General features: G+C 41.8%; 6 protein-coding genes across 20 annotated transcripts in view; 3 read left to right on the top strand and 3 right to left on the bottom strand.

The window, feature by feature from the left end:
- The window catches only part of C14H1orf116 (chromosome 14 C1orf116 homolog), a 12,481-nt gene extending 2,899 nt beyond the window's left edge, over positions 1–9,582 (bottom strand). Inside the window, exons 1-3 of the mRNA XM_059145897.1 lie at positions 9,425–9,582; positions 4,052–4,237; positions 1,446–1,623 (exon numbers count right to left, since the gene is read on the bottom strand). Coding sequence (XP_059001880.1) covers positions 1,446–1,623; positions 4,052–4,156 — 283 coding nt within the window. The 5' untranslated portion in view covers positions 4,157–4,237; positions 9,425–9,582. The remainder of the gene's footprint in view (positions 1–1,445; positions 1,624–4,051; positions 4,238–9,424) is intronic.
- Positions 9,583–21,469: 11,887 nt separating this feature from the next.
- Positions 21,470–29,250, bottom strand: YOD1 (YOD1 deubiquitinase). 2 transcript variants are annotated; one of them, XM_059145030.1, is made up of 3 exons: positions 28,992–29,250; positions 28,476–28,635; positions 21,470–27,439 (listed from the first exon to the last, which is right to left on the bottom strand). In XM_059145030.1, the coding sequence occupies exons 1-3, from the start codon at positions 29,076–29,078 to the stop codon at positions 26,736–26,738; spliced, it is 951 nt and encodes a 316-aa protein (XP_059001013.1). In that variant the 5' UTR covers positions 29,079–29,250; the 3' UTR covers positions 21,470–26,735. The 2 variants fall into 2 exon arrangements, with proteins under 2 accessions (XP_059001013.1, XP_059001012.1); XM_059145029.1 differs by lacking the exon at positions 28,992–29,250 and having other exon boundaries at positions 28,476–28,818.
- Positions 29,251–29,328: 78 nt separating this feature from the next.
- Positions 29,329–55,905, top strand: PFKFB2 (6-phosphofructo-2-kinase/fructose-2,6-biphosphatase 2). 9 transcript variants are annotated; one of them, XM_059145025.1, is made up of 17 exons: positions 30,624–30,771; positions 31,795–31,905; positions 37,368–37,493; positions 37,999–38,095; positions 38,515–38,581; positions 38,711–38,785; positions 39,149–39,205; positions 40,105–40,229; positions 42,392–42,599; positions 43,074–43,220; positions 43,979–44,083; positions 44,845–44,974; positions 45,733–45,795; positions 46,255–46,319; positions 46,941–47,120; positions 53,567–53,635; positions 53,847–55,905. In XM_059145025.1, the coding sequence occupies exons 2-16, from the start codon at positions 31,815–31,817 to the stop codon at positions 53,603–53,605; spliced, it is 1,575 nt and encodes a 524-aa protein (XP_059001008.1). In that variant the 5' UTR covers positions 30,624–30,771; positions 31,795–31,814; the 3' UTR covers positions 53,606–53,635; positions 53,847–55,905. The 9 variants fall into 9 exon arrangements, with proteins under 9 accessions (XP_059001003.1, XP_059001008.1, XP_059001006.1 ...); XM_059145023.1 differs by having other exon boundaries at positions 46,941–47,132; XM_059145020.1 differs by lacking the exons at positions 30,624–30,771; positions 53,567–53,635 and adding an exon at positions 29,329–30,612 and having other exon boundaries at positions 46,941–47,132.
- Positions 55,906–60,506: 4,601 nt separating this feature from the next.
- On the top strand, positions 60,507–70,028 carry C4BPB (complement component 4 binding protein beta). The gene is made up of 6 exons (XM_059146619.1): positions 60,507–60,776; positions 61,712–61,882; positions 63,269–63,445; positions 67,799–67,892; positions 69,140–69,266; positions 69,807–70,028. The coding sequence occupies exons 1-6, from the start codon at positions 60,719–60,721 to the stop codon at positions 69,948–69,950; spliced, it is 771 nt and encodes a 256-aa protein (XP_059002602.1). The 5' UTR covers positions 60,507–60,718; the 3' UTR covers positions 69,951–70,028.
- A 4,555-nt stretch (positions 70,029–74,583) lies between these two features.
- LOC131814842 (C4b-binding protein alpha chain-like) lies at positions 74,584–131,262 on the top strand. 6 transcript variants are annotated; one of them, XM_059146224.1, is made up of 13 exons: positions 74,587–74,793; positions 76,716–76,890; positions 82,960–83,126; positions 84,080–84,262; positions 85,096–85,195; positions 91,025–91,110; positions 91,279–91,473; positions 92,997–93,179; positions 94,073–94,273; positions 99,215–99,400; positions 102,639–102,818; positions 103,731–103,906; positions 104,453–104,862. In XM_059146224.1, exons 3-13 carry the CDS (start codon positions 82,967–82,969, stop codon positions 104,624–104,626), a joined length of 1,824 nt encoding a protein of 607 aa, XP_059002207.1. In that variant the 5' UTR covers positions 74,587–74,793; positions 76,716–76,890; positions 82,960–82,966; the 3' UTR covers positions 104,627–104,862. The 6 variants fall into 6 exon arrangements, with proteins under 6 accessions (XP_059002211.1, XP_059002210.1, XP_059002207.1 ...); XM_059146223.1 differs by having other exon boundaries at positions 76,716–76,912; XM_059146228.1 differs by lacking the exons at positions 76,716–76,890; positions 99,215–99,400; positions 102,639–102,818; positions 103,731–103,906; positions 104,453–104,862 and adding exons at positions 125,594–125,779; positions 129,041–129,214; positions 130,126–130,301; positions 130,848–131,262 and having other exon boundaries at positions 74,584–74,793.
- On the bottom strand, positions 115,186–115,839 carry LOC131814843 (peptidyl-prolyl cis-trans isomerase-like 1). Its single transcript, XM_059146229.1, has one exon. It carries the CDS (start codon positions 115,780–115,782, stop codon positions 115,282–115,284), a length of 501 nt encoding a protein of 166 aa, XP_059002212.1. The 5' UTR covers positions 115,783–115,839; the 3' UTR covers positions 115,186–115,281.
- Positions 131,263–142,397: the final 11,135 nt, after the last annotated feature.

The raw sequence follows: 142,397 nt of genomic DNA, 5'->3' as shown, positions 1-142,397 counted from the left end.
CCCTGAAACACAAATGCTTCCTGAACTCTGATCTCCACTTAGCAATGGGTTTTGTTTTTTGTTGGTTCTCTGCTCTTAAAGGGGCCGCACTGTTGCCTGGATATCATTTAGACCAACAGATGGACACCAGTGGATTCCCTACAACCACGAATTCGTTTCTCATGGTGGTTGAAGAAAGAGCAGCCTCATGTAACTCCATGCCCTTGCCTCGAGCTCTTCCTAACTGTCTACAGAGAGAACAGAGTTAGAAAGGGCGTCAGGACAGCCCCTCCAACTATCCTGGGGCTCCCGGCTCACTGAGTCCAGGGGAAGCACTGAACACCAATGGCAGTAACAGCCGATGTGGTTTGTCCAGACCCCTGCCTTCCTCCACCTTCAGTTTCTTTCTTTTTTTTTCTTCTTTTTTTTTTTTTTCAGATTTTATTTATTTATTTGATTAGGGGAGGGGCTGGGGAGAGGACATGTGCCGGGGGAGCGGCAGAGGGAGAGGGAGAAGTAGACTCCCCACTGAGCAGGGAGCCCTACGTAGGGTTCCATCCCAGGACCCTGGGATCACGACCTGAGCCGAAGGCAGATGCTTAACTCACTGAGCCACCCACGTGCCCCCACCTTCAATTTCTATAAGCACCTGAATGATTCTGTGACACCACAGCCGCCCCATACCAGAGAGTGACATGGGCTCTTTCCTTCCAGCAAGCTAGGCAAGTGTATCATGCGCCCTGGGCCAGGGAATCAGTCTCAGGAGGCAGAGAAGTCCTTGCCCCCACTTCCTGTTCTATCTCCCCAGAGGGTCTAACACGTCATCAATCGGTATTTGCTAAATGCATGAACATGCGGTTGTGGTCCCAATACCAGTGGGGCTGTCCTCAGGAGTAAAGTGCCCCCCTCATTCTGAGACAATCATGGCCACACTTGCGTGCCATCCTGTCCCCCCTTCTACGGAGCCTCAATACCACTGGCTTTCCACATTCTTGCACAAGAGCCTTGAGGTACCACCCATTGAAGAGCCTTGAGGTACCACCCATTGAAGTTAAGGGAGCGCTTCCCTCTTATCTCTTGCAACCTGATCCTCCTGGGTCATCCTGATTAGGTCTCCTGGCTAGCTCAGTGTCCCCAGAGCCACCACCCACCCCTCCCGGAATCCCTCCCCCACCTCTGTGGTCCTGTCTCTTTAGAATTTCTCTGTGAGAGAATGGGAGCTGGCCAAACCCTTTTCCCTCCCAGGCCTCTGACATTTCACAGAAAGACAGGCAGCTGGCTTGTCCTCAGTCCCTCCTCCTCTCCAGGGCAAGACCTTAATTCCAGCCAGGAGAGTGGAAAGGAGCTGCTGTTATCCTTCTGCCCGTGACCCTTAGAGCAGAGGGCAAATAAGGTGCAAAGCAGCCGTAAAGATGTACTGGTTTTCTGGATTTGTGAAAGGTGTCACCCCAGAAGGTCTCTCTTACCCTGGGGAGCAGGCTGGGTTATGGGCAGAGCTCGGGGGCCTTGGGGAGCTGTGTCTTGCTCAGACTCGTCAGTAGACAGTCCGCTGTCAGCCTCAGTGTCCAGTGAGCCGATGGTCTCCTCCAGGAAGAGCAGACACTCTTTCTCTTCAGCGGACAGGAAGTCGTAGCTGCTGTCACTCTGGAATGAGGCGTGGAGAACAGAGAGGGAGAGGGAACTGTGAGAGGCAGCTCCACAGAAACTGGTGGGGCTGAGAACACCCTGCGTCCTGAAGGAATGCTGAAGAGCTGGAAACCTTTCTGAGAGGCTTCTCCGCAAACCTGTGGGCATTGCTTCCTGAAACTGCAGGCACGGACCAGGCAGAGGCTGCCGAGCTGTTGGCCCGCGAGTTCCCAGTGCTAGGCAGCCAGATGGCAACTGACCTTTTTTGCCCAGTCCTGCGTGGAAGGCTTAGAGGCACCGATCCCAGGTTCTAATTCCAATTCCTCTGTGTGAACTATGTCAAGCATTTCACTTTCTATGTTTCCGATTTAGCTCTAAATTATATGGACAACATAATGATTTGACCTTAAACTTGATGGTATCGTTTTTAATTTTCCAAAGGACTTTTGCATACTCCATCTGGTATGTCAAGGACAGCAGGAGGACAAACAAGAAACTGCAGCCAACCACTGGCTGTCAGGCCAATGGGAACAGTGGTAGGACTAGCCACAGATACATTTACTAAATAATTTACTCTTGACTTTGAAATGCATTCCATACAGGATTTTTTTTTTCCTTTGTGTATTTACTTTCTTGATGGCATTTGGCTCTGGCTAACAGTCAAGTAAGTGTGCATTTCTTAAGCAAATATTAACTTGAAGCAGGGAGGGTAGAGAAACTGGATGGGTATGGGAGGAGGAGAAAGCAACTTAGTGTGAAATATCAAGAAGCTATTAAAGTAAATAATTGTTGTGATGAAAAAGCACATAGGGGTATTTGGAAATAAGTGTTATGGCCATTTTAAATGGTTATTGCTTATGTTCTACAAGGCTGGCAAGATCCAAAGAAGAGTCGCTCTATGAAGTTGAAGGTTGAAGGGAAAACCAGAAGGGAAATGGAAATGTGAGAAATTTGGCCTGAGTCTCTGAGTTCCTGGCATGTATCTCAAATCTCTTCCTAATATTTGAGATACTTCAGAGTTATATATTTCCAGACCCAGTCAGATGGCCAGGGAAGATTTCGAGACAGCCCTAAATACATCCTGGGAGATGGTCGTTGGAACACTACCAGTTCCCAGGGCTCCTTAAAGAACCATTGTCAGTTGGCAAAAGCGAGGCTTACATATCAAAGGAAGCCCCAGGTATAGCCTTTGGAAGCCCTGAAGTCAATTCCAAGGGTTCCCTGAACAAAATCTTCTTCATTGCCCTTTTCTTCCTAAAATAGCCTTGCCAAAGATTAGCCAACTCTGAATTTCTCCTTTGTGGATGAAGCACTTTGAAAACCTATAATCCTAGCCACATTCTATGTCCGGTCGTATGGAACTGCCCATACTGGCCTCAGCCTTACAGAAACAGAAAGAGGTCTCTGGGGACTTCTCAGGTCAAAAAGAAATGACATACAGACTGTCTGCACTTTGGATTGCACGCGCGTGTGTGTGTGTGTGCTGCTTTCTCTATTCGATTTTTACATACCCAAACTCACAGACTATATTAATCATCCTTGACATTTGGGAGAGATCCTTATAATCCTTAAATTTCCAAGTACCTCTATAGGATATAAAGCAATAGGGCATAAATTCTCAAGGTTACTATGTATGTGATGAACACCAAGAACCAAAGAATGCCTACGTTCGGACATACGGCAGACTTGGCTCTTTCACACCAGCCTTAGAGCAACTGAGATTTAAATTCATTCTCAGAAGAATTACAGAGTACTACATGCCACTCTCTGTTAAACATGATGACTTTGGAAGATTCAGAATCTCTGCTCATGGAGATAGGCTATTTCTTCTCCACACAGAGGCACGTGCTAAGTGCTGTCTGTGCCTGTCCTGTACTCTTCCAGAGGACCCTATGAATTCGCGGTTTACATTATCCCCACCCTAAAACTGAGGAGACTCAAGTTTACAGAAATTAAGTAATTTGCCCAAGGCCATTTGGCTTATAGGTGGAGAATTCAGACCTGCTCGGCTCCAGAACCCAGGCTCCTAATTACTCTGTTCTCTTTGATCTTCACAGAAAGAATACGGCTTGCTTGCTGCAGGAGACTTGGGGAACACCAGTGCTCTGGGACCTACCATCCATCCTTTCCACCTGGACCTCTGATCATGGGCCCTTGCTCACACCTCAACTTAGCCCCCAATGAATAAAACCTGGGAGCAAGTCTCATCTGCCCTCCTGCTCTCTGGGGGCGGTCCCACTCTATTCTCTAGAAAACCGGACTGACTCAGACACACAAATGCTCACGGGGGTGATTCACGCCCTGATGATGAGGAAGATGAAAGCTGAGGAGCAGTGAGGCTGGCGGGCGGTGGGCAGGGCAGGGCAAGGGTGGGGCGGGCGGGGCAGGCGTGCAGAGAGCCGGCGGGCGGCAGGACTGAGGGTACTGGCAGGACTGAGGTACGTACAGATCCAGAGCGGGTGGACGTGGTGCTCATGATGCTGTCACGGCTGCCGACACGGGTCACGGGTTCTGAGCCAGGCCCCGCCAGCCACAGCTCGCTCTGGGGCATCGCCTGAAGCAAGGTGCGGGGGGCGGTGAAAGGGGCTCCCAGAGGGGAAGCGAAGGGAAGTGAAGAATGTCCCAAGCTGGCCTGAAAAGACAAGAATCAAAGCCACGTGTGAGCCGAGCTGAGGCTCTCCGGCAAGGCTCTGCCCAGGCCCTGGAGCAGCGTGGCGGCGGGGACGCCCAGCAAGCAGAGCGCTGGAAGAGGCCGTGCACAGGGGTCCCCCAAACCTCCCAGCCTGCGTGGAAGGACACAGAACCCGGCTCGCACGCATGCAGAAGGGCGGCGTTAGCGGAGGTGGGGTGGGGAGGGCGGGGTGGCAGGCAGGAGTAGTCTGGTCGGAGAGAAAATTCCATCCCTTCTCCTAGTGGCCTTCTTTCTCTCAATCTGGAGGCTTAACCTACATCTCCATGACTACAAACAATACAGAGTAAGGGGCCCATAGCATGGGTTCTGGAGGTAGTCAGGTCTGGATTCAAATCCCACTTCCACCATGGCCAGTTATGGGACTCGAGGCCAAGTACTCTTCTACCCCGTTTTTCCCATTAAATCGGGCGAATGTAGGGTTAATGAGAACAGCACAGCTTAGTTGGTAGTAAATGCTCATTTAATGAATAAGATAAGATCTGCTACTGTTCTTACAATAAGAGAAAGACAAGATCCACCTAGGATCAAAATGAATTGAAGTCAGGCAAGAGTTTAGAGAAGAGGGGTTTGGGTTAAGTGGGAGAGAAGGAACAGGGTCCTCAATTGTACCAACCACACAGGGTTGTCAGAAACATGTACAATAGGCCCCACATAAAACACATTGTGCAGTAGGAGTTAGCTGTCATCCAAGCCAACACCATCAACATCAGCCCCCACTCCCACCCCAACCACGGCCACCATCAATCACCTCCCTAGTCTGGGGGGCACACACATGACCCCAGAGGCTGATACAAAGCCAGTTTCCCTCTTGCGTGCCACCCCTCTGATGTTGTGCTAATTTCCAGTGAGGTTCCCTAACCTTTGTCAAATGAATAAGAGAAATGGCCTACACAGCTTCCTCCTGACTCCAGCTCGCAGGGGCAAATAAGTTTCCAGTTCACTGTACCAACAGTAATAGCAAAGGAAGGCAGTGGCATCTTCCTTCTGAAAATCTCAAGGTCTGGAAAGGTCCCAGGTGACTCTCTTATGTTAAAATGAAATCCTGGAAGAACTAAGTTTAAAAGACGGTTGCAAGGTCAAGTCGAGAATATGCGAAGAGCTGGAATTGAAATCCAGTTTGTCTGGTTCTGACTCCATATTTTTCCATGACACCATGCTGTATTTTCAACTACCTTTCCTAACCTCCCAATAGTAGGTAAAATGTCCTAGCAGTAACGTGTTCTGTTTGAGATCTTGGGACCTGGGGTTTGGGTCCCGGGGAGGCTGTCCCTTCAGCTTCTTCCAACAGTTGCTTCCAGTGCCAAGTCAGGTTTGGGCTGTGCTGGGTGAGTCCGCCTGCCAGCCATGTAGAGCCCATAAGCACGAGGCCTCATGGTGCTCCTCTCCTGCTCTGGAGGAGGCCGGCAAGTGGGGCAGGTAGGGAGGAGCAGGACAATGGGGAAAGAAGAGGAAAATATCCCAGTGAGCCAGATGCCTGGAGTTCATAAATGTCCAGACCCTCTCAGGAGTTAGAGACAGGACCAGAGAGGACAGAGACACCAAAGAAGCACAGTGACAAATCAACATTGGGTAAGGCAGTCCTTCAGTTTACTCATGAGGTTACTTTCCCAACCTCAGAACTCCAAAGAAACAGAAACGTGAGGAATCATGTGGATGGAGGGCAGTCACCTCAGCTATCCACTCCATTCCTGACTGTCTAGATCCAGAAGGTACCCATTCTTAACATTCTGTAGGGCTGAGGTCCTTACAGCCAAAGAGGTCCATTGCTCATAAGCCTAGGCACACAGAAGGCACTCAAAAAATGCTGGACATGGGGCTCCTGGGTGGCTCAGTGGGTTAAAGCCTCTGCCTTGGGCTCAGGTCATGATCCCAGGGTCCTGGGATAGAGCCCCGCATCGGGCTTTCTGCTCAGTGGGGAGCCTGCTTCCTCCTCTCTCTCTCTGCCTACTTGTGATCTCTGCCTGTCAAATAAATAAATAAAATCTTAAAAAAAAAATGCTGGACAAATGACTATTGAGTTAAGCTGTTGGAAGGCCTCCTTTTTCTTTTTTTCTTTCTTTATTTCTTTCTTTTTTTTTTTTTTTTTTTTTACTTTTACCTTATTACTATAAAGTCTTTCCTATGTATTATATTTCCCTGAGGATATATGGCTCAATGGAACTGAGCCAATGCTTCAGTTAAACTAACATTTATGAGCACCTAAGAGGCATGGAACAAGCCAAAATAATGAGGCAAGGGCATTGTTTCCAAGATGTCAGTGTAAATCCAAGGGTATAGTTTTTCACTCTAGTTCTCTTAAAAAGTTTCTGTACAATTGTAACTGCTGATTATTAATACTGTACTTAATACAGTAATTATTGATGCTGTACTAATCACTGTAGTTAATACCACATTCTCTGTGAACGGGTGACCAGATGGTGCCTCTTCCTTTCAGAAACAGTTCCTACCCTTGTTCTTCTAAGTACTCTTCGGACTGTACGGTAGCTTGCTAGCTTCTCCTTCCTCCTGGGGCAACCTGTCACACTCACAATTTCGGGACTAAGTAGTGGGAAGTAACTCAAGCAGCTGGAAGAGAGAGAAACAGCATGAACAGCACTGCTTCAGAAACACACAGCCCGGTACAGCTTACAAAGTGCTTTCAGACATGCTGCTGAGACCTTCAGAAGAGCCTGATAATCGAGGCAAGATGTGATACTTTCTTCTTTGACAGATGAGAAATCCGGAGTTCTTTCCACTTCCCCTTCCACAGGGAAGCAGGGGATGACCTCTCATGGCCTAGAGAGGACGCCTCTGGGTCCAGCCCTTCCTGGGACTCGAGAGAGCCATGTACCTAAAGAGGGGGGTCATCAGCCACCCCTGACTAAACACTAAAAGCCCGAAGATCACCCTTCTCTTTCTACTTCACACCTTAAACCCTTGAAATCATCTGATTCTGCTTTATGCTTCCAGGCCAGCTGTATGTCCCCACAGTAGATGTTTCCAGAGTAAACAAATGACAACAAATGTCACTGAAGATTGTGTCATTGGGCACTGGGGCCCCTGCAGAGCTGAATCTGAACCTCAACCCAGGCCAAATGCGCCCTAAGGTGCTTGCGTCTTATCTCCAGGCCTCATTTTCTGATCCAAAGAGCCAGAACCCTAAGAGTCTCCTCTCTTCACCCCACCCACCCTTGCACTCTCCCTCGCCACTGTGGCCAGACCTGGATGCTGCATTTCCTTCCAGCAACTTTACAACCTTGAAACCTGGGGACTGTCTCAGGGCAGCCATCGAAACTTGAGGTATTCCTACCTGATAAGAAGTCTGAGAAACAAGAAAAACACTCAAGGTGAGAGTTTGATATCTTTTAACCCTTGACCTCTTTGGGGGATTGGAGGGGAGGAGAAAACGGGTTATGAAATAGGCACAGCCTATAGCCAGGGCCATCCGTGCCAAAGCACATTAAACATTAACTACACTGCTGAAACCAGCCAAGTCTTGGAGGAGAGTAAATAGAGAGCATGTGGGGTTCTGGCATGGGTGGGGGGTGGCGGTGGGGGGCTCCGCCCCATTCCTCTTTGGCTTTACTGTATCTTCTAAACAGGCCCAAGGCCCCCTTGTCACCCTCCTTCTGTGAGCCCACCCCTCCCCCCCATATCTCTCAAGAGCTCAACTTCTCCCCACTAGTCAAAGAGTTGTCCTATTTCTCTCAGACCATGTGCTTGCTGACTATCCAGATATATACCTCCGGCTGGGGAACATCCAAAGAAAACTGCCAGGAGGACTAAAAGCTGCACTGCATGTATATGCTTCTCCATGAGCACATGGCCAACTTTCTGAGTGTGTTTAGTCAAAGTTATAATCTTCTATTGCACAGGTGGGTTTGAGGCAAAGGCTCAGTGGACCTATCTTCTGCACAGAAGAGCTTTGCTAACACTCCAGATTATCTTATTGCTGACAAGTTCACCGTCAATGGCAGCCTTCACTCAGTGAGTTTGGTGGGCTGGTTCTGTGGTTTGGGCTCAACTCAAACCAAAAGCTCCAGCTGCTAGGACTAGGAAACCCGGCACACTGGCTCAGGGCTGGCCGGTGCCAGGCCCCAGGGGTCTTCCCACTTCGCTCTTTCCTGCAGCAGGAGGAAAAGAGGCGCAGTTAGGGACCGGAATGTTAAACTCCTCCCTGCCCAAGGTGGATTGTAGAGAGCGGACTTGCTACTCTGAATTGACTTCGACATCCCGTTTCCTTGTGCCGATAACCTGCCACGCATGCTGTCGGTGGGGACCCCCAGAAGAAAACAAAGCCAAGCCACCACGGCAGTGTGGTTCTCCTCTCTGTGGACTCTGCCACCCTACTTTGGCCCGAGCCCCACTGAGAACGCCTACCAGTTTCAAGGACTACCGTGAAATATTAATGTTGGTGGGCTCCTGGCCCAGCCCAGCCAGTGCTTCTGGTTTGCCAGTCTCTATGTCTAACAGCAGGCAGAGTCAGAACATTAACTGAGTTGAATCTAAATAAACTCAGCTTTGCACCTAGATTATCCGTGGGTTTTCCAGAGATGAACTGGTAGTCTGAGGTGGGGTTTTCTGAACCTCACATAGCCTTACAAACAGCCTTACACGCTTGTCCGAAGAGAGCTCCATTGTCACGGTACCATTACTGAGCACACACATCCACTGCACCCTTTATTTAAATAAAAATAGACATTGAGTCGATAAAGCCAGGGGAAAATGTCCTGTTAGAAATGGAATGGAGAAACTAAGTCACTTTTCTCCCCTGGGAGAGCCCCCAGTTTGACTCCCTGCACTCTATTCTTTTCCAAGAATCACGACTCAATTTCAATTGCTCAGAGATGGAAATTTCCAAAACAAGCCTATTGTATTTTCGTGTTGACTGCGAAATGTGCTTATCCAACTGAAATAGGCAGATGAAAAAAAATATGCATCCCAGCCCTGGTCTCCACAAAATCATTCCAGTCTTAAGAAGCTATCAGCCTGCTCTGATCCCAGACTCGACGTACAGAGTTGAGGAACAGAGAGGAAAGCCCCCTGGCTGGGGTGCACAGGGCTCCCCACAACCCTGTGGCTCTCATTTCCCACGAAGCACCCCTTCCTGCTGAAGCATGAGCAATAGTTGGTTAGTGATTAACTCACCTTCACTGGATGAGGGGCTGAAGAGAGGAAAGAAATACCCTTTTATTTCAAAGGGCAGAGACGGGAGACACAGACTGCTTCCCCTGCCTTCCTCTGTTTTCTTCTTTTGACCTCCTCCAGACTTACCTGGACAGGTAAATGCTTCATCTGGGCTGCCCCACCCCACCCTGCCACTGACTCACAGCCAATCCCGGCCTTCCCTCCCTACTTCTCATTCCAGCTGTTTCTGCGGGGAGGGCGGGGGAGGGGAATGGGCAGGGCGGGGCTGCCCTCGCGGAGCCAATCATCTCTTGCCCTCCCCTTCCTCCGTTAGAGCCAATTAAAAAAAGAAAAAGAAAAAGAAAAAGGAACGCTGGAAGGTGAAGACACACTTTTGGGTTTAGACTGGAAGACGAGAGTTGGCAGGGAAGGAGTAGGAAAAAGATATTATTTTTTAAATTTTCAATATAAAGAAACACAGACAGGCAGTGTGCTTTTTCTTTGTGTCTGTTTGAAACTCGATTCTCTACCTAGAGCGGCTTTCCTTTACTTGGAGGTTCAGGGGTCTCCTGAATTCTCCGAGTTAAAATCTGCTGTGGCCGGTTTAGCTTTTCTGGCTGTTCAGAAGCACTTTCACCGGCAAGCCTTTTCCTATCAGCTCTTACGACTGGCACCTCCACTCAGGACTGCTAGAAAAGGTGTCTGAGCTCGCTGGAGCTGAGACACCCTTGCGCCACTGCTTGGCAATGGGGGGGGGCATGAAACCATTTTCTCCCCCCAAGAGGCCCCTGTGCTGATGAGAAAGTGACTGGACAGTCTCGGGGGAGGGAACATGGATGCTGTCATTTGGGTCTCTGGTCTCTTTTAGCTGTTCCTAGAAGGTAGCAATGAATATGAAGACATAAAAACAAAATAAGGTACCAACTGTGTAGCAACCTTTCTCTTTCCATAGGCAGACTCTTTGCATCTGTTGTTAAAACTACCAGAAGAGAATAGGGAGAAGGGAGTAGGTGGAAGAAATCACTGCTTTCAGGAAAAAAACCTCCGTCCAGGTATGGAGGCCACTTTTATCTAGAAGGCCACTTTTAGAACTAGGGACATAGGACTTTTGCCTGGAAGCTGTTTTTTCCTGGATAGAGGCTATCCTTGATACCAAAAGGGCAGGAAGAAAAGTAAAAATCAAATCAGATAATAATCACCAACATTTATTGAGCTCTTGCTATGTACCAAGTATTATGCTGTGCTAAGCATTTTCATGCATCATTTCACTTAATCTTCAAAAGGCGGGCACAGTAATACACAAATTTTATGGGAGGTGAAATAACTTGGACAAGAGCACTAGCTGGGAGGTAACAGAGCAGGGATTTCGATACAGGCAGCATGACGTCAAGCTTGCCATGCATCGGTATGATGTCAGTCTGCCTCTGTTTTGGAGAAATTCCCAAGTAGGATATGTGAAACCCACAGCTAATTTGCAGGCTTAATTCTAACAATTAAATTAATCTTTTCCCATCTGATTTCCATCTTGTAGCGATTCATAACTCTATTAACAAGATGACACATGCCTTCCATCTTTTCTCTTCCTGTGATTGTGGTTGGGTAGGAAATAAGTGCAATGATCCTGGGGCCAAGACAGAGAAGAAATGGGGCAGGACTAGTGAGGAGGAAGGAGGAAGTCTGGCATAACCAAGTACCTCTCAGCAGCCTATGGGTAACGGGCTGACTGTGCACTAAAGGGTGGTGACCTCTCTTCGTGGTGTATCACTCAAACATGTATGATGTGATAGTGGTGACAAAACAGGAAAGACACCTCTATCCACCTCAACAGGAGTTCAGTGCAATTGGAGTTACACCTGTGGATGGAATCACCGAGTTGATCCAGCTTCATAGATGTGCGATTTGAACATTTGCTAGAAAAATGAATTTGACTTAGAAGCATTAACCTCAAAGATGATAGCATTGTTTTATTTATGAACGAACACAGCTTTTCAGTTTATAATAAAATTAGTATAGGGGCGCCCGGGAGGCTCAGTGGATTAAATCCTCTGCTTTCGGCTCAGGTCATGATCTCAGGGTCCTGGGATCAAGCCCCGCATGGGCCTCTCTGCTCAGCGGGGGGCCTGCTTTCCTTCCTCTCTCTGTCTGCCTCTCTGCCTACTTGTGATCTCTGTCTGTCAAATAAATTAAAAAAAAATTAGTATAATCAGGAAGGGTTCCTATTGTTTCACAGGTAGAACTAGGGACATAGATAAAATGATTGTTCTGTTCCTCTCTTTCCTTTTAGACATACATCTCTTACTGAAAATTATGAAATGTTTCCAATACCCTTGCATAACAAACACCACTGTACGAACACCCAGTTCAAGAAACAGAACATTGCAGTTGAAGTTACTTCCAAACGTTGCCCCCCCTTCTCTTCTACCTCCTCAAAACACACATATGCCCCTGCTGAAATGAACCACTATCCTGAATTTGATGTTCTTCCTTCTCCATATCTTTAAATGTTTTATCCTGGAATCTTTTTTGCTTTGCTCTTATTTTGTTTTTCCTTGGAAAAATACCAAGTCTCTAAAGGTTTCAAGAGAATTAGAAAGGAGACCTGGACTAAAGGAAAGACAGGCCTTCCAAAATCAGAAACACTTAAAGACTAAGGCTGCACAGTTGATGTAGGTCACCATTTGAGGAGAAAAGTGTCATTGCTTTTTGTATTTGAATTCCTGTCTGATGACCTGTGTGAGGACTAATTAGAATCCAGTTGGCCTGACTCATCTATGTCCTTCCTCCTTCGTATGCTGTTGTGGCATGGTCATCTCCTTGACCACAAGTGGCCAGTGTATGATTTCCTTCCTCCGTACAACCTCCTACAGAGGCATCTCATTTCCCCTACCCAAGGGCATTTCTCCTACACACACACACACACACACACACACACACACACAACTTCAAAATCAAAATGTACCACAATCATTTGTTAATCTTTCCCCTTTTGTCCCTTATAAAATTGAGCTCTCTGCAAAATAGCTGGAGAACTCTATTCTAACCATTTGTGATACCTAATTCATTTACATTCTAGTCACATCCTGTCAGTGTCTCTTTTCCTTTTCCTCTCCAAAGGAAAAATGAAGGGACTTTGAACATGTGTTACCATCATCCTTAAGAAACAAAGGGTGCCCACCAAGTTCACGGTATTGAGCATGATATTATATGCTGGGCTTGAGTGTTTTTCCAACATATCAGGGGAAGAGGAGATTTTATTCCTCAAGTAGTAGCAAGAGCTGGCTTTAAAGAGAAGACAGCTAAGGGAAGGGTTCAGATGAGGGTGATTATAATTTGGCGATAAGCCATGGAATTGATAGTCCATATTAAGACATTGAATAGATCATCAAGTGCTCACCAAAGCAGTATTAATGTTAAGTCTAAAATAATTAGAGGGGAAATAAAGGGTCTAATTAAGTGGGCTGGATGAAGAAATTCTGAAGTTAATCATGAAGTAGTTCTTAAGAGTAGATTTTTTTTCCTTTCTTTTTTGAGATCAGTGTCTCTTTGGCCCACCTATCATGGACATTTGCAGGATTCAGCAGTCCTTTGCTTTCCAGTGCTAATGAAAGTTTGAGACCTGAGATCATCTGTTAGGATCAGACAGTTTTGCAAGCAATGCCAAATCTTAACATGTTCAAAACTGAGCTCATCTTGTCACCCCACGCTTACCCCAAACATGTTCTCTCTCCCCATGCCAGCTAATCGCATCACCGTATTCTTACGCAGACTCCGTGCTTCGTAGCAGTCCTCTGCTATCTCCTGTGAGAACATTCCAGCTCTTCCTCCTCTCTATTCTGCTTCAGGACTGCATTAGTTGTGGGATCGTGGACCATTGAAGATGTGACAAGATTACAGGAATGTCTTGTTTCACATCCTCCATTTTATAGGTGGATTTATAGATTATCTGAGTTGTTAATCCTCTCAATACTTGGATACATTTTCATAGCATTCAGGATTAAATTCAAAGTCCCCATGTGACAGAGAAAGACCTTCATGAGCAGGCCCTACATGTTTCTCCTCTCACATATTCAGCCATCTTGTTTATTACAGTCATATCTAATATTTCTGGAACTACCATGCTTTCATATTTCTGGGACTTTGCACATGCTGTACCCTCTGCTTGTACGCATTCCTTTGAATGAATTCCTGGCTTAGTCTTATCCTTCTTTCAAGTTTCAAGTACCACCTTCTTTTGGAATGGAATGTTAGGTGCTGCTTCACTATAATCTCCTAACACAGCATATACATCTCTGAATTTAACCCACTAGGATATAACTGTCCTCTTTTTCCTCCATGTAAAATTTGAATTTATGAAGACCATCAGATATTTCTGGGTGTAACTCCTCAATTGTATTATAGTAGTTATATATTAATGCCCAAACTGATGACGAACATTTTGGAAACTGAGGTGCTTTACTTAAGAAAGTTGCCCTAAAAGCTTCATTTTTGGAGATCGTGTTGGTAGACAAGTCATCTACAGCCACAATTTTGCTTATTATTTTTTCTGAATCTTGTCTTTTGACATACTACTACCCTGTACCTTCCCATTCCCATCACATTTACAAGCCCACTCTCCTTTGCACCTGTTTTCTTCTTCTATTTTGGTACAACAACAAAAAAATGTTTTTCCAGTAAAATCCATGTGTGCTCTGGATCTCATCTCACAAACTCTATCCTTTTATTTTTCTCTCTTACATCATCTTTCTGACCTTTCTACTAAAGTAATGCCCACCAGGAGCTGCTCAGATGGCTTAGTCGGTTAAGTGTCTCCTTTGGGCTCAGGTCATGATCTCAGGGTTCCGGGACCATGGAGCCCTGTTCTGGCTCCTTTCTCAGTGGGGAGTCTGTTTTTCCCTCTCCCTCTGCTCCTCCCTGCTGCTTGTGCTCTTTCTCTCTGTATCAAATAAATAAAATCTTTTTAAAAAGAGTTAAAAAAATAATGCCCATCAGCATTTGAATATACAACACTTAAGTGTAGTGTTTCTGAAGTCAAAGTGTCTGATTTGATTCTCTGTTTTTTCACATAAAAAAATGCTACTGACAGATGGGCTTTGAGATATACTATGTTTACTTTTCCTTTTCTATTTATCTTTTTTGTCCTTCCATTCTTGCCCACTGTGTAGGTCTCCTCTCAATATGTTCAAATACAGTATATGATTAGTTTCATCATGAAGAAAGATTTTCCAGAGCATTCCGATTTACTTCCATCTGGATAGGGTTTTCTCTAGACCATTGCATGGCTGTCATTTTCATATCTGCTTTCATCATCCTACTGGGAAAAATCCTTTTACCTCTCTTTTGTTGGACTAACTGGATCTCATATCTTCCTCTTTCCTTAGTTAACGCTCTCAGTTTTGTTAAAACACATTTTCCAGTAGTTTCCCAAGAAAGTGCATAAGATCATACATGTCTTTTTTAAAAAGATTTTATTTATTTAATTTAATTTTTAATTTTATTTATTTTTTAAAGATTTTATTTATTTATTTGACACAGAGAGAGACAGCGAGAGAGGGAACAGAAGCAGGGGGAATGGGAGAAGGAGAAGCAGTCTCCCCGCTGAGCAGGGACCCGCCCCCCCCCCCCAAGAGAGACTATCCCAGGACCCTGGGATCATGACCCAAGCCAAAGGCAGACGCTTAATGACTGAGCCATCCAGGGGTCCCTGAAATATCAATATTCTAGCTACACATTTGATTGATAGCTTGTCGGGGTATAGAATTTTAAGTAACATCTGCTAGCTTTCAGTACTGCTATTGCAAAGCCCAAAGCATCTGTGATTCTAAGTTTAAGGCTTTCTGTTTTCAGTATCCTGAGTTTTCCTAATGATATGCTTTGGAGTGGAGTCTATATTCTGGGTACTCAGTAAATCCAGTCTGGAAATTCATGACATTCAGTATTTTCTTGAATTATTTCTTTGATGAATTCCTACTATGCATTTTTTTCTCTTTCTCTTTTTCTTGTTCTTCCTTTAGGAACTTCTATTATTTGGATGTTATTGGACAACCTCCTGGACCTCAAACTCTGTTTTGGTACTGAGAGATTTCTCAAAATATCTACAATTTCTATTGTATTTTCAGTTTCTAAGAATTATTGTTTTTTTTCTCTGAATTTTTATTACATTTTCTCCAGTTTTACTGATGCAAAATCTTATTACTTTAAGAATCTCTGTGTAAACATAATGTTAGTGTTTTCCTGCCTCCATAATTTCTAATTTCTCTAAGTCACTTTTTCCTTGTTTGTTTTGGCTTCTGTGTTTCTTAACCAACTGAGCCACCTAGGCATCCCAGATTCTGTGTTTCTTATTAAAGAATATATTCCGATGTCTGATAATTCTTGGCTATTCACCCCAATTTAAGAATTTGTCAACAAAAAGCTAAGTTTTGAGGCACAGCTGGGCCTGGTTGACTGTAGACTTTGCTAAAGAGTGATCTCCTAGGACCATTTGGTTGGAAAATCTTTGATGCCCACAATGGCCTGTTTGGATTCCTCAGAGAGGAGTTTTCCAAAATCCTTCCTGTAGGGCATCCTTCTGGCAGTTGGCATTCTTGGATCCTATTGGCAGAGGAATGTTATTTGGTCCCAGCATCTAGTGTATAAAAATGTCACTTCATCCCCTTAGCTTTAACACAGAGACCCTATTTACCCCGAAAGGGGATGTAGCAAGCAAGCTCTTAGCTGCTCTGAGAGGAAGAGAAGATCTGAGAGGTCTTACTGTTTCTTAACCGTACTCTTCAATCATCTTCCTGATTTTTTCCCACCTCTGTTTTCAGGGGTCTTAATGCCACCGATCCTTGAATTTTTGAGGGGGAACTTCATGGAAAAAATAGAGTTGCTGGCTTAGGATCAGCTTTTCCAAATGTGCTAGGTCACTTAATACTCACCCAACTGCCAGCTAGCTTCCAAAATTTTGTTGCTATTTTTCATCCCACCATCTCTTTGTCCTTCAGTTTTATGCCTTCCAATAACTCTTAGAGAGTTACTGTGAAGATTGCATGAGGTAATACATGAAACATGCTTATAACATTGTAAGCACTCAACAAATACTATTATAATTATTGCCATCCCATCACTTAAATAGGTTCCTGCAGCAGCCTCCTCCTAACTGGTGCTCCAATTCCATTCTTGACCCCTTCAATCCATTCTCCTGAGGGCAGTTCAAAGAACTTGGGAGAAACCTAAATCGGATGCTTTACTTAATGTGCTATGATGTCCTCCCAGTTATCTTAGGATAACTTGATTTTTCATTTTTATTTAATTTTTTATTTTTTAGAGAGAGAGAGAGAGAATGTGTGAGCCTGGGGGTGTGGAGGGACAGAGGGAGAGAATCTTAAGCTGACTACATGTCCAGCATAGAGCCCGACACAGGGCTCGATCTCACAACCCAGAAATCATGACCTTGGATAAATATCCAATCAGGAGTTGGATACTTAAACAACTGAGCCACCCAGGCACCCCAGGATAACTTTATTCTTCAGTTATACATTGATTTCATTCATTCATAGGCTCGTTCATCCAAATATGTAATGAATATTCCCTACGTGTCCAGTAGTTTGTTAGGTCTGAGAATACAGTGGCAAGAAGGGAGAACTGATCCCTGCCCTTGTGGACAGACTATTTGGGGACAGGGACACACCAATGGCTAGACCAGCCTGGAAAATGTTTCATTTCCTCCTGCAGTGTAGTGTTTGCAAATGCTGTACCACTCTTCAAATGACTAACTCCTATTCATACTTCAGGTTTCAACTTAGTCACTTTCTCAAAAAGACTTTCCCAGATTCACCGCTTTTTTTTTTTTTTTAAGATTTTATTCATTTATTTGACAGACAGAGATCACAAGTAGGCAGAGAGGCAGGCAGAGAGAGAGGAAGAAGCAGGCTCCCTGCCAAGCAAAGAGCCCAATACGGGACTTGATCCCAGGACCCTGAGATCATGACCAGAGCTGAAAACAGAGGCTTAAACCTCTGAGCCACCCAGGCACCCCCCACATTATTAATCTCCTAATTAGAACCCCCCCCCCCACATTATTCTCCTCCTAACACCTGTATTTCTAATTCTTTATGGCATTTGTGTTCCCCCAACCCAGGTATACCCAGCACCTAGGGCAGTTCCTGAAACTTAGCATTCAAAAATGCTTAGTGAATGAGTGACTATCCTTGTCAAATCCCAAGGTATTTGACAGCATACAAGAAATAGCTCGATAAGGCCTTGTTAAAATTAAACTGCTTAACAATTTATCACAGATAAATTATGACATTAGCTGCTTCTAGCCAAATCCAAGATGGTTTTCCCATTCTTCATTGTTATGCATTAAGAGTAAGAAAAATAAGGCTGGATCCTAAAGGATGGATCTAATGGCAAGTGTCACTTTGGCAGAAGGTCAATATAATTCAGAGTCTGCTCCATAGTTTTGCTGGTTTAAAACCTTGGTTTGATTAGTTTGCTACATACTAGTCAAGCTCCAAGAGAAGTAATTCAAGGCAATAAAATTCCCAAGAGAAAGACTTATCAATTCCAATGCGGAAGACTTAAGTTATAGTAGAAGGAAGTTGGGAATTCTAATTTCTAATGTAATTCTAATTCTAATTCTTCATTCTAATTCTAATGTAATGTCCCATGCACAATTAGGATGAGTAATTTTGTGAAATATCCTATATAAAGGACTCTAAAAAATTCTTACTCCCGATGAGATCAGGCACAGGTATAGTATGGTTATAGGTATGGTTACAGGTATAGGTATGGCTATAGACAACTATTCTTATTCCACAAGGGACACACTTTCTATTTAATTCAGTATAAATATCCAACAGAACTGAAATGAATTGTGCTAGAAATATTCACTGTTACTTGAAAAGGTGCTTCTTCCTTCTGGACTTTTATTATTACATCATTTGTTTCATACCTGATATTTTCAAAATTATTTCTTCTCCTCTTTCTCCTTTTTTTAAATATAGATTTTATGGCAGCTGTTTCTTGATTATCATGGGAAAGGTGTTGCTGAGGACTTCCATATCCTGTAACATTGGACAAGGTAATTCAAACAAACTTCCCTTGCTGAAGCAGTGTGGATCTAAAATTATAGTGAATTTGAAGAATTGCCAGGCATGGAATAGGATGACAATAGAAGACAAGTGTGGGGCCCCCAACATTTGGGACAACTTTTCCCCTGGAGATACTTCTCTCTGCCAGATGTGTGGCCGAGATCCCGAGGGGTGCTTCTGACAGTTTCACATAAGCAGGGGATCAGGGATGGGAGTCCGGGATCCACCAACGGATGGGACCTAGTGGACCACCCTTACTGTAGGTTGGGAATTCAAAGAGCTGCCCTGGAGGAGTGAGCATGAACACTTTGAACACTAGCTGCGTCGGACTTAGAGTTGTGCTGATGTCTATATACTCTACTTTATGAGCCAATTAAGGGATTATCAGGAAAAATTTTTTCCATAAATCGTATTTAACTTCAGTGTTGACTTTGAACCGAGTAAGCTTCAAACTTGAAATTCATAGCTTTCAAGCCACTGCAATTATTCAACTTTTAGAACATGGCCGAGTCACTGTGACACCTGCTCTGATGTCTTAAGATTCACTAATGAAGCCCATCGATGTAATACAAAGAAATGCCATCAAGAAGATCAGAAAACTCTTCTTGGTGTGCAGAAGGAATTTTAGAGGACAGAAAGGCAGAGCAACAGTTAAGAAAGAGGCGGTCACAAAAGCAGAGAAAAGATTTGTTCATGGCTTGTTGCTCACAAATTCTTGACTTTTTTTAAAACTCACACCTAGGAAAATCGTAACTTTAGTGAGCTTAGGGAAGTATGTTACTGTATGGCACTTGATTCCATCAGATTCAGTCAAAATTATCTATAAACACAATAGAGACAAAGGCAATCCGCGTTAGAACAATTTTTTTTTTTTTTAATAGAAAAAGTATTTGGGATGCTTACCTTTCTATTCTTGAACCTCTCACTTTAGGCTTAGCGATATCATAAGATAAGCATAGTATCGACTTCTGCCACACATCTAAGGCCTGCTCTGCAGCCTCTGCTGGGTTACTAAATCAGAACCCAAGTCATTCCATTTTAAACACTAATGGGATAATACAGAGGAAAACACAAAACAGAGAAAATTTGTTTTTCCCCTAGGGAAGAAGTTCCTTGTGTAAGTATCTATTTATTTCACAACTAGCCCTTGAAACAGAATTTTCAAGATATCAGGGACTAAATGACCTCTAGCTCTGTTTCTCACAAGGCAGGAGGCTCTATCACAGCACTCGAGCTGCGGTGTTAAAGCGTCCCCTTCTGTTTGTATTAGGTTTCCATGGTAAGCTTTATTTTCCAATATTCACCCCTTACTGGTCTGAGTTCTTTCTTCTAGAGCCTAAGAGCATAAATCTACTTCACTTTCACCCAATGCTTCCCAGAATGTGAAGTTGTCCAATCAACCTGAGATCTCTTTTTCTTCTCCAGTTCCTTCAGCTCTCACGAGTTCTCAAACTTTAGCTTTTCATGATGTTTTACATGTGAAATCCTCCCCGTCCAAACCCCTAATGCAATGTGACTAAAGCAGTACACATTAACACTACTGCTTCCCTTTCCTCTAGATCTCTTAACTATTAAAATGCAACTGTTTCTGCAGCCCAAGTCACATCATCCTGTTGGGATAGACTTCAGGTTAAAATATCATTGCTATTTCTTCACCACATCAACTACAGAGTAGTTTTACCTGTGCTGGACTCATATAATAGACTGTTTTAGAACTTCAGGGCAGGGTTTCACATTTGTGATTATTCAATCCTGGGCTTTCTCAGCCTGTTGAGAGTTCTGAATTGTCATTCATTATACTATCAGTATCAGTCTCTTCTGGAGATAGATAGATATATATACACACACATTTTATGATTTTTACTTATTTATTTATGAGAGAGCGCGCGCACGCGAGCACACAAGCACAGGGGGCGACAGGCAGAGGGAGAAGCAGACTTCCTGTTGAGCCGAGAGCCCCATGTGGGACTCGATCCCAGGACCCTGAGATCATGACCTGAGCCAAAGGCAGATGGTTAACCGACTGAGCCACCCAGGCACTCCTCTTCTGGATTTACATTATCTGCAAATTTAATAACTATCTTTAAGTAGTGGATGGAAAGGGATTGCGTGAGGATGTAGGACTGACCTAAGTCATCAAAGGTCTCTGGAAGTTGATATGGACTCATTTAAACAACTGTGGTTATAGTGGTGGTTCTCAAACTTTATCATGCATCAGAATCTGAACAGATTGTTGGCCTCATTTCTGATTTCGGAGCATTTGCTTTTCTAACAAGTTCCCAGGTAATACGATGAGCACACTTTAAGAAGCATTGCTTTATGGCCATCCCACAGTCCCTGAGATTCCTTACAGACCTTTTTAATGAGGTTTGGTTGACTTATTCTTAGGTTGGATTTATGCTGACCACCCCTTACCCCCAAATGGATTTTGTCCTGGTGCACAAAGATTAGACTACATCGTGGTTCCACTTCCAGATTTTTAAAGCTTCAGTTATAAGGAAAGGGTAAGTAGTTCAAGTTAGAGTCTTAAACTCCATTAAGTCAATTCCAGGAACTTCAGTGTTGTTTCCAGTAACTCCAGTGTTGTTTCAAATAAGATTAGAGAAATTTTTCCACAGAGATGTTGCAGTATCCGAAGAGATCTAAGTTCACATAGATCTTAGTCTATTATAAATGAAAGGCACCATTTGGCCTTCCCACAATTACTCAGCAAGACACTGACTTTATCTCTTTTGGGAGCTGAATGCATACCAGAAAATTTGTGGTCAAGGAAGGAAAATTTCAAATGTCCTCCAGTGTCAAAAAGAAGAAACATTTTAGTTTGTTCTGTCAAAGCCATTAAGATTCCACCTACAGAGTGAGATTTGGCAGATGTTGGTACTCTAGTCAAATCAGTGACCCATTAGCTTTTGGTAATAAAAATGTAACTTGAGTGTGGCGGCCATCCACTGGTCCTTTGTCCTCACCCCAAAATATGCTCAGACAACAATATTTTCACTTCATTTATTCCTTCAAAACAAGTCACTTCATACAGCATCAGGTATTTAAAATCATAGACCTCATAAATAAAATCAATTCATCTTAATGACAATGGCAAAATCACATGAGTCATACAAAATGAAGTAAGACATCTCCCAGGTAGCAGCAGTGCATGAACTTTGAAAAAATGCTGGCAAATAAACAAAAGAACAATTTTTAAACAAGACAACACTGTCTATCTTAATGAAGAAACCTATGCCAAGAAACAGAACTTCTGTTTTGCCCTTACCTACTACTTTTTCAAGTCATGTGCTAAGCTCTGAATTTGACAATCCGTGGTTTCCTTTTTGCTTCAGGACTCTCCACCTCCCTCGCCTCCCCTCCATCAATACAGGAAATAGTTATTCTCTATCCCTTTTGACAAACTTATATGTATTTATTTTGCATTTTAAGCTGAATTCAATACTTCTTTAAAGGGAAAACATTACTCTTTTCTAAGGAAATTGTTTTTCCTGTAAACAGCTGGAGTCATGAATGGCACCAAGATGAACTAGAAACCTGACAAGAATTAGGTGCCCTGGTCCTTTAAGTAACTTATAGGCTACAACTTATTGCATATCCTATACCAGGTCTAAGAGCAGGCTCATGTAATCTTAGTAGAAATTCTATACCTTCCTTAGGTTAACTTGTTACCTACAACTTAACCATATCATATCTTCATATCATATTATATCCCTAAGCAACTAGATGTGGCTATTTTTGAAAGTATAAAAAGATATCATAGCAAAATGCTTCTATTCATGGTTTATATATTAATGACAAGCTTCTCAGTTATGGCCCTGCTACATTCTATGCCAAGAAATGGGTGAGAAGGGTTAGGAAGACACAATGCATTGCTTGAAAGTTTTTCAAAGCATGTTCATGACTAAGGAATGTATCCATTTAAGGACCTCTTCTGTTTAAGTGGTACTTCATCCCCCTTTCTCTTTAATCTAAAATAGCAGTCTCCTTTAAATTCACATGGACCAAGACCTAAATCAGCACCCCACAACTCAGTATCAATACAACAATTTCTTCAAAGTCAAATATTCAAAGCATTGTAAACAAAATGCCAGCTAATTTTTGGAAAAGAAACAAATAAAACCCTTTCCCACAATCAGGCAAGGTTTATAGTCTAAATTGAGTTAAATGTGCCAAAATATTATAACTCTTAGTAAGAAAACATCTTTAATGAACTAGCTTATTCAAATCAAGTGTTTCACTTTAGACTTAAAAATGACACTTTTAAGGCTAAAAAATCAGCTCTCTTAAAGCAAGTTTGCTTAGAAACAAATGAAGAGTTTTAAGAATCTAATCTTTTCCAAGTTCATATAGTCATCTTTTTGCTACAAGGACAAATTTGAATACTGCACTGTAAAATGAGAAAGAATAACCACATTATACAAACAGGTAACTCTTTGAATGCTAGGGCACAGAGCATGCTCCTAAGTTACTGAAACCAAGTTCCACGGTTATCAAAAACCAGAATGTTGTACCACTGGATACAATACACATTGATGGCAATTGTTGATTAAGAAGAGCTGATTGTTAGCAGCTCAAGAATTATATTTTAATGCCTTGAGCAAGATCCCTGGAGAGGTCGAACATGTAAACTTTTACTTTGTATTTTTTTAAAGTGCTGCAAATAATAACAAATGTGTCTCAACACATGACAGAACATAAATCTTAATATGAAAGTTTAAGAAGGCCACCTGATCCATAAAGAAAACAATTACTCTAATTTTACTTATTCCTCATTCTAACTTTCTCAAAAAAGACACAGAAAACCATGTTTAGCTAGGGCAACTTGCAACATCCATGTTTTAAAGCATACACAGCATAGAAAGCATATGCTAGATAAGCAAGTTAGGTGTGGGCACTTAGGGGAATTTATAGAGAGATAACACAGAAATGCATTCCTGATGATGACTTTGCTGGGCTTCAACTTCATGGATTAATCAACTGACATGATTATATTAGTTTTTGCCAACAGGGTCAAGCTGACCAGCAGCCAAACTTTCAAGGGGTACCCCTTGACTACGCTCATTTTTCAAGGAAATATTATTAATCATATTTCATTGGAAATAATTAAGAAACCAACTAGGAATGATGAACAAAAGATGTACCATACTGATGTCCTTATATGGCTATCACATCACAAAATTCCCAGGGATAGTAATTTTAACCTCTGAAAATATTCTACCTAGAAGTGTGTCTTTACCGCCCTACACCAAATCTCTAAGTCCAGAGAAGAGTAAGGGAAAAAAGAAAAGAGGAGTAGGGGACAGGAAAGCGCAATTCTCATTCATTCAGCCACTAATGCAAACTATCCTCATTTGAATTAAAAAATTCTTGCATGGCACTCAAAAATGGAATAAATAGAAGAAGGTTTTCATTCTGCTCAAGTGCAAATTTAAAGAAAAAGTTTCTTTTGATCCTGCTGCAAGTACTAAATCCATAGGTTTTCAAAATTCTGAAGATTAGAATTTATATACATTAATAAAATAATCTCAAGACTATACTAAGTGCAGTTAAAAAAAAAAAATCCTTAGATTCTGTGAGGTTTACAAGCTTGAGTTTAGAAAGAGCCCAAGTTTAGGTTTTGAATCCTCAATAACTAAACCAAATTGTCTGCAAATAATGCATCATCTTGGATTTTCCATGATCAGAACATTCAAGTCTAGTGCTGAATTTCAGCAACAGAGTAATTTATAACTCATTATTGAGAGCCATTTGACTGAGTTATCGGTGTCCAGTTGGTGAATGGACAACCCAGGTAACAGGTAAAATAGAGTAAGATCCCTGGAATAAATACCTGACACTTGATATGGAAGTATAAGCTTAAATATGGAAACAAAAACACTTAAAATGAAGGGGCTTAATTTGATAAAATATCAGGTTCTATTTCTTTTCTTTTCTTTTTTTTTTTTAAAGATTTTATTTATTTATTTGAGAGAGAGAAAGAATGAGAATGAGAGGGAGAGGTCAGAGGGAGCAGCGGACTTCCCACCTAGCAGGAAGCCTGATGTGGGACTCAATCCTAGGACTCCAGGATCATGACCTGAGCCGAAGGCAGTCACCCAACCAACTGAGCCACCCAGGTGCTCTCAGGTTCTATTTCTATTTGTTAAATTAATCCAATGTAGATAAAATATACTCAATTTTAAAGTGACAGAAATTTATGTTGGAAAACATATCAATACATTCTTGGTACATTATAAATTACTCAATAAATATTTGTTGCATGAATAAACTTTTCTAAAATTGCAGTAAGCAAATGTCAAGTTTGGCTCCTTAAGTACCTAAGACAGGAAGGCAAGCTTCATGAATAATGACATGTAAAGCTCAATTTGATGCATGTTACCCAGTGATATATTCTTAACTTCTAGTTTTAAAGGTAATTATTTTCTGGGGCAAATAAGAGATACAAAAATCTTTAGACCAAAATGACAGCCAGGTACAAAGAGATCTTCAAACATATTCATTTGTACATATTATGATTGCCAAACATTAAGTATCGCAAGCTTACAAGTGCTATTTTTTAAGGCTCAGTAAAAATAGAAAATTAAACCTTTAAGTTACACTGACCATAACTTATAATGCCTAAAGCAGCTATTCACAAAATAGGTACTTAAGAAATGTCACCCAATGATTTCAAGCATACTTCATGAATTCTTCCTTAAAAGAATTTTCCACTAAATTGTTTACGGGCTCCTTAATTTTATACGACCACCTCCGCCAAGGGAAAGTGCTAAAAGTAAATCTCAATTTTAAAACATTTGCAAGAAGATATGCTGAAAGAGAAAGAAGTGCTTTAAAGTATACCATTGGTTTTGAAAGTGAGATACTTCATCAAAAAATGAGACCAAGATAACGAAACTTCACAACAAGCCTCTTCACATTTTGTGAGATAATACATAACAAATTATAATTTAGCATCCCTGATCTTCGGAAGAATTAAGAAAAGAGGTAGAAAACTTTTATCTGGAAGATCTCATAGTGAAGCTAATTTTAGAGGGTGTGCCTTGCAGTTTAGCCCACCAAGCAAACGACTACACATCTAATATTAGGAAGAAGCAGAATTCCAAAAAAGCTGAATAAGGCAAGGATTTAAAAACTGTCGTATTTTGGGAGTGAAATAAATTCAATGTTATTATCCAAACTACTTTAAAACTGTCCAAAAGCCAAAGTAAAAGACTGTAGATAAGCAAAGTGCTAATTGTCAGAAATGTGAAATTATTCAAAAGAGCATTAGTGGCCAGATAAGGCTAGCATGGAAAAAAATACTGTTTAGTTGAGCAAAAGATCTCACAAAAACCAAATCAAAGCACAGCATTATCACTCTAGACGAAGGCTGTTTTTTAGGATTTGAGAAAAAAGCTGAGGAAAGTTAATCCCCCCAGACAAATCTTTATGTAAAAAAACAAAAATCAAGCACTCGATTTTAAGAAACTTGCATTAAAAAATAAATACCCTGCTTAATTTAAATGTTTTATCTAACAAGACAAACATCAATAAATGAGTTGCGTTAAAACATGAGGCCAACGGTCTTTTAAAGCTTTAGTAAGCTGCTCAGGCACCTTTTCCCCCATACATTCTAATTTTATACACTAGAAATCCTAAATTGGGCACTATCAGTTCCTTAGGTAACATTCTCAAGGAACACACTCATCCCTGTAAAAATTGCTTGTAATGTACTTATAAATGGTTAAGTACATACTTATAAAGTCTACCAAATTGTAATATAAAATCGGTTTTGACAATTCTGAGTATCTTCATTCGAGGAATCAATTCATAATTTAGAAACTATTAACTCAATCAGAGTTTTTAAAAGGACTCAATTATGGAGACATCATGGTTTATGTCCAGTGGCCTCTAGTGAGGCCTTCCGCGTTACTCAAAATATGAAGTTATTTTCTTCTACAGGTTAATGCTGCTGGGTGCTAGTTTAGAGTACTAAAATTCCGATCTTCAGGTTAGTGTCAGTAGGTAGCAAGAACCACCTATTCTGTGACCCAAGTAGAGAAAGGGCATGTATCACCACTGTAGACACACATCTGTAAACTTGCACACTAATTTTAATCTTAACAAGGAATTTCAGTGTCTTAGTGGTTTTAAGTTAAAGACGGTTCAAGCATTGTGTCCTTTTGTTCTTTACGGTTACGAATAGCTTATTGGAAAACCCAGAGCCTTCTGGATCTGTGAGGTAGTTGGCGGCAATCCTCATCATGCATAGATCACACTTCTCCGAAGTTGGTATGGCCTGTTTCCTTGGCATGGTCCCTTGCTTCTGCTTGTCCAGTTAATCCCTTCTGACATACCATGCATCTCAGGGTGAAGCGGTTTACATCAGTAAATTGTCTCTTTCTTCTAGCTTCATCTGCTAATTCCAGTGCTTGTACAAGAACAATATCATCATTAGAGGAGAAAATGGTCAGAGGTGGGGTGTCTGGGTCAGGGAAGTTACGCTGAAGTGGATCATAGTGGATGCCATCATATATAAGCAGGACCCTTTTGGTATATCCTGCATCTTCCCCAAAACGATCAATTCTTACTGTCTGTGTATCCACTACACATATTTCACACTGATAAAATTTAGACAAAATTGATATCTCAATAGCTCCTCCCCAAGTATCATCTCTTTTGATCCAGTCACAGTACTCTTGATTTGTTTTTCCCAGGATTGCCTCACTATAGAAGTCTGGATCACTTGCTACAATTTGTGCTATGAGGCGTCTCATCTCAGGGGCACAAGCTGGATTCAAGACTCCACCTTCTACAACATAGTATACACTGGTAAAGAGGCAAGAGTTGTCTGCTGGGACCACAGTTCTGTTAAGCACAGGCAAAGTTTCCCTGACGTAACTAGGAGCACCATGTTTTGTAAATGCAGGTGATGTTTTGGGCCTGGTTTGGTCTTCTTCAACGATGAGCATATCGCCTGTTAAAAATAAAACAAATCCAGAACTGCAGAGAAATCACTGATGAAACTGGTTGTTCACTAGCCAAGTCTTTAAGTTACAAACAGAAGGAGCTGAAGTATAAACTGGGTTACTAAGGAGAATATGAACAGGCAAACAGGCAACCAGTAACACTTCTTGTTCACTCCTTCTCCATAAAGATGAAAACAGAACGAAGAAGAAAAACATCTTTGGCTGCATTCCAATTCAGTGAAGGAGCCCACCTTTATGCTTACTTAAAAAGATGCATTTCAAGAACAAAATTTCCTCTCTGCATTCTGAAAGCACAATCTTCCAAAAAGTGTTTACCCTAGACTAGACCACTAGGGGGTTCTCGTTCTTCTGAAACTTAACCATAGCCACCTTGTTTAGTGTTTACAGGATCTTTGACACAACAGCAGAAAGTGTTTAATGATCAATACTGCTATTCAAGTTTTAATACTGCACAGAAATAACTGCTACTGTTCAGAATCGGAAAGGGCCTCCAGTGGATCTGCAAAACCATACTCTAAAATGAGTATACCTGTTTATCGAAGTATACGTGAAGGTGATTGCTAAAAAACAACCGGGGAAGCAAAAAAAGAAAAAAGTGTCCTGAACACTTCAGCCTGCTATCTTCTTCCAGGTTATGGGGGAAAGAGCCACCAGGACACAGAAGATAGATCTCATTTTTCTTTTTCTTTCTTTTTTTTTTTTTTTTTTTTTTTTTACTGTTGTGGATGCAGAAGGAAAAGCAAAATGAATGGGACGTTTTCAAGATAGACTGAAGAAAGGGGGGCTCCGAGGCTTTGGGCTTCTCATATAGGTTGGGTCCTCGCTCTCTCTTCCCATCATATATAAAGTCGAGGACTTGCTAGCCACTTGCCCGGCCTCCGTCAGAGTTCTCCGTTTTATTTAACCTATCTTTAGCCCTGTTCTCAAACCCCCCAAATGACCCACAGACCAGCTCTCTGTTCTCTCCCACGTCCCTCTTCGTCCTCCCAGGGCTTTCCCTGGCCCCGGGCTCAATTCCCTTACCTGACTGGATGGGCAAATCCCCAAGAATGGTATCCTCGTTGCTGAGGTCCAGGCATTCGGGCGGGTATCCGACGAGGATTCGCTGACAGCCGGGGGCGATCCCGGTGATGGCGGCAATTTGACTCTGGAGTTCCCGCACTCGGGTCCGGCTAGACAACCCCTGCAAAACATGGGTGCCATCCTTGGCCTTGCAGCGGAGCCGCCACATCGTGTCGGTCCAGCTGCCCACAGGCCCCACAACCGTGGGGCCAGCTTTGGTCCCGGCAGCAGGTCGGCCAACGCCGCCGGGGCAACCTGCCGCCGGATGGACTCCAAAATGGCCACCCTTTGCCGGGCCAAACATCGCGAGAAAGCGCTGGTGGCCACAGATCTCGCGATACTTTCCGGTAGCGTAAGCTTTAGGGCTTTAAGGAGCGCGAACTCTCTTAAAGTGACAACTAACTCACTGCGGCCAACCCAAGGGAGCCAAAGGATGAAGATTTATCCGTATTCCTAAAGTACCAGTGGCTTTGCTACCTGTAGAGTAAGTGCGGTGCCTTGTGCGTTGGCAGCATATATGCTCAAGGAAAGAGGGCGGAGGAAGGAGTCCTGAATCTGATACATCGGAATGTATTGCGTTAGGTCGGAAGTTATTAAATTGGGGCTTCCAAATTACACGGCAAAAATAGAGTCATCGTTCAGAACGCAAACGAATCCCAGGAATGGCCAGTGAGTCAAAAGACCTGCCCAAACAACCAGACACTCGTGACCAGGCTCATGGCTGCAGCAAACATTGACTCATTGAGGTTAAGGAAACCGGACTGGCCTTGCCACCTTGACGCCGTAACTTGAAAAGGCCCATTTGCCACATCAGAAAGCGCAGTATGAGGTCAGCATCTGGGCCTAGGGCAATTGCTACATTTGGGTGGTAGCAGTATAAGGAGGAGGAGGGAAGAGGACTAACGTGTGTCATCAGGATTCCAGTTCAGGCCCTGGGTGTACTGATAGGAATACGACTCCATTCTTGACTTTAGTACTGCAAGTACTGTCATCGGGACAGAGGGTCGGGAGTAAAAGGTCCATAACCATTGGATTTCACAGCCACGTGATAATGCTAGACTATGTGACTTTTTCCAACCCTGTGTCCCTAGAACCAAGGACTCTGCCTACAAATCTGCCGAATGGATAAAGGCAGTTGTTCTGGGGCAGATAAGGCAACCATAACGCAACACGCTGGGAGCTGTAAAAAGCTCCAGAAGGAGACACCAGTGGAGCTGTTCTGAAGGATGAATTTAATCCCCAGCTGAAGGAGGCATAAAAACATTCCTCAATTTCCCTTTTCCAAGAAATCCACATTCCTTGTTCTTTTTCCAAGCTGGATGCGAAGAAGCACGCCTGCATGGAGTGGGTTTATCAGCAGAATCAAGCATCATCAGAAGGGCCTGGGGGCCACGTGAGAAGTTCGCTGGAAATATGCAGTCTCACCTCTACTATAACAGCCTATGTCTACCTCTAAGTTATATGGAAGCTTTGCCTCTTTTGACCCCTTTTGTGATACAATTTTTTGCTGAAGCTATGTTCCTTTTTTGGTTTTTCGAAACTACCCGAACAGATGGTATAGCATAGGAGGTAGGAGCGAGGATAAGGGCGACGAGTAGAAGACCACTGGAGTATGCGGATGGGTCCGGGATGCAAGAGTAGTTGATTTTCTTAGACTACAGTGTCTGGCCGATGGGTAGGATGCAAACAGCTAAGGTGTCATCAGCTCAAGTACGGTGGTAGCTCACGTTAGCCACGCACCACCTTCTAAAGATCCCGTTCCAACTTATGGATGTAATAAGGTTCTCTGAGATTCAGGGAGGAAAGCGTTAACCTCCACAAGGTTTCCGTCACCAAAATGTCACATCCCCTCCAGACTTCCGTGTCGTCCACTCTCGCGAGAGTATGAAAAAAAAGTCCTGCATTTTATTAACCCGGCCCCCAGCCCGACAGTTGCCTAGCAACGAGGCAACCAACCTCCACAGCGTGAGGAAACTTGGGAGCTTGAGATCTTCAGGCTTCGGTTTCTTCCACCTTCGCGAGCCAGCGTCAGCGATTCGGACTTGAGCCCCGCCCCAGGGAGCCTGCGGGCGCCGGATTGGCCGATGATTCTCTCCAGGTGAGGACCGACGCCAGGGTGGCGGAGCCTGACAGGGGCACGTGATTTGCCGGCTCCTGGCGCGCCGGGCCCGGACCGCAGTGTGTCAGCTCCTGTCCGCAGCCTAACGGGACGAGTGCCGGGGCCACTGTCGGGAGGGAGCTTAGGAGGGATCGTAGGGTGAGCGGTGGCTGTACGGCGCCTGGAAGGGCCGGGGCGGGCGGTAGGAGGGGGCCTGCGTACACCCGGATGAGGTGCGGGCTGGTGATGCTTTGCAGTTTTCGGGCAAGTGCCGGCATTGCTGGGAGTGCGGACGTTCAGGCACCGGGAGCGGCGTCTGGTGGTTGGGTTGGAGGATTTGTGTGGTCAGTGGAGGAACAGTGCAAGGTCCTTGAAGCAGCAGGACCTTCGGTCCTCACGAGCCCCTTGTCTGGGTGTGCGGCGTGAGCACAAGACTATCCCACCCCGGCTCGAGTCAGGACTTCTTGTTCAGCAGGTGACCTTGGGGGAAGTTATACCACGTCTTTGCGTCCCAGTGTTCTTACAGACTGCGAACCGAGGCATAGATGGGAAGAGGGTGCAGGGCAAGGCCTTGGGAATGAGAACGCTCGAGGAGAAATGGTGACATGCTAGGGTCGTCACGGGGTCCAGTTAGAGTTTTTCCTTCAGGGAACATGTTTGGGATTTCCTCACTGCTCCCATATCTGCCAGGACTGAATTCCTGCCATTGGACGGCGGTGACTTGATGATAATGAACTCGATCTGTTTGCAACCCACCTCATTCATCTCCCACTTCTGCCAATACTCTTCCCAGCTTTTTAAGCCAGAATCTGAGGTCAGGAAGGAACTTGGATAAGCCACCTGATTGGGTCAAACTTAGCTTTTCAACCTGTAAATTGGGTGAAAGTAACAGTGGTAGCAGAATAATACCTATGGAAGGATTATTAGAAGGATTGAAGGAGCTAATTTATGTGAATGAAACTCCTAAGTCAGCATTCACAAGGGAAGGCTCTACTGCAACTCAGTCTATAGATGAGGAAACAGGGCTTGGGAGGACTATCAAAGGGCATGTAGCTATTAACTCTGAGCGAAAGGGCTGGACTTGACTCTTGGCCCAGGATTCTTTCATTTCTACTGCACCTGTCCTCTTCCTGAGTGTTTGGAGGGGTGTCTCCTTCCTTACATTCCTTTTGTCCCTTTCAGACGTCTACCGAGGAGCTGCCATGTCTGGGAATACGGCATCTTCATCAGAACAGAACAACAACAGCTATGAATCCAAGGCCTCCAATCTTCGAATGTCAGAGAAGAAATGTTGTGAGTCTGGGGAAAGAGGAGGGGCTGCTTCCCCCCCCCCCCCCCCCAGGATTTTATCTTAGGAATACAGTTGTAATCCTAGACTTTGATGCTTGGTGGGAGTGAGAGAGAATTCTTCGACATGGGAATTTAAAACCAAGTCTACAAGGGGAATTTCTTGTGTGAAACAAGTAGGCCCCGTGAAATGTCTGTCACTGGGGCAAGACTGCTGGTCTTTGTCTCATGGGGAGACCTGCACACTCGACTGATGTTGAAAGTTACCCACTCAGTGATTAAGACAGAGTGGCAGGTGCAGGAATTACTTAGGGCTGATACTGTTAACAGTTTCCCTTTACCTGGGGGGCTACGTTTTTGTGAAAGTGCGGCTCACTGCAGAAATTGCAGGTAAGAGCCAGTAGGAGTTCATTTTGGCAGGCCTCTGGGGGAGTTAGGTCTGCCATCTGACCTCTCACTCTGACTCGGGCACCCTGCTTTCCCTCAGGGTTAGCCTTCACATTTTGCAAGCTGCTTTTCCTGCAGGTTCATTTCTCTAGGGACAGGTTTCACCAGAGCCTTTCCATGCCAGTTCTTTAGCAGAGATGGCAGGTGGGTTTGCAGAGAAATGAAGCATCATTTCTTCTCCCCTGGCACCTGCATTCCTAACCCTCATTGTAGCTTGTATGGGCAAAAAGTTCTGGGCAACTGGCCCCTACAGTTTTGGGGGAAGCTCAAGGAATGCTAATCCTTGCCCTTGCTTCCAGATGCACTTTTCCTGTGGAACCCCGTCAGTCAGTTCTCACTTCATTGGTCATGTATATAGCAGGTGGAAACAGCCAGCCAGCACGAGACCTGGAATCGTGTCATGTTCAAAGCTTTCCCCAGAGTCTTGACCTTGATGTTATATCCTTGTCAGTCTCATGATTAATGATAATCTCTTTTCATCTAGCACTGATGAAGCTTGCTGGGCTTTGCGTGGCATCAGAGGCAGCTTTTTGGATGTGATACTGGGGTTGGCACACCTGTATGATTAGGGTCTCCTTTCTCTGCCAGGGCAGGAAGCCAGGTACGGAGGAAGAGTATCCTATGGGAGATAACTAGTTCAGCACGTGTTTGAGTGCAGCCTTGTAGTCAGACTGCCCGGGTTTGAATCTTGGTTTTACTCCTTCCTAGCTGTGTGCCTTGAATAAGATGCTTATCCTCTCTGTGCCTTAGTTTGCTTATTTGTAAAATGGGATACTAATGTTATCTTCCCCTAGAGCAATGTGAGAATTAAATGAGTAAATATAGGAAAGCACTTAGAAGAATGTTTATAGAGCTAAAGTGTATTTTAACCCCCTGGTGACTTTTCATTGCATATAAATGGAATTATACTGTAAAAGCTATACTGTGAGCTCACTATTTATAAGAGACCTATGAAAAATTAGATTTTCAGTAAAGAATGTTTTCTTCTCTTGCTCGACAGTATCCTAAGCCAGACTTGGGAGCACTAAAGCGAGGTGCATTCATGTTATTGGGACACTTGATCCAAAAGAGTACAGAGAACAGGTGGCGACATGGGCTGCACAGTGCCCAGCATCAGCTGTATTCTCCAGATAGACCTACTCCGTGCCATTCAAACTCTTCTGCAGTTTTTCTGCCTTGAGGGCTCTCGCTAGTCAAGGAGCCAGTAATCCCAGGTCTCCTTTCTATCCTCTAGGCTCTGCACTCTGATTTCTCCTCTCCAAGCTCCACTCTCTTCTCCCCTACAGGGAGCATGGGGTGGGGGGTTTGTCCTGACTCCATCATCATTCATTTACCTGCCCCCTTGTCTTCTCCCCTCGTGGGTTGGACTGGCAGACTGCTGCAGCCATAGTCAAAGGAGAAAAACAGTCGTGAAGATTCGTGTTAGTTTATTTCCTTCTCCATTGCTGGCCCTTATGTTGGAGCAGGCTCCCCTGCCTGCTTCGTGCTCATATACAGTGGTTGCTTTATTAATAGCTCAGCCACTATCCCCTTGCTGCCAATTACACCTGTGTTGCCTGGCTCCACTCTGGGATGTGCCCAAGCTGGAGGACTGGAAAAGGACTTCGGGGAGCCAGAACCCCCAAAGGAGCATTACTGGAACTTCAGCTGCTCCAGGGACGGGGGTGTTGGGTGGTTGCTGGCCTAGGTGCCTGTAAGGTGCTCAGATGACCGGTTTCTGGGCATCTTAAAGGCACCTCAGGAAGTAGGCAGGTGGGGACAGGGACGAGTGTGTACATGCTTTCCTTTGTTTCTTTTATCCTTTGAGATGTTGAGTAGGGCTGAAACAGACAAGCTGTCATGTGCTTTTCCCAATTCCAAAAGCGGTAACATGTTCATGAAAAACTCGAACAAAACAGAGAGAAGTGAAAAGTAGAAAAAAAAATCTCTCACAATTTCTCCTGTCCCTGTTAAGTTTATTATTCGCAATATCTCCTGGTGTATTCTGTTAATGAAAATAGGTTCACATTGTACATATTCTGTTCCACTATTTTCCTCTTTTTTTTTTTTTTTTTAACTCACTGTATTGTGGGGGGCTTTTTTGGGGGTGTCTATAAATCCACATTTAGCTCTTTCTGTGCAGTATTGCATTCTGTGGATATTCCAACCTCCCCCCATGGATACTTGCCCTGTTTTAGGTTTTCCACCATCACAAGCAATGCTGCAGGAGCGTCCTTGCCTATATATCTTAGCGTGTTTGCACCAGCCGCTTTTCCTACAGAAGAAATCAGAGGATCTCTGTGTTGATCAACATTACGAATTTATTCTCCTAAAAAGTTCTGTATTGGTAGCTGCTTTTAATATTTCAAAGTGCATAGATAGAAATTGGGCATCGTCAGCTATAGGTGCACTGGTTCACGAAAACATGAATTTTCTCAGTGTTTAGCCACAGAACTTGGGTATTTCATGCCTATGAGATAAATAGCGGGAGATAATTAGCAGCTTTATGACCACTGCATATTTCAAAAGTATTGGGCCTGTTTAGAACAAATTGTAGAAGAAGGCCTTGTTCATGAAAAGGCCGGGAACTACTACTACTAGTAGTACTACTTATGCTGGGAATCACTACTACTAGTACTACTACTAGACCACCTTTCAGGATTAGATTACAGAATTTAGTCATACTTATCACAGTGCTCCCTTGGCCAGGTGCTGACAAGAGCTGGGCTGGGACTGATGGGGCAGTCATGAAACCGGGAGTCAAGTCAGAGCCCTGACCTTGACTTTGTACTGTGTAATTGTGGGCCAAGCTCTTCACTTCCCTGGGTTTGCGTGTTTCTCTTTGTAGGAGGGAAGTTATCAAGCCCTCAATTCCTCTGAGTATATTCCTGAGGGAGAATAAATTTAAGATTGAGAAAGTGAGTTAAATCTTATTTAAAGAAGGTAGGAGAGAATTTCAGGATTGAAACAGCTCTTCATTATATGCTGAGGGGTGTGTTACATTGTCTCTGAAATTAACCAGCTTGGACTATCTACTCTTCAAATTAAGGTGGTAGTGGTTTTGTTTTGTAACAGGCAGGACAGAATGTTCCTAATTTTGTCAACCCTGCGGTTTGAGATAGGAAGTGTGTTTTAGTTTTGTACTCTGGAACATGAGAAGCCCAGAGGTGGGAGGTGTGGTGCCTTGGGGTGTCCTTAGAGACCCCTGTTTTATTTTGCTCTTAGCATTCTCTGTCCAGTTGGGTAAACATGCAGCAGCTGGTCCCCTGTTTAGCTTCAGAGCAGCTTCCAAGCATCAGTTCATTTTTAGCTTTAGGAAGGGTCAGAGGACCTTTGGGGGAAGCGACTAATGGGCTGGAAGTTGTGGACAAAGCTGCCCCAGAAGTGCAGGTAATGAGGCAGATCACGGGGGATTAAGCAGAGCGTGGTGCTGAGCTGGAGAAAGTGAAGACTCAGGAGGATTTTACTACTGAAAGGCGAGCAGCCGTATCCAGGCAGACCTGTTGAGGGTCAGAGATCAGGGGTTCATATAAGCTGAGGCTGAAGCCCTGCCCTGTGCTCCCTATTTGGACACAGATGGAAATCACTTATCTTGCTCCTTGCCTGCTTTGGAGGAGTCCCTGCCCAGGGCCAGGAATTGTCCATGTGCTCAGCGGGTGAAGAACTAAAGGCCAGATCCTCTGGCCCCAAGTCTGGGCATCCGCTCCTCCCTCACCACTTGGGTCTACTCTTTGGTTTCTGGGTCTGGGTACTTCTTGCCCAACACCCCTAGGAAACTGTCTTCCTTCTGAGATCTGTCCCCTACCCAGGCCCTTCTGCTCACTTCTCCAGTGAGATCTGTTGAAAGGGACTTTCCTGTGCAACTACCTCAGTTTTCCTGAATTGTTTCTTAGCCTTATGGGGCCACCTTGTCTCAGAGCCGAGAAGCAGTGGCACCCAGCAGGGCCCCTTCCGGAAAACAGTGTGGGGAAGTGGAAAGCAAAGGTGGCTCTTTCCGTTTCTCATCCCTGGGCAGGCCCTCCTCTCACAGGAGCTTGCAGAGCCTGGGTCCTCCTACCCAACGTCGGTTGGGTCCAGTCCCCAGGGAAGTAACTGGCAGCAGCGGAGACCCCGTCCCACTGCTCCTCTGTGGCAGAATGGGCAGGGAGGAGCCCGCCCCTGTAAGCAAGCTGTGGAGGGAGCACGGGCTCTGGCTTCTAGTGCCAGCTCTGCCATGACTCGTCCTGTGTCCTTAGGCAAGTCACCTGACCTTTGACTGTCAACTTTTCCCCATCTGTCCACTGAGCCCTATCTCCATTCATGAGCATTCCTGAAATAAGTTTCGTAAGGAAGGACGGACCAGTGACTGTTCCTGCTTCTGAATGTGTTCAGACGGCCTTTGAGGCCGGCTGGCCAGGATGCCTTGCAGGCTAGCTTTACCCTGAAGCTTCCTGCGGGGCTTGTCAGAACTTGTGTCAAGTAAATAGGCTTTGCCACAGTCTGAATCTCACTATGGTTTAGAAATTCGGACTTAAGTTTGTATCCTGATCACAAAAGCCAAAACAGCTGGAGACCAGGCTCTTTTTATACTGGGCAAGCTAGCTCTTGCCCATGGCTCTGAAGGGATGGATGGGATCCTCGGGATAGAATCTCTGTGGGACCTTTTGTAGCCGGCTCATCCCTGGAGAAGCTCCAGGCCTAAGGTGTGCCTCCACAGCTATAACGTTCTTGTGTTATTAGACAGGGGTTATTGTGTTATTAGAAGGTGTCGGTCGTTCTTATCTTTCCAATCCTTTCCACTTTTTCTTCCATGCACCTCTGTGGAAACTTTGCACATGTGGGGAAGTAGTGTCTTGGCTTGGGTACTTCTTGGAAATTTATATGACCTTTTAGTTCTCTTTTAGGAGATTGGACTGATAGCTCCTCTATATGCCATCCCAGTCTTTCCCTAGCTTTGTTGAGGTGTAGAAAGATTAAATGAGGTTATTAAATGATGTTACTAGCTCAGTGCACGAACCTTCCATAGCTTCTAGCCATTCAGTTCTGTTCTCTTTCCCCTCTAGCGTGGGCATCTTACATGACCAACTCCCCAACTCTCATCGTTATGATTGGCTTGCCAGCCCGAGGCAAAACCTATGTATCCAAGAAACTCACACGGTATCTCAACTGGATTGGGGTGCCCACCAAAGGTAGGTGCAGGTTATTTATTCCTTGGGAAGGGAAATGATTAGTTCTTGGGTCTCCCAGGCCTCTGGAAGAGCTGTTCTCCTTGGCATCACGATTACAGTGTGCTCCTGGCAGAAATAGTGGTAGATTCCTGATTTGCTGGATTTATTCCTTGTTTACAGACTTGTTTCCTCTTGGACTGGGTAGACTGGCCTAGATTTAACAGCGTGCCTTTGATGGTATAGGGCTTTACCGCCATAGAGATCATCTTGTCTAATACTAGCAGTACTTGCGTGAAGTAGCCGGTGTGGCTGAGGAAATTGAAACTCAGACAGTTTAAGACTTGTTCAAGTACTAATACGTCTGAACTTGAGTCTAACTTGACTCTTAATCTGGTATCATTCCCAACATACCATGGTGCTTTTTTTTTTTCATTTCCTTGGCCACCCTGACATTTAGACCAAGAAGTCTCCTTTGGTGGGGCCTTTGTATTTTTTCACTACTGAAGGCTGTTGATGTCATCTGCAGTGTTTAATCTTGGGGTATATCGGCGTGAAGCAGTCAAGTCCTATAAGTCCTACGACTTCTTCCGGCACGACAATGAGGAGGCCATGAAGATCCGCAGGTGAGTCTTCTTAGGCCTGACCTCCTGGCCTGCTCTTTCTCTGCCATCGCAAGACTAGATGTGGCAGGGCTCGGTTTTCCTCTCAGTAAATATCCTCTGGGGAATTTAATGAAGATCATTTGGTGGACAGGTCATGTTGGGCTTGGGTAGGTAGAAGAACAGGCTCAGGGAGAAGTAAGTATGTTTAGGGTAAACCTATATAGAGATACTTTATATGCATGGAGAAGGGGAAAGATACAGGACAGTCTAAAAACCTCAGCAGGGAAGTTGGAAAGTCTAGTTAGGGGGAAGTTGTGACCCTGGGAAAACTTCAGTGGGAAGGGATGTGACTCCTCCAGCAACCCAGCTATTCATGTCTCTGACTGTGTCTGCACTTGGTCTGGCACCATTCTCGCTGGTGTCCTCTGTTCTCATGGCAGACAGTGTGCTTTGGTGGCGCTGGAAGACGTGAAGGCATATCTCACTGAGGAGAGCGGACAGATCGCGGTGAGCCTTCCCTGCCTCTTCCCTATCCTAATCTCCGTCCAGGAGACTGCACAGCCTCCCGTTGGGTCTGCCTTGGCGGGATTCCAGTTCTCTCGGCCCCCTCATCTGCTTCGCGGCCTCTCTCCCCAGGTGTTTGATGCCACCAATACCACTAGGGAGAGAAGGGACATGATTTTGAGCTTTGCCAAGGAGAACTCCTTCAAGGTAGGGTTTGGCTCCCCACTGGAGGAAAGGGATGAGTGGAGGTGGGGAGTCAGGAGGGGCGTGAGGATCTCTTTGACTCTGGTGAGTGAGGACAGGCTTGGCTGTCCTTTCCTCTCGTGGGGAATACCCCCAGTCCTTGAGTGTTTTCTTTCAGGTCCTTTCTCAGCCCCTTAGCCTGCATGTCCAAGGCCCTGGGGATGTGGTAAGAGGTATTTTTCAATGAAGAGGCCTTGAAGGCCACTTTCATGAAAGAAAATCCTGGGGGATGTGGTGGCCGTGGTGGGGCAGGTGTGAGCACAGGCTGTTAAATGAGCAGCCTGGGCACTTCGGACTCATTTGTCACTACCTTCTCTCCCTGGCCAGGTGTTCTTTGTGGAATCTGTCTGCGATGATCCTGATGTCATTGCTGCCAACATCCTGGTGGGTGACATGCCTGCATACCATCACCTCCCTGTCCTTTCTGCCTTGTATTATGTGTGGGTGGGTGGGTGAGCGGGGAGAGTCAGCTGGGCAATGAAGAAAGAAATAGACACATTCAGTAGTGCAGGGTGATCTTTTTGATCTACCAGAGCACCATTTCATACTTCTACAGTCTTCCCTTGGGAGAAGAAACTGAGGCTCTGAGGAATAAAATTAGAATGAGCTGTTGAATGGAACCCAAGACTTAGACTGTGGCTTTGGCCCTGTGTTCTGGGTACCAGCTGGATCCTGAGACCTAAGGCTGTCCTCAGAGTAGATCAGCCTCTTCACTCTCTGTCAGGACCACGTAGGAAGGTCATCTGTCCCACTACCTTTACACTCAGGTCAGTGCTGTGTGCACTGAGTACCTTGTGCCCTGTACGGTCACAGTATAAACCAATGCTCATTTGATAGGTTGTACGGTGCTGTGTAGACATGGTGTCATAGTAGTGTTCTCCTAGCAGTGTGGGACTCTGAAGCATCTAAGAAGGGGCATCTGGTCCAAGTCAGGCATGCATCAGATCAAGCACCCTATTCTGAGTGGTCGTACGGAGAAATTGAAGCCCATTCTGTGTTCCCAGCAGGGCACATAAAGGGATTGGGGCCTAGGAGTAGTTTTAGCTATGTGAGTGCCTCAGTCCTTCAGCCAAGGGCAGGCACATGACTGCCGAGTTGTCTTTCCTTTCTTGGTTGCCAGGGTCACAGGACAGGGAGGGGGCACTCAGTGAACGGGGATTGCCAACAGCTCCAGTGAAAGGGCCCTTCTATGCACTTCCTTCTCTTTATTTAGCATTGGCTGTTTGCAGGAGGGCTGTTAAGGGCACACCTCTGACCAGGCCCTACTCTCCCTATGATTCTAGGAGGTAAAGGTGTCGAGCCCTGACTACCCTGAAAGGAACAGGGAGAATGTGATGGAGGACTTCCTAAAGAGAATTGAGTGCTACAAAGTCACCTATCAACCCCTTGACCCAGACAACTATGACAAGTAAGGTTTAAGGCCATGGTTTGAAGGGCCTGAGGCAGGGGTCTTATTGGAGAAAAGGGCCTTTCTCCCTCTGACCTCAAACTTTCCTCTGCCCACCGGACCTGTCATGTTTGCGTCATGCCAGAGAAACAAGAGTGGATTTGTAGCAGCCATGTAGGCTGCATCTTACACTTGAACCGTGAAGTGTTTTTAGCATCAGTTCTTCCTTTCTGTTCTCTACAACAAGATTTCTCAGTCTCCACATGGCTGACATGCTGTGCTGGCTAATTCTTTATCACAGCCATCGGGGGCTGCCTGTGTACCGTACGATTTGAACAGCACTCCTGGTCTCCACTCACCAGATACAATAATACTCCCAACCTGTGATGGGCCAGAATGTTTTCAGACATTGCCAGGTGTCCCCGGGGAGCAAAATCAAGTAGTTCTAATTTAATCTAGGATGTTGTAGGATATCCCTCAGAGATGTGTCTTCGGCTTTTGATTAGTTTTTAAAGTTTAGTGTGTGTGTATGTGTGTGTGTGTGTCTGTGTATACACATACATATATGTATATATATATATTCTGTAACACACATCTATTAGTATATAAGTGTATTTATATTACAGAGAAAAGAGTAACATAATATAGAATATGTTTACATAAACCGTAAGTTACATGTATAGATACATGTACATTATATATATGATATATATATGATGTATGTATCTGATACACATAATACAAATAGATAAAGTAAAAATATGTAACAAACATGAAAATATATATGAGATATGTATATGATGTACATATATGTGTATGTGTGTATGTATACATATATATACATAAAGCATGTAAAGTCCTTAAGAACATGCCTGGCTCATCAGAAATGTCTGTTCGGTGCTAGCCATTATTACTGGGGTAGTGTCTGTTGGCAGTGTGGTATGCAGTATGGGTTAACTTGATGTGCCTGAGGTATAAGAGCCATAGTAAAATGTCAAGTCCATGTTGAAGAAAGGTGTGTACACACAGAAACCTGGAGAATGTGGCTATGCAGTTAACAGCTGTGTTTGAGTGAGATACAGCCCCGCTGCCAAAGAGATGGCAAGATAAGTGTGCATAGCTCACTGTTCCATTGTTAGAGGTCTGCTTCATGTTTGAGTCTTTTTTCTTTTTTTAAATTTTATTTATTTATTTCTCAGAGAGAGAGAGAGCACAGGCAGACAGAATGGCAGGCAGAGGCAGAAGGAGAAGCAGGCTCCCTGCTGAGCAAGGAGCCCGTTGTGGGACTTGATCCCAGGATGCTGGGATCATGACCTGAGCCAAAGGCAGCTGCCTAACCAACTGAGCCACCCAGGTGTCCCATGTTTGAGTCTTTAAATTCCTTCAAGTAGATTGCCCAGAATGTTAGTGTTTGGAGGTATTCCTTAATATGGAGATTGAAAACCACTGTTCTAGAAATGGTGTAATTGTATATTCTTCTACATAGAAGTTCTATATAGAAAAACATTCTAGAACAATGTGTGTGTGTGTGTGTGTGTGTTTATAGATAATATTTCTGATTGTAGGGTTTGGGTGATTTTCATTTGCATCATTCTACCTTTATTTGAAAATTTTTTAGAATAAGCATTCATCATTTTTTAAAAATTTAAATTCAATTAGCATTGATCATTTTTACAGTAAGAAAAATTGATGAGGCAACCACTGCAGACGTACCTCTGAGAGAGGCGTGATTAGGCTGGTGCAGGGGACCTGTAGAGATCTCTAAGGTTCTGCTGCCTACTGCCCTCCCCACCGGCAATGCCATTCTCCGGCCAGCTCTTGACCACCTTGGATGAGGGTTGTGCTTCTCACCAGACTCCAGGGTTAGCAAAATTGTCAGGTCACCTCGTCAAACCCTGGACGGAAAGCCTCGATTCTTCATACCTACTTCTCTACACTACTTGGCACAGTATGGGCACTGAAGAAATGGTAGGCTGGCTGGAAGTTTGGGACATCTTACTTCATCTTGGGTCTGAGATTTGATGTGTCTCTAACCAGTTGGTTCCTTAAATGTGGGTTGGCTCTGACAGGAGAGGAGGAAGAGCTACCTCAAGCCCACAAGTGATTATGGGAATCCTTCCCTTCCCACTCTAATCCTCAGATTTTCATTCCCAGGGATTCTCTTTTCTCCTTCTCTGTCCCAGGGATCTCTCTTTCATCAAGGTGATAAATGTGGGCCAGCGCTTTTTAGTCAACAGAGTCCAGGACTACATCCAGAGCAAGATAGTCTACTACCTCATGAATATCCACGTGCAGCCTCGCACCATTTACCTTTGCCGGCATGGAGAGAGCGAGTTCAACCTCTTGGGGAAGATTGGGGGAGACTCTGGCCTTTCGGTGCGGGGAAAACAGGTGAGGCGCCTGGCAGCAGGCTGGATTTCCCAGGCTTAGAGTTGGAGAAGGAGCATGGTAGAGGGCATCTCTCTCTCTCTCTCTCTTTTTTTGAGGTCATCTCTCTTATCACCTTACTTCTTCCTCATTCCCGCTGGGGCTGAGGCTGTGGTTTCAGCCTCAAGCAAATGCTGAAGACCTCCTCTTGTCCACCAATTCTGGCTGTGTTGTGTGGTAACTTGGAACCTCTCCTGCTGTTCACTCAGCCGTCAGATAATTATTGGGCACAACTTGTGTGCTGAGCACAGCACAGGATGCTCCAGGGGAAGTTCATTTCCTCTTGGGTTTATCAGAACTGTGTGGCACCTCTTGGATTTTGACTGTGGTCCTACACGTTGTTCCTTGTAGGCCAAGTTAGCAATTGTGTGTATGTGTCTATATGTGCACGTGCGCGCGTGTTTCTCTCCTTTAAAAATTTTTAATATCTGACCCCAGTTTGCCCAGGCTCTAAGGAAGTTTCTGGAGGATCAGGAGATAGCAGACCTCAAAGTGTGGACAAGCCAGCTAAAGAGGACTATCCAAACTGCTGAATCCCTGGGTGTGACCTATGAGCAGTGGAAGATTCTAAATGAGATCGATGCTGTGAGTAGGAGTTCTGATGGCTACAAAGCCAGTAAGTCTTATTCAGGCAGGAACTCTCAGAGATCACAATGTGGGCAGTTTTATCTAGAAAACTAGAAAACTAGTAGTTCTAGTGGGGGAGGTGGGAACAATTGCATCCTAGTCAGGGTTTCCTGCCTGTTTGAGCTCCTGTGCCAGGGACGGGCCCAGACCAATCTGGGACCTAGCACTTCTGGCATCTGGGGACAGTGCAGCTCCATTGTGTTCCTTTGGATATTTTGTCCCAGGAAAAAGAAATCGCTAACAACTCACTTCTTTAATTTCTGCTTAGATCATTTGCCAGCTCTTCTGGAAAATTCCTTCCCAAATTTTTTCTTGGCTTTCTCTGTCCTTGAGCACAAAAATAGGCTTTTCTTTTTCTTTTCTTCCTCTGTACCTTTTTATGCCTTCTGTAAGAATTCTCTAGTCCTTTCAGTTTCTCCTCCTTCTCTGCTTCCTGTTCCCTTTATCCTGCTGACTTTGCTTGGACCTTTTAACTTCTCTGAAGTAGTTGGAGCAAGTGGCAGCTTAAGCTCGAGAACCCACGTCCTCTGAGCAGTAGCCCTCCCCCTGCCCGTCCCAGTCACCAGGGCCCATTGGTGGCACTACAGGCCAGGACCTAGCACAATGCTGGGCATGTAGTAAGAAGCCAGGATTCCTTAGTGTCGCCTCCGTTGTGTGTGTTGGGGTGGGGGCGTGTGTGTCACCCTCCCTCCTGCAGCCAGTGTGGCTCCCTGCAGGGCGTGTGTGAGGAGATGACCTATGCACAGATTGAGAAGCAGTACCCAGACGAGTTTGCACTTCGAGATCAAGAGAAATACCTGTACCGGTACCCTGGTGGGGAGGTGAGATTTCCCCTCAGGTGGGGCGACTGCCCCAGCAGAGGCTGGGAGTTTAGCTTTCATTTGGGGAAAGGATTAAATGGGACGTGTTGGGTCTAGAAAGTGTAGTCAAACCATCATGTCATTTTGCCCTCCGACTTTGGGTCACAGTATGTTTAATTCGGCTTAGTTGAACATCTCTTTAAGATCTCCGGGGAAAAGGGTGACAGGATGTCTTGTATGTTGATTAATTATAGAATCAGCATCTTCTTTTTTACTTCTTTTTTTCGTTCTACTCTCTCAGTCCCACCCTGACCCAAGCAGGTGTAGGCCCCCGAGTCAGTCTGGGGAGTGTGAATGAACTCCCTGTCATCTTGCGTGTTTGAGGCTGTTCGCTGGCCTGAGGGCCTTCGTAGTCTAGAGCCATGGGAGGCCCAGGTAACTAAAACCAATGGCAGAGGTCCAGGAAACCCCTAGGAGCCTCTCGTTGCCTCAAGGGCTGCCTGTTCGTCTGTGGGAAGGAAAAAAGACGCAGGCTGAGTTCACATTTCCTCTTTTTGACCTGTAGCTTTCTCGATCTGAATGTTGCTCTTGAAAGGTCTGAGGATTCTCCAGAGATCATGGGGCTGGGGGGTGGTTAGCAGGCGACACGAAGTCGCTGACCCTCCAGGAGGAAAGCCAGCTGGGTAAGAAGGAGAAGTAGCCTCCTGACTCCGGAGCCAGCCCCCGACTTGGCTGCCCGCCTGTGCCTGGCCCCCTACCGGTCGGCCTCACTTCCCCCACAGTCGTACCAGGACCTGGTGCAGCGGCTGGAGCCTGTCATCATGGAGCTGGAGCGTCAGGGCAACGTCCTCGTCATCTCCCACCAGGCTGTCATGCGCTGCCTGCTGGCCTACTTCTTGGATAAGGGTGCAGGTGACATTTGAGGGAAGGGCCAGGGGACACATTCATGAGGAGAGGGCTGGACTAGGGGTGGCACAAGGATCCCAGGCAACAGAGCCTCCCCCTCTCCACTCAGAGTGGGGTGCATTCTTCGGACAGCTATGTGGGGCTCCTAGCAGCCACTGGGCCAGCTACTCGCTGAATTGACCCCTCTGGTACAAAAGCCCCCAGTGGAGAGTGGCCGCTGCTGGAGCTCCTTAATCCTGCTTGGCTAAAGGGCCAGTGTTCAGCCATTCCCTCCTGGCAGGATCAGAAAAGTGGTTGAACATTCGCGGCTTGTTATTTGACTCCAAGGAGGGTGGTGTCTTAGAAGCATCTTCATCCTTTGGATTCATCATAGGACAGTTTCTGGGTAAAGCCATAAGGAAGTTGCTGGCTTTTCTGACCCTTCCCTTCCCTTCCTGATCTATCTGAGCTGCTGGGCAGCCTGCAGATGGGCCTTGGGTACACCCAGGTGGGCCACGTTCTTCCCTTCCACTGGGTGCTGGCTACTCACTCCTGTTTTGTCTGCATGGAAGGATCTAAAATGGCTTGCTTTCCTTCCTTAGACTCTTAGTAGCGTGGGCAGCTTCTTTGGTGGCTGTCCTATTAATTGTCTGGGGTTTAGGGGAGGAACTGTACAATTCTAGGTCAGGGTGGAAAAAACTCATGAGCTCCTTAGATTCTCCTGCTAACTTGACCTTAATCCATAGTACTAAGAGCCGTCTCTTACCTGGTCTTTCTCTTTTCAGATGAGCTACCATATTTGAGGTGTCCCCTTCATACCATCTTCAAACTTACTCCTGTGGCCTACGGTAACTATGATCTTAGCTGCTGGGCAGGAGGTGGGGACTGAAGAAAGTCAGGCTATTTGATTTTTCTCTGAAGTTTGTCTGGAAGTTCAACTTTATCAACCCTGTATAGCAGGGAAATTCCATCAGTGCTTTCCATTTTTAAAAGGATGTATGGGGGCGCCTGCGTGGCTCAGTCAGTTAAGTGTCTGCTTCAGCTCCGGTCATGATCTCCGGGTCCTGGGATCGAGTCCCACATCAGGCTCCCTGCTCAGTGGGGAGTCTGCTTCTCCCTCTGCCCCTCCCCTTGCTCATGCTCTGCATCTCTCTCTAATAAATGAATAAAATCTTAAAAATAAAAGGATATATGTATAGATTTAGGAATATGTACGTTCTTTTATGGTATGTTTTCCATACTGAATCTAAGGACTTTTCCTTGGAGATTGTTTTCCTGAAAGCTTTCTCTTTCCTCTGCTTCCTCAGGATGTAAAGTGGAAACCATTAAACTCAATGTGGAGGCTGTGAACACGCACCGTGACAAGCCAACCGTAAGTACTTTCCCCAGATGAACATGCAGGCTCCCTGCCACCTTGAGTCTTTGAACCTTTGACATCACAGGACTGGGGTTGTGTTTATATACAAAAGGGGAACACATTCAGAACTCATGTCCTATATAGCCTGCTTATTTCCAAAAGGAAGAGATGTTGGAATTATTGCTTTTTAAAATTAGTCCCTCTTTCATGAGTCTTAACCTTGAAAGTTGGCTCCTGGAAATCCAGTTAAATTTGGGAAATGTTTGGCTGAAGTCAAATACAGATCCTCCCCCCCATCCCCCCGGGAGTGCTCCCTTTAGAAGTAGGACCCAGAAGAGCCTATAAGGTGTTTATTTCTAGGTCTGTCCTGATCACCTGTGTGATCTTAAGTAAGCCCCTTCCTTTTGTGGGTCCTCCTTCCTCCTTTGGAATATGATGCTCAAGGAGCCGCTCCTTCTACAACCCTTTAGCTTCCTGGGACTAGGGCTAAGGCCATGGCCCATGTCTTAGGAGAGACTCTGTCTGCAGAGGAACAGGAGTGGAGGAAACTGTTGTGGTTATAAGCATTATTTAACCTTTATGAGTGAGCTTTTGGCTTGGCTTTCATTTGTGTGGTGTCCCTCCATTTCCAATCAGAACAACTTCCCCAAGAACCAAACCCCTGTAAGGATGAGAAGGAACAGCTTTACGCCTCTGTCCAGTTCGAATACAATAAGGCGTCCAAGAAATTACAGTGTTGGGAGCCGGCCCCTCAAGCCCCTCAGCCCTCTCCGTGCCCTGGACACGCAAGAAGGGGCCGACCAGCCGAAGACCCAAGTCAGCATTCCGGTGGTGTAACCGTGTGTCCCCTCCAGGCTTGGCCTCCTGCCCTTGTCACTAAGCACCAAGGAGTCATTTAACTTTCAGCCCCCACCCCCAACACCCCACCATGGATCTTAACACAGAACGTGAGCTCATGTGTTTCCAGACCAATCTTAGCGGTTCTCCAGAGTGAAACATGTCCCCACCCAGGGGCAATTTGACCAGCGGGTGTTTTAGGACACGTCCTCAGTTGGGGTGGTCTGGAGGAGGAGGAAAAAGGATACACTCCCCTGGGTGCTTAGCATAGCTGGGTCTGAGGTTAAGCCTGCTGCATAGACTTGGTTCTTGTCCCTGGTGTCTAAACTCCTCACATCCTTGTGTTGGTAAAGTGGGGGGCGGGGTGGAGGGGGAGACAGAGCCCATTTTTCCTTCACCTTTGTCTCTCTGAGGTGTGCTTTACTCACAGTCCTTACTTGCCTGCTTTGTCCCCCCTTGCTCACCTGCCCTTTGGATCGTCCAGTGTGATGCATGGCATTGTCATCGTGCTGTCTGTCGAGGAGGGAAGGGGTGGTTGGCGAGAGAGCAGTCTAGGCTCTGTTGGTGCTCTCTGCAGGGGGCCTCAATGGATCCAGACTGGGGGAGCTTTTTTTCTTTGCCCTCTCCTTTCCTCTCAAGCCAGGTCCTGAAAGGGTCAGCCCAGGCTGCAGATCATCCACAGATGCTCTGGGGCCTGCAAGTGGACATAGGGTGAGAGCTCGTGCCTCCTTTCACGAGAGCCAGTGCTAAGTCTGCGAGGCTCTGGGGGACTTGGGCCCGAGGATGTGCGAAATATCTCGGTTGGTATTACTCACTTCAAGAGCGAGACATGGGTCTTTCTGGCAGAAATGACGTTTCTGCCAGACGTTCTGGACGTTCTGATGTTCTGGAATGACGTTCAGGAGAATAGGATATTCTCGAGCTCTTGCGGGGCTCTCGTAGGGCAGTCATGTCTTTTGTCAGTGGCTCCCAGCTTTGCCAGCCACAGCACCTTTCCTGCCGAGGCCAGTGACCTCTGGGACTGTTTAGAAGGACAGAGATGAAAGAGTCACCACTGATACTGGAATTGCTTAGGGCAAGTGGCAGAGAAGATTTCACTAGAGCTTTTTATTTTCCTGTAATGTTCAACACTCTCCTCTCTACCTTAAAAAAATTTTGCATGAGCAAAGTTGTGTGTGTGTGTGTGTGTGTGTGTGCATGTTTTTTTTTTTTTTCCCCCTAAGTGTAGAAAGACCTGGCTATGAATTTACTCTCCCTCACTGGTGTATTCTTTTATTTCATGTTGGTGTCCAGGGGTCTTTGGGACCCTGAGGGGTCTAACTCTTAATGATCTGGAATTGCCTATTCACTTTTGTCATTTTATTTTCTCTGTAGGGTTAACCAGGAAACATTTAGAGCAGGGGATTCTTAGCTTCTTGGTAACCCTCCCCCCCAGTTCTGTACATAAAACATGAATATATTTGCAGTTTTCTGAGAGAGAAGTCAGTTTGCTCATGAGGTTTTTAAAAGTGATGGAATGAGTCTCTACCTTAAAGTTACCAATTGTCTTTCGGAAGAAACCAGCGAGAGCAAGTGACCTATTTGCCAAGGGTCTTTTTGTTTGGTAATAGAAGACCTTTTCTCATGGTTCTCATCCGGGAGCGCTCATTAGAATCCTCTTTAGAATTTTCGAAGCCCATACATGCTCCAGTCCACTCCAGGATTAATACGAACTCAGAACCTCTGGGGTTGGGGTCTGGACATGTATGTGTTGAAATAACTTCCCTGAAGATTCTGGCTCATATTCAAGGTTAGCTGTGGGGAGAAATACTTGGACTATTTCCTTGGACAGATCATCAACCCAAGAATTCTGAATTCCTTTTGGCTTTGAAAGGACAATTCTCTAGAGTTAGAACGTCTGAGTAGATGACAGTGTTATACCACGTGACCCCCTTGAAGGCAGGCTGCTGTGTTTTAGAGGGTTACTCTGGGTTCTTCTTCCATCTTTAACTTTCTACACTGCAGGGTGAGGCTGAACAAATCGCTGGGTGAGGAAGTGTCCTTGGGTAATAGCTGGGAGTGTTCAGCAGTTTGGAGAAAGGCACAGAGATAAAGCCAGTAGGATATAAAGGTTATCATCACAGGCAGCTGACTTGTGACCTTGAGTTCTTCATTCTTTTTTTTTTTTTTTTTAAGATTATTTATTTATTTACTTATTTGACCCAGAGAGAGTGAGATCACAAGTAGGCAGAGAGGCAGGCAGAGAGAGAGAGAGAGAGAGAGAGGGAAGCCGGCTCCCCGCTGAGCAGAGAGCCCGATGTGGGGCTCAATCCCAGGACCCTGAGATCATGACCTGAGTCAAAGGCAGAGGCTTAACCCACTGAGCCACCCAGGTACCCCCTTCATTCTTAAGTCCCGAGTAGGACATCACAGTGTTTCCAGTGGCTGCTTGCCAGCTTCTGGTCCTCAGTGCGTCTAACCTGCTGTTCCTGTTTAGCCACTATATTCTGGGTGCGTGTTGTCTTTGTGGGGCTTCAGGCTGGGTGGGGGCGCTGATGGTGATTGGGTACATAGAATTGGAAGAAAAGGTCGTTGCCCTGAAGAAGGTTATTTTTAGAGACAGGGTATATAATTTATAATAAATGAATTTTTGTGAACGAGCAACACATTGAGTCTGTAACTGTGGGCATTGAAGTGGAGTTCAGATTCCTTCAGACTAAAGGGGGTGGCAGGTGAGAATCCTTCCCCTCCCGGTGAGAATGAGATGTGGTCTAGGCGGCATGTGGGGCGCTTTTACAAGGTGGCTTCATCTAACCTTCCTTGGCTGGCAGCACCCTTAGCCCAAATGATTATTCATTCATCCCCCACCCCCATGCACCATAAGAATCATTCAGAGCTAAGGAATGACAAGCAGGGGCATTTTGATCCAAAGACTTTGGGTCTGGGCTGTGCATATTCTTAGTGAGAGGAGGATTTTCTAACTCATGAGCATTGTGTTACCCTGTTGTAAACCGTGGCCAGAGCCACAGGTCACGGGGATGTTCACTGGGGCCCTCAGCCTGCTCCTTACTTTCCCACTCTCCCCCTGTGCTAGTTTGCTTCTCCCAAAAGAGGAGCCTAAGGTAATCTTTCTAGTCTCAGGGGAACACAAGAAATTAGAACTTGACTGTAGCATTCTTCAGTTCTAGAGCAGGAGCCCTCCAGAGAAGTTTCTGCAGGAACAAGCCAGGAGGATACAGAATGGCATAGAGCTCCTCCTCCAAATTTTAGAGAATTTCTTTCTTTTTTTTTTTTTTTTAAGATTTTATTTATTTATTTGACAGAAATCACAAGTAGATGGAAAGGCAGGCAGAGAGAGAGAGAGGGAAGCAGGCTCCCTGCTGAGCAGAGAGCCCGATGCGGGACTCGATCCCAGGACCCTGAGATCATGACCTGAGCCAAAGGCAGCGGCTTAACCCACTGAACCACCCAGGCGCCCATCTACTTTCTATCTTTTCTATCCTCCTCTTCCTTGCTTACTGAATGTGTATCAGTAGCATCTGCACACTGCTATAGTTAGGTCTATGTCACAGATTCTACAAAGAAAGGATGGATTCCAGAGCACCTTTTGCTAAGGCTTTTGGTTTCATTGTGGGAGAAATAGGCCTTAGTATTTCATCTATTAAATTATTTAATCTAGTAAATGGAGAGAGGAAAATCCCTGTATATTTTATTGTGTTGCTTGGAAACTGAGTGATGAATTTTGTGACAAACGTGAAAGAGGAGTTGGAGGCAGATTTAGAGAACTAGCTTTGCTTGTCTCTTAATCCTCAAATTAGAATTTTGTTCTTACTAATCTGTATTGTCTTTGGTTTTGTTTTGATAATGGGATTGTTTTACATTCAGCTGCAAAGTGGAACTAGAAAATCTTAAAAACATGCATTGTGTAGGGGTCTGCCCTATCTTACTGCCTCTGGGTTGGTTGGTTGGCTGGTTGGTTTGTTTTTTTCTCCCCCAAGGAGTTAGATTTAGGAATACCTGTCTGCTGTTCCCAGGCTGAACGGACGAGTGTTTCCTTTAGTTCTGGTGTTCCTCTTTGCAACCCACAAATGGATCTGCAGAGGCACCTGTATTCTCAAGAAACGTGACATAACTTTGAAAATAAATCCATCTTACAGTTTTTCTCTGAGTAGGAGGTCTAGGTTTTGGAGAAGTTCATTGGTGCTTGGGGTAGCAAAAAGAGAGAGGGAAGAATGTCTAATGATGCAGAAAACTATACTATATCTGTGTTACACAGCCTTACAGACATTCCATTGTTTCTCTTGAGTTCAGAAGCCATGTTCTTTTTGTTTTCAAGAAATTTGCTCAATTTACCCAGTTTTCCTAACACGTATTTTGACATGGTCATGTCTTAAAATATTTTAGTTTAAAAAATATCTGACTTGAGCCAGGTTGTGACATTGACAGGGTGGATCTCTGACTTCCCAGAGACGTGATTCAGTCATCAGAAGTTTGTCCGGGAATTTAATATGGATGCATAATGTCCAGAAGACTGTATCTAGTAGCATCCACATGCTTACCGACTGGCAGGCCCTGGCCGAGTCTGTACGCTGACTGACTGACTGACAGACTCCAGTAGGGTCTTGCAATCTGACTGTCTTTTTTCTAATTGTACCAGTTAGTAATACAGGCGTATTATTGTAATTTTGTGTCTGTTGCATGTGTCCTACAAAGAAAGGAAGTAAACACTTTACTTTGTTTCAGGGGGAAGTTCTGTACTTACCGATTTTTAGTAGACGTTTCTCTTAAGAGTAGCAGCCAAATTCTCATCATTTTGTAGAAAATGAAGGTTGAACTTCACTTCTGTGTGATATTTTGTAAACTTGGTGAAGTAAATACCTCCTCAAAGCCAGAAATTCTTACCTCTACCTGCATTCATTCCTCCCACTCCCCCACCTCTAGGCAAGATTTCCCTTTCACTGTCTGCTGATGAACCTTCTGTGTCCTCAGCTTCCCTGTCACAGGATAGAGCAGTGGCTAATGCTGCTTTTTTCAGTCTGCCATGGGTTTGGCTTTTATTCATAAAATCTAATAAATAAAAATGCAAAGGAAATTTTGCATTTAAAAATTGATCTTAAGAGTTGGCAAAGGTATTCTTTCCAGTCAGCCTTTCCCTGGGGATCTAGGACCAATATTTATCAACTCAGTGTTTTTGTACTTGAAATGCTTGTATACATTTTTTTTTATTGTGTTGAAATAACAAAATCCACTCGTTCTGATATGGTAATGGTTTTACTGTGGCAAGAGTGAAAGACTGATCACCAGCTGTGCCCCTTGGAGGGGGTTGGAAATGGTTGAAGGGAATGGACTGAATTGGGAAGTCACGTACTAGAGTTATGCTGCAAATCGATTTCCTAGGCACAGCTCTGGTGAAAAAGGAATGTGAGTCCTTACCAGCATTCTGATTTAATCTGGTGACATTGATATCAAAATATGCCACTCAGAGCCACATAAGGTGTGTATAACTGTATTTGAAATGTGCTTTTCTCTCTGTGTGTGTGTGTGTGTGTGTGTGTGTGTGTGTGTGTGTGTATAGAATGGGTAAATAAAAATGTTGAGTAACTTGAACCTATCAGAAGGCTTCTGGGTTTCTTGTTTTGTATTTTGGGTTGTATTCTCCACCCACTCCCCCTACCTCCGAAACTGTTTCCTGCTGCTCCATGATAGGGCCTCAGAGGAGCCAAAGCCAGTTGGCCGCACGACGGGAGTCCTTGGTGTGGGCATGGCTCTCTTCCACCACCTTCTGGGAAAGATGGGAAGGACATTATGGAAGACATGTGAACTTCAGTAGAAGTTGTGTGTACTTTCTGGTGCCTCTACAAGAATTAAGAAAAAATTACCTTTGCCCGAACCGTACTATGAATCCCGTTAACCACATGTAACTCATTATCATAAAGGAAAAAGTATGGAGATCTCTTAGAATTTAGTGGGCTGTTCCTTCTAAAACATGACCCGCCTGTTTCTAAAGAGCTTACAGTCAACAGAATGAAATGACATTTAACTTCTGGGACAGGAAATACGGGTGGAACTGTGTCACCGCCTCACGCCCCTCATTTACATCAGCCCGGCAAAGAGCAGGAGCTCCTTAGATATGCAGCCTCTGGGGCCTCCTCACACGGTCGCTGAATTAGAATCACCACCCTAACAGGATGACCAAGTGATTCCCATGCTCATTTAACTGATGCTTGAGAAGCACTCCTCTAGGGGGAGGAATTCCTCACGAAACATTCGGTGTCAGTTTATGGGAAATCAGTTTATGATTTGTGCTCTGACGAATTTCAGAAGGTCTGGGATAGCTACAATCGTAGAGACCCTCCTCAGAAGCCAAGGGGCCCCCGACTGCAAAGCCATTTGGTCAGCATGGTCTTTTGGCTGATAGTAGCCTACGTGCTCTCCTTTTACCACAGGATTTCCTGCAGCTTCTACCTCCTATCTTGGGTGTATAGCTTAGTACCCGGTCCAACATGGTTACAAAGGTCGGTTTCTCAGGGAAAGGAGCCTGTGACTGTACTGTTGGAGTTTGGTAAAGGGTAAAGGGGTGTGTGCCCGCACAACTGAGGGTCCGTGCATGTGTGCGGAGGTGGGGCTGTGGGCAGTGGGGGAGCAGCGGGCGGGTGGGGGAAGGGTTCTGCTTCATTTGATTTGATTTTGGCAGTGGCACAATTACTTTCTCTCTCTGGCTCGCAGGCAGAGACGGGGTTGGCTGTGCACAGGCACTCTTCGGCGTCCCTCACACCACTTTGCTGATGATGTAAAGGTTGAAGCCAGACCCCTCCAGGATCTACTACAAGGCTGTTGATGGCAGCCCTACGGGGGCTCTGTCAGGAAGTTAAGCTGGGATTGGACATTTGAGGCCACCAAAATGAGGCCTGGAAAAAACATTACATTTCTTCCGCTCATGCCTAATGGGAATATGTGTTGCACGGGAAAACTTAAGTGCCCTGTGCCTCAAAAGATCTAACAGCCCGACCCGATCGGTTTGTATGATCTCTTTGCTGGGTGTGACCCCAGTTGGCCAGTCTTGTTCCTTTTCGGCTTTTAACTTCCTACCTGCGATTGTATCCCTGGCTGCCTGTTCTTTTCTGGAACGCAAATGGCACCTCTTCAGACTTGTTTGCGAGTGAGAGGGCTGCACCACCACGAGCCTGTTCTGTGCTGTAAGAGCTGGTCTCTGCGTCTGTTCCAGCGAGCAGGCTAGAGGACCTTATATATATATATGTTAACTGTCCCTTTTCTGTCATGTTGGAAATGAGACAAATTCATCAGGTGAGTGGAGGGTATCTGAGAAATTCAGTCCCTGTAATGTCTCTTCTGTGGTGGTGGAAGGGCAGTATCAGCTGCCTTTTCACAGAAAGAAGTTTTTCCTTGTTCCAGGTCCTGTGAGGGCAGGATCTGACTGCAAGACTCCCCAGAATGGGTCCCTGTCTTCAAAGGACCGTTTTCCGAAGTAGCTACTGTATTTCCTACCTGATGCTGCGTCCCCTCACAGCAGCAGAGGGAGGCGTCATTCTCCAGTGGTTGGGAATGACGGTTGGAGAAAAAAGTAGGGCGCTATTGACAGGACCTGAAGAAGTGAAGAGGGTTCCTTGGGAATCAACTGTACCAGGGAGTTCTTGCTTCAAACCAGGTTCGGGGGGCATGGCTTTCTGTGGGGTCTGTCACTATGATGTGGTCTCTATGAAAGCTGTGGATGTGGCTTCGAGAGCAGCTGGTCTTCTGATGCCTGCCTCTTAGCTAATTGTCTCTAGAGGGTCTCCTGGTCTTTATGTAGAACACTGGGGCGGGGGGTGGGCAGGAGAGACCCCAGTCTTTGAGGTATCTGTCATTTGGCTTCCTGTAAAGATAAGCCAGGTAATTCTCTAGATCAGTGTGATTCTCTGTCAATGTGATTTTGATGTCAATACTCCAGTTGAGGGTATAGAAACTCCAAAAGATAAATATCTTACAAGCAAAATTCTTTTTTTTTTTTTTTTTAAAGAATAGAAAGTTTTTTAGCTTTTTAAATAATTTTTCCCTTTCATGCAGATACCCTGTATCTTACTGGGCAAGAGGGTAAGTAACAAGAAAAGAAAGAAACGCGTTTTTTCCCCAAATGGTTCTTTTATACTGTGGATGATATGGGGCTCCCTTACCTAGGATGTGATGAGCTGGGCTGCGGGCAGTTCAGCATCCCAGAACCAGGAGCTTATTTTATACGCACAAAGCTGCCTTCAGAAAGGCTCCTGACTGCTCTGTAGCAGGGGATTTTCATCTGGCCTCTCTGAGCATGCGGAACTATCACTATTTTGTTCTTGTACTGCGGGTTTCTTTCTGCATCTAAACATGGTGTCTGTTGATGATCAGATAATGTTTTTACTTAACTATTTATTCATTCATGTGTGATATTTTTAAGTCCCATGTGAGTGCTTGCATGTGTTTGATCAGAATGTAAGATAATTGGTGTTGTCTGTTTTTTGGTAGAAATTGAGGTAGTTTGAGATTTTAAATGTGATGTCCATAGTATTACCTTAAATTAAATTTCTAAGGTTTAGGTGTCTGTCTTCTGTAAAAGGATGGCAACTATGTTAAGGCACGGCGGATTTCCTTTGAGTAGTTTTTTTCCTCATTGATTTATAAGTATCAACCAAGAGATGCATTTCTCTGGAGAGAAGTTTATCTCCTGGATAAATAAAATCATGCTAAAATATGTCAGTAATCTGTATTTCTTTGTAATAAGAAATATAATAAAAGTTATTTTTAATTTAAAGATGTAATTAATTTTTGAAATCACCACAAAATGGGATAACATTTGGTACATTATACACATGCAAAATGTTAACAACATCATGCAAAATGTCTTTGAAACTAACTTCTTGACAATGATTCTCAAAATCTTAGATCATATGTATATTTGCAGCTAGTGTTTGAATTGGTGACTCCTGCCTTTATCAAGTTACACTGGCATTTCAAAATGATATCAGTGGGATCATTATTGCCATATACTATTAATTAAATGAATTAACAATGAACTTGTTAATTCATTTAACAAATCTTTAATGATCATCAGTTGGTTGTTATGCGGTAAAACCCAGTCCCTATTCCCTGTTCTTAGAAAAGATCTCCAAGCACTTTTGCAGGCGTTAGTCTTACCCAGCCATCAAGCCATCATTTGTAGAAGGATAAGCACGTCTGGGCACATTCTTACTTCACAAATTCGTGAATGAACACCCTTATTAAGTGACTTACCTTGACACTGATGTAGTTCTTATCAAAGCCCATACCTCAGAACAAGGTAAATGGTAAGAAGTGTAACAGTGAGGGTCCAACAAACATATAACATGCTTTTTTTAAATCTAGCTAGAAACTTCATAAAGATACCAGAATTAGAATGACTCCTTAGAGAGTGCTCCATTGTTGGGTGACGGTCACTATTTGGCTTATTTCTGTAGCCTTAATTATCCCCGTCCCCATGACTTCAGCCTCTCCAGGATCTTTCCTGGGCACACTCTGTGAGGAGGCTGGCCTTGCTAGCTTGCCCTGGTCAGTGACAGGCCCCCTGGCACTTCCTGTGGCAGTCCAGCAATGGCCCATCATCATGCTTTACGGCCTTGAAGTACTCCCGCCGTCCAACCTACATTCACTGTCTTGAACTCATCTGAGAATTTGACAAAAGCTGAGGCCCCTTTCCCTGACAAAAGGTAGATATGCATCACTTTCACATACAACCCGACCTCAGGGTAGCAAAGCAGGAGTTAGATGATAATGTACACACATATCCCATCTCCCTTTCTTTTGTTCAACATTAAAAAAAAAAAAATCCATCCATTTGATACTAACTTCTTTAAGCAGAGGGGAAGAATTTGTGGGATTCTGAAATGCTTACTTTTTAAAAACCAGACATTGTAGAATACTTAGGAATTTGAGTGGATTGTAACAAGGATAGCTTCACTAACCTCTGGAGCATTAGGGGCAGGAGTGTAGGGAGTGATAATTTCTTTTTCTTAATCTCAAGGCACCTCAAGGTACCTGATGCATCTTTTGTGCTCATTAAGCCAGTGTCACACCATTCCCGTCACCACAGGCAGAGCACCTCACTTCTGAGCTCCCTTCTGAATTCCCAAGGGCACCTAGATACCTTCTTGCTGGTATGCTGTACCTTCCCTGCAAAGACTTGGTCAGATTCCAGAGATCAGCTTCTCCTCACGATTAAAGGAAATAATTTCATAAGCACAGGATGCTCAGAAGCAGTGTTCCAGAGCTAATAGGGCCTTGCCTCAAAACAGGTATTACCTTCACTGAGCATCCAGGCTACTTTCAGAGAACAGCTTTTTTAGTCATTTGGATTTTCTTCCGTAGTGACCCTTTTACCTTATTTTACATTCAATTTTCATGCCAGAGTGTCTCCTCATTTGTCCTTTGCCTTTTCAGAATTTGATGGAAAGAGAAATAGTATCTGGGCACAATTTAATAAAGTCTATTAACCATTCTTTTCCAAATTTAAATTCCTGAGTCATTTTACTCAAACCCTGTTAGAGCCTTCTTTTTTTGTTTTTGTTTTTGTTTTTGTTTCATGAACAATTAGGGCTTTAAAAAATTTCTATGAGTTTTAGTCTCGTAGAATCTGCATAAAGGCTAGTTTTCTGGCCCAAGTTTTTTTTTTTTTTTTTGGTGAAGCATTCAGGAAACAACTAATACATTAAAAAAATCATTAGAAAAATATTTTAAACTTTTTCTGAATTGCCTTGACAAAGACCAAAGGGAATCTAATCATAACCTACTAGAGAATTTAAAGTCATCTTTTTCCAATTCTCTTAAAACCTTACACACACACACACACAAAGTTTAACTCCCTGTACCTCCTGCTAGCCTAAGCCCAGCAGCCTTCCCGGCTCACTTCCTGTCTGCTCATTCTTTTCCTGAGCAAGCAAACCAGTCAGGACAACTTCAGCACTTTCCCTGTTACCTCAGTTCTCCAGAAAATCTGGATTGATCAAATTGCCCTTAATGTCCAAAGGTCTAGAAGGATTTGTGAATTCTCATTTATTAATTTTGCTAAGCCTGGACACTTGTAATAAAATGTATAATCCTAAAATCCCTTATATGTAATCCCCCAATCCAAAAAGCTTTGAAAACAAAGTTTTCTTCCAATTTATTTGACAGGAAAATATGACCTAAACTTCATGAGGATATTTATAGTCTCCATATATCTCACTTAGTGTAAATATTTTTATATTTCATAGAGAAATAAGACAATATTATACATAATATGGTATCTTTCTAAAGCCCTCATCTGAATCTAAAATAAACCATTGAGAGGAAGGATTATTTGCAATTATTTCCTGTAGTAATGCTCTATTTTATTAGGAATTTAGGAATTCATCATTTAGGAATAAACAAATTCCTAATTTTAAGAGTCAGCAAAATTTTCTTTCACTATTTTTAAAATCATTTATTGTACAAACATATATATTAGCTGCTGGAGAATTTATATGCTTCAAGAAATAGACTATGTGGTATGTTAAATAAAATTACTCCAAACCTGACAAGAGAGACAAAAAAGAAATTGCTGAATAAATTTTTCCATGGGTAACAGTATTATAGACCCTCTCTGGGGTTGTTGATTTCATGGGAGTGTGTAATTTTGATTGACTTTCTATTAATTAGGGTTTTTTTTTACAACTCTATAAGACTAGTTCATTTGTAGAAAATGGATAGGAATGCAGATGATTCTTTTCTGAAAACAATGCAAATATTCCTGATAAGGCAAATGCATTTTGTCCTGTAGAGATTCAATAAATTTCTATCAGTTGGAAAAGCTCATTCCAAATATTATAGTTTGTTGCCATGTGTGATATTAAACAGTTTTACATCAGTTAGAGAAGTCACTTCAGAAGGCCTTTGACCTGAATATTTAAATCTGTTCCTCAAATTCTTCTTTGAATTAGTTGTAGCATCTAAATGTTTCTATGACTAATGAGCTGAATAAAATCTTTGACACATTTTCATCGTATACTTATATGAGTGTCATGTTATTTACCCTTTCGAGAACCACACTTTAAAAGGTGCTTGCAGAGGCGCCTGGGTGGCTGAGTTGGTTAGGCTGAGTTGGTTAAGTGTCTGCCTTCGGCTCAGGTTATGATCCCAGGGTCCTGGGATCGAGTCCTGCATTGAGCTCCTCACTCAGCGGAGAGTCTGTTTCTCCCTCTGCCTGCTGCTCCTCCTGCTTGTGCTCTCTCTCTCTCTGACAAATAAATAAATAAAAATCTTAAAAAAATGAAAGACCCTTGCACTATAGGAACTCACATATTTGTTGAGTGAGGATAAGCTATGGAAAAACCATAAAGGCAGTATATAGTAAGTGATAAATTATTGGTATGGATTTGAGGAACTCTACTAGAGTTTCTGTATGATTATGTTCTCTTTTATTTGTCCCGCATTGCTCTTATTTACCTAGCAGACAATTCTGCTTTGCATTATGGAGTGCCTGCAAAGGAAATACACATGGGACAGGACCCTCATGCTTGAGTTGTTAACAGTCTTGTGTGGGCAAAAGACATGAACAAATCATAAAGTAATGATAATGGATGGAGAAGAGAAAAATGGTTAAGACGTTACTGGGTCCTTATGCTTTATGTGTATTATGATGCTTTATATTATTTTATTAAAACCTAAAAATTTGGAGGATCTTTACTCCCAATTTTATCACTGGAGCAGGGACAACCAGATAATTGCTATAATAGTCAGGAAGAAGAAGGTGGGAGCCCCAAAGCAATTTCACATGTTTTAATTCCTGAGACTAAAGCTTTTCCCTCAACTCCCTCTTGGTTCATTTCGTTGACTCTGGACTCAGGCTAAACCCTGGCCCCCAAAGATCCGAAGAATGGGAACCTGGGCGCAGGCCTGGCAGATATGGACACGTGTTGCTACAGGACTTTGGAGTTTTTTCTCAGGTTTGCTGGGAAGCTGTAGATCTGGGAGGTCAGAGATAAGGTGAGGTTAGTTCACTTCCTTGAGCTTGCCAGTTTTCAGAGTTCGGTGCTGCCAGGACACCTGGTATGTGACAAATGAAGGGGAGATGGCCCTCAGAGCTGGGTTTCAGTTGGGAAAGCACTACAGATCGGTCCACCCGCCCCCGCCTGCAAAGCTGGAGGGCGTTGCAGAAGCTGGACTGTAAACACTAGCAAATATTGACAGAACTGAGGGTCATGGCTAAACCCTCTGGTCCAAGTCTGTGGTAGCAGGATAAGCGTGCAGTTCACAGGAACTGGTCAACTAGATTTGCATAACGGAACCCTGGCAATTTCTAAAACCGAGTTTTAAAACTGGCAGCTTGTCAGCCTCTCCCCCGCTTCATGTTTTTGCAGAATCGCTCCCAGCTCTAATTTCCTCATAGTTGTTCAGATTTCCTGCTGTAGCATTTTTTTTTTTTAATTCTTCCAAGGGAGAGAAATCAGGACAACCTCTTCTCTAGGAGGGAGGTGGTTGGTATCCTAAGCTGTGTGAGAAGATCCGCTTTTATCTAAACCAGGTGTTGTCTGGTTTGTGTTCATTCCAGCCTGGGCCAAGCAACTGATCACAAGATGGTTTTTTGGTTTGTGTGCTATCTTGTGGTTGTGTGGCTGATTTCTGCCTCAGACGGTGCGTATGCTTAAGTCTGGTTTATAAGGCACTTGATATCAGGTCTAAGGTTTTAATGAAAGTTTAATCAATGAAATGTATTTCCTTTATTGGAAAATCTCAAATTGCTTGGCCTAATGCAATGTACTCAGAGGGGCTTAGTAAAATGTGTTTTTTTAAACAAAATTTATTTATTTGACAAGGAGTAGGAGAGAGAGTGGGGGGGCATAACAGAGGGAGAGGGAAAAGCAGGCTCCTCACTGAGCAGGGAGCCTGATGTGGGGCTCGATCCCAGGACCCCAGGATCATGATCTGATCTTAATCGGCTGAGCTACCCAGGTGCCACAAGGGCTTAGTAAATATTTAATGATGATTCTGCTTTATGACATGGGTGGTTAACAGTTAACTTTCCTTTTCTGTTCTGGGAGCAAAAAGTACCAGTTTCAAAATATTGAGAGGTCTTATCTGTTAAGACCCTTTGGAAAGGGGATTGTTTCTTTAGAGGTAGATAACTTATGGTTGAAATTTTTTTTATTTAAAAGATTTTATTTATTTATGGCTGAGTTTTTTTTTTTTAATTTAAAGATTTTATTCATTAATTTGAGAGAGAGTGAAAGCAAGAGAGATCACAGAAGGAGAGGGGGAAATAGACTCACCGCTGAGAGGAGAGCCTGATGTGGGGATCCATCCCAGGATCCTGGGATTATGACCTGAGGCGAAGGCAGTTGATTAACTAACTGAGCCACCCAGGCACCTCACTTATAGCTGAATTTGAGTGAATCCAGTTACCCTTTTGAAAACAAGAAACTTTGGGAATTATTGGGAGGGGAGGGAAGTGGATAGACATAGACATGGAAGAGTAGCCACAATCCAGCAAAAAGGCACTTGGACGGTGGTCTAACAAGGTTTCCTCATGGCACATGACATGTCAAGTGAATCTTTTTTCCTTCCAACAGAGAGCTGTCCAGAACTTCCCTTTGTGGAAAATGGCATAATTGTTATAAAGGAGGTAGAAGGACAAATTCTGGGGACTTGCCTTTGTATCAAGGGCTACCACCTGGTAGGAGAGAAAACCTTATTTTGCAATGCCTCTGTGGAGTGGAATGCTCCTGTTCCCACATGTCGCCGTAAGTTTGATTTTCCTGTTTCTTTGTATATCTTGTCATCCTACTGGATTCTTTCACATCCTACTTCCATTTGGCCATGTTCAAACTGTATAAGAAAAGAATTCTTGGGGCACCTGCTGGGCGCAGTGGGTTAAAGCCTCTGCCTTCGGCTCAGGTCGTGATCCCAGGGTGCTGGTATCGAGCCCTGCATCGGCTCTTTGCTCAGTCCCTCTCCCTCTGCAACTCCGCCTGCCTGTGCTTGTGCGCTCTCTCTCTCTCTCTCTTTCTCTCTCCCACTGTGTCAAATAAGTAAATAAAATCCTTAAAAAAAGGAGAGAAAATTCTCAATTTCTATGAATTCATTTTTAAAGCGCCTGGGTGGAACTTCTCTTAGAAGCTACAGGATCGGCTCTTGCTCAGTACTGATTCCATTAATTGATTAATTGATTGAATTAATAGACACAATCAACCCTGCAGGAAGAAAAGAATTTCTTCCATATATTAAAACTACCTTTTTTGGGCTACAATTTGTTTAATACTATACTCCTTTAAAATTTTTATGTTTAAAAATATCTAAACATATACAAAAGGGAGATTAAAATCAACTCATACATACTTACCACTTATCTTCCACAATTACCCACATATAATTAATCTTCTGTCTTCTACAGTTCTGTTTGCATTATTATTATTTTGAAGTAAATATGTCATGTTGTATTTTATCCATTATATAACTTTTGAACTGGGAAAAATTTATGTTCTCAACGTACAAATGTGGTAACTGAGGTCCAAATGACTTGCTCCAGTTCACAACACTCATTTGTGGTGTCTGTAGAGACAGAGAATCACTAGTTAATATCCTCGTAATTACTACTATTTTTAGGACTAGCTCGGTTTGTTCTCCAGACCAGTATGTTTGTCCTTTATTTATATGACCAAAGTCATCTCTCTCTGCATTTTCTCCGGGGTTTTTTGTTTGTTTGTTTCTGTTTTTGTTTTTTTAACCTGAGAAAAGCAAAATGAAACAAAGTAAAACATGACGAGTGATGTGGACCTTTGGCTGATGGAAGGAAGGGAACCCTTGCCTCAAACATAGAGTGAAGAGTTTTCAGCAGGGCTTGACAGGAGGATAAACACACTATTGATCATTTCCAGTTCTATGCTTAATTACTTCTCGTAAGTTCAAGTGCCAACTCTCACCCTTGTGCATGACCAAGACCTTTCCTGCCACTCTCAGGCCAGCCAGCTCTTTTCACATCGAGTGTCGGTCGGATTTGGTACTACGGACTAGTGCAGTTTGCAGTCCCTATTAAAAAGCTCTGCTTTAGTTCTGATTTCTCAGCAAAGCCTGAGAAATTCCTGCTTTTGCAGGTGTCCTTTCAGATCACTTCCCATTTTCTTCTTCAGTGGGCCACTGTCCTGACCCTGTGCTGGTGAATGGCGAACCCAGTTCCCTGGGTCCTGTCAACGTGAATGACAAAATCACTTTTAAGTGCAATGAAGACTACATTCTTAAGGGCAGCAATTGGAGTCAGTGCCTGGACAACCACACCTGGATGCCTCCCTTGCCTGTCTGCAAAAGCAGTAAGTAGGAGAGAAATAAGTGTAAATCCAAAGACACTGAGCAGATAACCTCATTTTCGGTGCCTGGGAAGCTTTGGGAGCTAGGAAGCAGCCAAGAAACAAGTGGGGCTCACAGAGCCAAGCCTCACCTTGAATGATGTGTTCCAGTGAAACAAACAACATCCAAACAATAAACCCTCCCCGCCCCCACCTTTAAATTAGGATTCCTGTCCTACTAAGTCCAACATGGGATAGTTTGGGGCATCTGACATTTTTTAAAAAAATTTCATGGTAATGACTTAAAGTTCTTATTTGAAGAATACACAGAAACAGGGGGCAAGGACAGTAACTGATCCACTGCCAAATTACACAAAATAAGAATTGAAAGAAAGTACCTCCTTCTAACACAGTAATTCACGACTCTCAGAGAGACTTAGTTGGATGTATTTGTTGTATGACTTTTACGTTTATGCAGACATTTTAAATAAAAGCATACACACATATTGACACATGTATATACGTACAAAAAATGGGAATTCATGTATTTTTAATTGCTTATTTTTGGTGTAACATTACACATGGAAATCTAGTTCAGATCAGTATATGTGGCTCCTGCTTTTATTTTTTTTCTATCTCCTGCTTTTAAATAATAATGTGGATGTGCCATAATTTATTCCACATCTCTGTGTTGATGAACATTTATTCTATTTCTGTATTTTTGCTATTATAATGCTTCAGTGAATGTTATATAAATGTATACACATACATATATTTTGGGGCCTATGCTATTATTTCTTTAGTCTGGATTTCTAGAATGATTGGTGGGTCACAGGATATATTTATTTGTCAAATATACTTGGAAGATCCAAGAAATTCTACTAAAAATGTTATTCTTGGACACTAAATAATATTGAAAAATCAATAGTATTACTTTCTAATAATTATGAGATGAATACTGAAATGTAAAATAATTTCACTCATGAGACCTATATGAAAATTTACTGAAGGACCTAAAATAATACTTAAATAAAAGAAAAGATATGCCATGACCCTGGATGGATGGACTGGAATTACAATGTAACTCTGAGCAGAATTTTAAATTTAAAAATATAAAACAAAAAATTAAGTTTATTTGGAAAGGTACATATCTAACATTAAAGATTTATCAACACCATTTGCCAGAGTAGTACCTTTTTTTTTCTCAAGGATGAACCAATATTGACATATCGTGATCACCCCAAATCCATAGTTACCTAAGTATTCACTCTTGGTGTTGTACATTCAGTGGGTCTGGACATATGCTTAATGGCATATAGCTACCATTATAATATCATACAGAGTGTTTTTGCAGCCCTAAAAATTTTCTGTGTTCCATTTATTCATCTCTCTACCTTCCCTACCTCTCAACCACTGACCTTTTTAATTATAATAATGTTCAATTAGCCAGCATTTGGTACATCATTAGTTTTTGATGTAATGTTCAACGGTTCATTAGTTGTGTATGAAACCCAGTGCCCATCACCCCATGTGCAGTCCTTAATATCTGTCACCTGGTTAGTTCTGAAGGACATCTTGGCTGCTTCCAAAGTTTGGCAATTATGGATAAAGCTGCTATACATATCAGGTGCCGGTTTTTGTGGGGACATAAGTTTTCAACACCTTTGGATAAATCCCAAAGAGTGCAGTAGTTGGATCTTAAGATATTTAACTTTGTGAGAAACCGTCATACTGCCTTCCAGAGTGCTTATATCATCGTGTTTTCCCACCAGCAATGGAGGAGAGGTCTTGTTGCTCCATATCCTCATCAGCATTTGGTGTGATCAGTGTTCCAGATTTTGGCCATTCTCATAGTTGTGTAGCGGTATCTCATTGTTGTTTTAATTTATATTTCTTGATGATGTACACTCATTTTCCATCTGTATAGATCGTCTTTGGTGAGGTGTCTGTTAAGGTCTTTGGCCCATTTTTTAATCAGGTGGTTTTCTTCTTGTTGAGTTTTAAGAGTTCTTTGTATACTTTGGATAACAGTCCTTTATAAGATTTGTCTTCTGCAAATATTTTCTCCCAGCCTATGGCTGGTCATCTCATTCTCTTCATATGTCCTTCATAGCACAGAAGTTTTAAATTTTAATGAATTCCAGTTGATTAACTGTTTCATGGATGGTGACTTTACAGCTGTATCTAAAATGTTGTCCCTCCCTATACCCAAGGTTGTCTAGGTTTTCTCCTACATTACCTTCTAGGTATTTCATAGTTCTGTATTTTACATTCAACCCTATGATCCATTTTGAGTTAATTTTTGTAAAGGATATAGCAGATAGGCAGTTTAAAAATATGAACTATCGTTAGCCTCTTTTAGGGAGTTTGTGGTTACTTAAAACATGCATATATAGGACACACAGTTAAATTACATGCACATACCATCAACATTAGCTTGAACAAGTTTAAAGTATTTATTTCCACCAGCCTTTTCTGTTTTACTCTTTAAATTCAATACTTCCTATCCTCACACGGAAATGCAGAGTCTCTGTCTTTTTGCGTCAGTTCATTGCCCAATTTTAGGGGATGCTCCTGAGGTCCCTGATTAAAGCAGATTTTTTTCTGTTTAGATGCAAGATCTATATCATCTTCTTCAATTCAAAACAGCATGCTTAAAAGCCACCAGAAAAGCTGTATAAACTGGAGATCCTTAATCAATTCATTAAAATTCTTTTTCCTTTCCTCTATACAGCTTTTGAACTCAGTTTTTGATCTTTTTGTTTAACTCAATTAATTAACATATATGTATTGTTTCAGGGGTACAGGTCTGTGATTCGTCAGTTTTCTATAATACCCAGTGCTCATTACAACACATACCCTCCCCAATGTCCATCACCCATTTACCCCATTTACCCCCTCCCGCAAGCCTCCTCCCACCCAGGAACCCTCAATTTGTTTCCTATGATTAAGAGTCTCTTATGGTTTGTCTCCTTCTCTGGTTTTGTCTTGTTCTATTTTTCTCTCTCTTCTCCTATGATCCTAGTTTGTTTCTTAAACTCTATGTATCAGTGAGATCATATGAAAATTATCTTTCTCTGATAGACTTATTTCACTTAGGGTAATACCCTCTAGTTCCATCCCTGTAGTTGCAAATGGCAAGATTTCATTTTCTTAGATGGCTGTGTAATATTCCATTGTATATATATGTATGTCACATCTTCATTATCCATTCATCTGTCAATGGACATCTAGGCTCTTTAAAAGTTATTAACTGGGTGGCTCAGTTGGTTAAGCAGCTGCCTTCAGCTCGGGTCATGATCCCAGCGTTCTGGGATCGAGTGCCATATTGGGCTCCTTGCTGAGCCCAGGGAGCCTGCTTCTCCCTCTGCCTCTGCCTGACTCTCTGTCTGCCTGTGCTCCCTCTTGCTCCTCTCTCTCTGACAAATAAAGAAATAAAATTTAAAAAAAAAGCCATCAAAAGTTATTAACTGCTTGAAGAAAACACCTGTGTTGTAGAAGAAAACAAAGAAAACATTTAATTACCTACAAACCTACTACTCAGAAATAACAGAATACTTTGATATGTAATCTTCAGGTTTTTTTTTCTGTTCATATATGATTATGCATGAGTGTATTTTAAAAAATAGTATTATATGCTGCTATTATAATTACATTTCCATTAGTATGTATTATTATAATGCAAAGTATTATATACTATGTACTGTACTAATACATGTTCTTTTATGCCTGCTGGTTTTGCTCAACTATTTGTTCTGAAGGTATTTATGTTTCCATAAGTATTCACCTACATAATCATTCTTAACTTACTCCTGATCCCTGTGTTTAGACTCAATGCTAGAGCTCAGAGGGACTTTGGAGATAATATTATTTAAGCTGCTCATCTTATAGCTTAGAAGAAAGCCAAGAAGGATGAAATAATGGTTAATGGAAGAGCCAGAGCTGAAATTCACAACATCTACTTCTTTGTCCAGCTCTCTTTATAGACTCCTCTTGTTTGCTCCCCACTGTGTTCTCCTGTTTCTGAAGTTCTCATATTGCACAATTCTGTCCCACGAGAATGCCAGTGTCCTCTTGAACTCAGACCATTTATCTCCTGTCTCAGGGAGTTACTTCTCCTATGTCTACCTCTGGTTTAATTTTTTGATTCTTGTCCCCTGACAGTCTCTGCAACGTAAACTTCCTTTCCTCAAGCTCATGCCAATCAGAAAGCTCTCTCAAACTGTTAATAACTCAGAGGATAAGCAGGGGGAGGGGATTTTTCCCATGGATAAATACGATTTGACCAGAAGGAAATGAACAGAGAGAGTGTCCCCAGATCCCACATGGATGGTTATACTTAGAGGGTGCTGTCACCCTTGTACTCTTGTTTCTCAGGATACTGTGGCCCTCCTGGGAATCCAGCTCATGGCTATTTTGAAGGAAGAGATTTCAACTCAGGATCTACCATTACTTATCACTGTGAAGACAAGTAAGTATATGCCGCAGCCGTTCAAATGCAAGAACTTGTGCATTGACCATAGCATTGTTTTGGGGAATGACCCAGTCCATCTCACCTAATGCCCCTATGTTCTACTGCCTCAGCAATCTGAGCTCATTCTGATTTTTAGAGCTGCTTTAGCTCACTACCAGCTCTCCCCAAGCTCTAGAAGATAGACTGATCCCCTTATTTATCCTAGAGAAGATACTTAAAATGTAGGGTTTTCTAAAGAATCTTGGAATAAAAGCTCAAAGAAATATAGGCCATATGGAACTGCAGAAAGAGAATGATTTATTATTCCAGCCTGCCCCCCAACAGATTTGTATATATACATTTGAGTATATATATTCCTTTAAAAAAAATAAAAGGAGAATGATTTAATACATCCTAATTGAAGTCTAACCTTAATTTAGACTACCTAATCACCCGCCTTACAGATCTACTCTTTCCTTGGCTTCATTCCGTCTTCCTACCTCAGTGTCATGTCCCCACATTAGCATTTCAGTCTCGTTATATACTTCTAGTGGGTTTGCAGTCAGCTCTCGTGTTTTTCTGATTAAAAGCTGTAGCTCCTTTGTAAGACTTATTTGAGGGTTATCTCTAGCTTTCCACTCCTCTTTAGAAAGTGGATGGCAGATGCTTTTTTAAATTATTGAATGATGACATGCTTCCTCCCTCTCCCTCCCCACCCAACAACTGTGTGAAAACACATATTCAGAATTTCTCACTTCTCCATGTTTTATGGGTTGCATTGTCACTTGTGCCCTCTCTACCCCCAAGGAGAATGGTTTTAGTTGATTACTGTTTGGTATACTGAAATCACTTAGCATGCATTAAGGCTCAAGGAAGTGGATTCTATCACAGTAGGAAATACTGAAATACAACTCTACAGAATGAAATCACTTAGCATGCATTAAGGCTCAAGGAAGTGGATTCTATCACAGTAGGAAATACTGAAATACAACTCTACAGAACCAGCGTTGGTTGCCCATTTTAGAAAGTGTTGTTGCCATTCTTTTTTTTTTTTTTAATTTTATTTATTTATTTGACAGACAGAGATCATAAGTAGGCAGAGAGACAGGCAGAGAGAGAGGGGAAGCAGACTCCCTGTTGAGCAGAGAGCCTGATGTAGGGATCGATCCCAGGACCCTGGAATCATGACCTGAGCCGAAGGCAGAGGCCTGAACCCACTGAGGCACCCAGGCACCCCTATTGCTGCCATTCTGACTTCTGTTCAGGTACCACTTAGTGGGCACGCGGGACCAACAGTGCGTTGACGGGGAGTGGAGCAGTGCACTTCCCATCTGTGAATTGATCCAGGAAGCTCCCAAGCCAATTCCACAGACTGCTTTTGAGAAGGCACTTGTAAGTAGCAGGCTGTCGTCTGTCTTGTTCACAGTGGTATCTCCAGGGCCTGGCATCACTCTTGGTGCATGCTCAGTCTATATCTGAAGGGTTGTTACAAGGGGGCTCATAAACTGTTAACTCACATTTTTACATACCTGAGTTCTCATTCACCACCATCATCAGCAACACCTCTACCACCTTGTTGGTAGAAGTTAAGGACTTGTGGACTTTATAGAGCAAGCTTTCTAAGCTCGTGTCTTAGACTTAGACATATTGCTGTGAAAAGTCTCTGAAATTCTTCTAGATTCCAAAAACCATGGATCAGGTCATTTTCATTGAGATGCCTCTTTTCATTTATACTTATTGCTGAGATAATAATAAGTATATAAAAGCCAGATGACTTAAAGGATTTATCATGTTGAAGACCCAGATTTGTATTTAAGCTGGCCGGATTCTCAGCCCCAAGTCAGGGACCTAAGCAATACTCATTAGCTTCAGACTATACAGCTGGATCTCAGTTCTTAGGTTATAACTTAATTTTTTTTTTCTTTTCTTCAGTTTGCCTTTCAGGAGAATAAAGAACTTTGCAAAGCCATAGAGAACTTTGTGCAAAGACTGAAGGAAAATAACTTAACAATGGAGGAACTGAAATACTCTCTGGAAAACAAAAAAGCTGAGTTAGAGGCAAAAATGTTGTCCTGACGTCATAACTGAGCAGACTGGGTAATCTGGGTAATAGAAATGCACCTAGGAATAAATTTTCTCTTGGTTCTAAAACTAGTTTTGGAATTTTCTCTCATTAGACTGAAACTCAACTTCATAGAAATCAACTATAGTTGCATAAACCACCGTGTGTGTGTGTGTGTGTGTGTGTGTGTGTGCGCGTGTATGTGTGTTTCTCAGAATGTGGAAACACCATGTGTGGCCATTGTCTGTTTAAGACCAGAATTAGCACATCAATGGGGAATGGAGGGTCTAATGTCCTGTCTGTAAGGAGAATGGGAAGCTCAGATCTCAGCTAAGGGTATGCCTCATATTTTAATGAGAGATGAATGGTGAGGCAAAACATAACCTCAGATTAACCAAGACCTATGAAGCAAAAATTAACCTCTCATTTTGATAAAATAGATTCACAACAGTTACATCCTTGAAATGACCTGTTGAGACAAAAATAGAATTAGGATTTAAACTCTCTTTCAGTTTCCCCTCTATCTTGTTTATGAAACCCAAATTTCTAAATCTTCCGCAGTAATATTGCTTACCACCTCTGGATGAAACCTATTCCTGCCTGGTAAATTTGAGATGGTGAAATATAAGTGAATATATTTTCTTTTTGTCTTATTAGAGGGCAGAAGAAGCCAGAATCCTGAGGTAGGATAGGTTTTCCTATCATGATGTCATACTGAGACAATATGACAAACTTCTTCTGTCTCTCACTCTGACCCCTACCAAAAGACATAGGAAATCTGGATGAAATACAAACAAAATACAAAAGAGAGCTTGAAATAATGGAATGTACCTAGATGAAATTATGAAGGAGAATAGAAATAGGAATAAGAAACTCTCAAGTAACCCACATTCTATTAATAGACACAAGACAGGTATATGTACATCATTAATTGAGGGCAGTTAGAACGAAATAAACAACTTTCACAGAACAGTGAGCGGGGGGAGTTCAGCTTCAAGAAGGAGACCCTCTGTCTGGAAGAGGAGGAGGCAGGAAAATCATTAAGAAGAGTCACAGTTCTTGGGCTTTTAAAAGTGAGTAGGATTGAGAGACAAAGATTAGAGAAGATGTTGCAAGTGGAAAGATTTGAGAAATGTAGTAAGAGCATCATAAAGAGCCATAAGCTTTTGAACCAAGTAAATCCATTCCTTAGCTTCATCTAACTTGAGCAAAATGATTTCTAATTTGAAGATATTCATTCTATTATTGTATATATTGTCCATACTGGGAGACCTTGTAAACATTTGAAATGTCCAATTTTAGGAATGTTTTTAGTAAATTATGGCCCATCAAATGTAATGCAACCTCTTATTGTAATTACCAACAGAAAATTAAAAAAAATGCTAAGTACAAGTAGAATACAGAATAATAAGAACTTATGATCGCATTTCTATAAAACCTTTCTTCTTGTAAAGGAGGGCACAGAGAAAAACAGGATCTTACGATGGTGAAACTCCAGGTGTTTATGCTCTTAAAGTTCTTTACATTTTTTTTTTTAAGATTTTACTTATTTATTTGAGAGAGAGAGAGAAAAAGAGCATATGAGCAGGAGCAGAGGAGAGGGAGAAGTCAACTCCTCTGCTGCTCAGGGAACCTGATGTGGGGCCCGACTGGGATCGTGACCTGAATGGAAGGCAGATGCTTAACCAACTGAGCCACCCAGTTTCCCCAAGTCCTTTAATGTTTTAAATTGAGTTTGTAATAGTAAGTTTTAAAAAACGTGTTGGGCAGAGAGGCAGGAAAGATGGAGCCCACTTAGGGAATGGCAGATGGCCGGGTTTGGCCCAGATAAAGCATGGGAAGTGACGAGAGAGAAGTGTAGACAGATACATTAAAGCCAGTTGGTGGAGCCTTTTAAAGGGCACATTAGAGAATTTAAATTTTATTTGGTAAACAGTGAGTGGAGATCAAGAAAAGAAGTGAAAATGACAGAATACAGATTTTGCTCACAACAGCATGTAGTATGGGGAGAAGTAGGAAAGAATAGAGGGAAAGAAACCATATAGGAGCTATTGCAGTAGTCCATGTAGGAGACAGTGATGACTGAAATTGGATGATGGCAGCAGAAACAGAGAAAGAGAGAGAATATCAGACCCAAGAGACTTGGGAAAATCAAATAAAAACAATTTATCAACTCATTGAACATTGGAGGATGAGGGAGAGGAAGGGTTTAAAGATGAGTTTGAAATTCCATTCCTGGAAGCCTGGATTATTGTAGGGGTCAGAAGGTGAAGCTTCTGGGCAGAAAACGAGAAGTTCCCCTTTGGATGTGTGGCATGAAATATACTTGTAGGATGTCTGATGGGCAACAAAAAAACATTAAGTCTGCATTTCAGAGAGTAATCAGAGATAACAAGGTGGTTATGGAGTGGTTTTCTTATAAGGAATAGTTCAAGCCATGAGAGTGGTTACAATAATTTTAAGGAGAATGGAGAGAAAAATTTTTGAAAAGAAGAATCTGGGACAAAGCTATAGGAAGGGATGAGAAAGAATAAGAAGAGATAAGAACAACTAAGATAGAGCATTTCATGAAAGAGGGGATTCAACGAAGTTCAGGGTAATGGAAGCCAAAAGAGAGGGGTTTCAGAAAGGAGGTCATGAGCAGTGTTTGGGGCTGCTGAGAAATCACGTGATGAGTTTAAGAAATCTTGGATTTGGAGATAAGGACTGGCCTGAAAGAGGTGTGTCCCTAAGGGAGGAGGAAGCCAGAGTGGAAGGCCATGATAGGAGCGGCTGGGAGAGTTTAATGAGAAAGAGTAGGCAGGAAACACAGGAAACCTAAGAAGTTAAACATCTTAGAACAGAAATGGAATTTGAGGTTTTGGAAAGGTTTGGGGAACACTTCAGGATGAAAGATGCATTGAAAATAAGAAAACAAACAGATCTCTTCTGAAGGGAAGAGCGACTAAAAGAGACGGGTACCCCGGTGGTTCAATCAGTTACTGCCATTTACTGAGGGTGCAGGAGAGAAGAATGAGGTACCAAGTCCGCTGTAAGGCAGAGGGAGCGGAGGTCGACAGTACAGAAAACTGTCACCCAAACAACTCCTTAGTCTCATATTTATTGGAAAGTAGATAACAACCAACAAAGGAGCCAAACTAAGTTACACATTGACCACGAGTCTTGTAGATACATGAGAAGAAAGGCCAAATATGTCTGGTCACGTAGTATGTAACTTAGAGTTGAATGAGCCCATTCAAAGGGATGGTTTGATTAACTGCAGGTGATCTCTGGAGAAGGGGAGTTGACAGAGGAATGAAGCAGGCAGCGTTCTACCCTGAGCGGGCCGGGCGTTCCCAGCTGCTCAGCTTTAAGGACCCATATCATCCTCTCCCCCAGAGGCCTGTTGTTAGTACATGTTTTTCTTAAGGCTATATTTAAGCATGCTCAGTGACCAGTATAATATCTCATAGGTTATATTTTAAGCAGTATGTTGTTCTGAGGGATGGTTACAAGTGAAGGGTCTGCCTTGGGTTCAGGTCATGATCCCAGGGTCCTGCTCAGCAGGGTTATCTACTTCTTCTCCCACTGCCCCTCCTCCCACTCATGCACGTGCTCTCTCTCTCTCTCAAACAAATAAAATCTTAAAAAAAAAAAAAAAAGAGTGGTTAAGAGAGAAAATGTGAGGTGGATAGAAGCTGCTGTAGAACGATTATTTAGTGGGAGTAGGAGGCAAGGTCACTTGCTGAGAAGAAGCCCATTTGGTGACCTAGAGAGAAAAATTTGCAACAGTCCCTATGGAAAGTAAAGAAAAAGCCCTCCCTATGGAAAGTAAAGATGGGGAAATGGTATTTTGAAGACAAAACTTTAAAGGTGGTGTTTCCTTCAACTTAGCTCTCAAGACTTGACACAATTCAGAATCCTCCTCTACATTCATTCTTGTCAAATTGGCAAATCGGTCTCACCTTTTGATTTGGCTCATGTTTTCTTTACCTCTTATAGCCTTCTCATTTTCATCTACTCATTTTTCCACTTTTCATTCAGAGGAGATGAAATCCTGATTCTCTGTCAAAGCCTCTATGGTGTTTCTACGCCACTCTTTTCTGAGACCTTTATGAGACTTTTGGTGTTTATGACAGAAAAAGTGAAATTTTCAGGAAAAACTGCCCTTTAATAGCTGTGTCCCATCAGCTATTATCGAGTATGTATCGAGTATGGATTATGTTCCAGGCAACTGGGCCCATAGCAGGAAGTCAGAAAACTTGTTAAATTCCCCACCACTGTACTGTCTTGGGGTGGAATGAAGACCAGTACAGGGAAAAGTCACCAGTCAGGGAGCTCCAGGAAGGCCTGCTGGACCTAACATCCTAGAAAGTGCTTCAAGGTGGGCTAATCTCAACCCTACGGTATCCAAGTTTTCTAGGCGAGGTGGACTGCATTATATAGGTCTGTTTTGAATTTAGGAAAACAAAAAAAGAATTCTGGTATCAAATTCATACAACCATTCCACTTAGGGGAAACGGTTGGCAGAGAAGAGAAAAAACGATTGCAACATGTTATCAGGAAGCAGGGTTAGTGCCCAGGAAGGGGATTAGGTTAATACCAGTGCTTTATTTCCATTGTTAATCATTCACTAGGCCAATAAAAAGTTTCTGCCCATCCATTAGAACTTAGCCCATCTGTGAGCAGCCAGCCACATGGCTGGAATTCAGGGACTTCTTGGTGGTGCAATGACTAGCTAGCTTCAGGGTACTCGGGAAACTCTCATCTGGGGAAGAACTGAAACTATTACAGATCCAGGCAATTTTTTTTCCCCCTTGAGAAACGACCCAAGGGACCACGATTGAGTCTTCTATTTCTTCCTCAGCTACCTGCCAGGTCAGTGGGTTATTTGGGGTACCTTGGGGGAAAAGGCTGGTGGTTTGGCCCTTTAAGGAGGGCAAGAAAGACAAAACCCTGGGGGTATTTTCAGCAGAAATCTTTTCAGGAGTCCTGCATTAGGGTGTTGTATAATTTGAAAAGTATTTTTAGTCCTTCTAAGCCTCAACTATTTGTTATAAATGGGCGAATAATTATGCATACAAATAAACTGAAGCAGAAAGGAAGTAGAAGGTCACTCTTGTTATTGTATCTAAAAGTCAGGTGTGTTGGTTCAATGATTCCTTACCATCTCTCTGCACAGGGGAGTTGAGGCAGGAGGTAAATCAGAATGTCCAAAGGGGTTTGCAGAGGACCCGGTTTTTATAGTCTGCATCCTAAAAATTGATACAGGGCCCTTTGGAGATTTTATTAACCCCTTCCCATCTTCACCATCCACAGCAAAGATCTTTTTTTTTTTTTAAGATTTTATTTATTTATTTGAGAGAGAGACAGTGAGAGAGAGCATGAGCGAGGAGAAGGTCAGAGGGAGAAGCAGACTCCCCGAGGAGCTTGGAGCGTGAAGTGGGACTCGATCCCGGGACTCCGGGATCATGACCTGAGCCGAAGGCAGTTGTCCAACCAACTGAGCCACCCAGGTGTCCCAGCAAAGATCTTTTGATTTGATAATAAGAAGGATGTTGGTCAGCCTCCAGTTACTTTCTGAAGCTAGAAGCCTTGACTGTTCTCACCTCCTTTTTCTTCCCCACTTTTCTGAATCGGACAACACTGATTACCCTTCCTTCTGGAGATTTCCTTCTTCCTTGGTGGGGCAGGACACAGTACTATTGTTCTTATTTCAATTCCTCAGCCACTCTTAGCTGAGTCCTGTTCTATCCCTAAAATAGAGGAGTACAGAGAGAATGACAGAGCATCCAGAACGAGCAGAAGCATCAGGGAAAGTTTGAATTAAGTGTAGTGATACACTTGGATCTAATATGAGTACACAAGGAAGACGCTGATAGATACAGAGATTTTAGGAAGGAGGTGCAAGTGTGGAAGCAAGTTCTTTCTGGAATCTGAAAGCGATGTGATTGAGTGTGTAGCTGCAAGAAAGGAGTTGAGACTGGAGAAGAATATCACCGTTTCAAGAGGCATGCAAGCAGAGTTTAGACAAAATAAATACATGGACTTAAAAAGTAATCTCTAATGGAAGGAGAAATCTGGGGGCTGAGAATTCTCCCAGCACCTCTCAAATTGTACTGCACTGTGCATGCCAACAGTATTTATGTTCAGAGACCCGTCACCAGTTCAAGACCATAGCTCTTGAATTGATCTCACCTCTATAGGAATTTAAAAGGTGACAATGTCATCGAAATATGAGGGCATTTACTAGGGAAGTCTTAGTTTTTTAGTGGGCAGCTAATAGCATTCTAGATTTTATAGGAAAGATGATCTAAGTTTACTATCATCATTTGAGAGAATGAGAACCTGAGGCCCAAGGAGCTCACATGTCTTCTTCAAGATCATAGGATTGGACTGTAGTGAAATGGGGCTCAAATTTGGGTCATCTTAATCCACAGGTCCTAGCCTCCATCCCCATCCTCTGTAGTCTGCTGAATCCTGTGAAGGTTCCGCTGGAGGACCACAAGGAGTAGTGATGGTGAACTTCAGATGCTCCCCAGGTCTCACTGAGCCACCACATAGCCTGAGAACTAGGGAGGGAAGTGGGATCACTGCATCATTTATCTCGTCTACATTAATGAAGCACTTCATAGACATTATTCCATTTGGTCCTCAGGAAGGCAGTTAGTCATTTGCACTCTGAAGATAAAACTATATTGAGTTTTACTTATTTCACATTTATTGGGTAACTGTTACACAACAGTTATAGTATCAGGTCAGCACTAGGAAGTTGAATAAACATCTTCTTTGTCTTCAAGGGTCCACAGTCTGTTTTAGGAGGCAAACGTGAGCAGAAACAATACCATTACAATTAAGGCCTCAGCAAAATACTATGGGAGCTTAGAAGAGGCTGATATTTCTCAGTGGAGTTGGACAATTCTTCATTAAGGAGGTGATATTTGATCTGGACAGTGAATCAAGAGAAGGTTGGAGGTAAAAGCATCTGTCACAAGAGGTATTATATGCAAATTCTTGCAAGTGTTTTAAAAAAAATCCAGAATGGGGTACCTGGATGGCTCAGTTGGTTGTGTCTGCTTTCAGCTCAGGTCATGATCCCTGGGTCTTGGGCTCCCTGCTCTACAGGGAGTCTGCTTATCCCTCTTCCTCAGACTCTCCCCACCATTCTTGTGCATACTCTCACTTTCTCTCTCTCTGTCAAATAAATAAATCTTAAAAAAAAAAAAATCCAGGATGTATTTTGAAAACCTCCATGAAGTTGAACTACAGTGTTTTAAGTGAGTAGAAGCAGAGGGAGGGTTGGGAGAGGTAAGGAAATCTAGCAAATTTGGAACCATTGGAATTTTTAAGTAAATTACTTTTTAGGAATATGACAGTGTCATATTAGAAGTTGGCTTATGGATGTATAAAGGCGTTTTAGTACTCTAGGGTGGGTGAAGGGAATTATGAGAACATAAACCCAGACTATGGAAGTGAGATGGAGGAGAGAGAGACAGATTCCAGTGTTGCTGTGGCAATGTGACAGGACTCAGAGACTGAATATGGGAGGGGGCAAGAGAGAGGAGGCTAGGATGACTGATGTTTCTAGTCTGGAAGGCTGGATAGAGATGATTACGAGCTGAGACAAAAAACATAGAGGTCAAGGGTGCTGGAGCGAAGATAGTGGGTTTCATTTGGGATATGTTGGATTCAAGGTGCATTGGAGATACAAAGGAAGCAGTTGGAAAACTGATCTGAACTTTGGGAACTATATCTTATACTTGAAAAAAAAAAAAGGATTTTTGCTTAAATAAGAAATCTAACAATCGGTTGCCAGGGGCTTGAGGTTAGGGGAAATAGGGAGAGCTTGGTCAAAGTATATAAAATTTTATCTGTAAGATGAAGAAGTTCCAAGGATCTAATGTAGAACATGGTGACTATATTGGTAACACCGTACTGTATAATTAAAATTTGCTAAGAGAGTAGATAAGTCTTCACACCAAGAAGAAAAGGATAAATATGTGAGCTAATGATGTGTTCATCAACAAGATGAGTGGTGGGGGAGGGGGCAGTCTTTTCACAAAGAATACCTATGTAAATCACCATGATACACACTTTAAATATCTTGCAATTCAGTCACTTACACCTCGATAAAGCTGATATTAAATAAAAGAAAAAGAGCGTGCCTGGGTGGCTCTGTTGGTTAAACGACTGCCTTCAGCTCAGGTCATGATCACGGGATCCTGGGATCGAGTCCTGCATCAGGCTCCCTGCTCAGCGGGGAGCCTGCTTCTCCCTCTCCCTGTGCCCCTAACCCTATTTGTACTTGCCTTCTCACTTGTTCTCTGTCAGATAAATAAAAAAATAAAATCTTAAAAAGAAAAAAAAAAAGAACGAAAAATAAATCTAACAGGGGTGGCTCAGTTCGTTAAGCATCCAACTTCTGATTTCTGCTCAGATCATGATCTCACCGTCATGGGATTGAGCCCTGAGTCAAATCTGCTTGAGTTTCTCTTTCTCCCTCTCCTTCTGCCCCATAAATAAATAAATAAACAATAAAGTATTTTTAAAAAGAGAGAGAAATCCAACAGAGTGAAAAGTTTGAGTTTCCTTTCAGGATTACAAATGAAAAGTATAAGAATTCATTTATGGATTTGCAAAGAAAACCCACAGGTATTTATCACACTCAAAATTAGAAATGTACGTTTTGTGTTATCCTGGGCAAAAATTAATTTGTGAAGATAACCTATTACAATTATAGATGTTTCCAGAGTTAAAGGTTTTGTTCAAGTGGCAAAGCAATGATCTCTAAAGTCCAGAAATAACATTTGCAAGGTCACCTTTAAGATTCAGATACCTGCCTTTGTGAAGCTATAGGGGAAGACAAAATAGTTTCTCCTTATTTTGCTGATATTTCTTTCCCTGATTTTTAGAAATATTCACAGTTTTAAGGCTCAGCACTGGAATTCCACTTGTTAGTGACCAGAGCAAGGAGGTCGGCTTAACGACTCAAAATTTATGTATGGGACTGAAGAGGGCAGACTAAGATTTTTATTAGCAACTGAGTTTATGAAATGTGTAAGTTTTTATACTCTTTATAAGAAGACAGTTGGGCCCAAAGGTCTTTGAGTGATTAATGGGTAGAGGTCAAAGTCATGGGAGTAGGTAAGTTCCTCTTTGGAAAACAGGGAAAACTAGGGGAAGAAGAATGCCCAGGACAGGCCTTTGTGTGCACGAGAGTCTCTGTTCGGGGTGTGGGTCTTACCATCACCAAAGTCCACAGTGAAGACCTAACCAATGGTTCCTGGTCCAAGTCCAGTGGTTGTTCCTCTGCCCTGGGTTTTAATTGAAGTACCTTGGTGTTGCAGCCAAATATCATTGTAATTATAAATCACCATTTTAATTTTATTTTTATTTATGAGAGAAAAAGAGGGAAAGCAGGGGAAGGAGCAGAAGGAGAGGGATAAACAGACCCTGCACTAAGTACAGAGCCCAGCTTGGGGCTTGATCCAAGGACCCTGAGTTCTTGACCTGAGCCAAAATCAAGAGTCAGACATTTCTGTCCCCATCATTATTATGATGATGTTTTGACTCCAGGAATTCTGGTCTTGTCAAGGTCACATGCCAACTCCAATCCCATCCTTTTTTCTCTGACATTTTTCTCAAATATTTTCTATGTGCCACTGTGCACCAAGCCCAGCTATCTCTCAGAAAGTCTGTGACACATGTATAGTTACATTCCTTCTTTATAAAAACAGGAAATTGAAGCTTAGAGGAGTGGAGTATCCTGCCCCGGGGACACACAGTTCCCATCTGAGGGAGACAGGATTCAATCCACATAGCCTGGATCTGACTTCAGAGCCCATGCTCCGGGGTCTGGCAACATTCTGTCCTCCTGTGCTCCCTAGCACTGTGTCTGTGGCCCCAGAGTAAAGTTGAGTGATATGAATTCCTCAGCCCCGTGTAGGGTCTGTATATATGGTGACCTTTATCTCCTGTCCTAACCTATGGAAGGAGGAGACTAGTTTTTATTCTTTCCTTCCCTCCTGACTGTCCTCTGTTGAATGGTTGAGAATATGATGACTTCAGGTTAAGGATAGGGAAGAGCCTAGAGTAAAATCACTAGGCTCTATTCTCCTTAAGAACTTTAAAATCAGTGAAAATCTGACCTTGACAAAACAAAGGCTCTAAGAGTAGATACGGATGTGGAGCAGTATTATTCCTCTTTAAAACATTTTATCACTAGATGCTTTTGAATGTAATGTCAACAAACATTTCTTGAGTGCTTTAACTGTGTGAGGTGCAGGGCCAGGTACCGGGTACCAGGTACCTGGTGGGGCAGAGGCAAGTAAGAACCCACCTCTGACTTTGAGGACCTTGAGGTCTAGTGTTGAAGACAGAGGTTAAATGTCAGTTTTAAGCCACAGCTGAATCAAAGTTAGAAACATCGAGCTGTAATTAGAATATGAAGACTGGCCTGGAGACAAGGAGGGAACGTCGGAGAAAGGACTGGCAGAACTAGTAGGAATCAAAGAGGGAAGAAGGATAAGAGGGCAAGTGATAATGGGCAGGGATGCATTATAGGAAAATGTTTGGGACCATCAGGGATCCAGATTGTTCGGGTCAGCCAAAGCATGGGGTCAACCAAGCACCAAATGACAGAAAAGCTCCTTGCTAGAAGCCAGTGAGGAATGCCAATTCCTAAAGGATCAGTTTGCTGAAATCAATTTGCTAAGTTTGTCGAATGGTCAATTACTGAACAACGTTTTGAATATTCATTTTGAATATACTCAATGATTGTAAATGTCTTCTTTTTGAACACAGCTAATGAATATGTTCTTTGTAGCAGTATTTTAAGTATTTCTACTCAATTTCTTAAAAAGTCAAGATTTAATCTTATGGCTCTGTTTTTATATATATATACTCGGGAATATTTTCTGGAGTATATCCAATATACATATTTTTATTATGAACATAATAACTGCAACAATTCATATGGGGAATTTCTTTATACTATACTATCACTTTATACTATACTACCAGTCTCCTGAGTTTTTGTAGTCAAATTCTATTTTGCCAATATATTGGTATTTTTATTTTACTTTATTTTATTTTTTTAAAAATTAAAAACAATTTCCGGCTCATTTTTAAAATTTTTTAAAATACATATTGATTTTTTAGCCTTTTTCTTCAATTTCACTGAAGTTGATGAAAAAAACTGATGCTATGAACTCATCAAAAATTAAAGAAACTCATTTCCATAGTTTTTACAGGTCATAACAGTTTTCACTGGAACGGAGAAATTTATTGTATTTTGCAAATTTCATGGATGATTTAGTGGATTGGTTTTCACTATGTGGAACTAACTTACTCCCACTAGTGTCCTGTCTCATCCAGATTGTCTGGGCAAGAGAAGAGTCTAGAGATCTGGAGTGGAAGGAGGGGCAAACAAAAAAGAAAGTGGGTATGTAAGGGCCCCAGTGCTGGTCTCCTTCACGCATCTTTAGACCACCTCAGTGTATTCAGTACAAATTCTGTAAACATACTTTAGTAAGCCAATGCATTTGGGAGGTGGATCATCTCGTTGAATTTATTATTTATTATTTATTTATTTATTTATTTAGGCAGAATTGTCCTAGTGGCCCTGTCTGGAACTCAGGGGCCAAGCTATCTATCAGGTAGAATGGTCCACAACTGATGATGGGTGGAAGAATGGCTTCATCAGAACTGAGTTTTGGGAAGATAACATCAAATGAGTCATTACTCAGTTAGGAAGTTAGGCCTCTCCATGTAGTGTGAAGGGTCATTATAAACTTGTCCCTTTCTGTAATGTGGGACAGAAACATCTTTGAGGTAAATATTGAGTGCACTACCAGATATGTGCATAGTACGAATTAAGAACACCTGGGGCATATAGAATCATCTGGATCTAACAGGTATCCGAATAAAAGATAAAACTCAGTATTTCTTTGGAGTTAACTTCAGATATTCCTTTGAGGACAAGGACTATTTCTAATGTAAATTTAAGATTTAAGATATATTGTTTTCCCCAAAGCGAACAGTAGTGGTGGTGAAGAGAAAAGTGTTTTTCATTATTTTGCTTTAAAAAAGTCTTCAAATAGTCTGATCAAATATGAAAGTATAATTTGTCACATATATTTTTCTTTTTCTTTATACAGCTATATGTATATCTATACATATACATATAGATATACATATCTCTCCATAAACTATTCATTTAAAATTGCAAATTTCTTCATGCTTTATTGCCTCTGTTGACAATTGTCATGAGGAACTCTCAATATGACACAGATCTGACTCCTTTTCTCTATTTCATAATTTTCCTGCCTTTCAGTATAATTTTGTCTTACATTTGTTCCCTCTTCTTCAACTCCTTTGCCATTTCCGTGGTCAGACCATTTCTGTGGCTCACCTGGCCAACTGCAGTAGTCTTCTTCTTCAACCTTCCTGTTTCTTCTCTTTGTTTACTCAGTCTCTCAGGTACACACATGCCACAGTGATTTTTTTAAAAGAACAAGCACTAGGTGTTCAATGCAACTAAATCCTTGAACACTACTTCAAAAACTAATGACGTACTACTATATGTTGGTTAACTGGACATCATCATCATCATCATCATCATATATAAATAGAAATTAAAGCACAATAATGAATCACTCCTTAGCTTTAAAATAAGAAAGGGGGAAACAAAATCCAAAATGAAAAACAGTGGTTCTTTATTCCCCAAAGAGCAGTGTCTATCAATTCCTATTTTTAGTATATGTGCTGCCGAAGCGAGCACCAGCGCCTATCGATTCCTAAACCTGACCCTTATATCCCATTTGGACACTTCTATAAACTGTCCCTTCTTAACAACCCCTTCCCCATCTCTCCTTTGAATGGAGGCTAACACTCCCTGTGTCATGTTTTAACATTTGTGTGCATGTGCTTTCTTCTACTGTAGGTCATAATTTCCTTGAAGATGTGGACCGCATAGTACTTACTGTAGTGCTTTATGATAACTAGGAATTTAATGACTGCTTATTAAGTTGAAGTCTTTTGCAGAAAAAATATGTGGGAGAATCATCAGGGCATGCACTCCAGAGCTCTAAATGGGATCCTTCATAGAAAAGAGAAAATGGCAGCCCAGCCCTTCTTTAGGCTGTGGAGAGCCCCTGATCCAACTTTATTCCAAATGATCTTGGTTGCTGCTCTAATGGCTCCTGTTCTTGGTGAGTACTAGAGAAGTAAGTTCAGATTGGTGACAGACATTTAAGATCATCCACTCATTCTCTCTTAACGCCAACAGATGATTCAACTTTTAGCAGAAAGCCACTTTCAGCAACAAGAGTTGGTTTGATCAGGAATTTGGAATTCAAAATTAAAGGGGATTTGGAATTATTTGGGATTTAGGGGGAATTGGTTTTATTCATAGAAGAGACAGTTTTCTACCCACCTCCCCCTAGCATTTCTTCTCCAGGAATTTTCCAAAACAGTTGGTCTCCCAACCATGATTTGAAAGAAGTTGGTGTGATCTATTAGCCCGACTGAACAATTTTCACTGCCTCTGGATCTATCCAGAATAGAAAGGAGAAATAAGTAAAGACTTCTCCTAGGATTCCCGAAAGGCAAATCTCCGATTTAATTCTTGCAAGGAAAGCAGGATTAACATCTTTATATTTCAAGGACTCCATGCTTCTTCGTTTGCATCATTCAAAATCCAACATGTACATAAAGGTGCAAATTAAGAATGTGATTCTTACCCACCTCTCAGCCACCTGGTTTTCCTTCCCTGAGATAAGCAATTTAATATAATGGTATTATTCAGGAAAGACTGTTTCTGTTGAGGAAATTTGTAGGAATTGTTGACTTTGCTCAGATATCACTGAGTCAGCAGATATGAGGACTCTGAAAGAAGTATGAAATCACATCTACCATCTTTTAGATAAATTATCTCATAAATACTAGAGAAGGGATGAAAAATTTCTGCCTTTTATCATTATCATTAATCAGCAAATGTGTATTACTGATCACTCACTAGATTCGTTGAACTATGAGGACAATAAGAGTTATTATTTTTCTTGATTGGAGAAGAAAAGAATGGTCCTTTATCTAAAAATCATACTACTGAAACATTAAGATGCTGTGTTTTGAGCTCTAACTTCTTTGTTATTTTGGTGACCAGGAGGTTGTGATAGCCCACCGAATTTAGACTTTGCTTCTCTAACAACTGTGGTGAATGAGACATACTTCAAAAGTGGAACTGTCCTGAGGTACACCTGCCGTCCTGGCTATGGCAGGGTTAATATTCTAAACCCGACTATTACCTGTCGGCATGACAAATGGGACTACTACGAATTCTGTGTCAGTAAGTATGAACATTTATTTTTCTTATTTACGCTTTTCACTTCTTTACAAAGATGTCTCAGGAATTAAATTTTCTCAATGCAAATGAGAATCTTTGGTCACTAAGAAACCATCCAGTTGTCAAGTCACTCATTTCAATGTACATACATGTGCTACTTTTAGAAAAGCACAAATAAAGAAACAAATAAAACATAAATTATGAACTGCCCAGTTGCAGTGAAAAAGAAGCTTATCCTTTACACTGTAATTTGCTTAACACTTCTTTCCAAAGTGAACTACAAATTCAATTTTAATATTTTGAAAACAAGACCCATTCTTTACAAAGTTATAAAAAGTTTGGTGGCTACAGAGAGGTAATGTGGTTTCCAAAGAAACCTCAACCAAAGTATCCGCTGTGTTTGGAAGAAGGTTATATGATTCACTTACAGTGGAGAGTAAATCCTGTAATGTTCTTACAATAGTAAGGGTATCTACACTTTCTGTTGTCCTTTTGGTGACCAAGGACATGCATTTTTAAGTGGCTGACATACAAAGTATGTGCCACAGATCTAGAATGGAGCACAGCTCCCTGATCAATAACTATCCATAGACTCCATTACCATAGTGATTTAACTGAGTGTTTTCCTCTAAGGGTGAAATGTACTGAAAAATATGAGATCAAACTTTGTATTCATTTATCCTCCAAAGTAAAAATTTAGTGAGTCAGGATCAGAAATAAATTTGGATCTCAACCTCAGGATCTTTCTGGAGGCATAAGTCAAAGCTAATCAGTCTTCTAATGCCTTATCTCTGAGTGTTTGGAATCACTCATTATCATTTTAATTTTTCTGTCAGAGAAACGATGCAGACACCCAGGAGAATTAGAAAATGGGAAGGTGATAGCTGAGACAGAGCTCGTCTTTGGATCACACATAAAATTCGTTTGTTCAGAAGGGTGAGTGTGAAGCAATGTATAAACAGTTGTTTTAAATTAATTTTTAATAAATAGCTGATATATTTCAAAAGTAAAAATGATGTAAAACCATATACACTGAGAATTTTCACTTCTACCCTCTTGCCATCCACCCCATTTCTTTCATGTCCTTAAAAACAGGCATGCACTTTAATGGGTTTCTTATGTATCTTTCTAGTGTTTACTTTTATAAACACAAGCTAAAAATTAGTATATATTTTTATTTTACACCTTTCCAATAACAAATGTAGCTTCGAGTCTTGCTTTATTTTTACTCGTCAATATATACAGAATATAGTTCCATGTTTGTGCATAGAAGTTTCTCAGTGATTTGTCTTCACGAGGTCACACAATATAATTGTGTCATGTATCATGGATTAACAGTCTCTTGATGGATCCATAGGTGTTTCTAATGTTTTGCCATTCTGAAGAGTGCTTTGATCAACCACTTTGTGCATATATAATTTCATACAGATGCAGTTATATCTGTAGGGTGGATTTCCAGAGTGAGATTTCTGGGTCAGAGTATACATATTTGAAAATTTGAAAGATACTGCCTAATTCTCTCCTTAGAGGTTATAATGTTTTGCAGAGTATGTAAACACCTATCTTTTCATAGACTTCCCAACTGTGTTGTCAATCATTTGAAAACGTGAAATTTTTGAAAATTTTCTAAATTAAGACGTAAACATGAAATCTTACTGTAGTTTCAATGTATATTTCTCTTATCATGAGTGAGATTGAGTGTATTTTTATGTGTTCAAGAGATATTTGTATTGATTTGTGAACTATTTGGCATATCCTTTGCCTGTTTTTAAGAATTAATTTCTTGAAATTTCTAATCTTAATTTCTAGGATAGATACCTACACACATGAACATACACATACACACACACGATATATACACATGAACCTATGCATACTAGGATATAGATCTTGTTTCTTTTTTATTTAGTAATTTAAAAAATTTTTTATAAACATATAATGTATTTTTAACCCCAGGAGTACAGGTCTGTGAATCGCCAGGTTTACACACTTCACAGCACTCACCATAGCACATACTCTCCCCAATGTCCATAACCCCACCACCATCTCCCGACACCCCTCCCCCCAGAAACCCTCAGTTTGTTTTGTGGGATTGTCTCTTATGGTTTGTCTCCCTCCCGAGCCTATCTTTTTCATAAATGTTTCATTTATTCTTTTCCTACCAGCCAACCCCGCCACGTTGCAGCTCCACTTCCTCATATCAGGGAGATCATATGATGGTTGTCTTTCTCTGATTGACTTATTTTGCTAAGCATAATATCCTCCACATCATCACAGATGGCAAGGTTTCATTTCTTTTGATGGCTGTATTGTATTCCATTGTATATATATACCACATCTTCTTTACCCATCCATCTGTTGATGGACATCTATGTTCTTTCCATAGTTTGGCTATTGTGGACATGGCTGTTATAAACATTCGGGTACACGTGCCCCTTCAGATCACTATGTTTTATCTTTAGGGTAAATACCCAGTAGTGCAATTGCTGGGTCATAAGGTAGCTCTATTTTCAACTTTTTGAGGAACCTCCATGCTGTTTTCCAGAGTGGCAGCACCAGCTTGCATTCCCACCAACAGTGTAGGAGGGTTCCCCTTTCTCCACATCCTCGCCAGCATCTGTCATTTCCTGACTTGTTAATTTTAGTCATTCTGACTGGTGTGAGGTGGTATCTCATTGTGGTTTTGATTTGTATTTCCCTGATGCCGAGTGATGTGGAGCATTTTTTTTCATGTGTCTGTTGGCCTTCTGGATGTCTTCTTTGCAGAAATGTCTGTTCATGTCCTCTGCCCATTTCTTGATTAGATTATTTATTCTTGGGTGTTGAGTTTGCTAAGTTCTTTATAGATGTTGGATACTAGCCCTTTATCTGATATGTCGTTTGCAAATATCTTCTCCCATTCTGTCAGTTGTCTTTTGGTTTTGTTAACTGTTTCCTTTGCTGTGCAAAAGCTTTTGATCTTGATGAATTCCCAATAGTTCATTTTTGCCCTTGCTTCCCTTGCCTTTGGTGATATTCCTAGGAAGAAGTTGCTGTGGCTGAGGTTAAGAGGTTGCTGTCTGTGTTCTCCTCAAGGATTTTGATGGATTCCTTTCTCACATTGAGGATCTTCATCCATTTTGAGTCCATTTTCGTGTGTGGTGTAAGGAAATGGTCCAATATCATTTTTCTGCGTGTGGCTGTCCAATTTTGCAAACACAATTTGTTGAAGAGACTGTCTTTTTTCCATTGGACATTCTTTCCTCGAAGATTAGTTGACCATAGAGTTGATGGTCTATTTCTGGGCTCTCTATTCTGTTCCATTGATCTATGTGTCTTTTTTTGTGCCAGTACCATGCTGTCTTGATGATGACAGCTTTGTAATAGAGCTTGAAGTCCGGAATTGTGATGCCACCAACTTTGGCTTTCTTTCCCAACATTCCTCTGGCTATTCGAGGTCTTTTCTGGTTCCATATAAATTTTAGGATTATTTGTTCCATTTCTTTGAAAAAAATAGATGAGATTTTGATAGAGATTGCATTAAATGTATAGATTGCTTTAGGTAGACATTTTAGGTAGACATAGAAATTTTCACAGTATTTGTTTTTCCAATCCAGGAGAATAAACATTTTTTTGTTTTTTGCGTCTTCCTCAATTTCTTTCATGAGTACTTTATAATTTTTGAGTATAAGAGTCACTTATGGTTTGTCTCCCTCTTAATCTCACAAAACAAACTGAGGGTTGCCGGGGGGAGGGGGTTGGGGAGAAGGGGGTGGGATTATGGACATTGGGGAGGGTATGTGATTTGGTGAGTGCTGTGAAGTGTGTAAACCTGGTGATTCACAGACCTGGGGATAAAAATATATGTATATAAAAAATATATGTTTATAAAAAAAAAAAAAAATAATGGATTTATAATTTTTGAGTATAGATTCTTTGCCTCTTTGGTTAGGTTTATTTCTAGGTATCTTATGGTTTTGGGTGCAATTGTAAATGGGATCAACTCCTTAGTTTCTCTTTCTTCTGTCTTGTTGTTGGTGTAAAGAAATGCAACTGATTTCTGTGCATTGATTTTATATCCTGACACTTTACTGAATTCCTGTACAAGTTCTAGCAGTTTCAGAGTAGAGTCTTTTGGGTTTTCCACATATAGTATCATATTATCTGCAAAGAGTGATAGTTTGACTTCTTCTTTGCTAGATCTTGTTTCTGATAGGAGCTGCAACTTTCCCTCCAAGTATATTATTATTATTATTATTTTTGACTTGGCTATTGATTCACTTTTTTTTTCTTAAGGGAAAATTGTTTTCATGCTTCATATTTATCAAACTCTCTTTTTAAAATGGCTTCTGGATTTTAGGTTTTCATTTAAAAGCCCTTCTCTAACACCCCTTGTCCTCCATGATAAGAGGAGAAGGGAGTTGGGGCAAATTGGAAGGGGAGGTGAATCATGAGAGACTATGGACTCTGAAAAACAATCTGAGGGGTTTGAAGTGGTGGGGGTGTGGGAGGTTGGGGTACCAGGTGGTGGGTATTATAGAGGGCATGGATTGCATGGAGCACTGGGTGTGGTGAAAAAATAATGAGTACTGTTTTTCTGAAAACAAATAAATTGAAAAAATTTTTTTAAAATGCATAAAAAAAGCCCTTCTCTAATACAAAATTTTAAACTATTTGCCTAGATTTCTTCTGCTACTTTTATGTTTTCATATTTTTTGGTGCCAAAAGCTTTGATCCATTTGGAGGCAATATACAATATACAGTACAAGATATATATCCTAGCCTATATTTTCCTGTAGGACTTTCCTGTTATTGCAAAAGTCCTTTAGTTTGCTGATTTAAGAGTGCTTTGTAACACTGTATTAAATTCTCATATATATCTTGTATGTATCTGCATATCTTTCTACTTAATGCTGTTGTTCTGCCTACATAGTCATGTACACATTTCACAGTGATGTACTACCAAGGTTTTATAAGATATTTCAATAGCCTTATGCGTAGTCCTGCCTTATTGGTTTTTTTTTTATTTTTCTTGACAATACTTGTTTATTTTTCTATATAAAGTTTAAATTTAGGCATATTTAAAAATCAGTACTGGAAAAAAAAAATAAAATAAAAATCAGTACTGGATTAGTGTTTAACTTAACTTTTGAAGAAACTTTCCCCAAAACTTTTCCTTTAGCCTCTTAGGGTCTCTGATTGGGTTTGAGAATTAAGTTGACATAAGGCTAGCAGGGGAAGAGCGTACATATTTAGTTTTAGATGTCCATGGGAGCCTTCACAGGAAAATGAAGACCCCAAAAGTGGTTAAGCCTCAGTGTTTATATACCAGGTTGAAGAAAAAGTAGCAACTGTGGAAAAGTAACCTCTGGAAGTAACCTATGGAAGGTTACAGGTAGATAAGGGTCATTTTGACAAGGTCTGTTTGTACAGATCTCTCCTGGCTTCACCTCCCCATCTCTCATGATAAGTTTGTTCTTTTCCTCCTGTTATGGGGAAAGCATCTTTCACATAAGAGTTTTATCTCCTGCTCTCAGGAAGAAAAGGAGAGTTCAGAGTGCCTTCCTTTGTCTATTTCAAGTGCTTTAACTCAAAATAATCCTTTGTAATTTTACTCTTAGTTGTTTTGATACAGACCATTTACTCCACCATTTTGTTGCTATGTGATGCTCTTTTAAAATTTAGCTTAAGTGGACCCCTCAGTGGCTAAGTGGGTTAAGCCTCTGCCTTCGGCTCAGGTCATGATCTTGGGTCCTGGGAACAAAACCGGCATGGGGCTTTCTGCTCAGCTGGGAGCCTGCTTCTTCCTATCTCTCTGTCTGCCTCTCTGCCTACTTGAGATCTCTCTGTCTGTCAAATAAATAAATAAAATCTTTCAATAAAATAAAATAAATCAAAATGTATATTATTATTTCTGTAATACCTATTTGAAATACATTATAAAATAGCTATTTTGTTCTGTTTTGTGTTCCTTCTTCAGGTTCCCCAATCAAGTATGTGTTGATTCCTCTTTGTTTGTCCCCTGTGTTTAACATTATCCCCTAGTACTGTTATTTCCTTTTGTTTGATTTTCGCACATGTAATCCTCATTATTCCTTACGGTGTATGACTCGTGAGATGTGAAGTGAGAAGATTCAGAAGGGAAGTGCTGTTGGAATGTTGAAAGTGTTTCTACTGGAGTAATCGGAAACCATATTTTTCCCTTGGTTTCCTGGGTAGCTTAGAAAACATATTTTCAAGAAATTCCAAAATAAGTAAATACTTAATTCTCAATGTCTTTTATCTTATTAAAAGATTCATTATTCTTTGAGTTAGTATTAAATAAGTCCCAGGGGCTCTAGTTTGCCAAAGGTAACATTTCCATTAGTGTTCAACCACAGTGTACATTTATTCCTTGATGATAGTACCATTTTAAGACATACTAACAATGCTTTTTTCCACTACTATAGTACACTGAGGGGAGGAAGACAAACTGAAGGAAGCTTAGAACTCTCAAGAGCCATAAAAAATGGGGATTCTGAATGGGGGAGTTAGTGGCATATTGGAGAGGGTAAGCACCCAGAAGTCAGAAGGGGGCTGCATGTCAGAGGGCCTGAGAGGTTGGGGTGTGTCTAGAGACTGAAGTCTTACACACTGGGAAGTGTTATTTGGAAAACATTATTTCTTCATTTTTACAATTGAGCAACCAGTTTATTTGTTTAGATCCCTTTATCCAACTTAATTTAAGGTAAGAAGAATTTCATTAAACTCTTCATTAAACTCTTCATTAAACTCTATTTCATTCAGATATATTTTAATTGGCAAAACCACTAGTTATTGTGAGATCCAAGATAGAGGAGTTGGTTGGAGTGATCCTCTCCCACAATGTATAAGTAAGTAAAGACTTCTTCTGGCTTGACTGCAAATCTAAACCATGTTAGAATATAAAACTCTTGCGCATCTTCGCTGCTTCTCATACCCTCCATTAGAATTTGTAACATGAATGCTTGATTTGCAAAGGTACCTTCCGTGATGATTTCTTCTTCTTCACTCCACTCCAGTTGCTAAATGTAAGCCTCCTCCAGACATCAGCAATGGGAAGCACAATGGCGCAGATGAAGATTTCTACACATATGGCTCTTCCGTCACCTACAGATGTGACCCCAACTTCTCAATGATAGGCAACCCCTCCATATCTTGCACAGTGGAAAATAAGACAGTAGGTGTCTGGAGCCCAAGTCCTCCTACTTGTAAAAGTAAGTCACAGTGATGAATTTTGGCCTGAATAGTTTGCTTACAAGAAAAAAGTAGGTGACTTTGCTGGGGGAAAGGGAATGCTTCTGAGACTAATCATTGTAACCATACAGTCATTTATCTGCTCCACTGGTATTTATGTTTGATGTACCAGCGTGCCGTAACAAACAGCAACTAAGATCTCACTGGGCTCTGCAAAGCAAAAGTTGATTTTCATTCATACCAAGTTGGCTCCATGTCCAGGGGAGTCTCTAGGCTGGCTATAGTCTAGGGGTAAATTCAGCAACAAGTCTAGCAATCCAAGTTGCTTTGCTCTTGTGATACTTCTGCATTAAAATGTGCTTTCAAAATCTCTTCAGTAGGAGAAGAGAGAAAAGTAAATTATGCCCTGGCTTTTTAAAAGAGCTTTGGTCCAAAGTGACCACATATCAGTTTACAGCTTTTTGTTCCAAACTAGTAATGTGTAGACTCTATCTTAAGGGAACTGAGGAATATTGTGTTTTGTTTGTTTAGGGAGAGGAAGTGGAAATATTGGTTAGCATTTACAATGTTCACTGCAAGTGCCTACAGGACAAAGCAAACAAACAAAAAAATCAGAAAATCTACTGAGTATTGTTACTTGGCTAATCTGAGGCTCCTTCCTTTGGGACTAAGTGTCTACATAGTATCATTTAATATTCTCACTCCCCACAGAACACAGTCAAATCAGGGGGTGATAAAGTGTGATCCAGCGAGCAATTCAAAATGTCAGGAGTCCAGACAGCAAGAGGTGGAAATAGCAGAGTTTGAGGACAGAAATTTAGCAGAGCCAGATTACGAAGGGCCTCATGTGTCCCACTAAGAAGTTCAGAGTGAAGGTGAAAGGGAAACTTTGAAAGGCTTCAGATGGGAAATAAATATGTTGCATTTCAGAGAGACAAGTCGGGCCACAGAAGAGACAACAAAAGGAGGAGGACAAAACTCAACCTATAGGCACCTGTTGTAACTATCCAGCCATGTGGTGAAGGTAGCTTCAGCCATAGCCATGAGTCATCAAGGCGGCAGGGCAGACATGGGGGCAAGATGACTGACTGCTGTGGGGTTGGGGTGCCCAGGGCAGTTTGTTCTGTGTTTGTGAGAGCACAGATCTCTGATGCCTGACTGCCTCTTCCTCATGACAGTCATATCATCACCACTGGCCACTGACCCACACTGAAATCATGCAGAAAAGTAGGCCACTGTCAGGGAAGGATTATGAGGTCGTTAGGGATGTGTTTCTTTTGGGTTATAGATGGCTGGTTTTTCTTGAGTAAGCTGGGGTTATTCACAATCATATCATAACAGAACTGATAGGATAAGACCTCATTTTACTGAGGCTTGTAATAGTTGCAATTATATTCACTTTAAAATGTTTTCCTTGTATAAACTGGACGTATACTGTATTAGGCTTTTGTATCATAGTTGAATCTGCATTAGCAATAGGAAGTGATATCCTTATTGCCATTTCTCTTTTGTGACCCACTTGTCTTTTCTTGTGATTCTTTAGAAATCGTCTGTGTTAAGCCAAATGTTAAAAATGGAATAGTGATCACTGGATTTAGAACCATCTATACTTATAAAAACTCCATGCAATTTGACTGTGAGAGAGGTTTTATTCTCAATGGAAGCAGTTTAATCCATTGTGGAGAAAATGGTGACTGGGATCCCCCTCCTCCCATCTGTGAGCTCAGTAAGTATGGACCATGCAGGAAGTTCAATGTTTGGCATCTAAATTACCCAGAAATGTTGGTGGAGGTATATTTGTATGCCTAAACCCACTAGAACCAGAGTAAACATTTAAATTTAGATCAATAATTGTCTTTATTTTTTCTAATTGTTGGGAAAAAGAAAGATTACATCACGCTGGGTAAGGTCTTATATAATCCCCAAAGGTTGCCATATACATATGTGCAGGTTGTGGACACTTCAACCCTAAAGGGAGACATTAACATTGTAGACATTGTGGATTAGTGTATTTATTTCAACAATTTTCTCACAGTAGGAAACTTGTTTTGTTCTAACAAAATCATTACATTATGGTAATTGATTGAAAGATTCATAGTAAAGTGTCCTGGGGGATTGGGAGAGTCAGAAATGCCTTTTTCCGGGCGCCTGGGTGGCTCAGTGGGTTAAGCCGCTGCCTTCAGCTCAGGTCATGATCTCAGGGTCCTGGGATCGAGGCCCGCATCGGGCTCTCTGCTCAGCAGGGAGCCTGCTTCCTCCTCTCTCTCTCTGCCTGCCTCTCTGCCTACTTGTGATCTCTCTCTGTCAAATAAATAAATAAAATCTTAAAAAAAAAAAAAGAAATGCCTTTTTCCAATTTCCACAAAAAAAATTATATAAACTAATCATGATTCTGACACTCTGAAACTATAAACTCACATGGATCATGAAAACTTCTGCTAATAGTAATAATGATAACTTGGTGGTTTGTTTTCTGAAGTGGCTGATGCCTCAGCCATGGCAAGACAGGCCCTGGCTGAATGAACGCGTGGGATCCTCTGGTAGGACAGGATTGTTGGTGATCACCGTTGCATCTCTAGTAGTAGTGACTTTCCCCGCTTGTTCTTCTTTTATGAACAGATAGTTGTACTGACTTACCAGACATCCCAAATGCCTCCTGGGAAAGATATAACAACCATGCACCAACAAAAGAGCAAATGTATAATATTGGAACTGTGTTGAGGTACACGTGCTCTGCCGGCTATAAACCTGTTTCGGATGGGCCTACAACTGTGACTTGTCAGAGAAATTTGACTTGGACCCCACATATAGGATGTAAGGGTGAGTCCCTGCTTTTTAAGTCTTTTTGTAGATTAGATGCCCACCCTGGGCTAGGCTTTCTTTCTTTCTTTTGTTTTTTCCTTTAAAATGAATGCAATTTTATCTTTCAAGATGCATTTAGGATTATAATAATTCAACAGAGGAGTGAAGTATTATTGTCAGGAGGGGTCATGAAAGTCTTGAGGGAGCTGAGAAACTGTAACTATAACTTTCCTTATCCCATTTCAAAATCAAATGAGATGCGGACATGGAGGGAAAGACGAAGTGAAGCATTGAGCAGACTGAGCATTAGCTTCCCCACTGGTGAAGAAGCATGGAGAATAGGGTTCAACATTTACCAGAGTCAGACTTCCATCACAGCCCTTTCCTCCCCACTGTCAGCTTTGGGGTGCTTAGTAGAAGGAAAGGCTGTAAGACAGTCATTAAGTCAGCCAGGTGCAAAGTGGCTATGTCTTTGAGCTGAGGGGCTGTGGGCTGCAGGAGCTGGGTCTTGTGACCTACCCCTAGAAGACAGACCCTGACTCCTGACCCCTGACCCAGTACTCTGGCCCATCAGAGGGGGAAAAAAAAAGAACTTTTTGCCATCTCAAGATGTCTTTTCTCTTTGAGAGAACATGAGGAACTGAGAGACAGGTGGACATAATTTTATGGGTTTCAATGGAATTGACAACAGAGGGAGACAATACTTCCTTCCGCACATCAGAATCTTGTCATTTTAGAGGTAAAGACATAGAGGCCCAGGATATAGGGAGCTTTATTCTATAGGTTGGAATTTGAAAAATGTGTAAAATGAACAAGTAATGAAAAATGATAGTTTAGATCAACTTACTGGAGATCATTTCACATTAGGACTTTAAGTTTAATTTTACTTATTTAGTCTCATTTGGGGGCAATAAAATGAAAAGTTTTAACAAAATTACTGAATTAAAATATATTTAACAATGATTGCCACCACTTAAGTAACAAAGTATTTATAAATACAAGATTTTCATAAAAAACAGACACATAGATCAATGGAACAGAATAGAGACCCCAGATATGGACCCTAAACTCTACGGTCAACTAGTCCCCAAAAAAGCAGGAGAAAATATCCAGTGGGAAAAAGACAGTCTCTTCAATAAATGGTGCTGGTAAAATTGGACAGCTACATACAGAAGAATGAAACTCGACCATTCTCTTACACCATACACAAAGATAAACTCAAAATGAATAAAAGATATCAATGTGAGACATCAAAATCCTAGAGGAGAACATAGGCACTAACCTCTTCAACATCAGCCACAGCAATTTCTTTCAAGACATGTCTCCAGAAGCAAAGGAAATAAAAGCAAAAATTAAATTTGGGGGACTTCATCAAGATAAAAAGCTTCTGCACAGCAAAGGAAACAGTGAACAAAACAAAGAGACAACCCACAGAATGGGAGAAGATACTTGCAAATGACACTACAGACAAAGGGCTGATACCCAAGATCTGTGAAGAACTCCTCAAACTCAACACCCAAAAAACAAATAATCAAGTCAAAAAATGGGCAGAAAACATGAACAGACACTTTTCCAAAGAAGACGTATAAATGGCTAACAGACACATGAAAAAGTGCTCATCATCATTAGCCATCAGGGAAACTCAAATCAAAACTACATTGAGATACCACCTTACACTAGTTAGAATGGCAAAAATTGACAAGGCAAGAAACAAAATACGTCAGAGAAGTTGTGGAGAAAGGGGAACCCTCTTACACTGTTGGTGGGAATGCAAGTTGGTGCAGCCACTTTGGAGAACAGTGTAGAGGTTCTTCAAAAAATTAAAAATAGAGCTACCCTATGACTCAGCAATTGCACTACTGGGTATTTACCCCAAAGATACAGATGTAGTGAAAAGAAGGGCCATCTGCATCCCAATGTTCATAACAGCAATGTCCACAATAACCAAATTGTACAAAAGGCCAAGATGCCTTTCAACAGATGAATGGATAAATAAGATGTGGTCCATATACACAGTGGAATATTACTCAGCCATCAGAAAGGATGAATACCCAACTTTTGCATCAACATGGATGGGACTGGAGGAGATTATGCTAAGTGAAATAAGTCAAGCAGAGAAAGTCAATTATCATATAGTTTCACTTATTTGTGGAATATAAGAAACAGCCTGAAGGACTTCAGGAGAAGGAAGGGGAAAATGAAGGGGAAGAAATCAGAGTGGGAGAGGAACCATGAGAGACGTGGACTCTGAGAAACAAACTGAGGGTTTTAGAGGGGAGGGTGATGGGAGGTTGGCTGAGCCCAGTGATGGGTATTAAGGAGGGCATGGGTTACGCAAACAATGAATCATGGAACACTATTTCAAAAACTAATGATGAACGTTAGTGTGGTGACTAACATAACATTACTATGGTGACTCTCATAATATTAAAAATTTAAAAATATAAAAAATGGAAACTTGATTTTCATGTAATAAAAAAAACACACACATAAAAAAAAAATAGATAGATAGATAAACGCCTTTGAGGATTCTTCTTTCATGTGTCTGTTGGCTACCTGTATGTTTTCTTTAGAAAAAAGTCTATTCAAGTACTCTGCCTGTTCTTTAATCAGATTATTCAATTATTCAATTTTTCAGTGTTGAGTTTGGTAAGTTCTTTATATATTTTGGATATTCACTCCTTACAGATATTTCCCCCCATTCAGTAGGTTGTTTTTCTGTTTTGTTGATGGTTTTCTTCACTGTGCAAAAGTGTTTCAGTTTAGTGTAATCCTAATAGTTTATTTTTGCTTTTGCTTCCCTTGCCTGAGACAACAGATCCATAAAGATGTTGCTGATTTTAATGTCCAAGAGATTACTGCCTATGTTTTCTTTTAGGAGTTTTATGGTTTCAGGTCTCACATTTAAGTTTTTAGTCCACTTTGAGTATGTGTGTGTGTGTGTGTGGTGTAAGAAAGTGATCCAGTTACATTCTTTTGCACATAGCTGTCTAGTTTCCCCAACACCATTTATTGAAAAGACTGTGTTTTCCCCATTGTATATTCTTGCTTCCTTTGTCATAGGTTACTTGACTATATGAGCAGGGCTTTATATTTGGGCTCCCTGTTCTCTTCTATTGATCTATGTATCTATTTTTGTGCTAGTACCATACCGTTTTAATTACTATAGCTTTGTAGTACTTCTTAAAATCCAGGACTGTGATACTTTCAGCTTTGTTCTTTCTAAGGATTTTTGTTTGTTTGTTTGTTTGTTTGGCGATCAGAGGCCCTTGTGGTTCCATATAAGTTTTAGGATTATTTATTCTAGTTCTGTGAAAAAATGCTTTTGTTATTTTGATAGGGATTGCATTAAATGTGTAGATTATTTGGGGTACTACAGACATTTTAATAATGGTAATTCTTCCAATCTATTAGCATTGTACATCTCTCTCTCTCTCTCTCTCTCTCTTTTTTTTTTTTTTTTTTTTTGGTGTCATCTTCAATTTCTTTCATCAATATCTTATAGTTTTCAAAGTAGAAGTCTTTCACTTCCTTGGTTAAATTTATTCCTAGGTATTTTATTCTGCTTGATACAATTGTAAATTGGGTTCTTTTCTTAATTTCTTTTTCTGCTACCTCATTGTTAGTATATAAAAACACAATAGATTTCTATATGTTAATTTTATACCTTGTAGCAGTTCTGACTTTATTAGTCCTAACGATTTTTTGGTAGAGTCTTTAGGGTTTTCTATAGATAGTATCATGTCATCTGCAAATAATAACAGTTTTACTTCTTTCTTACCAGTTTGAATCCTTTTTATTTCTTTTTCTTGTCTGATTGCTACAGCTGGGAATTCTAGTACTATGTTGAATAAAAATGGCAAGAGTGGACATCTTTGTCTTGTTTCTGATCTTAGAGGAAAATATTTCAGTTTTTCACCATTAAGTATGATGTTAGCTATGGGTTTTTCATATTGTGGCCTTTGTCATGTTAAGATATATTTCCTCTACACCCACTTTGTTGAGACATTTTGTCATGAACGAGTGTCATATTTTGTCAAATGCTTTTTCTGCCTTTGAAGTGCTCATATGTTTTTAAATTTTTTTCCTCTTGTTAATCTGATTTGCAAATATTGAACCATACTTCCATCCCTGGTATGTATCCCACTTGACCATATTAAATGGTCCTTTTATTTTATTTTATTTTTTTGAATGGTCCTTTTAATGTATTGTTATGTTCGATTAGCTAATATTTGCTAATTATTTTTAACTAATTAAAAATAATTAATTATTTATTTTTGCATCTTTGTTCATGAGAAATATTGCCTGCAGTTTTCTTTTGTGTGGTGTCTTTGTCTGGTTTTGGTATCAGGTAGTACTGACTTTGAAGAACGAATTTGGAGGTTTTCTTTTCTATTCTACTTCTGGAACAGTTTGAGAGGAATAAGTATTAACTCTTCTTTAAATGTTTGGTAGAATTCACCTGTGAATAGTGAAACCATTTCGTCCTAGACTTTTGTTTGTTGGGAATTTAAAATCTTACTTTAAAATTATATTTATGTTACTCACTATAGGGACCCTGGATATAAACTTTTAAGGACATTTTTCCTCCTGTGACTGAGGAACTGTAAGGTATTAGAGAGGTTAATAATGATGTAACCCTAAAGAAATCATAAGCAATGACTGTTACTTGTCATTGCTTTTTAATACTTCTGAAAATTTGCATTTATGTGCAAGTTTCACCCAGTGTCTCATTTTGGAAGCTCCTAATGAAATTTTTTAATTAAGGGAAATAATTAGGTTGGAGTACTTTAGCAATCAGGGACAGGGAGAGCAGACCCAGAGGGCCTCAGGTACCCTTTTCTGTTCCCCCTATCTCTCTTCAGTGGTGAAATCTTGAAAAGCAGAAATGAGTTATTATCCATGGGAGTTTCATGGCAGTGATTTTACTAACCATTTGTCTCACTTTTTATTTTTTAGAGGTGTGTTGCCCAATACCAGAGCTGGAGAATGGCAAAATCATTTCACAACGCACTAGCTCTGTGAATAGCTGTGCTTATTTCTATGATGATGTAGTTTATTATGAGTGTTATAAGAAACGCCAGTCTAACGCTAGATGCCTAAAAGATGGCACGTGGTATCCCAAAACACCAACATGTGATGAGAGTAAGAGCTTATATAATTTTATGTTATTTTTTCTTTACCTTTTTTAAGTTTACATTCAGGTTGGTTTTACACATAGTGTATTATTAGTTTTGGGGTAGAATTTAGTGATTCATCACTTGCATGTAATACCCAGTCCTGGTTATATCAAGTGTCCTCCTCAGTGCCCATCACCCAATTACTTCATCCCCCAACACCACTCCCCTCCAGCAACCCTCAGTTGGTTCCATGTTTCTGCATATCAAAGTGATAGAATTATTAAGGAAAGGTTTAAAATTAGGAAGAATTTGTACACCCTGCATGATTTTTGGAGTGAATACATTTGTTAAAAATCATTGCCCACCTCCCAATCCAACTTTCTTTTTCCTCCTCATTGTTTATTCCCTTTCTCTTGACCTTCCTGCTTTTCTTTTCTGAATCAGTAAAAATAGGCCACATCTAATATAATAGATCAGCTGACCTTTTCAATTATTGCCTTCTGTTTCTTGGTGTTTATTGTCTTGTCTTCTCTTCTGTCTGTTCATATGCCTTAATCTGCAGTTCAAGAACCACCCAAATCTGTTTGAACCCATCTTTCTAAACTTGCTTCCTTTCCTCCACAAACTTCCTTCCTTCCTTCTGTTGTCTCTAAGTTCTCCTTCAGACTCTCCCCCAGTGTGAAATGCCTACCTCTCCCTCACCAAGAGCATTTAGGTGCTCAACAAAATCCTACATCTCCCACTGTTTTTCCATGTCCCTGTCTACTGATGGTCAAGAACAATGATCCCTGCTGGACGGTGATGTTTCTTCTTGCCTTGTGTGTGAGAAGGAGCCCTAAAGGGGTTCACATTGCTGTGTTCCAGAAGATCTTCTAAAGTAATATTGTGAAGTCTCATCACTATAAAATATTATCTCTCAACTGGCACTTCAACTGTGCCTTTACCAGGTCAATCCAATGTCTGAACAGATTTACAGGTTCGGGATGATGCAGTCTGTAATATGACTAGTACATTCTATGGCCACGGTCTCAGTACCACGCCTCTTTTGCTGTGAGTGGGTTTTCTAGTTGCACATAGTGTAATTCATTTCCAATTATTAAACAATATAATGTTCAGATAAAAGTGTTGACTGAAGTCCCACAAACAGAAAAGGCAAACTCATACCTTGAACACCTTTGTATTTCTGTCAAAAGACATACTTGTCCCTTCTAGGTAGAAGGGATGCAATATAGTCACCTTCTACCAAGTGGCTTTATAGTTATCTCAAGGGATGGTATCATATTAAAGACTTAACGCTGTGGCTGGCAGTATGAAGATTCAGTGACAGCCTTGGTAAGTGGCAGTCCATGTTGTTGTGCCCATGCTTCTTCTTCATCCATACCACCCCTTTGCTCCTCTTCCTCTTGTGACAGCACTGGAAAGGCCAATGGCAGAAAATGGCTGACTTTAAGTTGCTGAGATATTGTTTAATTGTTTAATGCCTGCCCTACTGGGGATGCTCTGCTGGTGTTAACATGCAAAATAAAAACTTTGCATTTCCTGTCGTTCCCATATATCAGGTCACCTACTTCTACCTACCCCAGATCTCCTTGGGCCTAATCTTCCAATCTTTGCCCTTAAGGGCACTGCCAAACAAGCCATTCATTCTGGGCCATTCCAGGCTCATTTCATCTATCTTTAGCCCACGTCTTTTTCCAACAAAGTGAATGAGCAGATCATCTAAGATTTTTCCTTATTACTGTCTTTCCATGATCAGCCTCTAAAGCAGCTTCCATCCATTTAGCTTACACATACCCAAAATACACATCTGTGAGTAGGCTTGGCTTTCTCTCTTCTGTCAGTTGGTTATAATGGAGACTCCACATAGCCATGAGTCTGAGCTCAAGAGGCACTTGTGCAACAGTGGATGGGCATAAGGAGGACCTAGGCTTCCTATGTGGGTAAGCTGCTTGTGCCATCTGGTCCTTGCAAATGCTCATCCCAGATGATGAATTCCATTTTATAATGAATTATTTGTTGTCTGCTTGGCCTTATAACTTGGTTCTGATTGACCAAAATCATGATTTTGGCACATGCTCACTTCATGACCGAGTATCAGGCACAGCTTCTATCAGGACCAAACAACATATCAAGAGTTATATCTTAAACAGCACATTGCATGGCCTTGCTTCAGGATCTCAAGGGTATATGCTATGATGGTCCCATTGATATTTGCATGCTTTCTGACTATAACCACTTTCAATGTACAAGGCTCTGCTGCATCTTAAGTTAAAAGCAAGAGGACAATTACACTGCAACTGCCTCAATAGAACAAAAGATTTTTTTAGTGTTCTAGGCATCTAGGAATTTACAAGGGTTAAGGAGGTCTGCACAAAGAACCCAGATTATCTATCTATCTATATCTATCTCAACATGCTAGTTTCTTCTTACTCTATCAGTGTAATTAGCATAATGCCATTGATATTCCGGATCAATGTGTATGTTCAGATAATATAGTATCCTCAGACTCTATTATGACAGGGGCAACGGAGTTATCATACCCTATGGCTGAAACTACAAATACATGTTTTGATCCTTCTGTGTGTATGCAAACTGTCTCTGACCCTCTTTTTGATAGAGATGAAAAGAAGGCATCTGCTAAACCAGTGGTCATCATTTCCCTGAAAATACAAAAATCTACTCTAGCAAAAAGATATCACATCTGAATGAGAACGAAAATGTTGTTGAGTTTTGAGTAGTCGACTATAATTCCCCAGAATCCTAACTTCTCTTGTAGACTGGGGAAGTAAATGGTAATAGAATGGGGAGGCAGCTTCAGTTCCTTAAGAGTGGTACCAATTCCCCCCCGACCATTTCCCCTGCCACCTTGGTATATGATATGTTTTGTAAAACGCTGTGTTCGCTTGAAGGAGGATGGGTATGAGCAAGATCAATGGGCTTCTACTTGACTTCTTGGATATGACAGGTCTTACTCCAAAAGGCAGGAACTCAACGTGGGGGCTGAACAAAGTATTAATTTTAACCATTCCCATTATCCGTTTGAAGATATTAGATGACTACCAGGTGGTCTAATGATGGGGCCAGGATGGTTCCTCAGCCTGAGGCTTAGAAGAGGGCAACTCAGGTCTTGGGTTGGGCTAAGTGTTCCCCTGGGCAGAGAAGATGACAGGACAGAATGGAGCCTCCTACAAAACACACAAATTATGGAATGAGCTATTTTTTACATTCAACAAGCTCATGCTTTCTCACTTTTATCTCTCAAGGTCAAGACTGTGATTTCCCTCCTGAGGTTGCCCACGGATATTATGAAGAAACGAAAGGATTGTGGGCATTCACACAAAGTGAAGTGATATATAGATGTAACAAAGGATACACTCTGGTTGGAGAGGCCAAACTCTCCTGCAGTTCTTCACGCTGGACCCCTAAAGCCCCTCAGTGTAAAGGTAACTCTAGCTCCCTTTTCAGTCGGGTGGGTGGAAGGGTCACAAAAGCATGGAAGCGTTTGATTTAATTTGTTTTGATTTATTTGAAATCGTGACTGTGTTCAGGAGGCAAACAGTACAAAGGGAATACATAAACATCAACCTCCCTTCCTCTTTCCCCCAGTCACAAAAATTCAGCCCCTATGCCCACTTTCCTGTATATTCCCGGAAAAATTCTGCACATGACCCATTTCATCTTTGGCCTGTGACAAAATTTTTATGCAAGCTTGCTCTAGCATGAATGTGGGCTCTCTTGGGCTAATTGCAAACATCATGAAGTGGTAAAGACTTCCATCACAGCCTCGTGCAAGGCCCCACGGCTCCTACTTTGTTGTGGGGACAGGACAAGCCAAGGTCAGGTCTGACTTTTACAGGCACACAGGTTAATAGCACATTGCCATCAGCAACTCCAGGGATGATTGGCCACCATAGTCTCCTTTCCACACAGAGGCCAATCGACAGGAGGGAACATTTCATAGCTCTTGTCTTGCTGGGATCGAGAGATGAGGGATACTTGCTTTGATAGCTGAGGACCAGGGGTCACATGACTTTTTTCATATCTTATCATGTTCTTGGAAAGTATGAAGACCTGGGGCAAGTTTCTTAACCTGTCTGTATCTCAACTTTCTCCCAGAAAAATGGGAGTGATAACAGTCCTTACCTCCAGAGCTGAATCACATAAAATGTTCAGCCTGAGTCTGATATATCAGTGTGGCCAATGCTCAACCAAAATGCTAACAAATATTACTGTTACCTAAACCAAAGATAAAACAATTCACAGCACCTGTGATAGTTAATTCTTATAATCCTAACCTGTTGTCATGTCTTTTTCCTTAGATTTATATATTGCTTAAAACTGTGTTTCCATTGTAGCTCTGTGTCCAAAACCAGAAATAGCCCATGCAAAGCTGTCTGTGATTAAGTATCAATATCTTCAATCTTCAAATGTCACCATCCAGTGTGACTCTGGCTATGAATTGGTTGGTCCCCAAAGTGTCACATGCTTAGAGAGCAGAACCTGGTACCCTGAGTTGCCCAAGTGCGAGTGGGTAAGTGACATGATTCAAGAAAAGCTCCTGTGGTAGCCAGTCCTAAAATAGGGGCCTCCCTCTAAACACTGTCCCAGCCCCCAGTGGTGAGATCTGAGTTGTCAACAGTCAGTTCTGAGTCCTTCAGAGGAACTTTTTTCTTTTTTGAACACTGTGGTTCAGTAGGAGTGGCAAGCTTTCCTCTCTCACTGGAGGAGAAAGAAAAACGAAGCCCTTTAGGGAGAAGAGGGCCTCAGGTACCTGGGACTTTTTCTAGACTATATAATATACTGTATTCCATTTCTGGATGGTCTCAGAAACATCTGGATGTCTCTGTCCTCACAGAAGCCCCCTACGAAGCTGTCTCAGAACTGATCCCTATCCCTCCAGGAAGGACCATGTTGGGACCTAAGATGTTTTCTGGTTTTCCTGCTCACCAGGCAGTTCTGGGCTTGGTCTTGGCTCTGAGCTATAGTCCTGTCATTGCCAAGAGTCACTCCTCAACCCTGCTCCTTCTTGATTTGAAGAGAAGCCACTCAACCACACCCATCCTCTACTCTCTTTCAGGTGATCCCCGAAGGCTGTGAACATGTCCACAAAGGCAAGAAGATCATGCAGTGTCTCCCCAACCCAGCGGATGTGAAAATGGCCATGGAGCTGTATAAGTTGTCTTTGGAGATCGAACTACTGGAACTAAAGAGAGACAAGGAAAAGAAATATACTATGGAGTCACCAGTGTAATTTCCCCCAAAAGAGGAAGAAAAATGCACCGCCTTCAATACAATAGAGATCCCTTCAGGTTACCAGCTCCCTTTGCACCATCATTTATGGTAGTAAATGTCTAGAAAGGATAATTTGTTCACATTTAGTGCTTTGTGACTGTAGAATTATTGATGATCTTGTAGCTGATGGTTTTCCTTTTCTGGACACAGAGTGCACACTTTGTTTCAAGTAAAAAAATTATGTGTCAGAAACAATTTTGCCTTTGTGGTCATCTGTCCTTAACGAGGTCCCTAAACACACCCATTCCAGAAAGTTAATACATTTCCTGAGTGTAAGGGTCTTGGACTTGGGCTCATAGCCAAGCATTTCCCAGGTTGCCTCACTGCACACTTGCACACGTGCTAATCCCTCAACTCCTCAGTATTTAGAGTCAATGTCAACACACCCCATGTTCCAAGTCCATTCTCCCCATTTGAAGGGAGTCCTGCCCTTTATGAACCCCTGTGCGCTCGCCCTTTGCCTCACTAGTGCTACGTCTCGACATCTGCCTGACAGGAAAGGGATTCGTGTTTGTGTCTAGACCTCCTTCTTCCATTTTGAGAAAACAAACTTTGACAGACTGATGCATGAGGTCCACATGGCGGCTGCCTATGTGTCCCCAAGTCTTCCCTTGTCATTAGCAAGAAAAGTGACATGGCCTGAGCAGGTGTCCCACCCATGAGGAGAAACCCCCATCCATCACCTGTACATCTTGGGGTACCCTGGACACTGTGGTTCCTTCTACTGGCCACGTCATCCAAGGGTTGCCTCCTCTGAAATCTCTCATTTGTGTCCCAGCCCTTTTGCTTGTCTCTTCCCTCTTTGTTCATAGGCCTCTGCGGGGGAGCACGGGCCGCTTTTGTTCTTATTTCCCCAAATATACTTTGCACAGGCCCTGGGGGCTCAGAGGCTTTCACTGAACCTTAGAGGCAATAGAAACTCAGAGAATCTGACCCAACACAGAAGGTGTGTGCCGGCAGTCCTGAAAACCATTTGCCTGCTCCCGCTTCTAGGAAATCTGTAGATTTTAATTGGGATTTCCCCTTTGACGAGGATTTGTGGGTCACCGGTTTCCTTGGAAGGTGGCCTCAGAAAGCGGTGTTTAGCGAGTGGATCGTGAGATGACCAGATGAGAAAGGGAGGACCGCTGAAGGAAGGAGACTGACTTGGATGATTATTGTCTTTGGTGATGAGGGCCCAGGGAGGCTGACTGTGCTCCGAGAGTGTGGGGGACACAATCCTGAGTAGTCTTTCCAGGGGTGAGGATCTGGAACATCTTTCCACCAATTCCCTCCTCTCATGGGTGAAGAGGCCCCAACAGAGGACTTGGGGACACACCCTTGGACCACTGAACACGCTCTGGAGGTGGGGCTTAAGGTCAGGTGCAGAGAGGCTGGTAGAGGAGGGCACTATGGGGGGCCCCGCAACAGCCTCCTATGTAGGGATACGGGCAGAGCACAGCTGGCCTGGGCCACACTTCCCTTTTCTCTGTTGCTCTCTTCGGACGTCTGTTCTGGCCTGTCTCTCTCTCTTTTCTCTCTCTACTCAAAACTCTCATTTCTCTTCATCAGACCCCTATAACATTTGATTTTTTCATCCCAAACAGAATTGTTATTTTTAGCGTGAGCGATTCATTTCTTTATCTACCATTGAGCTTTCATTTTTTATCGGAATTCTCACATATCAAATATTTGCCGCCCTGCCTATATAAACCACCAAGAAGTCCACAAGCTACTATCACAAACATGGGTTCCTTGCCTTTGGTTTGTGGGGTGTGAGGATGTGGCATGAGCCCCAGGGGTCTCCCAGACACTCTGCTGATAGAATTGCCACATGATCTGCTGGCGCCATTTAAAAATCTGTGTATTATAACTATTATTTCCACAGGATGCACCAAAAATATGATCTACAAAAGTGGAAGCTATTCTTAGCCATGCTCATGAGCTGAAATGGCTTAAAAAGACTTTATCAGAAGATTTTATGACAGAAGAACTTGGTCAATCTGTTTCTCGTTAGGGAGTTTGAGTAGAGGAAGGAAGGGAGCCTGGATATTTTATACCAAAAATGTAAAATGAAATTTAGAACATATGGAAACACAACTGCGTTGCCTTCTTAGACAGGAGCAGATGGATCATTTCAAAGAAATTCAGCTGTCAGGGTGGTCTGGTGTTCCCAGGAGCTTTATAACCGCAGGCAGAGAAAACCCAAACAGTTCACGTCCTGGTTTCGCCACCAGGCCTCTGCTTCAGTTCGTCTAACATCAGCGGGACTGGACGAGGTGATGCTGACCATTTCCCTGTGGTGAAAAGTGGATGAATGTTCGACAATTCCTCTTTCAGACATGGGCTCTCCTTTCTTCACCAACAAATGTGTCTCTGCCTCCATCCCTCTCCTTTGCCTCCAAACCGACTCAGGAAAATTTTCCTTCATTAAGCAAAAATTTTACAAACATGACTTTGCTTGCTTATATTCTGTTAAAGTTGTTTGAATTCATTTTCTAGTTCATTATTATTTACATCACATGATTTGACTTTACTCCTTTACTGTAGTACATGTTTTCTCAGACATACAACAAAACCGAATTTGTATCTGGTTCTGTAGGGTTTCCCCGCAGACTGCATGCAATTATCCTCACTACTGAGTCCACTGAATCTTATATAATTAGGTAGTTGATGCTTTAAATGCATTATATACATTCAAATTCTTGGTATATATTTTTGTATCTGTGTTTAATAATGTTTTACCAATACAAACAGCTTGGTTTGGATATTAGGGTGGGCTGGGAAAGAAAAATTTTTCCCCATTTCTTTTTTTTTTTTAAATATTTGTTTATTTATTTATTTGACAGAGTGAGACAGCAAGAGAAGGAGCACAGCAGGGAGAGTGGAAGAGGAAGAAGCAGGCTTCTTGCAGAGCAGGGAGCCCAGTCCCAGGACCCTGGGATCATGACCTGAGCCAAAGGCAGATGCTTAATGACTGAGCCACCCAGGTGCCCCAGTTTTTCCCAGTTTCATAAGGGAAATTAGTATCTGTGCTATCTGAAAAGTCACGTTCTACATCATGTTATTAGTGGATTATAATTGAATTGCTAACTAAGTATGCTTCTATTTTCATATTACTAATGTGTTCACATGAAGAATTATCTACCTCAGGCTTCATTCTTTATCTGTACAGAAGACATGGCAGAAGCTTTTAAATGTCAGCCCTTCATGGTTCCTTCCTTAACATTTTCCCTGAGCACATCAGAGCAGGGCAGAGACTTATTATCACACAGATATGAATTATTTCTTCATTTTTTAATATATTCTTTCATTTAAATCCCTTTAAAATGATCTAAAATAAATGCATATATATGCAAACAAATATTGAAACAGTAAAAGTGGGCATAAATAATTCCAAGACTTTTTTCCCTATTTCTCTATAAACATTTTATATTTAAGTTTTATCTTTAAAATTTTAATTTTTGTGTATAATTCTATAAATTATAAACCAAATTAGAAGTGCAGCTGTTTCTTGACCTATCAACTCTACTTATCTTTAAAATTAATTTTAAATATACATACATTTAACAAAATCATTTACTAACCAGACCCACACAATTCCTTTTCCCCAGTCCCAGAGAAACACAGTTACTTCTTAAAACATTTTTTTTCCTGATATTTATCACCATGTTTTTAGAAATTGTATTTTTTTTTCACTTTTTAAATAAATTATCCATTAATCTATTGATTATAGCCAAAGATTCAATCATCTGGTTTTTTTCATTCTTTTTTCCAATATGGTTATTGCCCAACTTTACTTAAATTAGTAATATAATGTTTGCATGGAATGATCACTGCACTGGACCAAGTAGTGTTCTGTGAACATGTTTCTTTTCCTTATAACTGCCTTATATTACTCTGGTGTTGATGGTGTTCTTTTCAGTGATGTTGTTTGCCTCCTTAGTTAACCTTGTTTCTATTTCCAATTCCTCCTAAGTGCTCCAAGAGATTTTTCGGTCCACCACTATTGTCTGAATGTTCAGGGACAACAGAGCCTTATCGGCTCGCTTTTTTGTCCCCATGGATCATTCTCCCAAAGTTCATTCTCTCACTTGGTTTTAGTTTGGGTTCTACCAGAAGCGCAGCCTGAAACAAGAACTAAAGTTAAAAGGTTTGTTTAGGAATGGCAGGAAACACCAGGAGATGAGTACGGCAGTGAGGTAGGGAAGGGAAGGCAACAGTAAGGGGTGTGTGATCCAGGAAATTAGGATGACCAGAGCCTAATTTCAGGGAAACTGGTAAAGATGTTGAACTTCACTTAGAGAAAGTAATCGCCATAAGGTGAGGGAGTTGGGGTATTGATACACTAGTTTCCATCAGTCGTTAATTAAGATCTGTTTCTAAAGGGCTTGATCCCAGGATGCTGGGATCATGACCTGAGCCAAAGGCAGAGGCTTTAACCCACTGAGCCACCCAGGTGCCCCTTCATGAGCCCTTTCAATCTATAAACTCATGTTCTTCTGTTCTGAGAAATTTTCTTATGTAATTTCTTTAATAATGTTTCTTCACGGAAATCAAATTAACTTGATATCATATCTCCTTGTTGATTATGTACCTTTGTTATGCATTTTGTCTTCATTCCTACCTTCAACCCTACACACATTTTCTGGAAAATTTCTCTGGCTTTACATTCCATCCTTTTTGTTGAATTTTTTTTTTTTTAATTTCTTTTAAGACCATTTTATGATGCTTTCCAAAGGATTTGTATTTTTTTCTCTTTTCAAAAAAAAAAAAAAGTAGATTCCTTCTCCATGGAGTTATTTGTAATACAAAAGTATTCTTTTGCAACTTAGTTAATGATCATCACAGTCAGTTGTTCTTTTTTTCAGAGCAAAGCCCAAATTCTCTAAGGTTCTATATATATGAATAAAGTTTGCTGACAGTGGCTTACTAGCAGTGTGATGGTACAGTTGGGGATTTAAACTGTGGTTATAACAACAACTGTTAATTGTTTTCCTACCTATATTAACCCCCCTTTATCACTTCTACCATTTTAAATATCAGCAGGCACATAGCTCCTCAGCTAGAGGCTCCTTTGGAGTGACGTCCTAATGGGTGTAACTTCCCAGTCATTTTCCTGCTTGCTCTCTGCTTCTTGTTTCCTCAGGGTTGAAATGCTGACAGGGTGCTGGTGAGCAACCTCCGCCATGTTGAGGAAGACAGTGCCCCAAGGGATGTAGACAACAATAAGCAGGAAGGAACCTGGTCCCTGGTACTGGGCAGAGCTGCTGACCATCCTAAATGCTCTTATGCCTCTTCTTTCATGAAAAAAAAGTCAAGTTCTACCTGGTTGGAGTCACTAAGGTTTTAGGAGTCCTATCTCCTGACAAGCTTGGGGTGGGAATCAAGGTCCTCTTTGTTGCTGTCTAGTTTCTCTAGAGAAAGATCCTCTGGTCTTCTGCTCACTTATTTACAACTTGAATTTCTACCATGTCAGATGAGGAGACTATTCCTTCTACATTCTCTCTGAATTCTTATTTCTCCCTCTGTTCATAGGCTATTTCCACAACCCCGTTACTTGTGCCCCATAAACACCAGAGACTGATTCTTTCCTGAAATAATTACCCCAACCCTAAAGGTAGATCATTTGCATTTGTCTCCTTGTTTCAGGTGAAATTTTTACCTTCCATTATGACTGATTTGTCTTCCCTCAGAGGTTTGCCCACAGTGGTGCTGAATAATTCCACCAGGAGTGAAAACTGTATGAAGTTATGTGAAATGTTAATTTGGTGCTGGAATTTAATTTAGCTTCAGAAAAGTCAGTTACAAAACCCCTGCTGCCACATATTTTCTGACTACAGGAACATAAATTAAATTAACTGATTTATTTCTTTCCTAGTTTTAATAACCACCAAAGAAAGAAATTGGTAAGCTAGAGTCTCTACCACAAAAAACTTAACTAGATGGGGCGCCTGGGTGGCTCAGTGGTTTGGGCTGCTGCCTTCGGCTCGGGTCATGATCTCAGGGTCCTGGGATCGAGCCCCGCATCGGGCTCCCTGCTCCGCAGGAAGCCTGCTTCCCTCTCTCTTTCTCTCTCTCTGCCTGTCTCTCTGCCTACTTGTGATATCTGTCTTTCAAATAAATAAATAAAATCTTTAAAAAAAAAAAACTTAACTAGAGACTGTAATGATCATCTTGCATTTTGCAATAATGAGAGCTAAAAAGGGGGATGTATTTTTTTGCTAAAATTCCTTTGAATCCAGGAGCTACGCTTCCCAGTCATGTCACACTGATAATGAACCCATTTGCAAATCTAAAAAAGATATGATGAATTCTCTTTATTAAGAATCTTTTAAAAATTTAAGTACTCTAAGTGGATTGATGTACTTTTGAATGTTTTATTTCTAAAATGTAATTTTTTTACTTGAAACTTTAGATGCTATGTAGCTCAACACTTTGTAGAAGCTTTACTGTTGTAAGTTTTAAATTATATTTATTTTTAAGGTACACCAAAATATGCATGTATCAGTGGATCCAGTCAGGAGCTAGAAACCACACAATGACTTTTTAAAATAAAGAATTATTAAACTTTGATAAAAGGTTAACTATAGGAGATATATATATATATATATATATATATATATCTTTCATATATATATATATATATATGAAAAATACCTTTATGTGGTACTCTAGGGCTGTGGGAGGGCACTTAAGGAAGAATCAACTTCAAAAGAGTACCCCTTCCCAATGTTCTATTTGCAACTCACTAGATGCCAGAAGTTCTGAAGTCCAACATCTGGCTCCTTTTTCATGGACGGATTTTTTAAAAAAAATACATAGATACAACATGTTTCCTTATAGTCCCCTAATTCAGAGCTGTAAGTGATAAATCCACACTCAAAAATGTACATCCGCTTAGTTTGTGGCTGCAAGGTACAATGTGAAAATACTCACCAGAATGAGAAACTGATGGAGATTTCTCAGGAACACAGACTATTTGGCCCTTTGAACCTGAAGTTCTTTAATTACTAGCTTGTTTGAACGTGACTGATTCAACATTTTCCTATAACTCTGATTTGCTTTACCATCAGTGTTTAACACTTCTTGCAACAACTCCTTTAACAACTACCTGTATGTGTCCTGTGACACAGGATACAGAAGGAAGGGCAAAGAAAGAGGAAGTCAGACATAAGGAGACTGACACCTGCTCAGGTGCCCCCATTCTGAGAAGCCTTCTGTGTGACCATGTATGGTACCTGCAGGTATAATAAGTTTATAGATAACCCATTCACTGATTATCAGGATTCCTAATTATCACATAAACAGGAAAGAGCAGATGAAATTTTTCTGCCTTTTTGTCATTATTGTTGTTATTGTCATCAGTCAACAAACATGCATTATTAAGATTCCTCAATGGGTTCATTGAACAGTGGAATAAAAGACTTTTGATGGAAGAGGAAAATCATGGTCTGTCTCTGTTCTAAAAGCCTTATGCTGAAGCATTGCTATCATTGTGTCCCAAGCTCTACAACTTGATGCTCATTGTCATTTTAGTGTCCAAGCGATTGTCCTCCACCTGATTTACCATTTGCTTCTCCAATAAACAAGGTGTATGAGACAGACTTCAAATCTGGAACTGCCCTGTCAGCCATCCTGGCTTTAGTAGAATCAGTTCAAGTTGAGTACTTGTAATGCCAGAGGCTCATAGGACCATAGTGTTTTTTGTGTCAGGATCAACATTTCTTATTTTTCTCACTTGTACGTTTGTGGTATTTGGGGATGTTCTCTTAGGAACTTAATGAATCCTTCAATTCCAAAGAAAATCTTTGATCAAAAAAGTCTTCAAAATCATTATCACCTATACTCTTTAGAAGAAGGCAGTTAGGAATTCACACTGAGATATTGTTCTAACAGTAAGGATATTGAATATATTTCCCCTTTTCTTGTTTCCCTGTGAGCAAGGGCATACATTTTTGAGAACTTACATTGGTATGAATAACTGTCCATGTATCACACCCTTTATTATCACACCGATCTAACTGCATGAAAAAATCTAAGCACATTTTTTTTCTCTCATCTTAAAATATCAGACAAATGGGATAACTGTTTGCACTTATTTTTCCTCAGAGTAAAATTCATGAAGTCAGGATCAGAAATAAGCATTGAAAAAAAAAATCTCTGGGTTCATCTAGAAGTAGTAATTCAAACTCTCCACCAGATTTTCCTTCTCATGTTATATTTTATAAGTAATTTTAATCACTAGTCATCATTTTACTTTTCCTCCTAGAGATCCAGGAGATATAATCAGTGGGAAACTGGAAGTGAAAGGCAGATTTTCTTTCTGGTTCAACTATAGAATTCAAGTGTTCAGAGGGGTAAGTATAAGGCAACCCAGAAGAATACTATTCTTTTCAATTTTTAGGAGTAGATTAATGCACGCATATGTTTCAAAAATAAAAATTATGTAAAAAGGTATGCGAATGCCTGCAATTAACTTCCTTGGTTTTTTGTTTGTTTGCTTGTTTGTTTGTTGTTTTTTGTACCTTGAAAGAACATAGGTCAGGAAATTCAAAATGTGTTTATACTGTTATCTTTGCCTGGATGACTTTACTCCACATTCCAACATATCTAAAACCTCCTAGCTTTTCTTTACAGAAGAGGGCACAAAAGTCATCAAATTCTTAAAGTAAGCATACTTCTGTAATCAGAAACTAGATGGGGGTGCGTGGGGAAAGAACATTGTCAAATTTGCCAAAGCCCTTGGCTGTCCCCTCCCAACTAGTTACTAAACAACCGCTCTCCCACTGCGAAGAATTCCACTATCCTCACTTTTAACAACATGGATTGGTTTTAAATTATATGACTTTATTGAAATGGAATCTTACATGATGCATTCTTACTTCCATGTCTTTTTAATTTTTTTTTTTGCTAACCATAATATTTGTGCAATTTGTCCACGTTGTCTACAGTTGACATTCATTCATTTTAATTTCTAAATATTCCACCGTTGTAAGAATCTACCACAATTTGCTTACCCACTCTACTGTTAAAAAACATTGTGTTATTTTCTATTTGTTTTTGGCTATGAACATTTTTGCACATGTCTTTTGCTAAGCATGTCTATTTTTTTAAATGATTTTATTGTTAAGTAATCTCTACACCCAACATGGGGCTTGAACTCACAACCCTGGGATCAAGAGTTGCATGCTCTACAGACCTAGCCAGCCAGGTGTCCCTGAGCACATCTCGTTTTGATGAACAAAAACCCAAGAATAGAATTGCTGGATCATAAGAAGGACATATGGGTCTGTTCAGCAGTTTTCCACTGTGGTTGTGCTGCATGATATTGTCCCATCCTAACTGTACAGAACATGCAAGTTCTTTACAATTCTTGCTATGATTTATTTATTTGAGAAATTCTGTTGGGTGTGCAGTGGTATCACATAGTGCTTTTAAAAATATATTTTTTAAAATTTTATTTTATTATGGGGCGCCTGGGTGGCTCAGTGGGTTAAAGCCTGTGCCTTCAGCTCAGGTCATGATCCCAGGGTCCTGGGATCGAGCCCTGCATTGGGCTCTCTGCTCAGCAGGGAGTCTGCTTGCCCCCTCTCTCTGCCTGTCTCTCTGCCTACTTGCGATCTCTACCAAATAAATAAATAAAATAATTTAATTTTTTTTTTTTTTTTTTGGCAACGTCAACCATCAGTGGCATTTTATTTTGGAAGTTTCTATGTATTCCATAGACATTCACTTCCTTTCTCTTACCACTCTCCCAACTCGTTAAAAAAAAAAAAATCAGAAAGACTTAAAAAACTTATAAAAAATCCTTCTCTAGTTTCTCTAGTCTTAGGTTAAAAAAACTTCAGTGGGGCCTCCCCTTTATGACAATACTGCTTTTTAAAGAGAATTCATAGTCTGTCCTTAAGCTTGCTACAGACTTCTACTCCTTCCTGGGGAAAAATGGTCAATGTTTCTGCTGCCTTTTAATAAATTCCTTTCTTGATTATTACACATTATCATTCCCCACTTGACACCTTCTTAGAAACTTGATTGTTAGATGCATTTTTCATTTGGCAAAAATTCAATGTGGCTTTGTGTGGGATGTCTCAGTGTCAGAAACAGCAGTGTTGACGTTCTGGTTTTGAGAGGGAAAATATATATAGAGATGCATACATTCCCGGAAGAACAAATGTAGGAGACTGAAATAGGGTGTGCACAGAGTTAAGAAGGCTGATAGACACTACTTGGTTTTGAATTCTGTGGCTGTCAGCCACCAAAGCCTGCGGTGTAGGCCAGAATAGAAATCCCTGCAGGAAGAAGTTTGGTTCGGCACTATGGAATGACAGAGTCGGTTTCCTCTTGTCCCAAGTGCATCAGCACAGACACGCCCAAGGAGGAGCAGTATATGCTCATCTGCAACGAGGGGTTCACTGTAAGTGATCACTTATGAGCATTTCTGCAAACCCTCTGTCAAACCTAGGCACTGGGGAAAGAGAAAAGCAGCATCCTCTTAAAATATACTTCCAGCTCTAACTCACCCAAGACCCCAGGCCAAAATGAAGTTTAAGTACATGTCACTCTAGGTCATCCAGAAGCTGGTTCACTGGGGCCATCCCGGAAGATCCAGGCGTGCCCTCGAGAGCAGCAAGCCTACCCAGAAGGGTACGCCTTAACGATCTTCACGTCGTCCACAGGGCGGTCCTGGGAGTTTGTTTCCACCATTCCTACTCGATTCACCATTCCTATACCTTGGCAGACACGGCCAAAAATGGTGTGCTTGCCATCAAGCCACTGGGTAGGGGCAAGCGTCACGAAAAACTGGTTGCCGTTGGTGTCTGGCCCTGCGTTGGCCATGGCGAGGATTCCAGCCCCCGTGAATTTCAAGTCTGGGTGAAGTTCATCCTCAAACTGTTTGCCATAGATAGATGCACCACCTCGACCTGTTCCTGTTGGGTCACCTCCCTGGATCATGAAGTCTTTGATGATCCTGTGGAACTTTGTGCCATTGTAGTAACCTCGACATGCCAACTCAGCAAAATTTTTACAGGTCTTCGGAGCATGCTTCCAGTACAACTCCAGCACAATGATCCCCTTGCTGGTCTCCAAGTATACGTTGGGTGGCTGCCAGGAGTCTGGGGGTATCGCCGCCATAGCGCAGCCGACGGAATCTTGCAGCAAAGCTACTTCCGATGTTGGTTCCCGGGGACCCTGTGCTACTGCGCGCACTTCCGGTCTCCGTGGTTCAACCTTTGCAATGCCAAGATTTGGGGGACTGAGACAAGGATGAAGAAGGATCCCCCTTCCAAGGCCGGGAAGCTGGGATGCAAGACGAGAAGAAGCTGATGGCAAGGACGGAGAAAAGTGCAAGCTCCATCGTAGAGGTGGTCTCTAGGTTCTAAAAATTATTTATTTATTTATTTGAGAGAGAGAAAGAGCATGAGCAGGGATGTTGGGGGCCGCTGAGGCCCTGATAGATAGCCAAGCCTCTCAGGGTTATTGCCTGTTTGCACAGCTCCTGCCATCTCTGCTGACCTGATATCTCTCCCTTAGACTAGATACCCCTGACCCACTATCCTGGGCTAGACACTTGGTGGCATAAAAACTGCAGGGCAATGACTCCACACGTAAAAGCCTGGAAAAATCATCAGTTTATCTCCGGACTCCATGCAACAAAGACTAGATAACTTCAAAGAAAAACATCATATTCCTGCCTTCTCCGGACCCCAAGGACCTACTCATATCTTGTAATCAGACCACAAAGTCCTTGCCTATATTATGGCCACATCGGAATATAGTGTGCCTTATATATAAAATTTTCCTTTTGTACTACTAAAGGTTAAGAACAATGATTAGCGCTACCCTTCCTCTATATATAACTACTCATTACTAATCTGGGTTTGTTCCCTTTTATTCCATTAGTCACTGTAAAAAAATCTTCTGTACTGATGTAACCCTAGACACTGCCTATATAAGAAGCATATTTATCAAATAAACGGGAGATGCCTGATTGCAAAAGTCAAACTGTTGAGCAGCTCTCTCATCCCTCTCGTGACACCGTCCATCCTTTGGGGACCCCTGAACCTGGAGAGGCTGGACCCTGGCACAGGGGTAAAGGCAAAGAAAGAGGGAGATGTAGACTCCCCGCAGAGCAGGATGCCTGATGTGGGGCTCAATCCTAGGACCTCAGAATCATGACCTGAGCTGAAGGCAGACGCTTGGCCAACTGAGCCTCCCAGGTGCCCCTCACATCATGCTTTTAATTTGCACTACCCTCATGATTAATGAGGTTAAATAGCTTTTCATAAATTTGTTGACCATTTGGATATTCATTTATTTATATTTTTAATTAACATATGGTGTATTATTTGTTTTGGGGGTACAGGTCTGTGAATCATCAGTCTTAAACAATTCACAGCACTCACCACAGCACATCCCCTCCTCAGTGTCCAACACCCAGCCACCCCATTCCTCCCACCCTTATTCACTCTGGATATTTTTGTAACGTGCCATGCTAGTTTAAGTCTTTTCCTATTGGATGGTCTAGCTAGTTCTAATTAGTTGTAAGAGTTTTTGACATAATCTGGAAAAAACATCCTTTGTGAGTTATGCATTGTGTGCCCCTTTTTCTTGCTCGGTAGTTTGCCTTTTTTTTTTTTACTTTCGTAAGATGTCTATGGTAAACATGAATTCCTCATTTTAAGGGGGGTGCAATTTATCAAGTTTTTTCATTTGATTCATGGTTTGAGTGTTTAAGGGAAATCTCTTTCATTTCGTTTAGTGGTTTTTTAATTTGTTTTTGCAGGGTGTTTTTTGTTTGTTTTTTTTGTTTTTTTGTTTTTTGTTTAATGTTTTGTTTTGGGGTTTTGTTTGTTTGTTTCGTGTTTAAGAAATCTGGCCTGGGGCCTTGGTTCCTCTCTTTATCCCTTGCCTGGTGGACTTTCTCTCTCTCTCCATTGCTTGGAGACTCTTGTGGCCAAGCCCACTGAGTGGGCCCCCCATATGGTCAGGCATAGGGCACATCCCAGACAATGTGTGGGCTCATCCCTGAGGCTGGCCCAGCTCAGGCAGGCATCCAAAGCTGAATGCTTAGCCCCTTGCGTCTCAATTTAGGCTGCTTGAACTACTGTTATAGCCAAATCGTTTTCTAGAATTTAGTTGTTCTGACCCCAGTAATCAGCATTCTTTGAGGGTCTGCTGTGTGCCAGGGGCTAAGGGTACAGCAGGGAATAGACACAAACTCAGATTTTATTTTAGTTCCTCTTGATAAAACGAAGCAACCATGTGGTGCATTTATTTACTTTCCTTTCTCTCCAGGAAGGAAATGAAATTGGCCCAGGGCAGGAGCCAAACACTAAACATTAATTTTACAGATAAAATGCCCAAATAATGATTCTATTGTAAAGAAAGGGAGAGTCCTGTGTTAGGGATGGAGTGGGATGGCCTGGAAGGAAGGGCCACTGGAATAATCAGTGTCCCCAATACCAAAGAATATTTTTTTTTCCAGAGATCATCCTTACCGCGTAAAATGGGATTTCATAGTACAGAGATTCTCCTCCTTAATGTCTGCTTGTATTTGAAAATATTCTATCAGGTTGTGACTTTGAAAACTTATCAAAACATGGTAATAAGTGGAAACTATGCCACTGACTTCCATGATGCCCAGCCTTTCATTTTTTCAGTCCTGGTGAGGCAGCAGAAGCAGAAGCAAACCAAGTGCTGAGCCAACCAGTCCAGCCACTTGGCACTTGCAAAGCCCCCACAAAGGAAAGCAAGAGAGAATAACCTTATACAGATGGCAAGAGATGGGCAACAAGGCGGGCAGGGTTCAGAACTTTGTAGGAATTCTTGAAAGGCAAGAGTTAAATTCAACAGAAGAAGAGAGACTCTGGTGAGGATGACGATTTTGGAATTTACAACGTTTAGAGACCAAATCTTCATGAAACAATTTTGGAATGGATAATACTGGGCAGAAGTTAAGATCAGAGTAAATGCTGGCTTTGTTTATTGCCTACATAGCTTTTAGAGAATAAACCTGTTGTGCCAGAAATATATAAATAAATAAAGAGGAAAAGAAGAGAAGAAATCTATGCCTGACCCAAGGTCACAAATATATTTGCCCGTTTTTTTCTTTGAGGAGACTCGTGGTTTTACGTTCACAGTGATATCCGTGACCATGACAAAATGGTCATGGTGTGAAGCAAAGAACCAAGATTCATTTTCTTCCATGCAGATAACCAACTATATGACACCTTTCACTAAAAGGAGCTTCCTTTCCCTTATTTCTCTGTAGCAGTTTGTCATAAACCAATTGATGATGTATATTTGGGGCTTGTTACGTGACTCTCAGTTGTCAACTTTGGGTCTGTTTGGTTATCTCAAACAAATGCTGCCATGTCTTCTTTGTTCCCTCCTCTTATCCCTACTCCATCTATCTTCTCCATCTTGGAGATGGCTTTCCATCTTTTATATTCCATTTGAATTTTAGAATCAGTTTATCCGTTTTCATCAAAATGCTACTGAGTTTTATTATGACGCATTATATCTGTCAGTCAGTTTGGGAGGGATTGACATCTATACAACACGATGAAGAAAGGGATTTTTGTCTCCTGTTGGAGGAGTTGGTCTGGGGCCTTTTCCATCACAGGAGAAGCAGAAGGTTCCAGGCAAGCTGTTCTAAATAATGAGTTCAGGGTCCTGCATAAGAAACGTTTGTAGGCCCATCTCATTAAATGGACATTCGCTTAGCATTGTTGGTTTGCCACACTCCTGGGAGCTTCACAGCTGTAATTTGAAGCCAACCCCTCTATTTGGAGGGCAGGGAGAGACAAAAGAGAGGGAGGCAGGCCACTCCAGGTTGGTAGGTGGCCAGTGTAATAGGCAAAGGAAACTTACCTGTGAGGCTTGTCTTGGGCAGTGAGAAGACAAATGGATGCCTGTACCTGCCCATCTATAAAGAGGCCTAAGCTGGGCTCAGTCACAAACACCGTGCAGGGGTTCTCAATACCACATCACTGTCTCAAAGATATGTCCTTGAAGCAGGCTGGGGAGTGAGAAAGAGACCGTGGAACACACATTCCAAGGGCAAAGGAGGAGTCAGGAGCCTTCGAGTGCCCAAGTCCAGCTCACAGGCCAACTAGTGGTCTCATCTTTTTTTTTTTTAAATTTATTTTTTATTTATTTTCAGCATAACAGTATTCATTATTTTTGCACCACACACAGTGTTCCATGCAATCCGTGCCCTCTATAATACCCACGACCTGGTACCCCAACCTCCTACCCCCTGCCCCTTCAAAACCCTCAGATTGTTTTTCAGAATCCATAGTCTCTCATGGTTCACCTCCCCTTCCAATTTCCCCAAACTCCCTTCTCCTCTCTAACTCCCCATGTCCTCCATGCTATTTGTTATGCTCCACAAATAAGTGAAACCATATGATAATTGACTCTCTCTCTTTGACTTATTTCACTCAGCATCATCTCTTCCAGTCCCATCCATGTTGTTACAAAAGTTGGGTATTTATCCTTTCTTTTTTTTTTTTTTAAGGATTTTATTTATTTATTTGACAGAAGAGATCACAAGTAGACAGAGAGGCAGGCAGAGAGAGAGAGAGGAGGAAGCAGGCTCCCTGCCAAGCAGAGAGCCCAATGCGGGGCTCTATCCCAGGACCCTGGGATCACGACCTAAGCCGAAGGCAGAGGCCTTAACTCACTGAGCCACCCAGGTGCCCCGGTATTCATCCTTTCTGATGGAGGTGTAATACTCCATAGTGTATATGGACCACATCTTCCTTATCCATTCATCCATTAAAGGGCATCCTGGTTCCTTCCACAGTTTGGCGACCGTGGCCATTGCTGCTATAAACATTGGGGTACAGATGGCCCTTCTTTTCACTACATCTGTATCTTTGGGGTAAATACCCAGTAGTGCAATTGCAGGGTCATAGGGAAGTTCTATTTTTAATTTCTTGAGGAATGTCCACACTGTTCTCCAAAGAGGCTGCACCAACTTGCATTCCCACCAATAGTGTAAGAGGGTTCCCCTTTCTCCACATCCCCTCCAACACATGTTGTTTCCTGTCTTGCTAATTTTGGCCATTCTAACTGGTGTATGGTGATATCTCAATGTGGTTTTAATTTGAATCTCCCTGAGGGCTAGTGATGATGAACATTTTTTTCATGTGTCTGATAGCCATGTGTATGTCTTCATTGGAGAAGTGTCTGTTCATATCTTCTGACCATTTTTTGATATGATTGTCTGTTTTGTGTGTGTTGAGCTTGAGGAGTTCTTTATATAAATGGTGCTGGGAAAACTGGACAGCTATATGTAGAAGAATGAAACTTGACCATTCTCTTACACCGTACACAAAGATAAACTCAAAATGGATAAAAAACCTCAACGTGAGACAGGAATCCATCAGAATCCTAGAGGAGAACATAGGCAGTAATCTCTTTGATATTAGCCACAGCAACTTCTTTCAAGATATGTCTCCAAAGGCAAAGGAAACAAAAGCGAAAATGAACTTTTGGGACTTCATCAAAATCAAAAGCTTCTGCACAGCAAAGGAAACAGTCAACAAAACAAAGAGGCAACCCATAGAATGGGAGAAGATATTTGCAAATGACGGTACAGACAAAAGGTTGGTCTCATCTTTTTGATGACATTCCCTAAAAGACCTAATGAAAAGAGTTTGGTATCTGAGTCAGATTTGGGCTCAGAATCCGACATGGCTGCTGATGAGAAATGTTTGGGGATGTATACTCAGTCTTTCTCAACTAATTCCCTCATCTGTAAAATGTAATACCAATGTTAGAGTTTTGTTTGAGGAAATTAAATGCAATTAGAGTTAGAGTTTTGTTTGAAGAAATTTAATGCAACGATTTATGTAAAAGTTAGGAAAATGGTCAATAAGCAGAAGGACTTTTTAGAAAAGAAATCTTCTGTTAAACTATTTAAATGACCTCTTTTATCTGACATACTCAGATTGTATTTTAGTTCCTCTTGATAAAATGAAACAACCATGTGGAACATTTACTTTCCTTTCTCTCTAGGAAGGAAATGAAATTGTGTTATCATCAGTATTCTAGGGGGATCCGCTCACTTGTTTCTGGGCAATGTTCCTCTTTATTTTTGAGAGCTAAGCAGTTTGGCTGTTAAATGCTTCATACTGCTGTCACTAGAGTTCAGCTGTGTGGTTTGGGTCATTTTCAGACATTTTCCAGTATTCACCATCCTCTATGGGTGAATATCAGTGTATCTTCAAGCAACAAATATCTATGGCTGGTCCAAGAGGGAAAAGACGAAGGTCAGGTTGGTGTCTTTATCTATGCCCTTTGCAGAGACTAAAAGAAATAATCTGAGTGGAAGACAGGATAGTTATTAAGGGACCAGTTTTAGCCCAGATAGTTATTAATCAATGAAGTCTTGACATTGACAAAGATGCCTTCTACAATTTATAATTTAGTGCTTTTGCCAGAAATATAATGCTGGGCTCAAGGTCCTTCACTCTGATCCATTGCCACTGAGAAATCCTTGAATTTGTCACGAGCCCTTGTCCCTTTAGGATGCTTGACCCTCTACCATCTAATTTTCCATGCACACTCTATCTGTGATGTAAACATCCCTCTGGGAAATTTCCCTTTACTCTCCAATTGGTATAATCCCAAAGTCAGTTAATTTGGCATCACTGATACTCAAGAAAACTAAATACTGGCAGAATAATTGTGTTGGGACTATATTTGGTCTTTTCACAACATAGACTTGCATGCTTTCTCTATTCCAGTTAGGCTGTGACGTGTTTGGAAAGAAAATTTAACTACATGTCTTTTTTATTCCTGCCTTCTTACTGGGAACTCACCCTAGTGAATGAAGACAGGACATCCCTGGAACATGGCAGAGAACATAACTCAGCACTGTGCTCTGATCTCAGAAGAAACTGCCACACACACACACACTGTACCATATTCCTACTTTTTCTCAAGTACTCAAAGAAAAATGATGTCTGTATGTGGACAAGAAGCTAACAAATGCCCCCACAACAGTGAGAAGTTCTGAGGATTATAATTGTAAATACAGAATTCCAGAGAGCTTTCGTATCAAGTTCATGTCATACTTCCAGGACTTGGAGCTTAATTGGAGAGCCTCATTAGACCCCGCCCCTCCCCTTTAGTGACTCGAATCTATGGCATTACCAAGACTTAGTTCCTTGGTTCAGATCTCGATTTATTACTGACTTAGAACCTCTCTTCAGCCTGATTCAGGGCATCTGAGGACACAGAGTCCCAGTGCACTGTCTCTGAGACGCCCCACCATGTCCCCCACGGTGCAGAGAATTTTCCCTGCACTGCTCTTCCTTGGGCTCCTGTTTCTACTGCAGTGCCCGTCCATTTTAGGCGGTGAGTACACAAGTGGCAGGGAAGAGGGGAGAGTTTAAACCAAGGTATGGGAAAGAATTCCTGGTTAAGAATTAGTTAAATAGGGATGCCTGGGTGGCTCAGTTGGTTGGACGACTGCCTTCGGCTCAGGTCATGATCCTGGAGTCCCGGGATCGAGTCCCGCATCGGACTCCCAGCTCCATGGGGAGTCTGCTTCTCTCTCTGACCTTCTCCTCGTTCATGCTCTCTCTCACTGTCTTTCTCTCAAGTAAATAAATAAAATCTTAAAAAAAAAGAGACTTAGTTAAATATAACCAAATGGTGAAAATTCAGTACAATTTTGGAGAAGTACAACGGGGTATTTATTAAGAAATATATTTACATTAAAAAAGGAAATATATTTAAATCATTTTAGTCCTTCCCATAAAGGATATAATGGCTCAGAAATCAGAATATTACAAACCTATGAGGAGCTGATCTAGTCACAAAAAATCCTTTTTGTCTTTATATTAATGTATTATATTTAAATGGATGATTTCCAATTTTCAAAGAATTCTTCCATAGGTTTCATGATTTTTCTATTGCTTTAATAACTGAGTAGAATTTTTTGCCATCTGGAAAGCAAAATTTTATATTATTATAAATAATGAGTGAATTTATCAGAGTAAGATTACAAAGCATGTATAAACTGAAAACATTAAGTCTAAGGTATTATATTGCAAGTCAAGGAATAATTGTCCCATTGAAAGGGTTTGCAAGGACCTGCAGGCCATTAAGTTAGTGTGATTATGAATGCAGACAAGAGTACTTCTTTCCATTTATAAGTGCAAATACGCCAATGAAAGTAACATTTCTTATTCATCTGCTGATGTGATTTCTTCCGTAAAAGAAAGACTTTCTAAGACTTTGACATAGAGCATTTTGCTCAGAATGGCAAAATCACTCGACAGAGCTTTTTCCCAAGAGCTCTTTTTCAATGGAGATTTATGTATCCTACTCTTGTGATGTTGGCTATTTCCCCAACTTCCGATGATACAAGGATTCCATGGCAAGTAGAGAGAATGCGGAGGTCCAAGGGGCCATCTTGTAATCCTTCATTAAGATTAATTTTTGGGGTCCCAGAATGATCCCAACCTCTTCAGGCTTTATGAGTGCTCTTAATACCACAGAGTGACTTCAAAGTTGGTTTTCTTTTCTTTTCTTTCTTTATTTATTTGAGAGAGAGAGAGAGTGAGCACGAGAGGGGGAGGGTTAGATGGAGAAGCAGACCTCCTGCTGGGCAGGGAGCCCAAAGCAGGAGTCAGTCCTGGGACTCCAAGACCGTAACCTAAGACTGAGGTAGTCACTTAACCAACTGAGTCACCCAGGTGCCCCAGAGTTGTTTTTCTAAGGGGAATACTAAAGTTTTTATTACTTTGGAAGTTTTCTACATCATAATGATAGTTATTTGAAGTAAAGTTTTAATGTTAGGTTAAAAAAAAATCAAATATCCTGGGTGATTCTCCTCCATTGGGAATTGAAATGGCTGTTATTCTTCCAAAGCTTAACTGCACGGCAATACTCTCATTGTCTTCCCGGAGCTCCATTAGCTCCTCTTCCTTTATGAATCAGGGAGGGTAGATTATGTCCAAGTCATAGAGACTTGTCACAATTCCTTCAGGTTTTTCTCTATTTATCCCCTTCTCTTCCATTCCTTCAAAAGCCCACCTTACTTCTGGTCCATGTTCAGGATAAGATACACTCTTATCCCGAGTTTACCTCAGGAGGTTACCTCTTCTTCATCCTTAGTAACAACGAGCTGCTGCCCCTAAGCCCTTGCTCACATCATCACTCCAACACAAAATGCCTGCGTGTATCTCATCTATCAAAGGAGCTTTTATCCAAACCTTAAGATAGACTTCCATAACCACCCATTGACTTATTTCACTAAGCATGATACGCTCTAGTTCCATCCACGTTGTCGCAAATGGCTAAGGGGGTAGGAGAAGAATAAGTGAAACTAGATGGGATTGTGAGGGAGACATACCATAAGTGACTCTTAATCTCACAAAACAAACTGAGGGTTGCTGGGCGGAGGGGGGTTGGGAGAAGGGGGGTGGGGTTATGGACATTGGGGAGGGTATGTGCTTTGGTGAGTGCTGTGAAGTGTGTAAACCTGGCGATTCACAGACATGTACCCCTGGGGATAAAAATATATGTTTATAAAAAATAAAAAATTTTTAAAAAATAGAGAAAAAAAAAGAAAATATACAATTCTAAACTATCATTATTTGATTCCAATCCCAGTGAGACCATACGGAGACAGACTTTTTGTCATTGCTTCAGAGTACTTCTGAAAATCTACATTTTCATGCAAGTTTCATCTAACTTCTTAGTTTGAGGGCTCCTAATGAAATTATTTAGTTAGAGGTAATGACTTGGTTTGAGGACTTTAGCAATCAGGGGCGGGGAGACCAGACCCAGAGTATCCTTCTCCCCCCCCCACCCCCCCCGCCCAGTGGTGAAATCTTTGAAAAGCAGAAATGAGTTATTATCTAAGAGAGTCTCAGTGCAGTGATTTTACTAACCATTTGTCTCACTTTTTATTTTTTAGAGGTGTGTTGCCCAGTACCAGAACTGGAGAATGGCAAAATCATTTCACAACGCACTAGCTCTGTGAATAGCTGTGCTTATTTCTATGAAGATGTAGTTTATTATGAGTGTTATAAGAAACAGCAGTTTGAAGCTAGATGCCAAGAAGATGGCACGTGGTATCCCAAAACACCAACATGTGATGAGAGTAAGAGCTTATGGAATTTTATGTTATTTTTTCTTTACCTTTTTTAAATCTACATTCAGGTTGATTTACACATAGTGTATTATTAGTTTTGGGGTAGAATTTAGTGATTCATCACTTGCATGTAACACCCAGTCCTGGTTATATCAAGTGTCCTCCTCAGTGCCCATCACCCAATTACCTCATCCCCCCACACCACTCCCCTCCAGCAACCCTCAGTTGGTTCCATGTTTCTGTGTACCAAAGTGATGGAGATTACTGAGGGAAGGTTTAAAATTAGGAAGAATTTGTACACCCTGCATGATTTTTGGAGTGAATACATTTGTTAAAAATCATTGCCCACCTCCCAATCCAACTTTCTTTTTCCTCCTCATTGTTTATTCCCTTTCTCTTGACCTTCCTGCTTTTCTTTTCTGAATCAGTAAAAATAGGCCACATCTAATATAATAGATCAGCTGACCTTTTCAATTATTGCCTTCTGTTTCTTGGTGTTTATTGTCTTGTCTTCTCTTCTGTCTGTTCATATGCCTTAATCTGCAGTTCAAGAACCACCCAAATCTGTTTGAACCCATCTTTCTAAACTTGCTTCCTTTCCTCCACAAACTTCCTTCCTTCCTTCTGTTGTCTCTAAGTTCTCCTTCAGACTCTCCCCCAGTGTGAAATGCCTACCTCTCCCTCACCAAGAGCATTTAGGTGCTCAACAAAATCCTACATCTCCCACTGTTTTTCCATGTCCCTGTCTACTGATGGTCAAGAACATTATCCCTGCTGGACGGTGATGTTTCTTCTTGCCTTGTGTGTGAGAAGGAGCCCTAAAGGGGTTCACATTGCTGTGTTCCAGAAGATCTTCTAAAGTAATATTGTGAAGTCTCATCACTATAAAATATTATCTCTCAACTGGCACTTCAACTGTGCCTTTACCAGGTCAATCCAATGTCTGAACAGATTTACAGGTTCGGGATGATGCAGTCTGTAATGTGACTAGTACATTCTATGGCCATGGTCTCAGTACCACACCTCTTTTGCTGTGAGTAGGTTTTCTAGTTGCACATAGTGTAATTCATTTCCAATTATTAAACAATATAATGTTCAGATAAAAGTGTTGACCGAAGTCCCACAAACAGAAAAGGCAAACTCAAACCTGGAGCACTTGTGTATTTCTGTCAAAAGGGACACTTGTCCCTTCTAGGTAGAAGGGATGCAATATAGTCAACTTACTACCAAGTGGCTTTGTAGTTATCTCAAGGGATGGTATCATATTAAAGACTTATTATTAAAGACTTAACGTTGTGGCTGGCAGTATAAAGATTCAGTGACAGCCTTGGTAAGTGGCAGTCCATGTTGTTGTGCCCATGCTTCTTCTTCATCCATACCACCCCTTTGCTCCTCTTCTTCTTGTGACAGCACTGGAAAGGCCAATGGCAGAAAATGGCTGACTTTAAGTTGCTGAGATATTGTTTAATTGTTTAATTCCTACCCTACTAGGGATGCTCTTTGCTGGTGTTAACATGCAAAATAAAAACTTTGCATTTCCTGTCGTTCCCATATATCAGGTCACCTACTTCTACCTACCCCAGATCTCCCTGGGCCTAGTTTTCCAATCTTTGCCCTTAAGGGCACTGCCAAACAAGCCATTCATTCTGGGCCATTCCAGGCTCATTTCATCTATCTTTAGCCCACTTCTTTTTCCAACAAAGTGAATGAGCAGATCATCTAAGATTTTTTCCTTATCACTGTCTTTCCATGATCAGCCTCTAAAGCAGCTTCCATCCATTTAGCTTACACATACCCAAAATACACATCTGTGAGTAGGCTTGGCTTTCTCTCTTCTGTCAGTTGGTTATAATGGAGACTCCACATAGCCATGAGTGTGAGCTCAAGAGGCACTTGTGCAACAGTGGATGGGCATAAGGAGGACCTAGGCTTCCTATGTGGGTGGGCTGCTTGTGCCATCTGGTCCTTGCAAATGCTCAATCCCAGATGACGACTTCCATTTTATAATGAGTTATTTGTTGTCTGCTTGGCCTTATAACTTGGTTCTGATTGACCAAAATCATGATTTTGGCACATGCTCACTTTATGACCGAGTATCAGGCACAGCTTCTATCAGGACCAAACAACATGTCAAGAGTTATATCTTAAACAGCACATTGCATGGCCTTGCTTCAGGATCTCAAGGGTATATGCTATGATGGTCCCATTGACATTTGCATGCTTTCTGATTATAACCACTTTCAATGTACGAGGTTCTGCTGCATCTTAAGTTAAAAGCAGCAGGACAATTACACTGCAACTGCCTCAATAGAACAAAAGATGTTCTTAGTGTCCTAGGCATTTAGGAATTTACAAGGATTTAGGAGGTCTGCACCAGGAACCCAGATGGATTATCTATCTATCTATCTATATTTATCTCAACATGCTGGTTTCTTCTTGCTCTTTCAGTATAATTAATATAATATCATTGTTATTCTGGATCAATGTGGATGTTCAGATAATATAGTATCATCAGATTCTATTATGACAGGGGCAAGGGAGTTATCATACACGATGGCTGAAACTACAAATACATGATTTGATTCTTCTGTGTGTATGCAAACTGTCTCTGACCCTCTTTTTAGATAGGGATGGAAAGAAGGCATATGCTAAACCAGTGGTCATCATTTCCCCAAAGATACAAAAATCTACTCTAGCAAAGATATCAAATCTGAAATGAGAACAAAAATGTTGTTGAGTTTTGAATAGTCGACTATAATTCCCCAGAATCCTAACTTCTCTTGTAGACTGGGGAAGTAAATAGTAATAGAATGGGGAGGCAGCTTCAGTTCTTTAAGAGTGGCACCAATTCCCCCATTTCCCCTTCCACCTTGGTATATGATATGTTTTGAAATATGCTGTCTTTGCTTGAGGGGGGATGGGGATGAGCAAGATCAATGGCTTCTACTTGACTTCTTGGATATGACAGGTCTTACCCCAAAAGCCAAGAACTCAACATGGGGGTTGAACAAAGTATTAATTTTAGCCATTCCCATTATCCATTTGAAGATATGAGATGACCACCAGATGGTCTAATGATGGGGCCAGGATGGTTCCTCAGCCTTAGGCTTACAGGAGGGCAGCCCAGGTCTTGGGTTGGGCTAAGTGTTCCCCTGAGCAGAGAAGATGACAGGACAAAATGGAGCCTCCTACAAAACACACATTATGGAATGAGTTATTTTTTACATTCGATAAGCTCACGCTTTCTCACTTTTATCTCTCACCGTCAAGACTGTGATTTCCCTCCTGAGGTTGCCCACGGATATTATGAAGAAACGAAAAGATTGTGGGCATTCATACAAAATGAAGTGATATATAGATGTGACAAAGGATACACTCTGGTTGGAGAGGCCAAACTCTCTTGCCGTTCTTCACACTGGACCCCTGAAGCCCCTCAGTGTAAAGGTAACTCCAGTTCCCTTTTCAGTCAGGTGGGTGGAAGGGTCACAAAAGCATGGAAGCATTTGATTTGATTTGATTTGATTTATTTGAAATCGTGACTGTGTTCAGGACACAAACAGTACAAAGGGAATACATAAACATCAACCTCCCTTCCTCTTTCCCCCAGTGACAAAAATTCAGCCCCTATGCCCACTTTCCTGTATATTTCCAGAAAAATCCTGCACATGACCCATTTCATCTATGGCCTGTGGCAAAATTTTCATGCAAGCTTGCTCTAGCATGAATGTGGGCTCTCATGGGCTAATTGCAAACATCACGAAGTGGTAAAGACTTCCATCACAGCCTCATGCAAGGCCTCACAGGCTCCTGCTGTGTTGTGGGGACAGGACAGGTAAAGGTCATGTCTGACTTTTACAGGCACACAGGTTAATAGCATGTTGCCATCAGCAACTCCGGGGATGATTGGCCACCATAGTCCATTACACACAGAGGCCATTCGGTAGGAGGGAACATTTCATAGCTCATGTCTTGCTGGGATCGAGAGATAAGGGATACTTACTTTGATAGCTGAGGACTGGGGGTCACATGCTTTTTAAAATATCCTATCATGTTCTTAAAAAGTATGAAGACCTTGGGCAAGGTTCTTAACCTGTCTGTATCTCAACTTTCTCCCAGAAAATGGGAGTGATAACAGTCCTTACCTCACAGAGCTGAATCACATAAAATGTTCAGCCTGAGTCTGATATATCAGTGTGGCCAATGCTCAACCAAAATGCTAACAAATATTACTGTTACCTAAACCAAAGATAAAACAATTCACAGCACCTGTGATAGTTAATTCTTATAATCCTAACCTGTTGTCATGTCTTTTTCTTTAGATTTACATATTGCTTAAAACTGTGTTTTCGTTGTAGCTCTGTGTCCAAAACCAGAAATAGCCCATGCAAAGCTGTCTGTGATTAAGCATCAATATCTTCAATCTTCAAATGTCACCATCCAGTGTGACTCTGGCTATGAATTGGTTGGTCCCCAAAGTGTCACATGCTTAGAGAGCAGAACCTGGTACCCTGAGTTGCCCAAGTGCGAGTGGGTAAGTGACATGATTCAAGAAAAGCTCCTGTGGTAGCCAGTCCTAAAATAGGGGCCTCCCTCTAAACACTGTCCCAGCCCCCAGTGGTGAGATCTGAGTTGTCAACAGCCAGTTCTGAGTCTTTCAGAGGAACTTTTTTCTTTTTTGAACACTGTGGTTCAGTAGAAGTGGCAAGCTTTCCTCTCTTACTAGAGGAGAAAGAAAAACGAAGCCCCTTAGGGAGAAGAGGGCCTCAGGTACCTGGGACTTTTTCTAGACTATATAATATGCTGTGTTCCGTTTCTGGATGGTCTCAGAAACATCTGGATGTCTCTGTCCTCACAGAAGCCCCCTACGAAGCTCTCTCAGAACAGATCCATATCCCTCCAGGAAGGACCATGTTGGGACCCAGGATGTTTTCTGGTTTTCCTGCTCACCAGGCAGTTCTGGGCTTGGTCTTGGCTCTGAGCTATAGTCCTGTCATTGCCAAGAGTCACTCCTCAATCCTGCTCCTTCTTTTTTTGAAGTGAAGCCACTCAACCACACCCATCCTCTACTCTCTTTCAGGTGATCCCCGAAGGCTGTGAACATGTCCGCAAAGGCAGAAAGATCATTCAGTGTCTCCTCAACCCAGTGGATGTGAAAATGGCCATGGAGCTGTATAAGTTTTCTTTGGAGATCGAACTACTGGAACTACAGAGAGACAAGGAAAAGAAATATACTATGGAGACAACACTGTAATTTCCCCTAAAAGAGAGAGAAAAATGTGCCACCTTCAATACAATACAGATCCCTTCAGGTCATCAGCTCTACTCTCCCCTTTGCACCATCATTTATGGTAGTAAATGTCTAGAAAGGATAATTTGTTCACAGTTAGTGCTTTGTGACTGTAGAGTTATTGATGATCTTGTAGCTGGTGGTTTTCCTTTTCTGGACACAAAGTGCACATTTTTTTTCAAGTAAAGAAATTATGTATCAGAAATGATTTTGCCTTTGTGGTCATTAGGACTCTGTCCTTAATGAGGTCCCTAAACACACCCATTCCAGAAAGTTAATACACTTCCTGAGTGTAAGGGTCTTGGACTTGGGCTCACAGCCAAGCATTTCCCTGGTTGCCTCACTGCACACTTGCACACGTGCTAATCCTTCAACTCCTCAGTATTTAGAGTCAATGTCAACACACCCCATGTTCCTAGTTTGTTCTCCCCATTTGAAGGGAGTCCTGCCCTTTACAAACCCTTGTGCCCTTGCCCTCTGCCTAACTAATGCTACGTCTCGACATCTGCCTGACAAGAAAGGGATTTGTGTTTGTGCCTGGATCTCCTTCTTCCATTTTGAGAAAACAAACTCTGACAGACTGATGCACGAGGCCCACCCGGCGGTCACCTGTGCGTCCCCAGGTCCTCCCTGGTCCTTAACAAGAAAAGTCACATGGCCTGAGCAGGTGCCCCACCCATGAGGAGAAACCCTCATCCATCACCCGTACATCTTGGGGTACCCTGGACACTGCTGTTCCTTCTACTTGCCACGTCGTCCAAGGGTTGCCTCCTCTGAAATCTCTCATTTGTGTCCCAGCCCTTTCGCTTGTCTCTTCCCTCTTTGTTCATAGGCCTCTGCGGGGGAGCACGGGCCGCTTTTGTTCTTATTTCCCCAAATATACTCTGCACAGGCCCTGGGGGCTCAGAGGCTTTCACTGAACTTTAGAGGCAACAGAAACTTAGAGAATCCGACCCAACACAGAGGTCTCTGCTGACCGTCCTGAAAGCTATTGGCCTGCTCCTGATTGTAGGAAATCTGTAGATTTTAATTGGGATTTCCTCTTCGACAAGGATTTGTGGGTCACTGGTTTCCTTGGAGGATGGCCCTGGAAAGCAGTGTTTAGCGAGTGGATAGTGAGAAGGGAGGACCGCTGAAGGAAGGAGATTGACTGGGGTGATTATTGTGCTTGGTGACGGGGGCTCAGGGAGGCTGACTGTGCTCCGAGAGCATGGGGGATACATTCTGCGTAGTCCTTTCAGGGGTGAGGACGTGGGGCATCTTTCCACCGATTCTGTCCTTCCATGAGTGAAGCCTGGCTCCAGCAGCTTTGGCAGCCAACCCTGTAGCCCCACTGAACATGCTCTGGAGGCAGGGCTCAAGGTCAGGTGCAGAGTGCCTGGTAGAGGAGGGTACCCTGGGGGGCCAGCAGCATCCTTCTGTGTAGGGACCGGGGCAGATCACAGCTGGCCTGTGCCGTACTTCCCTCTTCTCTGTGGCTCTCCTTCAACCTCTCTTCTGGCCTGTCCCTCTTTCTCTACTCAGAACTCTCCCTTCATCAGACCCCTGCATTATTTGGCATTAGTTGGCTCCAACAGAATTCTTTTCATTTTCTTAGAGAGTCATTGGACTTTCCACCTACGACTGGACTCCTGGCTTATAGATGGCTTTTGTTACGTGCAGTCTCACCAAATATTTACTACACCTGCCTGAAAAACAACTTGATTACAATTTATAAATAAGTTAAAAATCCATTATGGCAAATGTCCAGTTTTCCCTATTGGTTTAGGGTGTGAGGGTGCACCATGAGCCCCAAGGCTGCCTCAGGCATTTTCTCAGGGGTAGAACATCAGCTACTGGTCATTTAAATTAGTGGGCATTTAATTTTTTATTTTATTATATTATATATTTATTTTGACAGAGAGAGAGCACAAGCAGGAGTGATGGGCAGAAAGAGATGTGGGGTCCCAGCTGAGCAGGCAGCCCAATATGGGGCTCATGACCTGAGCTGAAGGTAGACATTTAACCTACTGAGCCACCCAGGCACCTCTCGTGTGCATCTTAAATATTATTTTCCACTTTATTTACTGAAAATATGATCCATGAACATAGAGAAGCCTGCTAAGTTTCTAGGTGAGACTGAAAGACACAGAAAAGCCTTATCAGAAGAATTTATAAGGAGGAATTTGTTCAGTTGGATGCTCACTGATGCTTTGGGGATGAGCAAGGGCAAGAGCCTGAATAATTTTATACCACACATTAAAAATAGATTTTAGGACATACAGAAAAATAGTTGCCTTTGCCTTATCAGGAGGTGGGCAGACGTATCACAGAAAAACAAAAATGAAAACAAAACTGGATTCTCAACATGGTCTCCTGTTAGCAGGAGCTTTATAACTGTAAACAAAGGAATACCAAACAGATGGCCATTCTATTCTATTCTATTCTATTTCATTTCATTTTTGTTTTACACATCACTCTTTATTTTGATAGCATCACTGGAAGTTCCCACTAACAAAAGTAGTTGCCCATATTATATGTCAGGCACGGATTTAAGTCCCTTATACATAGTTTTCTCACCTAATCCTTGTAATGATCCTAAGAGGTTAGAATGATTAGTCCCCTGAAAACAGCGAGGGAACCAGAAAAGCTCAGGGGGTTAATGAGATGCACGATGGAGGGTGGGAAGGACATTGATGCGAGAATCCGAGAATCCATTTCTTCCCCAGGAGTCCACTCACAGTTCACGCCTTTCCTTCTGGCTCTAGAACTGTCTGGACACAGACAAACTGATGTGAATCGTTGCATTCATCCCCCTCAGCCTCGCTGAGGAGCCCCGGGGCAGCAGGGGCTCTTTGTCCTCCAGCATGAATCTGGTTGGGTACGTGGGGAATCTACTCATCATCCCGGCCGTCCTCTTGGACCCTCCCCTCCACAGCCTCATGTACTTCTTCCTTGGCAACACGTCTCTTCTTGATATTTTTTTTTTTACCCCCACCACCATCCCCAAGATGCTGGGGACCACCCTGGACGGGCACACCAACAGATGCCCATTCTATGTACCAAGCTTCCTGCCATGGTGCTTCCTATGAACCTCCAAGGTCTGCATGGTCCGGAAAAGAGGATGTTAATGTTCCTTAGGGTTAGGTATGGGTAACTATCTGCCTCATGGAGTTGCTTTTGTGGATCTTCCCTCACCTCCTCCCCCTAGTGAAAGTGTCAACACCCTCCTCATCTCCCTCTTGTTGCCACCAAGCCTCACTCAGAAGTCTTCGATCATTAAACAACAATTTTTAAACACACCACTGCTCCTTTTCTTTGGTAAGTGCCATTTGAATTAGTTTTATATCTTAAACAAGGTCGTCCACTCTTCACTTACATTAGAATAAACATTTGGGTGGGGGAAAGAATGGAAACCTAATTTACATTTTGTATTGTATCATATTGCATTCTGCTTGCAAAAACTCATTCTTGAGTTCAGTGAGTGTTAGATAATTAGATAATTGATATTTTAAATGCATTATACACTCAGAATACTTGTTGAATCGTTCCATATGTGCTCAAACTGTTTTTACGAATATTTGAGAAATTGAGCTGAGCAGTGAGACAGAGGAGGGAAGGCAGCCAATAAAGGGATGCATTGTCAAGTCACAGACCTCTGTGGGTGACTTGAACCCATAGAGACACTATGAAGGATGTCAAAGACATACCAGAGAGTTATCTTACTCAAAGAGCAAGGGAGCTGGGGTATTGATACACTAACTTCTACGGATATTCAGGATATTAAGGTCTGCAACTGGGAAGTGTTAATTACCTAGTATTTTTGATCTGCTGTCATGTTGTTAGAATAACCTTCAGCAGTTTTTGAAAAAGCCTGGGCAAACAAAGCTGATACTGACCATCTCGAAGTTGTCCCAGAGTGTGCAGTAGAGCCCGGATGATATCAACAGGAACTTGGCAGTGTCTGCTTCACACTTCAGTATGAGTGGGGGTTCTCACGCTCTCACATCTGTACACTGGTTTTCCTGCTTTGCTTTTGCTTCTTGGCTTCACGTTCTCCACTTTTTGGTTTATTTCCTCTATTTCTTAGAGAACATCCTCAATGGGCTGCCTAGGAAATGATTATCTAGAAAGCAAAACATGAGCTTCTGTATATTTGAAACTGTCTTTTAGAAATTTTCTTGAGTATAGTTTTCTCTGTAATTTTCTCATCTTTATTTTTTTCTTCCTCTTTATGGATATTCTACTGATCACATGTTGGACCTCGTTGTCAATCCTATAACTTTCTTGTATTTTTGTTTGTTTGTTTCCTATGCCATCATCTCTGTTTTGACCCTCCTGCATGTTCTTTGGGAATATTTCCTTGCTTTTGTATTTTAATTGTCTTATACATTTTACAAAATCTTCACAGCATTTTTTAATAAAAAGTGTTCTGTTCTTAATGGATATAGTGACTATTCACATACAGAATATTAATAATAGTTTCTTTGGAATTTCTAGTCTCTGGAAACATCTGTTGTTGATGATTCTAGGCTACATGTTTATTTGTTTTTGTTTTTATTTTTGTTTTAGGATTTTATTTATTTATTTGACAGAAAGAGAGAGACAACACAAGCAGAAGGAGTGGCAAGAAGAGGGAGAGGGAAAAGCCCAACACAGGGCTCCCGGGACGCTGGGATCATGACCTGAGCTGAAGACACATGTTTAACACACTGAGCCACCCAGGTGTCCTTTATACGTTCATTCTTAAGGACAAGACCCACAGAAGCTAATCTAAGTTATATGTATTTGGGGAGACTAATCAGTAAGCTATTTTTTCTTTTGGGGAGCTACAGAGGGGCTGCTAATTGTTTCCGGGTATCCATTTTCAGGATTTACCTCCTTTAAGTAATAGAACTGCACTCACCCCTTTAAATATCAGCAGGGCACATGTGGAGCAACTGCCTAATGGGTGCAACCTCCTACTCAACTTTCTTGAAAAGGAAGCTGCTTACCTTCACTTCCTCTTTCACACTGAAATGCTGACAGGGTGCTGGCCAGCCAGTTTCCACTGTGGTGATGAGGGCAACGCCCCGGGGGATGTTAGAGGGGCAAAGAGGGAAGGGACCCTATCCCTGGATGACCTCATTGGGCAGAGCAGATAACCAACCCGAATATGCCTCTACTTCAGAATTGTAGCATAAGAGAGATATAAACTTCTGCCTCTGTTTTAGCAATCTACTGATAGCCCTACACATTCAGAGGATTTCCCAAATAGCAGTGTTTGTCGGTGTCTTCTCTATTGCTGTTCAGTTTCTTCTGAAGAAGATTCTCCAGTTTCCTGCCTGCTTCTTTACTAACTCTAATGCTTACCATGCAAAATGAGACTACTGCCTCTCTTCTTCTCCCTAAACCCCTCGGCCTTTTCCTAATGCAACATTCACCCTGTCAGCATTGATAACCTTTACTTTCCTTCTTGAAATGATTTCTCCCATCCCTAGAAAGTTGGGGAGAGGGCAGTTGGTAGATCAGAGATTTCAGATGAAAATTTATGTATAAAAAAGAGAATAGGGGCACCTGGGTGGCTCAGTGGGTTAAGCCTCTGCCTTCAGCTCAGGTCACGATCCCAGGGTCCTGGGATCAAGCCCCACATCAGGCTCTCTGCTCAGCAGGGAGCCTGCTTCCTCGTCTCTCTCTGCCTGCCTCTCTGCCTGCTTGTGATTTCTCTCTCTCTGTGTCAAATAAATAAATCAAATTTTTTAAAAAGAGAGAGAAAAAAAAAAAGAGAGAGAAAGAATATATATGAATGGTAACTATGGATTAAGCTGCCATTTTCTTTTCTTTTCTAAGATTTATTTACTTATTTTAGAGAGACAAGAGAGAGTGTGCATATGACAGGGAGGGGATACAGAGAGGGAGAAAGAATCTCAAGCAGATTCCATGCTGAGTTAGCAGCTTGACCCTGGGGCTGGATTTCAGGATGCTGAGATCCACGATATCAGACCCGATGAAATCAATAGTCAGATGCTTAATGACTGAGCCACACAGGTGCCCTAAGCTGCTGTTTTCTAATGACGGATGCAAATGGTCAGAAAAGGAACACTGTTTTCCAAAAATCTCTGATTTACAAATAGTCCTGTAAAGAGCTCTTAATCCTGTACTTGCATCATTTTAACAGATCAGCAACTGATGCCAATATTTTTAGGCTTAAAAATAAGATTATCTTCCATTATGAATATTTACACTTAAATGATGCAAATTTATATAACTGAAAATTTTTCTTGCTTAAGAGTTTTCTTAAGGAGTTTTTTTTCCCTTTATGTTTAGCTCAGGAACCAGGAGAAACGCAATAATTAAAATTTAGAATATAGCAGTTTATAGTAGATATGCATCATTTAAACTTGCTAAAATACAAATAAAAATTAAGACCAAGAGAGGTAGAAGTTAATTTTCTAAAATTTAATTTATATAGTAATTTATTTTTTATTTTCAGTCAAACTAAAATGGATCAAATATTTACATTGGTAAAACCAAATCTTAGTTCTACAGAAGCTTTTTTTCTGTTATGAAAATAGACTGTGGAATACATAGAGAAATAAATAAATACTGTCTCTTTTAAACTAGTAGTTCCCAAATTGGCTAGTTTTACATTTATACCTATGATACATTTTGAGTTAATTTTTGCACATGGTAAAGGGTGAGAGTTGTCAGTTTTTCTTTCTTTCTTTTCTTTTTGTTGAAAAGACTGTCTTTTTTCCACTTAATTACCTTGGCACCTCTGTCTAAAATGAACTGTATGTGTGTTAGTGTATTTCTGGACTTTATTTTTTCCATGGATCCGTAAGTCCATTCCTATGCCAATACCACAATGTGTTGATCATGTAGTTTCATAACAAGTCAGGAAATCAGGAAGTATGAGTCTTAATTTTATTCTGCAAAGTTTGTTTTGGCTATTTTAGGGCCTTGGATTATTCATATTCCTCTTAGGAATAGTTCATCAGTTTCTACAAAACATCTGCCGGGATTTGGATTGGAATGCTTTGAATCTCTAGGTCAATTTGAGGAGAACAGATATCTTAATAATATTGAGTCTTTCAATTCAATTCATGAACACAATACATCACTCCATTTAATCAGGCTTTCTCTGCTTTCTTTCATGAATGCTTCAGAGTTTCCAGCTACCAGGTACCATATAGAGTTGTGTCATTTTAAAAACTTTTCATTTTGAAATAATTATGGATTCACAGAAAATCACAAGGTCCAATGTGCCGTTGACCTAGTTTCTCCTGATGGTTATATCTTAGAGAACTAGAATGATATTGATAATAGCTGGACATTGACATTAGCTCAATGTGTGTGGAAACTCTACACTATTTACATATTCTTTTTATTCTTTCATCATAAGGATTCTCCTTGAACCACCCCTCTATATTTATATTCACACTCTTCTCCTGGCCCACCATTCCCATGAGGATAACCACTAATTTCTTCTCCATTACTATCATTTTGTCACTTTGACAAAGTTTTACAGAATGGAAATTATACAGTATGTGATCTTTTGAAAACGGTTTTTGTCACCTAGCAAATTGCCCTTGAGATAGTAGTACTTTCTACATTTTGATTTCCAAGTTTTTATTGCTATTGCTAGTATATAGAAATACAACTGAGTTTTGTTTGTTTGTTTGTTTTTGTTTGTTTGTTTGAATTTTTTATTTTTTATAAACATATATTTTTATCCCCAGGGGTACAGGTCTGTGAATCACCAGGTTTACACACTTCACAGCACTCACCAAAGAACATACCCTCCCCAATCTCCATAACCCCACCCCCCTTCTCCCAAACTCCCTCCCCCCAGCAACCCTCAGTTTGTTTTGTGAGATTAAGAGTCACTTATGGTATGTCTCCCTCCCAATCCCATCTTCTTTCATTTATTCTTCTCCTACCCACTTAAGCCCCCATGTTGCATCACCACTTCCTCATATCAGGGAGATCATATGATAGTTGTCTTTCTCCTACTGACTTATTTCGCTAAGCATGATACACTCTAGTTCCATCTACGTTGTCACAAATGGCAAGATTTCATTTCTTTTGATGGCTGCATAGTATTCCATTGTGTATATATACCACATCTTCTTGATCCATTCATCTGTTGATGGACATCTAGGTTCTTTCCATAGTTTGGCTATTGTGGACATTGCTGCTATAAACATTCGGGTGCATGTGCCCCTTCGGATCACTACGTTTGTATCTTTAGGGTAAATACCCAGTAGTGCAATTGCTGGGTCATAGGGCAGTTCTATTTTCAACATTTTGAGGAACCTCCATGCTGTTTTCCAGAGTGGCTGCACCAGCTTGCATTCCCACCAACAGTGTAGGAGGGTTCCCCTTTCTCCGCATCCTCGCCAGCATCTGTCATTTCCTGACTTGTTGATTTTAGCACAACTGAGTTTTATATATTGGCCATCTGTTGTGACCTTATGAAATTCTTTCATAGGTACGAGAAGGTTTTCTATACATTCTATGGCATTTACCAAATAAACAATCATGTCTGAAAATAAACACAATTTTGTTTCTGCCTTTCCAAACTGAGTGCCCTTTATTTATCTGTCTTACCTTACTGCACTAGCTAGGACCTCCAATACATTGCTGAATACGAATGATGAGGGTAGATATCCTTGCTTTGATTCCTAATCTTAAGGGAAAATCATGCAGTGTTTCAGTATTAATATCATTTGTAGATCTTTTTACATGGGTTTTCTTACATTGATAGTTCTTATTTCAAAGGTCAGAGAACTAATGTAAAGGTCCTACAAACTGCCACAAACTGTGTACACTTGAGAGCCACAGAAATGACTGCTTTGTGGGTCCATGAACTCAATGAATCATGGTGAGATAAACATGAACTAGGGATCATTTTATTGCCTGACTCCTGTAGCTCCTATTTTAACTGGGGTCGTGGTGGTTCATTTTGTTCCCAGGCATCACAGACAGCTCAGATCCAACACATCTCTAGAGGTCCTAGTGCACATTCACTAAAGCAAATCACCGAAGTTTCCTTTGGTAAAGGATTGAAGAAATGTTAGTGTATATACTTGCTATCGTGTTACATGGTCCTTCTGCAAAGGAATCTGTCTTTATGTTTGAGAATGGGTGAGAAAATTGCCAAGTTAAAAAAAAGCATAATTGGGCAAAAGATCATGACTTTCATTGGAGCAGCTTATCTCAGTCTTTGGATCACTCGTTCTTGAACTTTTTTGATTACGTATCATGCAATGCCTATGTTGGCCAATCCTTACCCTCAGGAACACCATATTCTATTAACCTCTTCAGAGATTTCTATAGGTCAGGAAGTTCTCTCCCCTGGCTGCCTTCCAACCTTGCAACCGTATATGCCTCACCATTAAAGAGGCACTCATTTTGAGGGTTTGTACCTGCACAACCCTGAGAATGAGCATCTTCCTTGATTTTGCATCCCAGGCATATTCTTACATAACTCAGTCATGGCCCTCAACTACTTTTTATCCAGTCCACTTCTGGAGGTAGAGTGCTGTTACTTAGCCTTGCTATCCTGGGGTTCTCTAATCCCCACTCCTATTAGACAGTCACATTTGATAATATCTACTGCCAAAAATGCAACCTACAGTTAGCTAGCCAGAATAGAGTTTCTCTATAATCTTGGTCCTTGTTGCTGGGACGTTCCTTATTGTCCTGGTAAATGGTCATCCTCAGGGTTCTCATGAAGAAAATAGCAGGTAGGTCTTCTGGTTTTAATAAAATAAATAATTCTTTTATTTTTATTTGAGAGAGAGAGAGAGCACGAGCAGAAGAGAGAGCCAAGGGAGAAGTAGACTGCCCACAGAGCAGGGAGCCCAGTGCAGGGCTGGATCCCAGAACCTTGGGATTATGACTTGAGCCAAAAGCAGACACTTAACCAACTGAGCTACCTAGGTGCCCCTAAAATAGATCATTCTAACATGTCTAGCTCTCTGAGTCTTTAATCATTTCCTATTTAGTCTGCCTTAGCAGTTCTGGCATCTTTATACCATTTTGGACCATCATTTTCCCCGAGCTTCCAAAAGCATCCCAGAAGCACACGAGAGCTGATTCCCAGGGCACTTGAGTTGTTATCTTGTGTCATGGAACAGTGTCCCAAGCCTGACAAACTCTCCCTTGTCCAGCTTTATGGTCCCCTCCAAGGCATACTCTCCCAGCAGCTCCTACATGCTAAGTCTTGCAGATCCTGCATATGATTCCTCTCCTCTCTTAGTAGGTCCAGCATGTCCTTAGCCAGTTCATACTGAGGTTTGATTTCAGCTCTTGGCCTGGAGGTGAGATGGGGCAGATCTTGAGGAAAGCAGTTATGACCTTAGAAGATACCCAGTGTATCTGATTCCTCTGCTGGTCTTCAAGCAGCAGGGGCACTATCTTATAACAAGGGAAACTGGGCCAATTCTATAAGCTCTTTGGGTTTAGGTAAATCTGGAGTTTGAAGTTCTGTAGTGCATCTACCTGCATATCCTAACGCCAAGTCTAAGGGTGTCCCTCCCTCCATTAGGGTCCTAACTTTAAGTAGAGACTTGCCAAGGCTAAGAATTTATTTTTTTCTGAAGTTTTACTATTGTTTTATGATTAAATCCTGACCCTGGTCCTTAGCACAGTCTCCAAGCTAGCTAACATAAGAGTTTCTTTAAATACTAATGGGGGCAGAGAGGGGCTCCTGGACTTCACAGTTGGATTTGAATTGTGATGGAGTGCCTTGAACTTTTACTTTCAGCTAAGAGGTTGCTGAGCTTGCATCAATAGTCCTCAGCCACCCAATTTCACAGTCCTATTTCCACGCAACGCTCAAATGTTAGAGGTATTTCACTGGCCAATGTGTTTTTCTCCATCTATGCTTCATGGCAGCTTACCAGGTGAAAATGTTCATAGTTGCAATGCTACAATAAGCCAGGGCTACTGATACTTCACCCCTCTCCAGTGAGGGAGTCTTGATTGTCAGTTGGCTAGTGGGTGATCCAATTCTAGAATCCCGTTCTTAGAGCTTGCTTCCTAGATCCACTTGTGGTATAAACTGTCTTCAGTCAATGTCTCTAGAAGGGATTCAGACGCATATGAACTTTTGATAGTGTGATTTTGGGGGTGGGGCGGGGAAGGAACTATAAGGGAATGAAACAACAAGACGGAAAAGAACTGAGCAAAAACTGACTGTCAGGTTAAGTGTAACCTTCATCGGATCCACAGTGGGCTCTAGGGCATCAACTGTATCACAGAGTTGTCCAGATTTGAATCAAGGAATCAGGGCTTTGGTATCCCAAGCTCAGCCAGGCATTGGTTGCTCCTGAGGGAGCAGGGTATAACTTTCTATATCAGGAGTCAGGCGGC

The sequence above is a fragment of the Mustela lutreola genome, chromosome 14 (assembly GCF_030435805.1).
Source record: "Mustela lutreola isolate mMusLut2 chromosome 14, mMusLut2.pri, whole genome shotgun sequence".
NCBI lineage: Eukaryota > Metazoa > Chordata > Mammalia > Carnivora > Mustelidae > Mustela > Mustela lutreola.
The sequence above is the reverse complement of the archived record's forward strand: the minus strand, read 5'-3'. Positions and strand labels throughout refer to the sequence as shown.

What these genes read in the sequence shown, in the direction of transcription:
- YOD1 (XM_059145029.1), bottom strand. Translation starts at nt 28,818, where the DNA reads ATGTTTGGCCCGGCAAAGGGTGGCCATTTTGGAGTCCATCCGGCGGCA. An exon ending in GGATTTGCCCATCCAGTCAG is followed by an intron (nt 27,440 to 28,475) that starts GTAAGGGAATTG and finishes TATTTTTAACAG; the next exon opens with GCGATATGCTCATCGTTGAA.
- PFKFB2 (XM_059145020.1), top strand. Translation starts at nt 31,815, where the DNA reads ATGTCTGGGAATACGGCATCTTCATCAGAACAGAACAACAACAGCTAT. An exon ending in GAGGCCATGAAGATCCGCAG is followed by an intron (nt 38,096 to 38,514) that starts GTGAGTCTTCTT and finishes TTCTCATGGCAG; the next exon opens with ACAGTGTGCTTTGGTGGCGC. An exon ending in ACCGGTACCCTGGTGGGGAG is followed by an intron (nt 44,084 to 44,844) that starts GTGAGATTTCCC and finishes CTTCCCCCACAG; the next exon opens with TCGTACCAGGACCTGGTGCA.
- C4BPB (XM_059146619.1), top strand. Translation starts at nt 60,719, where the DNA reads ATGGTTTTTTGGTTTGTGTGCTATCTTGTGGTTGTGTGGCTGATTTCT. An exon ending in TCCTGTTCCCACATGTCGCC is followed by an intron (nt 61,883 to 63,268) that starts GTAAGTTTGATT and finishes TTTCTTCTTCAG; the next exon opens with TGGGCCACTGTCCTGACCCT. An exon ending in ACTTATCACTGTGAAGACAA is followed by an intron (nt 67,893 to 69,139) that starts GTAAGTATATGC and finishes ACTTCTGTTCAG; the next exon opens with GTACCACTTAGTGGGCACGC.
- LOC131814843 (XM_059146229.1), bottom strand. Translation starts at nt 115,782, where the DNA reads ATGGCGGCGATACCCCCAGACTCCTGGCAGCCACCCAACGTATACTTG.
- LOC131814842 (XM_059146227.1), top strand. Translation starts at nt 82,967, where the DNA reads ATGTGGGAGAATCATCAGGGCATGCACTCCAGAGCTCTAAATGGGATC. An exon ending in TCTAATGGCTCCTGTTCTTG is followed by an intron (nt 83,127 to 84,079) that starts GTGAGTACTAGA and finishes TTTGGTGACCAG; the next exon opens with GAGGTTGTGATAGCCCACCG. An exon ending in CTACTACGAATTCTGTGTCA is followed by an intron (nt 84,263 to 85,095) that starts GTAAGTATGAAC and finishes TTTTTCTGTCAG; the next exon opens with AGAAACGATGCAGACACCCA.